Raw genomic sequence first — 144,179 nt, forward strand, 5'->3', positions numbered from 1 at the left:
ATTTCAGAAGCTTTCGGTTTGGTGTCACGATATCTCAGTAGCATGAGTTCGAATCCCGGCGAGGAAAGAACAAAATATTTGCGAAAGCAAATTTACAGATATAATATTGTTGGGCTAATGTTTAGACGAGTTGTATATAAAGAATGTACACAGCCATGTATCACCATCACTGCTGGTGATCCGATGGATAAATCTGTTGTAGAGTTTTCACTGGTTCAGACGTACTTATATATATATATATTCAATTTATAGTGCAAACTGATATTACATAATATTTCAACATATTTAAGTACAGTATTTACATATCAGCCAGCCTTTAAAGATTTATGATGCACTGCTATTAAACTCTATCACAATAATTACATGTGCAAAAAAAAAACAACATAATATTTATTTGGGTTTTAATTTATTGACAACAAAATAAATATCTATACATAAATATATATAAAGTTAAAACACATTATGCAAAGATCTAATTGCAGTATTAAATTGGTAACCTTTTATAATACGTTTTCTTAAAGGATAGATCAGTTTACACGGATCGTATCTAAATTTACGGGCTCGGTAACAAATCACCGTAAAATTAGGCTGTGCTATCCCGTTTAAAATAAATTTTTACTATCAAACTTCCAATCTAAATATTTATATCTATGAAAGAATTTAGAAAAGGTTCTAAGTAATGTGTGGTAACTAAATCCATGACTTAATAAATTACCAGTATTATATTAATTACGTTCATTGAAATCCAACGTTTTCATTCATCATAACTACTCTTTTCTTATTTTCTTAACAAGGCGCTAATGACGAGAATTGACTAAAATGAGAAAGCTCTATTTCGAAGGTAGGTATTCAAATATTTTAATAAGACCTTTTCAGTCCACTGAAAATATTTATACGTCTTTGTTTTAAGCAGTTATGAAGCCTTCTATTTCTAGTTTTGATTTTGATTTTCAATATTTCTTATTATCATTTAGACCATGATACTATGTGATATAATAAAAACGTTCGATGTAAGAAGAACAAACATGAAAATTATTTGAAAATCTATTCGACAATTGTCTTTTCCGAACTAAGACAGAAATTCCAATATCAAACTTCAAATTAATCATTGCCTGACATAATTACCGATTTGAAGTGACATTTATGAAAATTATTATTACTATCACATTCCGACACACTTTTTAGTACATACAATATAATGGATTTCAACTGAATATGTCGATAATGTAAAAAATAGTTTTATTAACATTTAATGGTTTGATTAACACATAGTTTAATTGATATAATTCTGGATTTCAATTTATGTTTCTGTTTATTTTTCTCTTTAATATTTACTAAAACCTTCGTTGATGACGCCTCCGTCAACACTCCTATACGTCCCTGGCATTTCGGCGTCGCTAATGGCAATTTCTTTGTCTCCATTTAAAAAAGAGGTGTCATCATTATTACTCCGAGGAGACTGGAGTGGAAGTGAGGTAATTCCGGTATAAAGAGGAAGTATAAATAAAGTTGTCAACATGATTAAAATCAACATTGCTCGAGGAATGAATAAAACCACAAGTACTCCGCATACTAATGCAAATAGAGAATATCCCCATAAGTGATGGAAACTAGATATAAATGGATTGCTATTTCTGAACTCATCTTCCACTGCCCTTTGAGGAATCCATTTAACATTCGCTGCAAGATTTGCTTGTACAGCCTTAAAGATTCTCACACAGCCTACCATAGCTTCAGGTGTAAATTGGAACATCGATGCGATCGTTTCCAGCAAAACATATTTATAATTATGTCTATTGCATGTTGCAAATTTTGGGAACACTAGTACGAGAAACATAATCAGAATAATTGACGCATATCTATAACGTAAATGTACCGAGATGTGAATAATTACATATAACATAAGCAATGGTTTCATTACCATTTGTCTTAGTGCTGAATAGGCAATGTAACTGCTAGCAAAATTCAGGGTAGATTCTGTTCTCAGTTTGGTTGAATTAAAGTTCTCTCCCTGAATTTTCTTTTTAATCCATCGCATAGGCTTTCCAATGCCATTTTTCCAAAAATACATAGCTAGCAAAACTTCTCCCCTGTTCCATCGACGTTCACGAATATTCCATGTCACAAAATTTAATGACGGTGCTTCGAGAAGACAGACTGATCCTGCATAAAGCGGTTTTAAAATGGCAGCCTCAAATGTGTCATGACTGAGAACATCGATCGGAACTCTTTCAATTGGATGATCTCTGCTGCCAATAACATTATCTATGTAAATTCTGTTTTTAAGCAGTGCTTTGCCAAAATAAGCTGATTGTCCTAATAATTCCATGACAGCATTTGTCATTGGTTCATATATTTGCTGGCGTATTGTTTCAATATGCATGAATATGGTATCCGTCGGTTGACAATGAATTTTTATCGACGGTTGAATGATGCCTTTTTCTGGATTGGCGGCGGCAATGTCTAACAGATCGAAGACACATTTTTTCGGAACACCAGTATCTCCGTCTAATACCAGTGTATAATCAAATTTTCTACCAAATATATTTTTGACGTCATCCGAATCATAAAACAGTTGTTCGCCTTCATTTCTAGCACCTTTGCCATAAAATAATGGATCACAGTATGAGAATGCTTCGTCTTCGCCTTCAGACAAAAGCATCAGGTCTTGATACTGACCACATTTTCTCAGCACCCGACTTACCCGGTGTATTACCATATATTCTCTAGCATATCGATCACAGATATCATGTAAATATTCGTGAAAGAATAATGTTTTATCCACGTCTCCATACAAACTCCACACATTCTCTAAACGGATGGAATCAATAGATTGGAAATCATCTTTTGCGAAACAAGATCCTTCATGAAACAGTTCATCGAAAATGGCGGATCTGAATCGGTCTCGAACTTCTAATTCGTAGTCTTTTAAACTTTCGTCGCCCGTTGCACTTACTAAAACAGCGGACACATTGGGGCTAAGGTTTCCCATGTAAGCTTCGTACATTGTTTCCATACATTCGTCTATTTCATCTCTACTCATTGCTAATAAATTGTAATTGAGAGCTATTGTCAATCTGTCGGATTTAGCTTTATCTAATCGTCTTTTATCGCCTCCTATCAAGAGAGTGGCCATTGTTTGAGTAGGAAATTCCATTACGCTGCCTTGTAAAATACCAAGGACAACTACAATAATAATTCCGTTTATGTAGTTGGTTCTTTCCCAATCCACATTTATAACGTTCAGGATTATAGCAATAAAAGCCAAGGACACCCAAGTCGTAAAATACAAGTATACTCTTGTTATTCTGTTCATCTTAATTCGGTAGCGTTCTTTTCTTCAGATTTGTCTCCTTTCAATTAATTCGGTAAATCTACGTATCCAAAAACATTATCTGAAAATAAAAGAAAAAACGATCAATTAAATTATAAAAAAATAGAATGAAGTAAGATTTTGACATTAAGAAAGCAGATTATTACCAATCACATTATTTCCTGAGTGTAGTTAAAATATCAGATTTTTTTTCTTGAGAGCATGTAGAAATAGCTGGGAAACATGGAAAAGGAATCTTAAGAATTATCTATACAAAGACAAATCAAATACAAACCGATGCGAAAGCTCAACTCCAGAAAACACCGCCCATCTGAAAAGAATATCGAATTCCATCACTTGTTCTTAATCAATCATTACAAAAAATGTGTTAGAACATCAAAAATACAATTACGGCTAGGACCATGAGAAGGATGCATTGGCGTTTATAGTTATTCATCGAATATTATAAATAATTTATTTTTTTATTGGAATTCAAAAATCTTTATGTGAATTTTTCAATATTGTAATGATATGCTCGTAAAAAGATGTTAACTATAAAATGTTCCTCAATCCTGCAGTACGCCCATCCAAAACATAATACAAATTATGAGTAATAGGTGAAAAGTACAAAATCGTCAATCTATATATATATATATTAATATATTTATTTCAGTTTTACGTGATTTTGTCGTTAATTACATTTTTATGAATTTGGGAATGAAAAGTACAATAACAATGTTTTTCAATAAATAACAAACTTTGACTATCAATCACTTTTTATAACAAAATTTAGCTTTCTTAATTGATTTGTTTGCGGATGCCATCATTCTGTAGTTGACAGCTATCATATATATATGTGCCATAGATGATCACAAACATATTTCCTCTGTCATAGGCTCAATTCTTCCCTTTTTTGACTTTATGACATTGCTGAATTTGAACTAAACCTTTATTTGTTTAAAGAAGATTTTGCGTGTCCTTTGCTTTATTCATGAGTGTTGCCTTTTGTGGTACTAGTATATTATTTTTTTTTGTTTCTGTATAGTTCCTACAAGTAATGGTGTCGTCTCTCATTTGCATTGAAAACTAATTTAGCTTGGACTCTTCCGTTCAGTCATGTTTAGAGGTAACGAATTTTATGTACCAATGATTTATAAATTCTTGTAAGTTTAGTATTAAATTAGAGGCATTTAAAAAAGTCAGAGGTATGAGACTTGTTTTCCATTCGTTCCCTTGGGTGATAAAGTCTAAGGTTTGAATATGTATGTTTTTATGGACTACCCTTCTTGAATTTACCTTGGAGTTCGGTATTTTTGTGTATTTTTAATTTTGACAAAATTTGGTTAGCACCTCAAACAGACATACTAGGATAAGATGACAATAATTGGGATCCAGCAGCCAAAACTGTGTTAACATACATCACAGACATATAACACAACTGACTAAAACATTCAAACAAACATACAAATAAATCTTACAAAGACGCCAACAAAAAGGTTCTTGTAGTTGATAGTAAATTTGACAAAACAAAGACGCCAATTAAAAGGTTTTCGTAGTTGATAGTAAATAGACAATTAAAACGATACTGGTATTCTAAATAATACGTAAAAGCCCCTTCAGGGTCCATTATTGGACAATAAAAATCATGCATTTTAATCAAAAAAGAGAAGCGAAAGATACCAAAGGGATATTCAATCTCATAAGTCCAAAATGAACTGACAACGCCATGGCACAAAATACAAAGACCAACAGACAAACAACAGTACATAAAACACAACATAGAAAACTAAAGACTGAGCAATTGGATGTTTACAGAAAAAGACTTTTTACAAGCTCCATTTTGTTTTTCTTCATAACGAAATAAACTAATATAGTCAAGCATGTATGAATCAAAAAGAAAAAGGCAGGACCAATTTCCATGATTTTATTTCTTAGCAGAGCCTTTTTTCAAAAAGTCCTTCAATCGTTTCTAAACGTCACAGTATCACAAGTTCATATTATGTACTTTAAGGTTTTAACAACAATTTAATAGTGAAATGTATGTCAGAACAAATAATGAATACCTATATATAGTTACAAATGTCAGTTTTTTGCAAATTTTCACTTATATTGAAGACATTCTTAACAAAAACCACAAGTTTGTTGGAGGTATTTTAAATATTATCTTTTAGATAGATATTAACTCATTTATCTCAATGATGTCTATCGATACAAAATTTAACAAGAACATATAAAATTTTCAATTACAATTTCAATTGTATGTCTCAAAATTAATATTCAGAAGACAGCTTGTTAATTTACGTAAAATCTGTTTCACTGAACTCTCTTCATGTTGTATTGTCAAAATGCTTTGCTTATCCAAATACCATAAACAAAATATAAGTAATCATTATTATAAATAAAGGATATATTTGAAAGCTTATTTAATTTACCATATTGTTCTTGTAATAAAGTATTGAAAGTGGCAGTTATATCTCATTCATTTTGTTTTTCGTCTTTTCAATAAAAAATAATTAAAATAAATAGAATAGAATACAGAATCATATTTTAACTAGTGTTGGGTAATATCATGGGTCCTATAAGAAATTTAATACAATCCAGAACCATCCTAGTATAAACCTGGATATTCCAATTTCTACTAGTAGATATTGGAATTCCGATTTATAGTAAGAGGATTCTGGATCCTTCTTAATTTCAATTTGTGCTGTAACATATTCGCTGGTAAATTTAGAAATTATTTAGAAATTAGAGTTCTAACTACCTCAGGCAAATTCTTAAATTCAGTTATTATTACTGATTTCTCCAACTGAAATGAATTTAGGATTTCAAATATTCTGCTCATAAGTTGAATCTTGCTGAAGATGTGATCGTTCGTGAAAGTCGAATAACCTACGAACATATAGTATATTAAATTTTTATAAGGCTTAAAGTTTTTGAAATTAATCTTCTAACATTGATAAATCTAAAATAATTAAGAAACGAATTTTCCGACTCTCTTAGGCAAAATTGACCTTGCATATAATTGGATAATCTGTGTATGTTAATTCTAATCATGAAACTCCTCGCGTATTGGAATAAGTATCATTAGCTTTCAATTAGTGAGGTTTTGGAGTTCCTGCTCAGGTATATCCATAAAAAGAGTTTCGGACACACCAAATATACAAAGCGTTATTTTCACAGCTCTTGATTTAAATCTAAATTCGTGTATGCACTTAGAAATCCCACAGCAAAGCAATACGCTATCATTACTATACTTCACCTTAAAGTTTGGCCTTTTTAACTTTTTCATTCGAGCGTCACTGATGAGTCTTTTGTAGACGAAACGTGCGTCTGGCTTACAAAATTTCAATACTTGTATCTATGATGGATGAGTTTATTCACAATGAAGACTATTAGCTAGAATCGTTGACATTTATCACAAAAGGTTTATTAAACTTACCTTACAACCAGGTTAAATGAAGGGGTAATAGCCTGGCTCAAATTTATTCATTTTTATCATTGTTAAACGATACCAGACATCTTCTTATGGGATTGTACAGTCACAAAACATCCTTAACTTCCAGCTAAACGATACTTTTATTACTTGATGTATTCCGCCTACGGCACTCGACTTAATTAATTGGCAATATTCTTATGAAACAGTACAAGGTTGTGTGTTACGTCTTGAACTGATTAATTACCTTCCACTCTAAACAAATGACGTATAAGGATGTATGTACATAAGTGAGATATCTGTACACAAATGCAGTCACTTATTAGAAGGGGCGGATATAAAACTTCGATAACTAATAAACAATATGAACAATATAGTAGTAGTAGTATTTGCACTCTGATATACTGTACACACGTGTTTATCAAAATGCAATCTCAATAATTTTTCTTTAACGACTAAAAAATTAAATTAAAAAAAACGTATCTGTGTCGCTTAGAAGAGAGAGCGTTACAGTTTGAGCAAAAAAATATATCAATTTGTTTGAAATATAGTTTATGTTTATATTTATCATTTATCAACTACTTGGATCATTTTTCTGTTTCTTTAAAGTGGTATTTCTTTGGTTGCTTCAAAATAATCTATCAGTCGATTCTTCCTTTCGATGTGTTTACGTTTTTATTTTTACATAATGAACATTACATACATGATTGTTTTTACTGAGACTGGATTCGCACGGCTAGTTTTTTTTTTTTTTTTTTCTCTTTCTCTTGGTTGATCTTTTCCAAATTTATTTACTAGCTTAGAACATAAGATAAGGAAACTATTTTGCCTTTTTTGAAAGACGTAATGATAGATAAACGATTTACGAAAACGATGGGATCTCAGGTGCTCCGGAAGGGTAAGCAGATCCCGCTCCACATGTGACACCCGTCGTGTTGGTCATGTTAGTACACACCCGGTGATAAGTCGAATTCGGCAGGTCACATTCGGGGAAAGGGGACGGGATTGTAGTTACGACAATTGGAAGATATCCGTTGTAATATGTGAAACAGATATTCCATAACGGTCAACCAACTCGTGATGGCGTCCGTAAAATTTACGAAGGGATGATTTCAACTTCGCCATCTGGAACTCTTGGTTTAATAGCTTCCCTGTGAGCAGCAACCCTCTATCAAGGAAATCATGATAGGGTGATAAGTGATATAATATGAACAAAAGGCATATCAAAAGAACAGATTGGTCCATCTAGGGTCAAATTTTCCTTACAGAGTTGGAACCTTAGTTTTTAAATAATTTCTTAATTTATCAAAGGAGAACTGAACAAAAACAAAGTTATAAATCATGTCAGTACCGACGTATTACTAATTTTATTACATAACAATTCAAGACCAGATATATTTATATAATTACTAGGCAAATGTATTTTTGTATTTTTTTTAAATATTTGCATTTTTTTAAAAAAATGTTGAAATTTTTATTCTTTCAAACTGGCTCAAAATATGATAAAGCCACATGTTGAAAAATCACGCATACTGTCACTGTTTTCGACCTTCATCTGTAATTGCTATTTGTGACTAGTGGTAAAGATGATAAAGAGGCATCTCACTTGTAAATAGTATACATTTACTAAGTTATTATCCATTTAAATTATTTTTGGATTTTGAATACATGAAGCATACAAATATTATAGTAAATTGTCAACACTATCATTCTCTTGACGTAGACCAAAACACAAAGTTGACTTCAAGATCAATATTGAGATATGTTTTTTGATACATTATAATATCGTTATTCTCTTAAACCAAAGTAAAATGATGCCAAGAAGTACACATATAAAATGATATGCATTACATTAATATATTTACAAAGGCAGGGTTAAAATATAAAATCATTATCCATGAGATCCTAGCTATTTTTTCCTAATATAAAATTTTAAAAGTAGGTTTCTGCAATAGTTTTGTTTTGTATAGTGTTCCTTGCATAGATCATTTTAACTGACAAGTTTTTAATAGTCTTTATACAAATAATTAAGTTTACATGATGCTTTAACATTTCAATAAATTAAAAGTAAAAAAGGGAATTCAGAATTTTGATGACCAAGTTATTTCTAGGGAGCCTGTTAAAACATTAAGTCCATTTTTAAATATTTGATTTTCGAACTATCAATATGAAGCAATATAAATGTTTTTTACATTTTTCAATGAATTGCATTTTGAAAAAAATGAATACGTGTTGACCAAAAGCAAACCAGTAACCTTTGTTCAATGGCATTTCATGGTTCAATACATTTGTTAAAAAGGAAAATAATGTACGAACAGTCGGACATATATAAGTTTTTCATTGACATGCATACGTGGGATGGTGTTTTTAGCAATACCGCTAATCCTATATTATTTATTACGGTGATTTTGCGTTATAAAGATAAATAAATCATAGGTAAAAGATAAATTTCATTCAATTTACATGACTCGGCAGGAGTGACATTTCAGCAAAACAAAACGTTTCCTAAGTTTATTACATTGCACATCTGCGTCTTAATCATAAAATTGTCGCCAAACTTATAAAAATATGTCAAACCGTTTGACAAATTTGTCCTGCGTTTGTAATCATATTTTGTACTACGTTCTTTATTGTGTCTGCTATTGTTTTTATTCAATCATTAATTATAATAAGACTAAAGTCGCGAAGACAATTATACTCATTTAATACTCTAAGAAAACCATCTTTCTGTTAATATTGAAGATATATTGTGTGCGTCTATCAAAACTTATGTTATGTTTAAACTATGTTATGTTTTCAAAACAATTTCTTCTACATAAAAAATCCAAAATCCATTATAAGGAAATTGCTATTTGATAAATCACTGGATGCTATTGAGATTATTTATTCTTCTTTGTTCGTCTATTCATTATTTATTGAAGAAAAACACTCGTAAGGTTGTCTAAACATCGTAAATATTTCAGGAAAAATTATCACAGAAAAAGATCCCATTACTATAGCTCATGTGATATGATATGTCTCCACTCTGGACAATTAGAAATTCACTTTATAAAGTTGCTGTGTCCGAAAAGCTTTTTTGTATTTACCTTCATCAGGAACGTTCATACCCTTAAAGGTGAAAGTTAATGATTTAAAATTACCTAAACACTTGCAGATCTATATGACCAAAAGGATCCTAAACGAATAACCAAATCTATAGAATTAGATGGCCAACTTTGCCTGATTAAGTATGACCCATTTTTCTTTTCAATTTCTCAGAATGACGTCTTTACACCAAATCCATTGGAGGGAGCCTCTGACTCAGTAGTTTTTGGTTGGTCGCTGTTTGCCATATTTGTTTATTGTTTCAAGCATAAACAAGGTCGTCAGTTAACTTTTTTTTTCAATGTTTTACATTTTGTCAAACTATTGTCCATTAATGTATGAACTGTTTAAATTGTATACTGTTCGTTAAAAAGGGGAGAAGATTCTAAAAGCTTAATGTCAATATAAAGAAGTCGAAGGAAAAGAGATTTCTCCATGAAAAAAGGAATCGACAAACAGTCCAAAAAACTACAAATAAAACTAGATCAAGTATCATTCACCCAATCGAACCTATTGACACGTGCAAAAGATTTGAAATTTTGAAATATTATAAAACTAGATTCTACAGCAGCTGATTATATTGCTTACCGCAAAATAGTGTTTCCGACTATTGTCATCATGTGAAAGATCTTGTGACTCCTAAAGTGTCAGTAATGATGTGCGAAGAGAAACACTTTGGTCTTGCATTTATCATATAAAAATGAGAATGGAAATGGGGAATGTGTCAAAGAGACAACAACCCGACCAAAGAGCAGAAAACAGCCGAAGGCCACCAATGGATCTTCAACACAGCGAGAAAATCCCGCACCCGCTGGCGGGTGTCAGCTGGTCCCTAAATAAAAATGTGTACTAGTTCAGTGAAAATGGACGTCACACTAAATTCCAAAACATATAAATGAACCAAAATTAAAAAACCTTCAAGACTAACAAAGGCAAGAGGGTCCTAACTTGGGACAGGCGCAAAAATGCGGCTGGGTTAAACATGTTTTGTGAGATCTCAACCCTCCCCCTATACCTCTAGCCAATGTAGAATAAACAAACACACATTTATACGCACAGTAAAACTCAGTTTAAAAGAAGTCAGAGTCTGATGTCAGAATAGGTAACAAAAGAAACTAAGTAAAATGATAATGATACATAAATTAACAAAGGACTACTAGCAGTTTCTGACATGCCAGCTCCAGGCCTCAATTAAACACATATATACATTAACTCCTTACTTTCACATGGAATAACATTTTAAGAAGCATCGTATTATGTAAAAAAATAAAATTTACAGTTTCTCCTGCTTGGACAGTGGCAAATGTATGTTCAGAACATGAAAAAAGTTTTAGAAATTACACAAAACTCATCATAGATACCAAAAGGAGCACACCAACTACTCTGTTTGACCTACACTTTCTTACATACAGGGAATAAATTACTCATTAATGTAAAGTTACCAATTGTGGCGTATTCCCTATAGTGACCTGTTTGTGGAATGCAGATTTTGTTCGGGTTTTTTTTTCTGTCTTGATTTTTTATTATTCAAAATGAGGTTTCAACATCAGTAAACTACTGTTGCCTCACATCAAATTTATCAATAGAGACTTTCTTTAATCCACGGTCAAGCTTGCGATATTATATTCTACCAGAGTATAGAAAGTACAATCATCAAGTTTAACAGACTCATATTTTAAACGAGTTTTGACCACTGAAAATCTTATTCTATGTATGGCAACAAGTGTACAATGGTGAATATGTTTCTATGTATGTTGGCGTTTGCTTTTGTTGTAGTTCAGTGTTTCTGTTGTTCCGTTTTTTTCCTCTTCTAGTTGATGTGTTTCCCTCGTTTTAGTTTGTTACCCGGATTTGTTTTTGCTTAATCGAATTATGACTATTGAACAGCGGATTATTACTGTTGCCGTTATTGTATCTACTTTTTAAATACAGGGAATTTAATTATTTTTTAAGATTAAGTTATCCAGTTTGTATGTGCAAATTATTCAAATTTGCACAGCCACTGTCGTTTTGAAAATATTTCAAATGTGTAAATATCCAAAATTGTAAATTTCTGTGATTATTTCACAAATAAGGTTTGTTGGACAATACAAATATGCATCCGGCATAATTTGATAAATAATGTGCAAAAACCTGTAAAACAAGCGTTTGTCAAAAAAAAGATTTTGTTTATCTTATTTATTTGAAATGAAAATCAATTTTAATGACCTTACAGTCATATTTAGATAAGAACAATGACCTTATTTTAACACTTAGTCCGGAAAGTGGCTTATTTAACCTTAAAATATTTCTTAATATTTAAGTTTACCGACTCGGAGTCATTATGCTTGGGTGCATTGACTATATGGAAATAAATCAAAGCATTGAATTTAAATGATATAATATCATACCAATGTGCTATGCAGGATTGATGATTTCAAAGTTAGAGGTGAGTTCATTTCAAAACCATTTAGTGCTTTTTACTATTACGAAAACTTTATCAATCCCATCATCGGCCACTATAGGACATGCTATATATAATGATCATAAATAGATAAAAATGAAAGATGTGTCCCTCGTTAAACTCAACTCTGGTAAATAATATAAACGTCTTCAACTAATGGTATTAATGCTATAACACGACATCTAGATAAAAATGGATGTTTAGTCACCGAGAGCATCATCTGAGCAGTAGTTCCACTATGTTATATAGCATACATACTTATCTATATATAGAAAAACATGTTAACTTTGATTTTTAACGTATCTTTTCAAATTTTGGATTTTAAGTTATAATGATTATTTCTTGATATCTAAAGCATTGTGTGTCCACAACTAAGCATTATCAACGTCAATGAAAGATGGGGAATTATCCATATACCACTAGGGATAATCGCGTTAACTTATCTAAAACATTTTCAATTTTAAACATAATGGCTCATTCATCACCTTCAAAGAAAGGAATATTTACAATAAAGAAGAGAGTCAACCTGGTTAGCATCAACGTGGGTTTGATTACTCCCTAGGAAATCCTCCCTACGAAAATGACTCAAACGTTGACCACAAGCGATTAGCGATAAGCAAAAGGTGCAGCAACTACAAAAAAAGCCAGTCAAGTGCAACTGAGGTACGTGATCAGATTTAATAGAAGTTTCATCGAATTAATAGAAAACATAAATTTCCAAAAGCATGGCAGTCAACCTGTCAACGGTAATAATATCCCTGTAAAGTGTGTTTAGTAATAAAAGCATTACGCTGTTGAAATTTGACACCCATATCTAAACTTTGAATTGTACACCAATACGACACTCAGTTGTTGGTTAGTGGTAATGTGTTATGTCCTTTATGATTTTCAAGGCTATTGTTAATTTGTTATCTGTGATCTCATTATTGTATAGATTATAGTCCGTATTGTAGTAAAAGTTATAAGTTCTCAGAAAATTAGCTTGTCCCAACAAGAGTGTGATTTTGTTACCCGATAACTATTTTTACGATTCCTTTACAAAACAGTCTTGATCATTAGCTTCAACGTAAAAGAATTTAAAAAGAAGATAACAAAAATATCGCCAGAATGAAGACTAGCTCTCTATACCTGCGTAGTTATTTAAAAAACAAAACACACACACACAAGATTGAATAGCCCTTCCAATATTATGTTCATGTACTTGTGTTACATATTACATCATGATTACTTTAATTGTACGTCAAGCCAATTGACATGTATTACAAATTCATTAATATGGTCAAAATCATTAATGACATTTCAAGCTATAGTTTTGACTTTGGGCGTGACACATGGGTAGACCGCAAAACAATAATAATATATAAATAGGAAGTTAAGAAAATTACTGTGAATTCATGTTTTAAGATCAATGACCGTACTAAATATTGTTCTCTGATGCGGTTTGGATTCGGTTTGGTTTGGATTATTTTCGCATCCTTTTTGGGTTTTCTTTTTAATAACTTTGACCTCGAACATAATATCTTTGTAGTCATATATCCTAAATACTATGAACACTGCGATTAAGAGAAAATTAAAGCACAAATTAGCTAAGAGCTAGTTCAATGATTAAAAAGTGGCTACCTTATAAAGGATTCCCTTGCAAGGACCAACATGTAGAGCAACCTATGTAGACATAAAGAATTTTTTTTTATATATTTACAGTATTGTATTTATGCATAAGGTGATAGCCTTGGCCAGTTACACCATATATCTCTGTTTCAATGCAACAAACAACATGCGCATGAATTTGCTAATTTCTCTATAATCCTTCTCCGGGAACGGGAGTGTGAATTTGAAAGCGAACATACAACAATGACCAAAGCAAGGATTTACTTCCGAAGCATACATTAATATTCCACCTTCGTCTACATGTTTGTATAATATTCTCAAAATTACTGATTGATACTAAAAATATCTAAATATCTGTTAGAGTACATCCAATCTAAGACTTTCATCTTGCAATAGTATAAAAAAAAAAACATTTGAGTTTCCTACCGTTTACACAAGTATTCCCCATTCCAAAGTAAATGACAAATTGAAAGAATTGGTCCATCTTTGTTTCATTAAAAAGAATGGCCAATGTAGATACAAGTATCTTGTCTTAGGGAGGGATCATTCGTACTTTGTAAAAAAAAATCACTCTTATTCAAACAATTTTTGCTCTTTGGTCGGGTTGTTGACTGTTTTACAAATTCCCCTTTTCCATTCACAATTTTATTCTCTGATTGACGACATAATTGTTACGTTTTGAGTACCTGTTTTTTAAGCAAACAGTTCCCAAGGGAACTAACTGTGCTCCTCCATTTGTTGACTTGTTCCTTTATTCATATGAGGCTGACTTCATACAGGAGCTTATTATGAAGAATGAAGCTAGCCTTTTTAACTTCACTTTCCGCTAACTAGATGATGTTCTCTCACCATATATTTAAAGTTTGGTGATTATGTTGACCGCATCTATCCCATCGATTTGAAATTAAGGATACAAATAAACTCATCATATAGAAATAGATGGATTAAAATGTTGTATGCCAAACGCACGTTTCATTTACAAAAGTCTCATCAGTGACGCTCGAATCAAAAAAGTTGAAAAGGTCAAATAAAGTAAGAAGTTGACGAGCATTGAAGACTCAAAATTACGAAAGGTTTTGCCAAGTACAGCTACGGTAATCTTTTCCTGGAGTTAAAAATCCTTCGTATTTCGAAAAATTCAGAGTTTGTAATCAGTTAATAAATAATTATGACCATATCAATGATAATTCACATCAACACAGAAGTACTGAACAGATACAGTTAAGTCTGCTTTTCATGTAGAAATTGACAATGAGGGTCAGTTGAGAATAAACACGACTAAAGATATGAATTCAGTTTCCCAATTGTGAACTTTCCATTTCTATGTAGCAATATTACAGCCGCGCCTGCATACGGAGTATATATCCCAATTGATACAATGCTCCAGAGCTTGCATTTCCTATAAATATTTCCCTAATAGAGTGTTGCTGCTTACAAGGAAGCTATTCTAAAAAACAAGAGTTTCAAGTGGTGAAGTTGAAATCATCCTTTCGAACATTTTACGGACGTTATGGAATATCTGTTTCACAGTTGACGACGAATATGTTGCAATTGTCCGAGACACAATGCCGTCCTCTTTTCTCGAATAGGACCTACTGATTTATACTTATCACCGGGTTTGTACTTACATGAGTAACAAGACTGGTGCCACATGTGGAGCAGGATCTGCTTGCCCTTCCGGAGCACATAAGATCCCATCGTTTTGATGGAGTTCGTGTTGCTCAGTCTTTAGTTTTCTATGATGTGTTTTGTATACTATTGTTTGTCTTTAGGTCGTTTTTCGATTTTAGCCATGACGTTGTCAGTTTGTTTTCGACTTATGAGTTTGGATGTCCCTTTGGTATCTTTCTCCTCTATTTTACATATATGTAGTTTTATGTTTAGTTTTATTACATTCAATGTAAAAACAGAACTTTTGATACATTTATGAAATAATTTAAAGGCGTTCTTACATTAACACATAGAAGTCATAGAAGTAAGAAATTAAGAATAACATTTCGGGTTATCACTGGACTCAGAAGAATTGGTTCCTTAAGCCGATACCCGCATATTTAGCAAAGTAAGAACGTTTAGACGACCTGGTTAAACTCAGGAATCTCTATTATGTGTGTTCATATAATACAAAATATATTATATATGAAATATAACAATTTCAAAAAACAGCATATCATTAAAATGGTACGCTTCAATGATTTACGTGAATGGACTGACATAGAATAACTATGTATATTTCGTACTAATAAGTTTTCATTTGTGATTTATAATGATAGCGATTATTTGAATGTCGCATAAATGTATCTGTATAAGGAAGAACTAAAATAATTCGATTTTTTATACAACATTTATGATATATTAATCTACATACTATACGGAAATTGTTGTGCGAGATACGAGGGACGTATTTTCCTACTTCACAAAGTGACTAAAATCTGACCTGAACAAAGTTTTCTCTTAAACTGTACATTCTGCGGGAAAGTTTGGGTATACGTCTATAAGAAAACAACAACAAAAATAGAAAGGAAATACAGTCTAAATTGATATAAAGTCATCGTTAACGATTTCAGGGTATGTTTTGTGTGATTGTCTCATTGTCTCAAATCTAACTAAAATACTATATTAGCCTTTTTTTGCATTTTCAAAAAAATAACAAAACTTACCATGACTGTTTAGACTTTATGATATACTAATATATTTCTCTTACAATTTGACACGATTTCCCATCAGTTTGATATCACACGTATGTATGTATATTAGTACGCCTTTTGTTGATTAGATCAATCACTTATTTATTACCACACCTTTTGTTTTATTGACATCAATGTCATGAGCTAATTGTAATGAAATTTGAGGTTTTTTTTGTATTGTATTTTTACGTAGACGGATCATAACCCGCCCTTTTTTCTATAATAAACATAATAGTTTGTTAGTTTTGTGTAGTTTACCCATGCCTAAACCACAGACAATAAATAATATTTACAACATTAACCCGTTTCCAGGTGAAGTCTATATTCATAGTATGTATACATATGACATGATTATATCTGGGACTATTTATAAATTTCGTGAGTCCTAAGCGCTTTTTTTGAATTTACCTCTATCACGAAAGATACACCCAAACATTTGAAAAGCGAGAATGTATAAACACCTGAATACGTAAGGACTTATCTAACCAAGAGGAACATAAACATATTAGTCGAATTTACGTGTCCATCCCGTCAAACGTGTCTTACCCCCAAACGTGTCCATCCCGCGAAACGTGTCCATCCCGCCAAACGTGTCTTACACCCAAACGAGTCCATCCCGCCAAACGTGTCTTACCCCAAACGTGTCCATCCCGCGAAACGTGTCCATCCAACCAAACGTGTCCATCCCGCCAAACGTGTCTTAAATCTTACCACATCTTCTTATATGAATATCAAAAATAAGAGATGTGTATATACGTAGAAACGTGATGAACTATATAACCATTATGTACCTAAAAAGAATAGCCTAATTCATCTATGGTCAACTTTGCAAGAGGTAGTTTGGACCTTAGTTTCTTAATGATTTCTTAATTTATCAATGGGGAATTTAAGAATAATATGTTATAAATCATGTCAGTGCCGAAGCACTGACTTCTGAGCTGATGAAAAGTGGTGTATAGCCGATTGCAACTAAGTAATAAATCATGTTCTCCCTGCACTAAATATCGCTCGGTACAAATCCAACAAATTTAGTGGTGGACACCTCATTAACAGTCAGAGAAAAGCACGACCTAATGCAATGCCAAATATACTATCGGCAGGAGGTAGGACCATACATTTTCATAACTGTATAACAATGCATATTGTGTTATGTTTTGAAATATTAAAAACAAAAGTAGTGTTAGTACCGATAAAAACAGTATTCAAATATCTTACTTCTGCAATGGTAATTTTATAAAATTGAGAATGGAAATGGGGAAGTATTCTTGCTTATGTACTTTATCTGTAGAGTGTCTATATGCCATTTTGTTTTTCTTTGATTTAATAGTTATTTGTTTTATAGTGATTAAGATTATTACAAAATGTTGACTGCTGTACCCCAATTTTTGACATTTTTACCTATTATGTCTGTTTGTTTTGCTCACTCATTGTTGTAAATATAATGGAACTATACGATTGTCACAAAAGTGAGAGGTTTAGCTAGATATAAAATCATGTTTAATTTACCATTGTCTACATAAGGAAATGCCAGTACCAAGAATATGACTGTTGTTTTCCATTCGTTTGATGTGTATGAGCTTTTGATTTTGCCATTGTTTCGTTTTGAATTTCCCTTGGAGCTCGGTATTTTTTATATATTATTTTTTTCAGTGTTAAATTGTTAATTTTTAAGAATAAGTTTACATTAGTTAAAAAGGTTCGTATCTATATTTATGGGCTTTAAACAACATCCTAGTGAAAAAATAGGATGTGATCTCCCGTTTGTAATAAGATTTCTATACAGCCAAACTTTAAAACCAAATCTTTGTATCTAATTTATCTTCAACTTCCAAAGAGTTTTTTTTTCACTGGTAAAATAATTAATTCCATAATTTCCATAGGCTCTAGTACAAAAGCTTATATTAATAGTAGTACGAGAACTAGTTAAAAAGACAGAAATATTAATAATAAAAGACTTACTAGAAGCCGAGATGGGACGATATTTGACAGGTTTGTTAGTGTGGCTTAGGTAGCCAACACATATTACTTAGGGACCGTCACGGCAAATGTTCACAAGAAGCCTTTAGCTGAGAAGTGGCTATGGTTTCATTGTTTACTATTTGACTCTCTGTGGAGCACAAGGCTTTGAATGTAGTAGAATTTCTTGAGAACTTCCGTGTAGTTTTAACGTTATACCACTTCCCCTTTTATGCTCTTTGAACTAAGAGATTTGTGGCAGTAAAAGTGACTTCAAAGTAATTACCTTTTCAAGTAGTGTGGGATATACCAACCAAGTTAATTGCATCTTTGCAGTTCTCGATTGAATTATTATTTGCGCAAACAAAACATATGTTACAAGACGAATGAGAAAAATCATTATATGATGAAATTAAAAAAAAAATAATGTCATATTTATCTTTAAAACTAGCAAATAAAGTTATACAACCGCTAAAAAAACATAAAAGAGCTATCGAACAAAGGTTCTTACGGGTGAAATCGAAGTCATCTTTTCCCTTCTAATGTTAAAGATGCCACTATGATATGATCCGTTATGGAATATGTGTGACGCAAATGACAACGCATTTATTCTACTTGTCGTAGCCACAACCCCGTGTTCCTCCTCTTATTTATTGCCTCACCGAATTCGTCTTCTTTCTTAATCTATTTTTGTCATGAGCATCACTACAGATGCTACAATTAGAGCAGTAACTGCTTACCTACAATAAGAGTACCCGTTTTCGGTGTAGTGTTCTTGGACTTGTGTTTGTCTGTTCATTCTTATTCCTTTTTATTTTATCATGGTGTTGTCAATCTTTCATCGTTTCGTGGGTTTTAATTGTCCACATATGGTATCCTTCAAAATTTCACCATTTATTTGTCTGTCCCGTATTTTTTGTTTTATTGTTCTCAATGGGTTTCTGATGAAGATGTACCAAGAAAACAGCACCGAGTTGATAATTTTTTAGTACTTTGTTAATAGCGCAACTGAACTGCTACACCTCTGGAGACTTCATCCCAATATAGCAAATATATGCATTGACCTCAATATTTACCTATACTTAGATAATGTATGAGCTGATAAATTTAACATTTGATAAAAACTATAGGATGACATGTGTGTCCATTTCTTTTAGATCCTTTTTGATGACGTATCACCCCGTGTATTTATGCATCTTTGCATGTGCGACTTTGTCTTCCTGGTAAATGTATATCGAGCAATACGCAAGTGTATTATGTGTTTTTCTATTACATTTAAATTGCTTACAGTTATCATTTGATACTAGTAACTATTTCGTTTTGCATTGAATGTTTGACACTGGACTTAAGGCAAATAACAATCAATCAATCCAAATTTAGCCAACACTCAATTACCGATTTTCTAATCTCATAAATTGATTCAAGGTAACAAAAAAAACTGAGGGAATTGCATGATGATGAACTCCCGTTGAAAAAGACCAAGACCGAGTGCGTCGACAGGGTAGGCGTCTTCTGCTATGCAAGCATCACCCGCCATGCGAATCCACACCCAGTATAACACGATGAGGAACAGGACATAATTTGTAGAATTCCAGATCACTCGACTATTCTGATATCTAACGATCTTAGACCGCGAAAACATGTCACTAGTGAGTTGAGACCAGACGTCTAGTGAGTTGAGACCAGACGTATCCTATCGGTCAACCAATTCGTGATGGTGACCATAAAAATATGTAGCGACAATTTCTGCGTTTTCCCCTCGTTATTGACATGAGCGGTAGTATTTTTGTTAATGAAGCCTAAATAGTGTTGACATGTACGAGCTTAAGGTATTAATTGAGATATGTGAACTAATAATATTATTATTGTTTGACGTAAATTTTACATTGAGGTTCTGAAAAAAGAAATCACCAATTCACCAACATTCCAACTGACTCCATTTTCAGAAAACGACATCTGTAACAAACATAAACTTTTAGCTACCGCTTTACAAGCAGAACCAAATACAATGAAAGTCCCAACTATGTATTGGCTTCCGAAGCTACACAAAATACCTTACAAATATAGATTCATTTCGTCTTCAAGCCATTGTTCCACTACTAAATTGTCTATTCTTCTTACCAGTACACTTGGTACAATCAAAAACCTGATAATAAATTGTTCAAATAAGGCCTTCGAAAATAGCGGAATTAATTACTTTTGGAGTGTCAAGAACTCGTTGGAAGTACTTGATATATTGCATGCATATATTGGTGATTTTGAATCTGTTCAAAGTTTTGATTTTTCTACCCTATATACCACATTGCCTCACATTCTCATTAAGAAAAAATTCACACACCTAATTAAATGGGCATTTAAAAAGTCAGAATGTGAATATATATGTTCAAACTCTTTTAGGTCATTTTTTAGTAGCAATAAACAAAAAAACTATGTCAATTGGACATGCTTTGATACTATATATGCCCTTGAATTTTTACTAGATAACATTTTTGTTCGCTTTGGAGATTCCGTATATCGTCAGGTTATCGGAATTCCAATGGGGACTAACTGTGCACCACTTATTGCGGACCTTTTTTTGTATTGCTATGAGTTACAATTTATGACAAAAATCAGTAAAGACCCATCGAAACAACATCTGATACACAAATTTAATAATACTTTTAGATATTTGGATGATATTTTGGCTCTCAATAATGACGACTTCAGTATGTATACTAAAGAAATTTATCCTGTTGAACTTACTTTAAATAAAGCTAATACTAAAAATGACCACTGCCCTTTCCTCGATCTTGATATCTATATCATTAACGGAAAGCTTAATACTAAAATATATGATAAAAGAGATGATTTTTCATTTCCTATCGTTAATTATCCATTTTTAGATGGTGACGTTCCCTTGTCACCATCTTACGGTGTTTATATATCTCAACTTGTACGATTCGCTCGTGTATGTAACAATGTTTTAGATTTTAACGAGAGAAATTTATGTATTACTGAAAAATTATTACACCAGGGTTTTCGATATCACAAACTAGTCAAAACATTTACTAAATTTTATCATCGGTATAAGGACATCATTCGTAAATATAGCTCAACATGCAGACTTCTTATACGTTCAGGTATTTCACATCCAATTTTTTATGGAAATATTCTTTATAAAGCACAAAAATGTCAGTATTCACCTCTGAAACTAACAAAACCTTTAAATAGACTTATCAAGAAGGGATATAGTTACGATACTGTTGTCAGGTCATTAAAGATTGCATATTTTGGCGTTAATATTGATTCACTTATAGGGTCTTTGCATCGGCACTAAACACATTTATTTAAAAACCAGTTGTTGGCATGACACGGGTTATGTTCTTCTCATATATGTTATGATGGTATGATACTAAACCCCTAACGGGAAGGATTGTGCCTGATATTCATATGATGAAGACATAATCTTTCAATCAGTTTAATTGAAGTCTGGAGCTGGCATGTCAGTTAACTGCTAGTAGTCTGTTGTTATTTATGTATTATTGTCATTTTGTTTATTTTCTTTGGTTACATCTTCTGACATCAGACTCGGACTTCTCTTGAACTGAATTTTAATGTGCGTATTGTTATGCGTTTACTTTTCTACATTGGCTAGAGGTATAGGGGGAGGGTTGAGATCTCATAAACATGTTTAACCCCGCCGCATTTTTGCGCCTGTCCCAAGTCAGGAGCCTCTAGCCTTTGTTAGTCTTGTATTATTTTTAATTTTAGTTTCTTGTGTACAATTTGGAGTTTAGTATGGCGTTCATTATCACTGAACTAGTATATATATTTGTTTAGGGGCCAGCTGAAGGACGCCTCCGGGTGCGGGAATTTCTCGCTGCATTGAAGACCTGTTGGTGACCTTCTGCTGTTGTCTGTTCTATGGTCGGGTTGTTGTCTCTTTGACACATTCCCCATTTCCATTCTCAATTTTACCATATGACGGGGCAAAGTATTCTCCCGCTGAAAGACTGCCAAATTTGTTCAACTATTATATCGTTGTTAATCATCTTTATTATTACTTCGATTTTCTCATGTAGTGAACTTTCCAGTTGTATATGTAGCAAAATTCCACCAGCACTTGTATATTTTTTTTTTCTAAACTACTTTTCCATATATAACCTCTGTTTCCTATCAGGATTTTCTTGATAGATGTTGCTTACAATATTTTAACAAACTACTGAACCAAGTAGTCTTCAAAGAAAGATAAAAATATCACTTCAAGAGTTTTACGCCATTCAGTTTAACTTTGTCGCCTAGTACCGTGATAGAGACGTCTGTTTGTTTTAGTACATTTTTCTCACACAATAACGCCATGAACACTGCAGGAAGACGATTATTTGCAAAGGAAAAGTTTCAATTATATATAATCAAATAAAAAATCGAACAAACGTAAAATAAAAAAGCAGGCGCAATGTAACAAAACAATAGAATTATTATCTTTATGGGGGGGGGGGGTCGGGAAAACCCCCCACTTGAAAATCTTAAAATAATTTGTATATTAATCATTTCTTGTTTTAATGTTATCTTTGCTATAAATTGAATATACAGTGAGCACTACATAGGGTGACACGTTGTCGCTACACTCCCGACCGTTACATGTACACATGTCATAATTACATTGGCCTTGGGGGAAATAATAAGAGGATCAGAGGATTTAATTAAGACAATCCAAGGCTGCTATCCCTATTTATTATTACTTTGTTGTTTTTGTAAATAGAATGACGTTTTCTGTTAGCTTGATTTGAAGATAAAATAATTTCTCACCCTATCATATCCATAAGATTTTTTTTTAGAAAATTTAGCAACTGGTGGGACAACTGCTGAATCTAAGGGTATTGCAAACTTTATTTCCACATCTGTACCTAGTGATCAAATGTATAGCATACTAAATGAATACTGGAACCCACCAAGATCTTTTCCTTTTCCGAAACGAGAAATGTACGGGTTTAAAAGATGTTTCAAATATGCGTGGCTGCACTATTTCCCATGGATTGTCTATTCAAATTCACAGGACGGAATTTACTGCAAATTTGGCGTTTTGTTCGCTACTGACCACAACCTCGGACAGTTTGTTAAGAAATCAGTTCAGAATTGGGTTAAAGCAAATGACGAATGAAAATCTCACGAAAAAATTAATATACCACGAAACAGCCTTATTAAGAGCACAAGACTTTACTCACGCACATGATAAGCCGGCTAGTGGAATAGTACAAGGGCTGATACAGCAATTACAAAACGGGTGGATAAGATCTGTAATTAAATCATTTAACTAATCTAAAAAGTTTATTTTAGTAACAATATGCCGGAACAACAAAGCGTGTGCCAATTATTGAAAAACATAAGGTTTGGTATAACAAGAAAACTTCTATAATGTTCAAAAACGATTCTCAAAAAAAAACCCGCTTTAAACTCTGGATCCGCGCCTGATAAGTCTAAAACAGAAAGATTTGAACTTATTGAAATAACAACAAAAAAGCTGAGTGCGACATCCCACGTTTAATCTTATCTCAAATACAGACAATTAAATCATATTTATAACCTCTTCATGGTTTAAGTGGACAGTTTCCATTCCCTGTCCATTTATCAAATCTTATTAAAGTGAACATTTTTTCTGGTGATATTCTATTTAACTGTGTTAAACCACATTAACTCATAAACAAAAAAGTATTTTAAAGGGGTATTAACTACGAGACATAAAAAAAAATAAAATATGTTATTTTTTTGTTCAATCATTAATGAAAGTGAAAAAGTGTAATAATAATTCACTTTAGCAGTCAGTTTGGTTCAATTTTGTTAAAATAAGCTAAGAAACATCGCTGATGAGTTATTCACTTGCAAGTGAATAATTCGACCTCATTGAATCCGTATTCATGTGGCATTCAATAATTTAACCATTTAGCTGGAGACAGTTTACGCATGTATTCAGCTATATAAAAGGAAAAGAATGTCAACATCGAAAGTGAAACAAGGATGAACCATTTGGTTGACTGATTCGATTCACAAAAAAAAAATCATTCTTATACAGGTAAAGACGATGATAAACATACTTTTTAACCTACAGTATGAAATAAAACAGACATATAAAAATGCAATTGCACGTAACCGCTATCGATTTATATTCATATTTATGTTTATATCGGGTTATATGACCGTCGGCAGTCTTTGGAGGTCATCACGGTGGTTAATTAGATGACGTCTAGACAAAAATTCACACAAAATGCTGATACATATTATCGAGTCCATGCAATTTTAATTGTTTATTTTAGACTATTTGTAATTTGGATATAGTATGTTATAAATCAAATATAAATATTTGAGTCAAATTGGTGAACATGAATTTGACAGCTAGTGCCCCTTTAAATTGAAAATAATAATACCAACATAAATGCACAGATCATGTAATTTGCTGTAAAACAAAGGGGATGAATTTTAAAAAAACATGGAATTCAAACTATGCAAAAAAATGCAACAACACGTCCAGAAACACAAACAGAACACATGCTTGACATATTGAACATAATTTTGGAGGAGGCTGTAATACCGATTCCGCATGTTGATCTTGGAAAGGGAGACCGCAAAAATATAATGGCCATCGTTCATAAAAGGGCTGAAAATGATAATGACTGACTACGAAACATGAAATTATGCTCAGATAATACACAAGGAATCAGTTTGAGGTATCTGATTGACCTTTTTAGTACCTTCAGATGTTTCTAATGAACACTTTATTTCTCTTCAAAGTGCAGTAAAATCAGATTCAATATGTGAAGGCTAAGGACATTTTTTAAAGTTTTTTTTGTTGTTCCATAAACAACGAGTTCAACAGTAGAGGGTCTGGGTGGAATTTACAGAATAGAGAATAATCGCTCGGACAACCAGTGCAAAATAAAGGGCTAAATTAATAATGGATAAAAAAAAACACAAAAAGAGAGAGTAAAAGGGTGCTAAAATATCAGAATAGAGAATAATGGGCAAAATAAACAAAGAAAACTTAAAGAGAAAAATGATCTAATAAAATAAAGAATAAAGAAATGAGGGACCCCCATCCTGACACTCTTAGTATCATCGAAATTTACAATGTAGTTTAAAAAAATAAATGATTTGTATAAGAATATTGTGCTTAAGATTTTACTATTTATGTTTCTTAATGTTAAAATATGATTTTATAGAATAAATTATTTTTACTTTTCTATGGATTCATAGTCTCTTCATTCCAGTTATCATGTATAATCCCTGACATTTTTTCTAGTGATTATGCATAATTCCTGAAAATTTTAGTAATTATATATAATAACTAAAGTTACCATTGATTATACATAATCCCTAATTCTACAAATTCACTGTAACATGTATATATGTATACAGTATATTTGTTCCGCCTAATAGAACTTGGTTCCCCTGGAAACTTTGTTATAAACATTGCCATAATATCTGTTCATGTTGGATAATTGAAAATTCTAAATATTTAAAAAGATGGGGATTCTCCCGACACGTCAAATGATCGGACTTACAAAACGTACGGAATTATCGGCCAGCATTGTTTTTAAAATCTAGGTGTGGTGGTACTTAGCTTTATCAGGTAGAGTTACCTCCCATTCAGCGCGTAAAAATGTCAACTTAATCTGAGGTAAACCCTGGGTAAACATAATGAATTTGTGTATCATCTACAGATTATTATGTTGTATTGTTATTAACTTGTCTTTTAAAATTGTATGAATTAATACACATTTGGGTCTCCCAGTCGAATGTAGGACTGAAAGTCGCAGACAGAAAGTCACGGACAAAAAGTCTCAAGACAAACAGTTTTTTTAATTTTTTTTTTACATAAGTCATAAGAATACACTTATTTTTAAAAACATTTTTGTATTTTTATTGCAAATGTATATACGTTAAAGCAACTTTGTTAACAAAATTGATTCAAGTTGTCAAAAAATATCATACGGACCTAAGAGCTATGGTTCCGCAGCTAAATAGCATGGTACTTAAATGGCTTCATGGTGTCTAAGAAATATATCCTTTCAAGCCTTACATGATTAAAATTTATTTATACAGGGCTCACACTACCATTCGACTGGGGCGACAAAGTCGCTTTCCCAGCCGTCACTTCGCTTTGCCCGACCATCAAAAGCGAAATCTAGTCGCCCTGTTGTTTACGATACTCGCTTTCAGTCGCTTTTGTCATCGGCAATATTCCTTTTTACCAAGTCGATGAACAGCAATTTTTCATTTAAAAGTAAAGAAATTCAAGGACATAAACGATTTATTTTCTTCAGAAAATGATTAAAGCATTGATTTTAAAGTTGGTTGTTATTTCATAAAAACAATTTTTTATCACTTCCGGTACTTGCTCTCAAGGCGTACATCAAATCATTCTAACTTTCGGCAAAATAAGCTTGTTACTTCATTAGAACGTGATGAAATTTGCCTGAAGTAAATTTGTTATCCATGTACATGTATTTAAACTAAAGGAATAATAATTGAGCATAATGTTGACACACTATTAAATGATTATCAGACAATTTTAAATAAAAGCATCATTGAAAATTGTCAAAAGAAACCAGAGCAACACATTTTTTTTCCTCTGCCCCCAAAAAAAAAAAAAAAAAAAAAAAAAAGGGATTGACCCACAGCGTAAAAACAGACCCGGCAGGGTTAGGGGAAACCAACAATCATTTTTGCATGGCCTACTATGGAATAGATGATCTTATATAATAATTATTATCTAATCCAGTACAACATTATTATAATATTTTGAAGAAAAACACAAATTTTTTTACATTTTTCAAATCAATTTTTTATCATCATTTGGCGATGTGGGGTATATATTTCGATCTACTATTTAAGCGAGACTTCAATCTACTAATAAAAATTAAAAAAATTTTAATCTTTACCTGGCTGTGCCGACAGTGACATTTTTTTTAAGTTTATTCATATGTTCAGAAATATTTACTTACCTCTTTTTTTTTTTATTCAAAACATTGATAGGAACGGACATAAAGAAAAAGGCATAATGGACCGAAACTACCTATGCCAAAGTGGTCTATATGGCCGAACGGGTTTTATGGCCTAAATGTCTCAATAGCCATTTACCAAGGTAAAATGAATATATATAATATAAAGAAATTATTTCAAGAACTTTCTCTTTTATATTCATACAATTATAAATAAATTTTTGTGACTTTTGGTCCTATCATAATTGTGACTTTCTGTCCGCTTACCTCCCAGTCAACTCTATAGAACTGAAAGTTAAGAATGGTTCTGTTTTTTGTTGCTTGTTTGGGCATAAAATTATCCCACATGCACTTGTTTGATTCAATGGTAAAGACCTGTGGAAAGAAAGAACAAGTGGCCTTTACCATCACATGGAACAAGTGCCTGTGACTATTCAGGTTTCTTTTTTGCCCTGGTTCCTGTTTGCCATCAGTAGCTTTGCCTTGTCAGATTTAATGATAAACAACATTTAAAGTTTTGTAGATGGATTATTATTTACACTTATTAAATGGTACAGACATTCATGTTCATATAAAGGGGATTTAAGTAACATGGTTGTGCCAATTACACAAATACTGCTCCAGCAGGGTACATGTGTAATGACAGGATTGTTTCCCTTGAGTAGTAGATACTTAGCCAGCTGTAAGCTGTTGAGCTAGGGAGGACTTGTTTAGCTCAGTCAGTTAAGAATAGAGTGCTGACTTGTAATTAGAGGTTTCTGGTTCGAGTCCTGGAGGAGACAATGTGATTTTCTGATAAGAATCATGCTCTCCTGTTAAGCAAAAAAAAAATATATGTCTGTTTAAGGTCATAAAAAAAAATAGGATAGGTAGGTTTTTTGCGACATGATTTTGAAATGTGCAGTCCGTTTTGCCCATGTCCAAGTTGTCCATGGGCCAAATTTTCCTTTATTTTTAATGATTGGATTAATATTTTCCTTGGTTATTGGTTGGGAAAAATGGCTGCAAAGTTTTTGTTTCATCACACAAGTTGTAGTTTCCTTAAAACAGCTATCATATTCATGATTGCAAACATTGGGATGTATCAGGCAATTGATTTAATTTATTAGTATCTTTACATGTAACTTTGCTCTGACACCAGTTCAGTTATTATGCCCCCGCTATAGCGGAGGGAGCATTAAGTGTAACCCTTGTCCGTCCAGTCCGTCTGTACATCCCCAAAATTGGTTTCTGTTCTCTAACTTTAGTTTGCCTCAACAAAATGTTATAAAACTTATACACAGTGCTTATTACCATAAACCACAGATCAAGTTTGAAATTGGGTGGTGTGACTTTTACTGTTCATGAGTTATGCCCCTTTATAAACATTAAAATTGCTGTATTTTTCATTTCTGTTCTCTAACTTTAGTTTGCCTCAACAAAATGTTATAAAACTTATACACAATGCTTATTACCATAAACCACAGATCAAGTTTGAATTGGGTGGTGTGACTTTTACTGTTCATGAGTTATGCCCCTTTATAAACATTAAAATTGCTGTATTTTTCGTTTCTGTTCTCTAACTTTAGTTTGCCTCAGCCAAATTTTATGAAACTTATACCCAATGCTTAAAATTACAAAACGGTCTCAACTACATGAATCCTGAATCTGTATGTGGAAGTTGACTTGTGCATATTTACAAGTGGGGGCATCTGTGACACATTCTCCATTTAAGTTTTTCACTTTACGGCTTAGGGTCGACGCTCAAATTAGGGTCGATCTGGTAACTGTAAACAGACATATATATTTTTTTTGTCTTACATGAGTAAGAGTGACTTAGATAAATAGGTAGATAGGTACACAAGTCTTACAGTCACCTTCACTAATTTGATGACTGATACAACAAGTCTGTATCTCAACAAACAACCAGGTACACAAGTCTTACAGTCACCTTCACTAATTTGATGACTGATACAACATGCCTGTATCTCAACAAACAACCAGGTACACAAGTCTTACAGTCACCTTCACTAATTTGATGACTGATACAACATGTCTGTATCTCAACAAACAACCAGGTACACAAGTCTTACAGTCACCTTCACTAATTTGATGACCGTTACAACATGTCTGTATCTCAACAAACAACCAGGTACACAAGTCTTACAGTCACCTTCACTAATTTGATGACCGATACAACATGTCTGTATCTCAACAAACAACCAGGTACACAAGTCTTACAGTCACCTTCACTAATTTGATGACCGATACAACATGTCTGTATCTCAACAAACAACCAGGTACACAAGTCTTACAGTCACCTTCACTAATTTGATGACCGATACAACATGTCTGTATCTCAACAAACAACCAGGTACACAAGTCTTACAGTCACCTTCACTAATTTGATGACCGATACAACATGTCTGTATCTCAACAAACAACCAGGTACACAAGTCTTACAGTCACCTTCACTAATTTGATGACCGATACAACATGTCTGTATCTCAACAAACAACCAGGTACACAAGTCTTACAGTCACCTTCACTAATTTGATGACCGATACAACATGCCTGTATCTCAACAAACAACCAGGTTCACAAGTCTTACAGTCACCTTCACTAATTTGATGACCGATACAACATGCCTGTATCTCAACAAACAACCAGGTACACAAGTCTTACAGTCACCTTCACTAATTTGATGACCGATACAACATGCCTGTATCTCAACAAACAACCAGGTACACAAGTCTTACAGTCACCTTCACTAATTTGATGACCGATACAACATGCCTGTATCTCAACAAACAACCAGGTACACAAGTCTTACAGTCACCTTCACTAATTTGATGACCGATACAACATGCCTGTATCTCAACAAACAACCAGGTACACAAGTCTTACAGTCACCTTCACTAATTTGATGACCGATACAACATGCCTGTATCTCAACAAACAACCAGGTACACAAGTCTTACAGTCACCTTCACTAATTTGATGACCGATACAACATGCCTGTATCTCAACAAACAACCAGGTACACAAGTCTTACAGTCACCTTCACTAATTTGATGACCGATACAACATGCCTGTATCTCAACAAACAACCAGGTACACAAGTCTTACAGTCACCTTCACTAATTTGATGACCGATACAACATGCCTGTATCTCAACAAACAACCAGGTACACAAGTCTTACAGTCACCTTCACTAATTTGATGACCGATACAACATGCCTGAATCTCAACAAACAACCAGGTACACAAGTCTTACAGTCACCTTCACTAATTTGATGACCGATACAACATGTCTGTATCTCAACAAACAACCAGGTACACAAGTCTTACAGTCACCTTCACTAATTTGATGACCGATACAACATGTCTGTATCTCAACAAACAACCAGGTACACAAGTCGTACAGTCACCTTCACTAATTTGATGACCGATACAACATGCCTGTATCTCAACAAACAACCAGGTACACAAGTCGTACAGTCACCTTCACTAATTTGATGACCGATACAACATGCCTGTATCTCAACAAACAACCAGGTACACAAGTCTTACAGTCACCTTCACTAATTTGATGTCCGATACAACATGCCTGTATCTCAACAAACAACCAGGTACACAAGTCTTACAGTCACCTTCACTAATTTGATGACCGATACAACATGCCTGTATCTCAACAAACAACCAGGTACACAAGTCTTACAGTCACCTTCACTAATTTGATGACCGATACAACATGTCTGTATCTCAACAAACAACCAGGTACACAAGTCTTACAGTCACCTTCACTTATTTGATGACCGATACAACATGCCTGTATCTCAACAAACAACCAGGTACACAAGTCTTACAGTCACCTTCACTTATTTGATGACCGATACAACATGCCTGTATCTCAACAAACAACCAGTTACACAAGTCTTACAGTCACCTTCACTTATTTGATGACCGATACAACATGCCTGTATCTCAACAAACAACCAGGTACACAAGTCTTACAGTCACCTTCACTAATTTGATGACCGATACAACATGTCTGTATCTCAACAAACAACCAGGTACACAAGTCTTACAGTCACCTTCACTAATTTGATGACCGATACAACATGTCTGTATCTCAACAAACAACCAGGTACACAAGTCTTACAGTCACCTTCACTAATTTGATGACCGATACAACATGTCTGTATCTCAACAAACAACCAGGTACACAAGTCTTACAGTCACCTTCACTAATTTGATGACCGATACAACATGTCTGTATCTCAACAAACAACCAGGTACACAAGTCTTACAGTCACCTTCACTAATTTGATGACCGATACAACATGTCTGTATCTCAACAAACAACCAGGTACACAAGTCTTACAGTCACCTTCACTAATTTGATGACCGATACAACATGCCTGTATCTCAACAAACAAGACACTTGTTTTGTAGTCTTCACTACAAAAGTCTAAAAGTCTGAAAAGACCAGTTTTTGTCTTAATTCCCATGAACTTTTACTCGACATTCTCCAAAAGTATGGCTTGTGTCTTAATTTTTCTTGACAAATTCTCATTTATATTAAATTTGTATGAAATTTACTCTACATATTCTCGACATTCTGAATATGGTCTTAAAATTTCTTGACAAATTCTTGACATTTGAATACTGTCTTGAAATTTCTCGACATATTCTCGACATTCTTATTTTTTCTCAGTATGGCTTGACATATTCTGAACATTTTGAATCGTGTCTTAAATTTACTTGACAGTTCTGAGTTTTACAAATCATGACCAATATTCATGATATAACTTTAATCTTTATTTCTCTTTATATGATATACTGTTGTTTCAAGTTACACTTCTTTACAACAAAAATAAAATTTGGGCATGTAAAATAATTGAAAATTTGGGTATATAAATATTTTTACAAATGCAAATATGGCTATGAAATCTAAAGTATAAAATAATTCAAATGTGGTTGTGTTGATATAAAACAATTTCAATGTGGGTTTTTAAATAATTGCAAATTTTGATTCCTAAATCTTATAAATTAAATGATTCAAACCAATCATACTGTAGACATATTTCATTCTACATTCATAATATTCAATGTTGATATGGTAAATAATTATTATACCAAAATGTGGTTTATATAAATAGCAAATTATGATGATATACAAATCATTCATTTAACAGAAGAAAAATTTGTGTAATGTCATCTGTTGGAATATATTAAGTATTACACATGGACAGGATGTTCGGATTGTTCCCCATAAAATTAAGGTATTCCACACCCCAGAGTACACGCAACTGTCAAATAGAAGTTATTGCTTTACCTGTAATCAGCCATACAACTTATCAGTTGACCGACCATGCCACTACAATTAAAACGTTTGTTGATAGATGGAAATAAAAATCATCATTTTGATGAAAAAAAATTGAATTGAAATGGATTTTCTTCATCAAAATTATGAAGTTAATTATTTTAACATAAAAACAAATTGAATAATTCCCAAAGATTAAAAGAAAATTATTATCTACTCCAGGAATAATAAAAAAAATGTATTTATAATGGGTCCCATCAATGATTTCTATAGAAATGGTTCTCAAACAGACATGCATAATATAGATCTAAACATTTTTTTCTTTTCAGGAAGGAGTTTTTTTTATTATTTATTAATATTTATTTTTGATAAAAAATTATAAAATTCAACACTCAAATTTGAATAAAAAATGTTATTAGGTTGTTCTAAAAAATGAATAATGTTTTTGAATCAAGATGGGAACAAATTCTTTGACCTAAACTAAATTAAACTACATGGGGGATTATTCAGGGTATTACAACTTAGTTGCACCAAAAAATCTTACTATATATACCAAATTAATCCTTGATTCTTCAAAGTTAAGTTTAGCCATGATAAAAAGGAGTATATAACAGCAATAGAATGTCATAAACAGTGCAGAATACGTCTGTTCACATTTCAGGCGAAATTTATACTGTTGAGATAGTGTCAAGACATATTTAAGACTGTCAAGAATGTGTCGAGACATATTCAGACATTATTTAGAATGTCAAGAATATGTCGAGACATATTCAGACATTATTAAGAATGTCAAGAATATGTCAAGACAGATCGAGACAAATTTAAGACAGTCAAGAGTTGGTCGAGACTAATCCAGACTCTTATCAGATGATACAGGAAGTGTCGAGAAATTTTAAGACAATGCTCATACTGTCAAGACACATGTCAAGAAAAATCAAGAACCTTATTAGACAAATTCATACTATGTCAAGAATTTTTAAAAATTATTCAGACAAATTAAGAATGTCGAGTAAAAATTCATGCAAATTCCGACAAAAACTGGTCTTTTCAGACTTTTTGACTTTTGTAGTGCTTAGATCTTGATATACATTTTACCAGAATAGTCTTCAATCTGTAAATTTACCAATTATGTCACAAACCCTATCAGGCCATAATCTTGCTGGCTATTTAAATCCCTAAAACTGGCCGACAGACTGACTTCATAGTGATGGACAAGGTATAATTTACAGTAGTCACTACACATAGGCAGACATATATATATAAATCTACAGTGATTGTATGCTTCTAAAAATAGAATAGCATCCTGTATTTATACTGAAGAGATGAGTAAATGTAATATAAATACTAACCCTGCTTTGTACTAGACCCACATGCTGAACCAGATTTTGAACATTAGTCCCCAGGAAGACATGTTACAATACCTGGACCAACTATTCTGAGCAGACCAGTCTTTGCTGTTACTCCTTAATGCTGTATGCTAAGCAGAAAAGCAGCAAATACCAACTTTCAAATCTGGTTTGACCCAGCTGGGATTCGAACCCATAACCTCCAACACTCAAGGCGAACACACTACCACAAGACCATGAAGGTGGTGAAAAAATTATCGAAAAAAATAAGGTGAACTTGTATGTTAATATTTCTATTTAGAAACATGTACATTTTGTATTTTTAAAATTAGTATTTTTTTGTGGGACACACCATTTGATCATAATCGTCCATAGAAATAGCAAATAAAAGAAAAGTTTTATGAAAATTTTTTGAAGATATCTCTAAATTTAGAAATTTGGCCACTCCAAAAAATTTAATTGTTCTGTGGATATTTCAAATGAAAATAGAGATTAAAGGGGTGGCAAGCATTAAACGTAGCATTAGCATGATTAAAAAAAGAAATTAATTTCAGTTAGAGTTTAGTTTTTGTCTTATTATATAGGTATCCATGCATGGTATCCTGGCTGTGATTTATCCCATGTATCACTTATTCTCTGTTAATGTTGCAGTGACTGTAGAGTTCTTTATGTTTTAAGCCAGTTTAAGCCAATCAGAGCTTCTAAGGAATTGCTTAATCTTCAAAAGAGCATTGGGGATACCTTTCAATTTCTGTTGTCAACCAAAATTTCGCAATTTCAATAAGAACTTGAAAAGTTTTTGTATAACTTACATCCAAAAATGTGCTGGAAAAAAATTAAATCTTACTGAAATTAAAATAATTTTTTTTAGAATTGACTATATTCCAACAAACAAGACATACATTTGGCCTTTTCGTATGTTTTTAATTGCAAAATTTGCAATGGAACAGGTTATGCAAAAATAAAACTTCCATTTGAATTTTCATATCATTATTTGTTTGCAGCATTTCCTGTAATCGAAATAATTAATCTCAATTTTTTGTTCATTGATCAACATTTGCAAAGTGTCTGAATTTACAGTATACCAAAGCCCTGGCTTTGAATGACCTGAATGTATTGAAGAGGTCTAAACTGGCATGACTGTTATATAATATTCATATATGTAATTTATTTTGTTGTTATTTTTATTTAAAGGATCAAAGAAAATAGAAGGACAAAAAAATGCTTTATAAAATGATACTGCTGTTAGTGCTGTACATGATGAAGATGACATACTCAGAGCATGGAAAAACCAATGTAATGATTGATACAGATACAGTGATAGAAACAGTATCGGATAGATTCCTTAGTGTTACATTAGATACATCATTTATACAGAATAATTGGGCAACACTCAACTTCAGGTAAAGAGATTCATTATCAGGTAAATTGAGCAACACTCAATCACAGGTAAAGAGATTCATTATCAGGTAAATGGGCAACACTCAATTACAGGTAAACAGATTCATTATCAGGTAAATGGGGCAACACTCAATTACAGGTAAAGAGATTTATGATTAGGATAATTGGGCAACACTCAATTACAGTTAAAGAGATTCATTTTCAGGTAAATTGGGCAACACTCAATTACAGTTAAAGAAATTCATTTTCAGGCAAATTGGGCAACACTCAATTACAGGTAAAGAGATTCATTATCCAGTAAATTAGGCATCACTCAATTACAAGTAAAAGATTTATTATCAGGTAAATTAGGCTACACTCAATTACAGGTAAAGAGATTCATGATTTGGATAATTGGGCAACACTCAATTACAGTTAAAGAGATTCATTCTAAGGTAAATTGGGCTACACTCAGTTACAGGTAGAAATATTCATTATCTGGTAAATTGTGCAACTCTCAATTACAGGTAAAGAGATTCATATCAGGTAAATTGGGCAACACTCAATCACAGGTAAAGTGATTCATTATCAGGTAAATTGGGCAACACTCAATCACAGGTTAAGAGATTCATTATCAGGTATATTGGGCTACACTCAATTACAGGTAAAAAGATTTATTATCAGGTATGTTCGGCTACACTCAATTACAGGTAAAGAGATTCATTATCAGGTAAATTAGGCAACACTCAATTTTAGGTGGAGAGATTCATTATTAGGTAAATAGGCCTAGGGCAACAGTAAACCTGATTATTTAGTGTTATAGAATTTAACAGACAAACTGGACAGTAATTAACTTCAGGTAAGAAGATTCATTATCAGGCAAAAGAGGCAACAGTTAACTTTATGTAATGACAAAAATTATGAGGCAAATGAGATAACACTTTAAACTCAGATAAAGAGATTATTTGTCTGTCAAATTAAGCAATAATTATCAAGGTAAAGAAATTCATTATCAGGTAAGCTTCACAATACTTCAGGAAAACAGGACAGCAATAAACTTTGATATGAGTGAGTGACACGACTCGTGAAGAACCTTCATAAAGCATGGTAGACATCTTAAAATTTAGAGAAGTCGCCATAAGATACAAATGTATCATTTTTGTATGGTAAAGATCTAAATTTATAGAAGTTACTAAACATGTAACAGAGATCATCTAAATTATGTGAAGCCTCCATAAGGTACAAATGTATGGTAAGATCTAAATTTATTGAAGTCACTAAACATATCATGGCATAGATCTAAAGTAAGAGAAGTCACCATAAGTTATGATTGATACTAAATTTAGAAAAAAGAGATTAATATGATACATTACATCTCATTTTAGATTGTATTTCTTTATCTTAACAAATGAAAAATTGAACCAAAACTCTGACATTGTTTTGATAATACATATTTTTTCTTTTTTAGTTCTCCAAAAGTACAGGTATTAGCCAAAGCATTATCACCATGTTATTTACGTGTTGGGGGAAGCTCAGCAGATTATCTCCAGTTTGATCCATCGTCTCAGAGTGAAAGTTACCAAAAAGTGCCAAAAGAGTTCATTTTAACAGACCGTATAAACAAGAAACTGACTAATTTTACTATGATAGGTAAGGATACAGTACAAGTTAGAAATTTATTATGATATAATATACATGCATGTGAGGATGGTGTACAAGTCAAAAAGTTTTCTTTAATAACTTGTACCAGACAAGAATCACAATATAAATAGATGTGGTATGATTGCTTATGATACAACTATCCACCAGATCCAAATGATGTAAAAGGTTAGCAACTATAGGAGACCATACGGCCTTCAACAATAAGCAAAACCAGTCAAAAATCTGTTGTTTACCTGAAAATGCTTCAAAATTTATTTTACTGTTTGTAGAAAAAGTATTACATTTCTCCTAAGGTTCTTACTTTCTTTGTTAAATTTAAAAAAAAAATCACATGAACAAAGCAACAAAAACATGACTAGAATAAATAAATGGAATGATAAGTTCTAGTAGGGATGCTTTTTAGCTCAAAAAGAACCATGAATTTCTGTCAAAATTGTCATATAGATGACCCAACCTGCCTTAAAATCTGACTGCTGCCATTAAATTTATCACATTTTTGTTAAACAAGACCAGATATACATGTATTCTTTGAAGGTCCAATTTTTACAAAATTTATGTTAAGTGAAATGTTTGTCTTCTATTGTTGTCAAATAGAACAATTTTACCAAACTAATTCGGTTACTCAGATAATCTTTTACCGATTAACAAGTCAACTGGTAGTAAAGATGATGTTCAAAGACAATTTCTGCAGTATTTCAGCATATATATGGTTATATGAACGATATATTGAAGTTTATCATTACATCCTTCCTACAGACCACTTTGTTTTGTTCACGGACCAGTATACACTAAATTTTCATTGAACAATTTTTTAATCAGAATTTTGTTAGAAATATGACCAACCTTGGATGTGGATGATTGACATTTTTACATGTACGTCCACAAAATTTGAAAGTCAAAATGAAACTATGAATTGACTTAAATTAAAATCAGTTTACACCTGTGCAATGTATATTTATTTTACACACCTATTCTGTGAATACTTATAATTATGCAAAAAGCTGATATACAAGATGTCTTAATTGTGCAAATTAATTATGTAAAATTGGAATGTTTTCATTGTTGATTAAGTAATCAATATACCAGACAACTGATTTCGTAGAGTACCTTAATTTAAGATTTAACATTTTTATACGCCCCTCAAAATTTTGACGGGACGTATTATGGTATACAAATGTCGTCTGTCCGTCTATCCGTCTGTCCGTCTGTCTGTCCGGCGTAAACATGTCGCACCGTAACTTGAGAACGACTTATCCAAATTTCATAAAGCTTTTTGAGTTACAGGACTTAGTAACTAAAACAGGTGTGTGTTTTTTTTCACATGTCGCGCCGTATCTCAAAAACAATTTATGATTATTGCTTGAAACTTTACACATTTCTGAGTTATATTAATCTTAAGATCTGTATACTTTTTAGTGATGGTTCAAAATTTTATTTTTGAGTTATTGAGTATTTTGTAAAAAAAGTCGCACCGTATCTCAAAAACTATTTATGATTATTGCTTAAAATTTTACGCACTTCTTAGTTATATTAATCTAAAGCTCTGTATACTTTTTGGTTTTGATTCAAAATTTTATTTTAGAGATATTGATTTTTTTTTTTTAAAAAGGGGGATTTTCACATGTCGCACTGTATCTAAAAAACGATTTATGATTATTGCTTAAAATTTTACACACTTCTTAGTTATAATAATCTAAAGAATATTGAGTTTTTTTGTAAAAAAAAAGGGAGGTTTTCGCATGTCACGCCGTATGTCAGAAACTATTTATGATTATTGCATAAAAATTCACACACAAGACGACGGGCGTATCATGCGCTCATGGCGCAGCTGTTTATTATTTAGGGTTTCAATACACATTGATATCAAATCTATTAAAATTGAAAAAAGGTTAGATTAATCGTTTTACGTTTGTGGTATTTGAGAAAATTTAAATTGATTTTTAATTAAATGAATTGTTGGGCAAATTGATGTTTATGAATAAAAGGAAAGCATACCTTAATCAGACAGAAACTCAACAACACAAAAAACCAACAACAACTAGAGGTCAGCATAAATTCTTGTGATCTCAAATATGATTTTCATAGAAACTTCTGTCTGTCTAACAAATTTAACTTTTTAAGGCTTGAAGCATGTGAAGCAAACATACATATTTATGAGGCAATTGATCTAATGAACAGTTTAGTCCTATTTTTGTTCCTTTGTAGCAAGACAGTGGGATGAACTGAATGGTTTTGCAGAAATGGTTGGATGGGATCTTATATTTGACCTGAACTCATTACTTAGACAGAATGGACAATGGCTACCAGATAATGCTAAACTACTCATGGATTATACATCACAGAAAGGATATAAAATAGTTGGATGGGAACTTGGCAATGGTAACATTAATTATTAATGTTAATACATGGATGTATTTGTATAACGATTTTGGTAATTTGTCTTACAAAAAATATAGGCCTTAATATCAAACTATATTCCACCTTCATCCAAATAAACACCAAAAAATATCCCCCCAAAAGATAATATTAATGTAAAATCATTCCATGTATGTATAATTCAAAGGACAATTTCTATCAAGAGCCATTAAAAGATTATATAAAATTAAAAAGATGTGGTATGATTGCCATTGAGACATCTCCATTGAGACATCTCTCCACCAGAGACCAAATGACTTAGAAGTTAAAACTATAGGTCAGTGTATGTCCACATTGGTGTAACAAAATAATATGCGATGTAAGTAAAAAGAAATAAAAATTCTTTATACTTTGAAATTTGTCCAATTATGTCTGATATTTGACACCTTTATTTCCAATAGAAGTTGTAAGTTCTGTCCAATGGGTCTAAAGAGTGTATGCAATAATAATATAAAGAAAGAAAACCTAGAATATAATCAGAAATGAATTGACCTTTTTTAGTCAGACTTTTCCCCTCAGGAACAACAAATCTAAAGCTTAAGGGCATACAATACAGTTACAGGGGAGGTAATGACGTTGCTAATATGTAAAATGTTATTTTCGCGACGTCAAACTATGACATATCTGGAAAAGATGCATTTTTCAACTGATTTTTATCATTCAAACTGATTGAACTTGAAAACGAAATCATGGACCCCTCTTTTTTAAAATGACATTAGGTTTGATTACATATGAAGATTTTTGTACCAATTTTTATTAAAAAGTCACAGATGAAATTTTTTTAAATTAGATAAATATACAGGAAAAAATGCCATTTTTGACTAAAATCATGAAACTTTGATAAAATTTAATTATTTCCAAAAAATTATTATACAAATTTACAGCATACTTATGTAAAGAAGATTTTCCAAATGTTTTTACAAAAATCCGCTTTTGCTTATCTTTTGAAACAAAAAAGTTAGGTATGTCTATTCAAAGGATAGAAATGCCCAAAAAACGAAATTTTGAGTAGATGTCTAAAATTTATACCCCATTTATCTCTTAAAGTAGCACATGAAGGTATATTTTTTATTACATATTTGAATTGATTAGGTGAAAAATAGCTTGTATGTAAATTTTCGTAAAAAAATCACTGTGGGATCAAAACTGTATCATATGCCGTTAATCAATAAATGCATACCGGTATATCCATCATATTTAAAATTTTAACATTGAAACTACAAGAAACACTGTCACTGAAAGCTAGGGCTATCCCTGCAGTGGACACATCTGTACAAATGCTTCTGTTGATATGATGTGGCATGCTTTCCCTGCAGTGGACAAATCTGTACAACTGCTTCTGTTGATATGATGTAGCATGCTTTCCTTGCAGTGTTAGATGTTGTTCAATTCCTGGCACAATGAAATTAAAGAATCTAAAATTGATATTTCTGCTTCTTCATTTAGCATGTCGGTATAAAAAGATTAAAGTGACTAGTCAGCTTTAAATCAATATTATGTGTCTTGCTATGAAGATATATCTTTCTCACCTGGTAAAAAAAATCCAAGTAGAATGTTGAAAATCAATCTTTTACAAGGGAGGGTTAATATTCTTATAGTATTAACATGATCTCATCTTGAATGAGCTTGATTTCATCCTGAATCAACTTGGTTTGGTCTCATCCTGAATCAACATGGTTTGGTTTCATCATGAATCACCAAATGGCTTCATCCTGATTTATCATGGTCTTATTCTTAATCAACATGGTTTCATCATGAATCACCAAATGGCTTCATCGTGATTTATCATGGTCTCATTCTTAATCAACTTGGTTTCATTCTGATTCATCATACACATCCACCAATTACCACACCAGTATTATGACACATATGTGTTACAGATATGGAAAATGCCATGTAAAAATCCAAATATATTTTGTATTTATAGAACCTGATGTTTATAAAGACGTAGGTATTAACATAACAGGAGCCCAGAGAGCCAAGGACTACAGTATACTACACAGCCTCCTTAACCACTATCCACAATGGAGAAATGGTATTGTTATAGGTCCCAGTGTTACAATGTTAGTAAAGGAAATTAGTAGGAAATATTTACAAGAGTAAGTGACATCAGCATTATTTTTAGCTCACCTGGCCCGAAGGGCCAAGTGAGCTTTTCTCATCACTTGGCGTCCGTCGTCCGTCGTCGTCCGGCGTCGTCCGGCGTCGTCCGTCGTCGGCGTAAACTTTTTACATTTTGAACTTCTTCTAGAGAACCACTGAATGGAATGAAACCAAACATGGCATGAATGTTCCTTATGAGGTGCTGACCAAGTGTTGTTACTTTGTAGCCGATCCATCATCCAAGATGGCCGCCAGCGGGGGACTTAGTTTAACATAGGACCCTATGGGAAATGCATACAAATGACTTCTTTTAGAGAACCACTGAATGGAATGAAACCAAACATGGCATGAATGTTTCTTATGAGGTGCTGACCGAGTGTTGTTACTTTGAAGCCGATCCATAATCCAAGATGGCAGCCAGCGGGGGACTTAGTTTAACATAGGACCCTATGGGAAATGCATACAAATGTCTTCTTTTAGAGAACCACTGAATGGAATGAAACAAAACATAGCATGAATGTTCATTAGGAAGTGCTGACCAAGTGTTGTTACTTTGTAGTTGATCCATCATCCAAGATGGCTGCCAGCAGGGGACTTAGTTTAACATAGGACCCTATGGGAAATGCATACAAATGACTTCTTTTAGAGAACCACTGAATGGAATGAAACAAAACATAGCATGTTACAAGGTGCTGACCAAGTGTTGTTACTTTGTAGCCATTCCATCATCCAAAATGGCCGCCAGCGAGGGACATAGTTTAACATAGGACCCTATGGGAAAGGCATACAAATGACTTCTTTTAGAGAACCACTGAATGGAATGAAACAAAACATAGCATGAATGTTCATTAGGAGGTGCTGACCAAGTGTTGTTACTTTGTAGCCGATCCATCATCCAAGATGGCCGCAAGCGGGGGACTTAGTTTAACATAGGACCCTATGGGAAATGCATACAAATGACTTCTTTTAGAGAACCACTGAATGGAATGAAACAAAACATAGCATGAATGTTACTTACAAGGTGCTGACCAAGTGTTGTTACTTTGTAGCCGTTCAATCATCCAAAATGGCCGCCAGTGAGGGACTTAGTTTAACATAGGACCCTATGAGAAATACATACAAATGTCTTCTTTTAGAGAACCACTGAATGGAATGAAACCAAACATGGCAAGAATGTTCCTTATGAGGTGCTGACCAAGTGTTGTTACTTTGAAGCCGATCCATCATCCAAGATGGCAACCAGCGGGGGACTTAGTTTAACATAGGATCCTATGGGAAATACATACAAATGTTTTCTTTTAGAGAACCACTGAATGCAATGAAACCAAACATGGCATGAATGTTCCTTATGAGGTGCTGACCGAGTGTTGTTACTTTGAAGCCGATCCATAATCCAAGATGGCCGCCAGCGGGGGACTTAGTTTAACATGGGACCCTATGGGAAATACATACAAACGTCTTCTTTTAGAGAACCACTGAATGGAATGAAACCAAACATGGCAAGAATGTTCCTTTTGAGGTGCTGACCAAGTGTTGTTACTTTGAAGCCGATCCATCATCCAAGATGGCAGCCAGCGGGGGACTTAGTTTAACATAGGATCCTATGGGAAATACATACAAATGTTTTCTTTTAGAGAACCACTGAATGGAATGAAACCAAACATGGCATGAATGTTCCTTATGAGGTGCTGACCAAGTGTTGTTACTATGAAGCCGATCCATAATCTAAGATGGCCGCCAGCGGAGGACTTAGTTTAACATAGGACCCTATGAGAAATACGTACAAATGTTTTCTTTTAGAGAACCATTGAATGGAATGAAACCAAACATGGCATGCATGTTCCTTTCGAGGTGCTGACCAAGTGTTGTTACTTTGAAGCTGATCCTTCATCTATGATGGCTGCCAGATGGGGACAATGTTTAACAAAGGACCCTATGGACAATACATACAAATGTCTTCTTTTAGAGAACCACATACTGAATGGATTGAACCAAACATGGCATGAATGTTCCTTATGAGGTGCTGACTACTTTTTTGTTACTTTGAAGCTGATCCTTCATCCATGATGGCCGCCAATGGGGGGACTTCCTTTAACATAAGACCCTATGGGAAATACATACAAATGCTTCTTCTAGAGGTGCACTGAATGGAATGAAACCAAAACATGGCATAAATGTTTCTTATGAGGTGCTGATTAAGTGTTGCTACTTTGTTGCTGATTTACTGTTCAAGATGGCCACCAGGATTTTTTATTAAATTACAGGACCAATATTAAACCAAATTTGGCCTCACTCATTATTAGGGTATCTGTTATGATTTTAATCTATTTTTACATAATTTCCAAAACCAAAGTAGAATCAGGTGAGCGACACAGGCTCTTGAGAGCCTCTAGTTTAGTCTACCTAGTCTACAGGGTCATTATGAAGTTATGATGTGTTTGTGTATTATCTATTATTGTTGCCCTACCTAGTCTACAGGGTCAGTATGAAGGTATGATGTGTTTGTGTATTATCTATTGTTGTTGACCTACCTAGTCTACAGGGTCAGTATGAAGGTATGATGTGTTTGTGTATTATCTATTATTGTTGCCCTACCTAGTCTACAGGGTCATTATGAAGTTATGATGTGTTTGTGTATTATCTATTGTTGTTGCCCTACCTAGTCTACAGGGTCAGTATGAAGGTATGATGTGTTTGTGTATTATCTATTGTTGTTGCCCTACCTAGTCTACAGGGTCAGTATGAAGGTATGATGTGTTTGTGTATTATCTATTGTTGTTGCCCTACCTAGTCTACAGGGTCAGTATGAAGGTATGAAGTATTTGTGTATTATCTATTGTTGTTGACCTACCTAGTCTACAGGGTCAGTATGAAGGTATGAAGTATTTGTGTATTATCTATTGTTGTTGACCTACCTAGTCTACAGGGTCAGTATGAAGGTATGAAGTATTTGTGTATTATCTATTGTTGTTGACCTACCTAGTCTACAGGGTCAGTATGAAGGTATGAAGTGTTTGTGTATTATCTATTGTTGTTGCCCTACCTAGTCTACAGGGTCAGTATGAAGGTATGATGTGTTTGTGTATTATCTATTGTTGTTGCCCTACCTAGTCTACAGGGTCAGTATGAAGGTATGATGTGTTTGTGTATTATCTATTGTTGTTGACCATGAATATTTAAATGTTTTTCTCTACTGAAACCACTTGGCCAGTTGAATCAAATGTGATCGAAATCAGTCTAAAATTTCCCTGATAGAAGTTTTGCAGATATATGTAACTTTCTACCATTGGCCTTGGTAGACAAATAACCCAGGGAGTGAGAATGACAACTAGTGGCTAGATTCCTGACTTCTGACATGACTTAATTCAATTACATTTATACTTCATGGTCATGTACTTCAGAATTTAAAACAGAACAAAATAATAAAACAATGTAATACTGTATGAACCAATGTGTTCTGAAGACAATGTAGCATTACTGAATCATCTGTTAAAAATGAAATAATAATGTCTTATGCTGTATTATTCCACTGTTTATACATATTGATAGTTAAATCAATATTTGATTGGTTGAGACTATCCCACGTGTCATTGAACAAATCTTCATATTCCCTTTTGAGGATCATATTCCCCTCTGAAATGTCGGGATTACATCGTGCGACGTTACGCGCAGTTAATGTACATAACGTTTTGAACTTCTTATTCTTCTTAAAATAGTGATAGCAGAAATCATTATCATGTTCAAATTTATTTCAGACGATAAAACAAAAAGACTAATAATGAACTTTTGATCCGTACTGTTCATCAATGTGTATGTCATGTTTAGTTTAACTTATAAAAACAAGCGGATAAGAAAAAAAATGTATGCAAAATAATAATTAATGTATTGATAGTAAACAAAGCATAGGCAGTGGAATAAAACATTCATTTCCCTTTGCCTCGGGAGATATGAAGATTTGCTCACCCTCGAAATATCATATTTCCCTTGGGCAGAGCCCTCGTGAAATATGAATATTCTTGGGTAAACAAATCTTCATATCTCCCTCAGGCATGGGAAGTAAATGTATAATATACAACACTCAATTTCACTGTATTTCTAAATGGCAACATCTTTTTTTAAAAAGTGAAAGAAAATGATTTCATACATCATTTTGTAAGTAACCTGACATGAATTCACAGAATCAAAGGCATTATAGTTAATATTTCCAAGAGCTGGTGATTGGTTGATGCCGTCCAGAAAATGGAAATTCAACTAATTGCATAACGTTACTATGGACAGCAAAATGAAAAATAATGTTACGTCATTGGTTGAATTTCCATTTTGTTGTACATATAATGAAGTTACCCATAATCCTTTAGATTTTGATCAGACCAATTCTGAAATTAAAATTACAGACCAGACAATGAATATTCTTTTATCATTATATGACCAGTAATAATACAACACTTTTGAAAAATTAAGTCAGTGTTTGGTTACTGATAGTTAGAAAATTTCCCTTTGCCCCATTGAAATTAATTTTAAATCCATGTCAAAGATTATTTCATCTTCAGTGTATGGAAAGAAGCATTTCTATTAGTTATTCTATAAGTTTGTTTTTAATTTCAGTTTTGTTGATGCAGGAGGACCTGATATAGTCACCAATCCTACATTCCATCAGTAAGTACACAAAAGCTATGTACATATTAACACTTTCGCTCCTGAATTAAATTTTTTTCGCGGGATTTGGTGGCCGAAGTTTATTTCCTCGAGCTAATTCCCCGACCGGGTTTCATTTTGCAAGGTTCTACAGAAAAAAATCGTGATTACGGAAATCGTCGAATTTCAGCAAACGACAGTAAATTGGTCGTTCATAAGCCACGTGGTGAAAGAAAAGTTTGTTCTCCAAGGAGGGTTAATGCCATTTTGTTGATTGACTGCGATTTAAAGCAAAATTATTCTACTTTCCCGTTGAAAATTTGCGTACGGAATTTTTTCTACCTCGGTACTGTTTAAATGCGCTTAAATTACGTTTGAACCAATTTTACTTCAAACAAGTGTCATGCAAACGAATAACAGTCGTACTACTCAAGTTCCTTATCCGTAAAAAGTGTTCCAATCGATGTCTTCCAGACAAAAAAATGCTTAATAAAGTGTCTGTCGTTTACGAGAAAATTGCGACCGCCATATTGTTTACATGGTTAAAGAAGAGAGACAACTCCAACAAAATCAGGAACATTAATCCTACCATAAGCAAGAGTTTGAATTTGGAAACTAACAAAATCCGTGCAAAATTGCAAGCAAAATTAAAACCAAAATATTTTATCGAGACAAACAATAAAATGTTGCAGTATTTTATCATTTTCATCCCCATTTGGTTCAGCAAATTAATTTACCTTACACAAACCATTTGTTATACTTCAGTAAATTCATATATGTACTGTACATGCTGTATGAGATAATTATACAGATCTATGATTTTTTTTTACTTGATGAAAATTTATTGTATATACGTGCATGCATTAAAAGACTGGATTAAATTCATAATTAATAGTTCATGAGAAAAAGTTTTAATGTTGAATTTTTTTTTTTTAATAGTTTATAAAATTTTTGGCATATTTTAAAATTCATATCTTTTTCATGTTCATACTTCAAAGTTTCTGTCTATAATTTTTTTTTAACTAAAACTATTCTGCCAGTTCATATGATTTTTAACAAAAATATATGTTTAAAATGTAACATATAACTTACAAAAATTTACAGATAAATCCTCTAGCTTGAATGTCAACACTGGCCTGCCTGCATGAATTGATATCGGAAATAAGGATTGTTTATATGTGGTAAATGTTCAGGTTTTTTTTAAAACAACTAGTCAACAATTAAAACTTTAACAGACGTCCAAACAGCTTAAAAGTAACAGTCAACATTAACAAAACAGTTCTATGATCCACTTCCTTGATCAGTTGTAACAATTCCTTACAGTGTGGAATTTGGTAAAGCATTCAGGCAGGCACAGGTGTTTTCCACAATCATTACAGCCAAATTTGGTTTGTTTAACCGTCTCCTGATTTCCATTTTTTGTCCTCATGTAGCATAAATGGCATTTTGACTTCTTGTTGAAACTAGATGGCATATGTCTCTGAACAAGTCTGTTTTCAAGTGGAACTTGTGATGGTCTTCCCCTGCGGATGTCAGATGAATAGCCTGCGACTAATCCTTTTGCAATATTTAAAGTAAAGTCAAGGAATGTCATTGAAGATGGATGGTTATTGCTCATGATAAACAGTTTAAAAGCATTAAATTTTGCCATTTCCAGTAGTACAAAGAAAACCCTCTTACTCCATTTGATTGTTTTATGATTGTAGCAGTAATATTGGATATACTGGTCGGCACGGTCCACACCTCCCATATTACTAGTATAATCTGCAACCATTTTTGGACAAACAAAGTTTTGCCTAGAAAAATTGCCATCTGTATTGACTAGTCTCTGCACTTCAGATGTACTGTTGTCATGAATAGTTGACAAGACATTTACAATTTTTTTATCTTTCCAAGCTGAAGCTACAAGACATCCTTTTTGGCGGAACTTCATATCCCCACGTTGATTTATGCCTTCTTGTCGTTTACAAATTATATCAACGGGTAGTCCCCTACGGTTTATTCGGACTGTTCCACACGCTGCTGTACCATAATTTTCAAATAAATCTACAAAAAGCTCTGGACTTGAAAAATAATTATCAGTATACACATGGTACCCTTTACCCTCTAGTTGTGCTCCCTGTAGACACCTTTTGACAACATTACTGGCTAGGTGTAATTGAGGAGTTGCACGTCTCCCTGGATATATGTCTACAAACTGTATGTAGCTACTTTGAGACTCAGCTAGCATCCACACCTTCACTCCCCATTTATGTGGCTTTGCTGGCATGTATTGTCGAAACTGAACTCTACCTTTAAACGGAATCATACTCTCGTCTATAGTGACATTTCTTTTAGGGTTATACTCCTGGTTGAAGCAGGCATTGAAGTGATTTACTAATGGTTTGACTTTAAACAAGGGGTCATAATTTTCAGCACCTGGTAATGGTTCTAACTCTGAGTTTGAAAAGTGGAGGTATCTCATTATCTGTGTGAACCTGTCACGACTCATGGTTTGCGGAAATACAGGTGTATGCAAAAAATGATCAGTTGACCAGTACATTTTGGTAGATGGTTTCCTATCAACACCCATTTGGAAACAGAGTCCAAGAAAAGCATTCATCTCAGCAACTGAAGGTCTTACCCAGGCCATTTTGTTCTGATTTGGGTGTTGCTCTTTCTGTTGAAGGGCATAGCGGTCAGTTTCATCAATCAAATTTTCAATTAGCATGTCAGTCAGGAAAAGCTTAAGGAAATCTATAGGATCCTTGTCTTGTGGCATGATCCTAGTTGGCCCTGAGATTCCAGAGGGTGTGAAAAGGTGAGGCATTCCTCGTTCATGATATATAAAGTTTTCATGCCAACCATTATGATTATGAAAGACATTACCAGCATCACCAGCAGGTCCAGGGATATCATCATTGATATCATCGTCTGAATCACCGGATTCTATGTAGCCGTCACTGTCATCACCTAAACCCTGCTGAAGTAACTGATGCTGGTATCTAGCTTCAGCTTCATCTATTTCACCTTGAGAAAAGCCTTCAAATTCGTCAGATTCATCAGACGACATTTTGTTAACCTTTTTTGACTGAACAAGTGACCCAACGGTGATACGAGACTTACCTTTCATCACTTCTTTTACTTAAATTAACAGATTAAAATAGCAGAAAACACCACTACAGTGTCAGGTTACATGTCTTACTTAGTTGATAATTTTATTTTTACTTCTAAGTAAACGAAATATAAGCGAAAACAAACTTTTTACCGGGTTGCATAAATTGTGTAATATTTTTCCGCCATGATTGTTGACATATTTTCCATAACGATGTCTATTTCCGGTTCAATTTAAGGTCGTTAGAATTTTTGTATTTTTAGCACACAAAAAAAGTAATTAAGGATTACATTAATATGCAAAAATTCTCGAGATTTTTATCAATTCGTTGATATGTAAAATGACCGACAAGAACTATTTTTAATTAGCTTTATTTGTGTTTGCAAATGTGATGTCACCGAGATAAATTTTACTATCGTACAAGCACCTGCTCGACATTTTAAGCATTTAAAAATAAACTACGATCCTGAAGTTAAAGCAAAAATAACCTGAAGTTTGTAATTTTATATTATAAATTTAATTTGATTCGTTGTTGCTTTGAATACTTACACTAATTTCATGAAAAAAAACGATTCAACGAGGAGTTTTTCGTTTCGCCATTTTGCAAATGGAGTCGATATTTTTTCATGTTTTATTTTCAGTTTTCGCATTTGATGAACAATATATCCTTTCAACCATTGTAAAACTAAAATTATGTTATATTATTTTAACTTTATTTACACCATGAACCGAAACCTATGGTTAGAATTTAGTATTTTTACTTTTGAAGTTGTCGTTCTAAAAATAGAATTTTAGGTATCCTTAAGGATAATTTCGCCCACAGCTCCGTGGTGCCAAAAGGATAATTTCGGCTCGCGCTCCAGGGTGCCAAAAGGATCATTTCGGTACGAAAGGGTTAAGGGAGGTAACTTGTCTTTTAAACTAAAGGAAGTAAACAATCCTACATTCCATCATTAGGCATACAACCATAATGTGTTCCCTTTGTTATTGATCTACCATAAAGTTGCCGTGTATTATGTGGGAGTATCATTCTGATATATACATTTTTTACTGTTTTCTTTAAAAAGTGAACTAAAGGCCCTGAAATTATATTACCGGTAAATTGCATGTTTGTTGAAAAACTTTTAAGTTAAACACATAAAAGTGGTGATATGGTCAAAGCAAAAATGGGGTAGGAATAAATTTCAGCTTTCCAAAGTTGGCAAAGCTCCACAGAGGGAAGCAGTGTTTTTTTTTTTAGAGATATATATATCAGAATATTAAAGTACTATGATAGCAGGTGGATTTAGTTCATGTGTATGCCTATAAGATTGTATAATTAAAATTCTATTTTACTTTTATTAAAAGGCACTGGTAAAATAATTTTAGGATGATGTCAGTCAGTTCTAAGTATTGAGAGGTACCCCAAGAAAAAAAGTGAGGTAACCAACCCTTCATACAATCAATAAATCTACAATACATTTGTAAATGATCAAAAATGTATTTAGAAAAAAAAAACATATTTTTGTTTAACTTTTTTTCTGTTTCTGTTTAAGTTGTCCATTATATATTTTGTGTGTGCATGAGATTTCACCATTTTGCATAGCAGGTAATAGGGTATCTAAAGCATATTGTATACAACTTATTCTAAAATTATTAGGGATATTAGAAATGGATCACTTTTAAATCTTTTCATTTTCCCTTTTTATCTATGAAAAATGTACACAATGCTTCCCCAACTGATCCCATGAAAAAGATCATACTTATAATATGTTTTTGTAGCTATTATGACTATGGTCCATCAATGACTGTCCCAAAGTTCATGGCACCAGACATTCTGAGTAATCTACCTTGGCAGATAAATGTTGCAAAGAAGATAGCTCCATTTCCTTTATATGGCAAATTCTGGTTAGGTGAAACAAGCTCAGCCTGGGGAGGAGGAGCTGCAGGATTATCTGACAGATATGTTGCAGGATTCATGTAAGTTGGGGAGATACAAAGTTGAACTGTTTGTTTATGTGACAGATGTGTGACTCGATTTTCTAGTTACAAGACACATAGTCAGCCCTTGGAGGAGGTGTAGGTCTGGAAGATATGAAGTTAAGGTTAGGAGAAACAACATGGATTTGTAAACAGATTAGATTACATAATGATGATGCGAGGATGTGGTATGATTACCAATTAGACGATTATCCACCAAAGGATCTGGATATAAGGAACTATAGGTCACTGGACTGTCTTCACCAATAAGCAAGACCAATACTGTATAGTTCACTTTAAAAGATTTTGCCATTACAAAAGTGAAACAGTTTTTAATAAGAAAACTAGCAACCTGATTTATACTAAACCAATTAAAGAAAAACAATTGTTGCAGACAGCAGTGAATTGTATGCTCCTGATTTGGAACAGGCACATACAGAATGCGACGAGATTAAACAAGTTTGTGAGCACTCAACACTCCCACTAACCTAGGGCAATACGGTAACCGTACAACATAGGAAAAAACTATAGAAATCAGTTAAAAAGAGCTTTACTATTCAGATTGGTACAAAGCACAAAATATAAATTACGAAAGGCTAAAGACAAAAAGTTTTGATCTTAGAGTATTTAACAGCTGCTGCAAACTAGTTCAAACCCCATTGCAACTTATAGTTAAATCATGTCTTCCAGACTAAAATATCAATCAATACACATCTAATAGATTTAGGGTAAACATGGTAAAGATGTCATCAAAAGTCGGAAAAATGCATGACCTAATGCAATGCCTTTATATAAGAATCGACAGAATGTCAACAACTTGTCTGTTTTTCAACCACTGGAAAGAGACCTAGATTTGAAAATACCTGATATTTATATTTTGTTTTCTACAGGTGGCTAGATAAATTAGGAATATCAGCATCATTAGGAGTGGATGTGGTAGTGAGGCAGACATTTTATGGTGGAAGTTATGGTCTGATTGATACAAAGACTTCAAACCCTAATCCTGTAAGTATTTTAAGAAAAACAGAGGGGATATGGCTCGGAAATTTAAAGTCCTGTAAAGATAAGGTTGACCATATTAAGTGGACACAAGAACCGATAAAATTATTGGGAATATATTTTGGACTTAATAAAAATAAGTGTTAAAAATTAAACTTGTAATGACAATACAAAAAATCTGAAAAAATAATTATAGACTGGAATAAAAGAAAATTAGCTATGTTAGGTAAAATAACTCTTGTTAAATCATTAATCCTACCGAATATCACTCATGTTGCATCAGTAACAGAAATTCATAAAGAATACCTTGCAAAATTAAAAAAAAATCATATATAGTTTTATATGGAACAATAAACCAGAAAAAGTTAAAAGAGTTAAAGTTATCATGCTGGTGGGCTTAAAATGATAGACATAGATAAATATATAGAATCCATAAATATTAATTGGGTAAAAAGACTCATTGATAGCGAAGACCAATCACCCAATTGGAATGTCTTACCAAAATTTTACTTAGACAAATTTGGACAAGAATTCCTTATATAGTATTAAAAATGAACTTTAACAATATTAATTTCATTAATAAATATGATGAACTAAAAGAAATTGTTCCAGAATTTTACTTCAAAATAATCATATCATGGATAAATTCAAAATCTGAAAAAGATTTAGACTCACTATCATATAAACATATTAGGCAGCAACTTATACGGGCAATAAACATATCAAATTAAATGGTAAATGTCTTATATTCAAAAATTGGATAAACAGTAAAATTTTATTTGTAAATGACATAATTAATGATAAAGGAAAAATTAATCAAAATATGCTTCCAGATAAACTATCTTGCCATGCTAATTGGTTTTCAGAATATTCTTAATTGACAAAAGCAATACCTAAACAGTGGTTACAAGAGCTAACAAAAGAAGAATCAATTAAAACAAAATGTGCTACCGACTCCGAATCTAAATTTCAAGATAGAAAAGGAAAAATGGTATCAGTAAAAACAATTTCCTCCAAAGATATTTACATCTCCCTTTTAAATACATATTATGAGAAGGCAATAGGATTTCAAAAATGGGACAGAATACTAATTTAGATAACAATATAAGGAAAAGACAACAAATGTTGTACTTTATCTTTAACTATATCCAAGATAATAAATTGAAAATGTTGAGATGGAAATTTCTACATTACATTTTACCAACCAAACAATTACTTTTCTCTTGGAAAATAACTAAAACTCCTTTATGTAATATATGTAATGTCATTGAAGATTATGAACATTACTTTTTGACATGCAAATATCTGAAATTGTTTTGGGATCAAATAAAACTAATACTAGATAAACTTAAAATAGGACATCATATATAATATAATATGCATCACTTTTGTATTGATATAAGATAAACGATACAAATTATTAAAATATTAACAATTTTCTAACAATTATACTTTTTGTGGAGCTTCTGTCGCAGAAAGCTCTACATAGGGATAGTGATCCGGCAACGGTGGTGGCGGCGTTAACTAACTACTTAAAAGCTTTATATTTTAGAAGGTGGAAGACCTGGATGCTCCATACTTTGTATATAGATGCCTTATGTTATGAAGCTTCCGTCTGTCCAACTGGCAGGTGTCATCTGACCTTTACCTCATTTTCGTGGTTCAGTGGTTAAAGTTAAGTTTTTGTGTTTTGGTCTTTTTTTCTAATACTGTATGCAGTAGGTCAACTATATTTGGTGTATGGAAGTATTTTACAATGTACATGTCAGTCTGGTAGGTTTTATTTGACCTTGACCTCATTTTCACGGTTCATTGCTCAGTGTTAAGTTTTTTGTGTTTTGGTCTGTTTTTCTTTGTAAGCAATAGGTCATCTATATTTGGTGTATGGAATGATTGTAAGGTGTATATGTCTGTCTGGCAGGTATTATCTGACCTTGACCTCATTTTCATGGTTCATTGGTCATTGTTAAATTTTCATAGTTAAGTTTGTTTTTTAGGTACTATAAGTAATAGGTCAACAATATTTAATGCATAGATTGATTGTAAGGTGTACATGTCTGGCATGGTTCATCTGACCTTGACCTCATTTTCATGGTTCATTGGTCAATGTTAAATTTTCCTGGTTAAGTTTGTTTGTGTATGGAATGATTGTAAAGTGTACATGTATTTCTGGTTTGGTTTATCTGACCTTGGCCTCATTTTCTTGGATCATGTTAAGTTTATATGTGATACTTGTAGTAAAGCTTTATATTTAGGACTATCAACATAAAATCAAAATCAATGATCAGTAAAGCAGGCGAGAGATTTCAGCATGGGCACTCTTGTTACTATATAGAATATATTATGTATCCTAGCAGAAAACAAAACAAATTAATGTGCTTGAAATTTTTGAAAATGAACTTCTCCAAAATTACAAAATATTGACAAATAAAGAAGGCAAATATGAAAACTTCTACAATTTGGTTGCAGAAAAAATTAATTTATCTTCTTAAACTAAAATTTATAATATATCATATTACTTTCTTTTTAATCTGTTGCATATTATTTATTAGCTAAACTGTATATTGTGTACTAACAATTACTTACCTTATCACTGAAATGCTATATACTAACCTTAACAAGGCCGGGATAAGATACCGGTACTTTATGTATCTCTAACAAATGTAAATTTCAAATATAAAAAAAAAAGAAGAAATTTTTAGAGGAGTAACATAAAAAAGTAAAAAAACAGTCCTAAAGATTAATGAAAAGTCAACCTTGGAATTACAATATCAAGAAAAATAGTGATTCTCTTTTAAAAGTGCAGGTGAAAGTACTTTGACATTGCTCTGGTATAAATGTATAGAGTAATTGTGTACAAATTTCTGACTGTTATAAAATGTTCTTAAAAAATTGAACAAGAAATAAATATTTGCTCATTTTTCTAAAGCATTGATATTATTGTTATTGGGTGGCCACATATTAATTGCCGTGGCAACCGATGAATTACTTTAAATTTGATCTTTGTTTACATGCATGTGTAAATCCGAAAGAACTGTTCATATTTTCATTGCTATTTGATTCTTATGATAAAGCTAATGCCAATTTATTTATGGACTATTACCTGTAGTAGAGTGCACAATTTTTTCATTGCTTTTTCATTCTTTAATTGTTTCAAGATGGAGTAAAAGACTAGTTTTAAAGTATATTTTTGGTTGATTTCATATTAAGTATTATTTAAATTCGATTAAACATTCCTCATATGCAATATTTAAATTGATTGTAATTTGAAATCAATTCACTCCAAAATGATCCACTAACAGAATTAAATGTGCATCACTGTTAGTAAGATACACACTCCATTGTTGATTTTCGGTACACTATAATAACAAAGAAATGAACTTGATTTTGCAGGATTTTTGGTTGTCTTACCTGTACAAGAAGTTAGTAGGAAGGTCTGTGTTTAATGTGACAATGGATGATAACAAAGGATATGTTAGAATGTATACTCACTGTACTAATACTCTAAGGTTAGTTTTACATGTAGGATAGTGGATCAATTTGAAAGATGTTTTGGGAATTCGAATGGAGGGTCATTTGTAAGGATACTTCGACTGTTTATTTAATTTTATATGTTGTTTTTAACACCTTCCTTAATTTACTGTGCAGTTAAAAAATTTCACGTTTTAAACTAAGAAGATATTTTTGAAACTTTCCCAATTGCAGCAGAATGAACATACATTTTTATACAGCTGTCTAAGACAGGAGGTATTATGGTATACCGTTGTCCATCTGTCTGTCTGTTTATATTTATTGAAATAAGCCCCTTTTTGCTTTTTATAAATTTCTTATATGACATTGCAGAGTTATAGAACTTTATTTGTTGAAAAATTGTTGATAACTTCCATTTTTCACGCTTTATTTGGTTTTCGAGTATATAGAATTTAATTCTTTCAAAAATGGTGTTGTGAACAAGATAGAAGTGTATAGATGAATAATCAAGGCCCCAAACTTAGATAAACTTGAGGTAACCTAAATAGTGCCAAATTATTTAATTTTGTTTCTTTAGGTACCACTGTGTGTGCATGTCTTTTTTTTGGGGGAGGGGGTCTATTTGAACAGTTCTCACAGTATTTCTAGTTGATCATATAAATTCATTTAAAGCATAAAGACGAGCTAAAAGGGAGATGGGCGTAGCATGGGCTCATGGCACAGCTCTTTATTCTGTTATCTTGTAGAAAATTTCCCGACTTACAATCTAAACTTACTCATACTTTAAACTTTGAAAGAGTGAAGATACAAAGGAAGCAATCAAAAATCATAAGTCCAATATAAAACAGACAACACCATGGACAAAAATCACAAGTCCAATATAAAACAGACATCACCATGGACAAAAATCATAAGTCCAATATAAAACAGACAACACCATGGACAAAAATCATAAGTCCAATATAAAACAGACATCACCATGGACAAAAATCATAAGTCCAATATAAAACAGACAACACCATGGACAAAAATCATAAGTCCAATATAAAACAGACAACACCATGGACAAAAATCATAAGTCCAATATAAAACAGACAACACCATGGACAAAAATCATAAGTCCAATATAAAACAGACAACACCATGGACAAAAATCATAAGTCCAATATAAAACACACAACACCATGGACAAAAATCATAAGTCCAATATAAAACAGACATCACCATGGACAAAAATCATAAGTCCAATATAAAACAGACATCACCATTGACAAAAATCATAAGTCCAATATAAAACAGACATCACAATGGACAAAAATCATAAGTCCAATATAAAACAGACAACACCATGGACAAAAATCATAAGTCCAATATAAAACAGACAACACCATGGACAAAAATCATAAGTCCAATATAAAACAGACATCACCATGGACAAAAAGAATAACGATGAAAAGACAGAAAGACTGAGCAACATGAACCCAACCAAAAACTGGGAGTGAACTCAGATGCTACAGAAAGGAAATGTTGAAGCAGGACAAACATTAATTTCTGTCATATATGTGGAAATTTTTTAGACATTAAATCTTTTTTAAAAAAAATATGGTCCAGAAGTCCAGGATAAGCTGTCATAACTTTTTGTATATTATATGTCATCATGGTTTAACTTTTCCTGGTCTTTCTCTATTTTGTAGAAGTGATTATAAGCCAGGTAGTATTACAGTATATGGTATGAACCTTAGACCAGAACCTACAACAGTTGTCTTCACACAGTTTAAACCAGATGTTAAACTTCACTTATACTTGTTAGAACCTGTTGGTGTAGATAGCCTTAAGTCTCAGTAAGTTAGAACCTGTTGGTGTATATAGCCTTAAGTCTCAGTAAGTTAGAACCTGTTGGTGTAGATAACCTTAAGTCTCAGTAAGTTAGAACCTGTTGGTGTAGATAGCCTTAAGTCTCAGTAAGTTAGAACCTGTTGGTGAAGATAGCCTTAAGTCTCAGTAAGTTAGAACCTGTTGGTGTAGATAGCCTTAAGTCTCAGTAAGTTAGAACCTGTTGGTGTATATAGCCTTAGGTCTCAGTAAGTTAGAACCTGTTGGTGTAGATAGCCTTAAGTCTCAGTAGGTTAGGACCTGTTGGTGTATATAGCCTTAAGTCTCAGTAAGTTAGAATCTGTTGGTGTATATAGCCTTACGTCTCAGTAAGTTAGAACCTGTTGGTGTAGATAGCCTTAAGTCTCAGTAAGTTAGAACCTGTTGGTGTAGATAGCCTTAAGTCTCAGTAAGTTAGAACCCGTTGGTGTAGATTGCCTTAAGTCTCAGTAAGTTAGAACCCGTTGGTGTAGATAGCCTTAAGTCTCAGTAAGTTAGAACCCGTTGGTGTAGATAGCCTTAAGTCTCAGTAAGTTAGAACCTGTTGGTGTAGATAGCCTTAAGTCTCAGTAAGTTAGAACCTGTTGGTGTATATAGCCTTAGGTCTCAGTAAGTTAGAACCTGTTGGAGTAGATAGCCTTAAGTCTCAGTAAATTAGAACCCATTGGTGTAGATAGCCTTAAGTCTCAGTAAGTTAGAACCTGTTGGTGTATATAGCCTTAGGTCACAGTAAATTAGAACCTGTTGGTGTAGATAGCCTTAGGTCTCAGTAAGTTAGAACCCGTTGGTGTAGATTGCCTTAAGTCTCAGTAAGTTAGAACCCATTGGTGTAGATAGCCTTAAATCTCAGTAAGTTAGAACATGTTGGTGTAGATAGCCTTAAGTCTCAGTAAGTTAGAATCTGTTGGTGTATATATTAGCCTTAAGTCTCAGTAAGTTAGAACCTGTTGGTGTAGATAGCCTTAGGTCTCAGTAGATTTTTACCTTAAGAGATAAGGGTTTCTCTGCTATCTTAATAACAAGAAAAATCAGAACATGGGAAAAATCAACTTGTCAAAAAAGAGGGCTCCAACATGGTCAAATCAGACCTTGTGAACTGGTCTCATTTAAAAGGACCTGTGACCTTAAGGGGGAACCTCAACAGAAAAGCTGGTAATTTGTAATGATTTTAAACATGAATGTGAACCTGGTTACTTGAGCTGAAATTAAAGCAATGTTTGTGTGTTTTATGGATTTAAATCAGTATGTCATCTCAACTGCCTTTTAATTGTCAGTCATGAATGACATGATTTCAATCATTTTTGGTTGGACTGGACAAAGTCCAAAACCGGCTTATAGTATGGTGATGTCAGGCGGGTGGGTCAACAGGAAAATTCACACGAAGATTGTACATATGTTGAAGTTGTGCACCTGCTATTATGGAATCTCTTTAGGAATTTTTTCTCATTTTTCCAGACTTGGGAACTTAGTCAATCGTCAGCAAGATTAATGAAAGAGGGTACAAGTTTTGTGTAATCAACTTCTCCCACAGTCTTCAACCCATTTCCATGAAACTTCACAGGAAGATTGTAAACATTCTACATTGATCAGTCACAAATATTGTAACCCAGTCATTTGAAACATGACCCATTTTTAAAGAATAAACAAAGAATTTGATTTCAGTCAGAAAAATCTTTGTGAATCTTGTATATTTCTTTGTATTTGATTTGTGCCCTTTGTAGCCAAATATGTCAACAAGTCATTGAAAACCTTTCCAGAATTTTCATTCTTTACTGCACAATCAAACAATTACGATCCAAGAAAATAATTAGAATAAAATACCCTTTTCAAATTAAGAAACATAAATTTAATGTCAATTTGGCAATTTTTATACCATCACAAATTATCAGTGATTTTTTTTTCTATTTACAGAACAGTTGCTTTAAATGGTAGAACTTTGAGCCTGAATCCTGATTTTTCATTACCAAGTATGGACTACCCTGAAGTTGTTACTTCTAACTTTACATTCCCTCAACAGTCTTTTGGGTTCATTGTTATACCTGAAGCTAATGTTGCAGCTTGTAAAGTGAGCAGTTGATGAAAATAAAAACACAACTTGAACAGATGTTAAGCTAAAACGTTGCAGTTGCATCAGATGTATTAAAGAAAGATTTATAACTTACATCCGATGACAGTTTAAGAAAGGTTTTCCTGAGATTGCAATTAAAATGATAATTTGGCTGCCAATGTTTTTCTGTACAGCATCATATTAAACAGTATAGTTGTTTAGGTTCATGGTACCATTTTTCTGAATCAAAGGAATTTTTTCAGAAAGAGGAAAATAAGGAGAAATAAGAACTGAAGCTGAAACAGGATGAAGTATTGTATACTGCATTTCAGTGGTGCTCAATGCAACATGTTTATACAAATGTTTATTTATGTTCATGGTTCTTTGTTATTGTTGATTTGAAGCTAATTTTTATAACCAATATTTTTTTTTCATATGCTTTAATGTTTAATGTAAAAGTAATTCACTACAGAATATTGATTGGCTCAAAGGAAACATTAAAACCAGGGGTGGATTCAGGTAGGGGCGTGTGCCCCCCCCCCCCCCCCCCCCCCCTGAAATTTGCAAAGCATGGGTTGTCCTCAGCTTAATAAAGAATTTTTATTTTAAAAAAATTTAAGTTTGCGCCCCCTATTCTAAAATCCTGGATCGGCCTCTGAAAACTTGTTTGATGTTCTATAATAATACTTTCATTTTTGTAGTAACTACTAAATATGAACAGTTTGTCATTTTGCATATCAAATCCATGATCCATTCATCTCTTAAGTTCTTCCATCTGAAACAAAACCACTTAATTTGCAATATTAGTTTGTTTATTATTTAAGAATTAGTATTCAATAAAATATTTAACAACTGTTAAGCTTAGGACTTTTATAGTCCTTTCCAATTGGCAGTTACAGACAGAGCTTATAGCACTTCAAAAATTAGATTGATTATATCAGCCTAATGTCTTCATATTGTCCCTATTAAAAAATCAGTATTTTTTACAAATTTGTAACAGTTGAAGTTATTTTTTCAATTGGCAACTCTTACAATTCAGAACTGTTATACACCTTTTTAATGTTACAGTCCAATTAATGCTTTTCTTCCTTTCATTTTGAGCTAGTACATATTTATTTCTAATACCCCTTCAATTCGACCAAATTAATATTTTGTTCTATCAGATATATACTTATCATGTAAAATTTTGAGAACATCTGATTACTTTTCCAGCATTGTTTTTGTTTACTTTTTTTTATGTGTTTTTGCATCCCATATGCAGTACAATGACAGTTAATTGAATTGTTGCAATATTGTTCCATTCCCTTTAGATGTATATTATGTTACATACAAATACAGTAACTGGAGTGTAATAAACAATAGATATTGAAAATTAGATAGCCAATACCCTTCAATCAAACCATCATGTTCAAACAATTCTTTTGTAATTTTAAATTTCTACATATTCAATTTTTGTACTTAATATTCCGTGTTCTGTACTACATGTATTGTATATTTTAAGATGTATTGTATACCATATTCAATGAATTTTTCAATCGATAAAATGTATGGCAGTTAGTTTGACATACTTTGTGTGTTGTAATGTTTGTGATATTTTCCTATGCATAACATTCAGATATTTACTGTGCCCATATTATGGTCTATTTACTCAGATCTAGTCTTTTTGTATAAGACAGACACATTTTATCAGAGATCTATTGTTATTGTATTGTCTTAATAACTGGTCATCACCTTTTTGTGCAGACCACTTTAGTTTCTGTGTCATTCCAGATATTTTTATGGAAATAATTTGAAAGAAAAAATTGCATAAAGAAGTTTATTGTCATTATTAGCATTTTTCTTTAATCCTTAGAAATATTATTTTAAAAAATCTGTTTCATATCAAGAGTTTTGTTATAGTTATCTCCCCTTTGGCAGTATTTAGATACACCTTGTATTATGTTTTGTTGTAGTTATCTCCCATTTGACAGTATTTTGATACAACTTGTATTAAGTTTTGATTGTAATATTTTCTTTATTTCTTGAATGCTAAATGCTGGATGATATTCTAACATAATTTTCTATGCCAAGAAACAAATCCTCTGTATACAGACCCATGTTAAAAATATCATTTATTTACTATCAGCATAAACAGACCAATGCTATAAATTTCTCTTATGCAGGGTTGTTTGAAAACTAAAAATTTGAATGCAAAAAATACTTAATTTCAAAGTCATTTACTCTTTGAGGTTTCCAAATTCTAACTACAAATTACTTTTCGTCTTATGCATGTATAACTGTTTGCTATTCTTTTTTTTTGCAATTTCCAAATTTATATTTTATACAACATATGTTTTATAGATTATTTATTGACCTATCACTTTAGGGAATATTTTCTATTATTATTTGAAATAAAAATATATCTTCAATTGTCGATGGTTGTTTATGCTTTTATGTTAATTGAATTTCAAATTGTGGTAATAGGTTGATTATATTGACTGGAAACCTTGTACAAGATAACAGGTTGGTATAGGAGAGTCATATAACTAGGTTAAGGTTTTGCATTATCTTGTGTCTTAAAATTGTAATTTTTTTTTGTTCATTTGATATCATGTCAACAACATCGGTACATTAGATTGTTATTTTAAGTCAGCATCTTAAACAATTTTGTCTAACTGTAAATCTATCCATTCAAAACATGGTACCTAAGCTGACAGTATGCCCTCCTCAGGATGGGGGACCGTAGCTTTAGAAGTGGTATTTGCTTCCCCCTAGAGCTAACAGTCCTTAGGAGTTAATCAAGTGAAAAGTTAATTAGGAGAAAAGAAAAGTCAGCTAGGAATATAAGAGAAAAGAATGACATGGGAAAGGGTCCTCAACATACAAGTTTTGGTACAGGCTTGAAGTTGTGCAAAAATCCCACCTCATATAAGAAATTCATGACTCTTTCCCATATTTCAATAATACAATCTGTGACACCTTATTTAGATAGATGTAAAAGGACTGCAACATATGTCAATAAAAGTTTTAGCAGATACAGATGTTATCCATATGGGATCATTTAAATTGATTAAAAATGTATGGAGTGGTGCAAAGTTTTTATAGACATCTTATCAGATGATGAAAATGTATGTCCAATTGACAAGTAAATTACTATGCATTGATTCCATAAAGGATGAGCACACCCCCTCCACCAGGTAAAAAATTACAGGTCTTCGAGGAGTAAGAGTAATGTGTCTGTGTATTTTGCAATGACTTTCTGTAGACTTGTCATCTTGTGTGCAAGCAGTTTAAACATTTAGCTAAGTTTGTTTGAATAGTAAACCATATGTTTCAGGATTATATCACATTAGTATGTTATTGTTCTAACATGCATATATTTACTTCCACAGGACATTCAGCATCAATTAATAAATTGAACATTTAATCTATTTTTGCGTGTAATATATAATGTTTTATATATTCTACCATGGATAATATTCACCACTATCTATGCAATAACTCTTTTACTGTATAGCAAAGCTTGAAAAACTTTTTCAAACATATTATTGTCACTGATAAGGTTGATAACTTGAGGCTACATTTGCATGTGTAATATCCTAGAATATTGCACAATAACTTTTTGTTACATTCTGCAGGAAATATTGTATAACTACATGTATACAATAAAAAATAATGGGGAAATGGGAAAAGAGGATATTGTGTGTAAATTCATGTCACAAATCCTTACAGACACTTTGAAAATCCACAGCTAAGGAATAGCACTTGTATTGCTGTCCTTCATCTCGAAAGTCAAAGTGAAGCCTTCAAAATGAGACAAAAACTTGTGCATCACTGTGAATTCAAGACAAATATACATGTAAACTGTAATGCATGGTTAAATGATTGGTCTAGAATTTTTTAGATCAGATAATTTAGTCCTACAATAGATCATGCACAATTTGATGCCAGTTAGGCATAATTTTAAGGTGAAAGTTTAAAAACCTACAAAAAATTAATATAAGTTTCATTAATAAAGGCAATTTAACACTTGGCTAGAAGTACATTTTTTGCATCATTCGTGATAAGTTTTGTTGTCAACAGTCAAGTTTGCAAGGTTTTAATGTAATATTTTATGGAATAGATATCTGATCCTTGCATTCATCAATGTTCTTATAAAGATCAGGATGTGCTTGTGTAAAATTTTATTCTTTTGCCCTTGTTGAAGTTGTTCTGCTGGACTGATTTCAGAACAAGAGGGAATACAAGTATCTAATACAAATGGAACACACTTTAATTTTCAAAATTGACTCCTCCAAGAATTTTGCTAAATTCATGCATATATGCACTTTTTATGTGCAAGATTTTTATATTAGCCATGTTAGAAATGCAGAAGACATATACATGAAGAGTTCAATCTTCTCTTTTTTTTATGTTGGAAATTAAGTTTAAAAAAAAAGTGTAATATATTTATTTGATGCATAACTACATTTGTAAACTTTGATCTACTTATACACATTCTTCTGAGTTTCTGGTAATTAATAATCCCTGTTTACAACATTTTAACATATTTACACTAACATCATGAACATAACTAAGGTTTATAATGGTCTAAATTGTAAAAACTTCAGTCTTAATTGTTCCTTAATTTCCTCGTCAGCAAAAATATGGTCAATGCTTCCAAAAGAAAGTTGCCAAATTTTATCCACACTAAGATCAAATGTTTTAGCTGCAATCTGATATTCCTCTGACAGAGTAGTATTAAATACACCTTTATCATCTGTACAAATCACACATGGATGATTTCTCTGGTACCAGTTTAAAAAATGATGGTTGTCAAAGTTGGGAACAGTTTGGCCAATAACATTTGATGTTAGACACAGTTCTAGAGGTATTTTATGTGTATACACATAGTCTGTCAATTCATCTGATCCTCCAACATCTGGGAGCAAACATGTACCATGACCTATTCTATTTGGTGGTAATTTTAGCATGGCCAGTGTCTCTTCAATATTTGGAACCTCGGCTAAATGGAGTGCTAGTTTTAATCCTGCTTGTTTAGCCTGCTCGAACAATGGAATATAGTCTCTTGCATCTCCTACAGTAGGATCACCACTTAAATCCACCCCAATGACAATTCCATTACTTAAAGTTTTATATTTAGCGGCTAATTCCACTGTTTCTTTTGCTACATCTATACCATTTCTCCTATCCACAGCTAAAATAAACTTAACAATTATGTCCAGGTCATTACAGTCTTGTATAGCTTTAATCACAGCCTCAACATATCCCAACTTTGTCATGCCTGTTGCTTTAACTTCTCTTGGTGTACTTCTAAGTTCAAGATATTTTACATTCTCTGCTGCAAATTCATGAATAACATCATAAGTTATTGTATAAGCTGCTTCTGTATTATCGGACACTTGGTGTATCAATTTGAACATTTGAAAACAGTCATCCAATGTTGCAATCTGGTCTTTCTGAAATGACAACTTATCTCCCTCACGATTTTTCTTTTTCAATAATTTCTTCATTGTTGTTTCACTAATTGATCCATTTATGTGTGCATGGAGTTCAATTTTAGGCATTTCGCAGCAGAATTCTGTTATCGATAAATCTTTCTGGGTGGACATGGTTTACACATCAGTTCAATATTCAGGACAAAATTTTCAGGATGTAAATCTCGTTTCCTTCCCCCGCGTGTTATCGTCCCTAAGTAGAAAGACGGGAAGTTGAAGTTGGAAGCAGAGAGATGGAATAACAAATTCGAACTGATTTCACCAATGTTGCAATACTGCCTATGTAAAAATCCTTCAACATTTGAACATTCATTCAGATAATAATCTATAGAGTTTTAAAATCAATGATATGTGCTGTCATTTGACATTTCATGAAAAAGTGGGAAAATTTCGTCTAAAAAAAAATTAAAATATTTTGCCACAAAAATTTTAAGAAATGTCCAGTTTAACATGTTTAATAAACACTTGAAGTTTTGCATGCTGGTCAAGATGTCACCATGGTTTAGTTAATATTAGTAAGATTGTCATGGAGAGGAACACTGAGGGGGTATGTTACATTTGTATCACATTCAAGGAAAACATTCAATGAAATGATTCATATAAGGTCATATTTTTTTTTACATTAAGTTAATGGTAATAATAAGCTTCCAAAGCAGTGACATTTGTTAGCTACCGACATTATATATATGGATAGTGGACCTTCCCATTGATAAATACAAGTGCCTGTGTCTGATGGGTATATATATGTAGGACACTACAGTGTGATGGGGGTGCTAAAACGCGATGGTCACGCTAAAGTGCAATGGTCAACACTAAGGTGCGATGGTTTGATACGCCAAAATTTGAGGTGTGTGCTGTTCAACAGAACACGCTAAAGTCCGATGCCTCAATACGCTAAAGTGCGTTTTTTCACGAATGTGCGTTTGTTCATGAAAGTAAGAAAGTTAGCAACGTTAGCAAAATGGACCTGCTGGAAAACCAGAATATTTGTCCATTGTTTTTATAAGACAAAGAAAAAGAAAAAAGGAAAAAACAAATGATCCCATCAGGAAGTTTTGGTTGGTGCTGGAAGTGGTTAACTTGATTTGGCTAATTTGTGTTTACAAAAGGGCCTCAAAACGACCAGTGTAAAATAATTCAAACAAGAAAAATAACGGCCTGACTTATATACAAAACAATAAACAAAAAACAAATATAAATACAGCAACAAACGATTACCACTGAATTACAGGTTCCTGGCTTGAAACAGGTTCAAAAAGTACATATTGGCTTCTGGAATGTAACCATTTCACTTTTTTAATAACTATTGTACATTAAATAAAAAGAAGATGTATCATTTTCAATGAGACAACTATTCACCCAACACCAAATGTCGTTGATGTTTGCAACTAATAACCTAATGGCCTTCAACATGGAGTTTTGGCCAACGTCGCATAGGAAGTTATATAGGGCCACACAATGACCAGTGTAAAACAATTCAAAAGAGAAAGACAACGGCTTGATTTATAAATTAAACAAAAAAACGAAAAACTAACAGAAACACAGCAAAAAACAGAAACCATTGCCTGAACACCATTTCCGTTACACCATCGCACTTTAGCGAGCTATACCATCACACTTTAGCGCATTATACCAACGCACTTTAGCGTGTCATATAATCGCACTTGATAAAACAAACGAGTTGTCTCCCTTGTCAGATAAATTGATTTTTGATGAGTCTAAAGCAGGACATAGCGATCCTATATTCCGGCATCGGCGGTATCAACATTTAGGTTCAGTCTGTGGTTAAAGTGTTTTTGGACATCAATAACTTTGTCAAACCTACATGGAATTAAATGAAATTTGGACAGAAGCTTGTTTATGACAAAAATACAGTATCAAGAGCAAAATTTTGAAAACATTTATTTTCATTTTTCCATAATTTACTGATAAATGGACTTATTTTTTTTACATTTAACAAATAGATACAGTATAGGGTTAAAGTTTGTTACACATCAAATACTTTGTCAAACCTTCATAGAATTTTATGAAACTTTTTTATAATTAAGAGATAATGTTTGGAGTACTGTGACTTTTGAAAATATATTTTCAATTTCAGTATTTTCTGGATTTTTTTTACAGTTTACATTTACTGACAGTCTGGGATTAATTTTTTTTGACATGATAAGTTTGTTAACCTTCATGGATTGTTATGAAACTTGGACAGAAGCTAATCTTCAAGACCAAGAAATAGCATCTAAAGAGAAAGTTGGAATCTTTTTTAACATTCTGTATTTTTCTGATAAATGGACTCACTTTTTAAGTCAACATTACACTTTTACACTGACAGCAGCAATAGTAGGAAAGACACAGGGTTCTGTGGAACCCCTTACAAATTTTTGTTATTTGTAATTTCAATTTATTACCTCCTGCAATGTTCATGATGTTAGAAAGGTATACATTATAAAACAAACATTGATTTTTTGCATCTGTATAAATATTTTAAACTCAATATGTGCCTTAATCAACTATCAAGCACAAAAAGAAAAGAGCTTTGTATAATTGCCAAAATCATAAAAAATCAAAGAACATGTGAACAACTATCAAAAGCTACTTACACTTTATACATGTTATTTTCAGCACATTTTCTGAAAAAAACCCTAAAACAAAAAGGTAGAATAGAACTTAATTTCTTAAGAGGAGATTTGTAGTTGATGTCTTGAAATTTCATATGGTCATTAAACAGGGTAAAATTATACCTGAAAAAAGAATTAAAAATGTCAAATTGTGTCTTTCAGGAAAAGTAAAGCCTATGGATTCTCAAGTGTGTGTGATAACCGTATGGTATTTACTATATATTGCTTACTCAAATGCAATAAAAACTAAAGTGTTTATTGATACAGACAATGTTATACAGACGATCCCAGACAGATTCCTAAGTGTTACCATAGATACAGCACAAATACAGGCAAATTGGGCAACATTAAACTTCAGGTATTTAATACCATATACTATAATAATAGATGCAGGAAAATTGGTTAACTTTTAAATCTTGGCATATATGTTACATTAAATATGGTACAATCTGACAACATTCACTGAGGTATAAATAACATGATTATGGCAGAAATATTAAGAGAAATTAAAAACCAATTATTCAGAGAACAATTGAAGGTCTTTCCATCACACATGTCAATATTTAAGGTTTAAATGAACTATTATACAGATATATATTCAAAAACTTTTTATTAAGTACAAAATAGTAACCTGTGTATAAAAAAACAGAGTCAGAAAATCACAGATTTCAAAGATGTATAGTTTGCAGTTCTTTTATTTCTAAATAAGAGAGATGATCATCTAATACCTGTTTATAAAAGTAACATCTTGTGTCAACTGATAGTTTACTTTTTACTGACTCCAAAAATATATATATGTTTCTAGTTCCTTACAGTTTTACAAAATGCCACTCTTGGTTTCATATGATAGCTTATATGATACATTACTTCAAAAAATATATAATTTCTACATACTTTTCTTGAAAAAATGGAGATAATTTGCTACCTCTAGTTTAAATATGCCACTTCAGGTTTCATGTGATAGGTTAATTCACACTGATTCTAAATATTTGTGGTATCTAGGTACATGTACTTTTATATGAAATTAGTTTTAAAATGGTGACTTACAGTTTACAAGAGGTCACTTTCTGGTTGACCTTTGTCAAGGTCATATGTCATCCAACCTAATACAAAAGACCTAATGTCTTTATCATGCGCCAGTATGAAGTTATAGCAAATGTCAAAATCTGGAATGTCAAATTGATGTTTGACCTCCACCTCAGTTTCAAGATCAAAGTTACCAGATATGGATCTTGAATTAAAAGACCCATGGTTATCCTACCACAAAGATTATTTTAAATAAAGAATTATTATTATTATTATAAACTCAACAACATTGAACTTATGTAAACATTACCAAAAATACAGCACAAATCTGGCAAACTAGGCAACATGTTTAAGTATATTATCATTGAGTATATACAAATAATAAAATCCTTAGTGATTCTGCTTGGATACAGCTATAAACAGACAGTTGTATCAAAATTGTTTCATTTTGTGGCTTTAAGTTTTGTCAATTTTAACATCATTAACCACTTTGAATTTATTTTGTTTAAGTTCTCCAAAGATACAGCGCCTAGCTCGAGGTTTAGCACCATGTTATCTTCGTGTAGGTGGATCATCAGCAGACTTTTTACAATTCAATCCTGGGGTACAGAGAGACAAAAACATTCAAAGATCAGAAGAGGAATATCTAAAATTCAGTCCATATGCAAAGAGAAACATTCAATATGAAGATAAGCTTACTGATGCATTTGAAATTCAGAAATTAAAAAATTTTACCATGTCAGGTAATTAATCAAGTGATGTCTAAACTAATGCTTATATTGATGGCATTTCTACCATTGGATGTAGGAGTATTGAAGTCACAAAAAAGTTCACTCAGCTACATGTGTTTTGATAAAGATATTCAAAAGTTATAGACAATTGTTGATGGTCATTAAAAATTCATTTAGCAACATGAGTTTGAAAAAAGAGATATAAAAGTTATTGACAATTGTTGAAGGTCACACAAAATTCCTATGTAAAAATTTATCACAGACACAAGGTTTATTAATTAGCATGTCAGATGCACATTAAGTCTACATTAGAATAATTAATTCGTAGTGGTGCTCGAAAGCAAAACAAGTAGGAGACCTAATCAATTACAAAGTTGAAAAGCATTGAAAACCAAAACTCCATGTCATTACTCTGATTATTTTAAGATGGGACATATTTTTGATTTTTAGGAAAGCAATGGTTCTTTAGATGATAAAATGACTTGTTTAAACTATAAAACACCATTTGAATCATTTACTACCAACTTTTTATGTGTTATTTGCTGTAACAGTAACCTGATTATACGTGTTTCTCTCCACCTTGAAGTTCAATCAAAATTCTGACCAAATTGCAATTTGTTTCATCAAATCAAACTCTTCAACATGTCAGAATTTTTAACCAACTGCTATAGAAAAACCAGTCAAGTCATCACTGTGCAAAATGATAAAATAAAGGGCATATACATTTGTATTTGTATACAGGTAAGCAGTGGGATGAGCTGAACCATTTTGTAGAGATGGTAGGATGGGATCTCATATTTGATTTGAATGGCCTTTTAAGGCAGAATGGGCTGTGGCTTCCAGATAATGCTAAATTGCTCATGGACTACACAACACAGAAAGGATATAAAATTGCTGGATGGGAACTTGGAAATGGTAATTATTTAGAAATAAAATCAAAACGCAAACATTATTTTGAAGTTTTTGCTTACTGCAATATTTCAATTGTTATTAAAGAAACTATGGAACATATGCAAATACTACATGTATTATTATTTTTTTATTATTTGTTTGTTGGAGAATTCTTCTTGCTTGGATTTGGCTACTCTTTGGTTATATAGCTCCTCAACTATTCAATTATGTTTATGTTAAAATATTTGAGTTGAAATTCCTTAAGAAGGTATATCCAGAAAAGGGCTTCATACTCACCAAATTTTAAAGTCTTATTTTCTTTTGTAGCCACATGCTTACATGGCTGATTTTGACTAAAATTGAGCTTAATGTTGTCACCTAACAGCCAAGCTGTACATTAGGGATCTGTTGTCCTATATTTTTAATTCCCTGACAACAGTTCAACAGAATTTTAAAAAAAATGCAAAGATTCTTCTACAGCACTTGCTAATTAAATTCTTGATCTGACTGATTTGTTGTTGTTTCCAAAACAGAAACATGGACCAAGCCATTTCTGTTTATATCAGTTTGTTAATCCACAGTTCCTTGAAAAAGGTATGATAGAATTCTACCAAATTTCCACAGATTCCTTTACATTAAAGTAAGCTGCACATCTGCCAATTAAATTTTTGTATTTTGGGGATTTCTCATACCAAAATATCAACAGACTTCACCATTGTTCCTTGTTTTATTTGGAGACAGCAGGTGACACATTTCATCCTTAGAAGACTCTGACATTTAGAAAATAAACTTTTCACCAGTTTGTTTTTCAAACCTAGTATTTGGAATCCCAAATTCTTGAAGCGGAAAATAAAAATAAAGGATTTTTAAACCAGCTGAAGACCTGTACATCTTTATAAAATCTAGAATTTTTTGTTAAAGCAAATTATTTAAGAATTGAATGCTTCTTTTTTAAATTTATATAAGCGCGGAAGCACTTCATTCTACAAATGTGCGCATGGTCAACGCTTTTACAACCCTATAGAATTACTAAAAGAAGCATTCAATACTTATAATTACATTTTTTTGCTAGGATCATGAAAACACGATTTATATCAAGTTTTTCTTTTATTTACCTGTGCACTTTATTGTGGAAGCTTGTGTCATCATGGATGTTACATTTCATTTTGAAATGAAGGTTTACTTCAGAATGACACGAGATTGCTGTCAGCTAATCAAAGTAACATATTACAATGAAACATACATGTAATTTAATTATTCAGTTGTAAAAATCAAAGAAATACAATGGCTGTATTAACACACAGGCTAATTATATAGTCCACCAGGGGTGGCTTTGAACTGGTGGTAGCAGTACTACTGCATAATATTGAATCTTATTTTGTTCACCATTTGCACATTTGGCTCTTGAAATAAGGTACCAGTATCACAAATCCAAAGTATCAAATGTTTGCAGAATAAGAACATATATGTACATTATGTATTTTGTAGAACCTGATGCATGGAGCAATATTGGGTATAAAATCAATGCCTCTCAGCATGCTAATGACTATAGACTACTTCACAATATTCTTAATCAATATTCACAATGGAAAAACAGTATTGTGATTGGACCAAGCACAACAGGAAGTTGGCCTTCATTCACATATCTTAAGAAGTAAGTCACTTAATGACATATTTTTTCAGAGCCTGATGTTTGGAGAGGATTTGGTTATAAAATAAATGGTTCCCAGCATGCTGCTGACTATAGATTGCTTCACAGGCTTCTAGACAACTATCCCCAATGGAGAAACAGTATTGTTATAGGACCTAGTGTTACCATGATGACAAATCTTTACACATATATGTATCTTAAAGAGTAGGTAAACTAATGTATTTATCATACTTTGGATTCATTATTATTCGTGGGATACCAATTTTCATGGATAGTGTGAGTTAAGGTGAACCACAAACTAAAATTCTTCAACGAAGTACAAACTTAGCATAGGCATGTGTGCAGAATTTTGCAAAACCTTAGGAAATCAAATATCCACAAAGTACAATTTTTCCTAAATCTACCAAAATTGGTACCCCAAAATATGAATGAATCCACAATAAGCTAACATTAGTAGCTTAACACAGATATATACATATATACCACTCTCAACCTTCCTAGTCATGGGTTAACTTGAAATTTGTGTATTATTGAAGACATTAGATCATGTACTTGTATGTTTTTGTGTCCTTTTGCTGTTGTCTCATTGATGTATACCCCACATCTCCTTTCATTCATACAAGCATCTTGAAGAGTGGGTAAACATAAGTAAAGATGCCTGTATATGTATATAAACTAATGGATACAGAATAAAATATTCAACCTGCCTAATTTCAATATCTATATTTTTACAAATACATGTACTTTCATGTGGGTCCCCTTATTTCTGATTTTTGGGTAAAGATTGCATGAAATGCAATCAAAACCCTATGGTACTGACTTGATATCTAAATCGTCCAAGGTTTATCACTATCTTTGAGATACACAAAATATAGTGCATTGATTATAACATTCTATACATGCTATCCATGAAAATTTCCAGAAATTTATCAATGTAATATATGCTCAGATATTCAAGTCACAAAATGATGTTATACTTGTCAAGAAAATTACATAACTTTTGCAAGGTGCAGGAATCTAATATCTGTTTTAAAATATCAATGATGTCATCTTTTATAAATTGGAGTTATCTTCCCTTATCCAGAATTGCAGTTGAATCAACTACAACCAATGCTAAATACAATGCAATGTTTGATTTTACTTCCCACTGGTAAATTAAAGCAATCTTTACCCTTCAGTGCTTACAAGCATTTTGATTTAAATCAAATGGTCTTGCTATATATAGATATTAAATAAAAATGTACATAACCATTTTAAATAAAATTTGTTAATTTCTTTTGTGCTATTTCAAAATTTATTATCCTGTTGATATTTTACCCAAAAGTTGAGCCAAAAAAAGAGAAAAAGTTGGTGCAAAAGTCCTGAAATTTCAGATTTCTTTACAATATTCCAAGTGCATGAAATTTAGAAATTAAGTGAAAAGAAAATTAATCTTTTCTTTATTATAATTCAAAATAATTGTGTAGTTGTAATTTTAGCTATCACATTAATGACCAATTGAAAACATCTGTACTCTTTATTAGGTACTTTAAAATAGCTAGGGTATCTAATTAAGAGGGTGTTACTGTGTTGTAGAGTAGATAAACCATTTCTTTTACATGTGCATTTTATCAGGATTGAAATTGAAATGGACTTTTAAACAAATTTTGTATTACTGTTCTGTATTCACCTGTTTCATCAGGATATAGGTTGAACTCTGCATAGACCATATATGTTTTTACAAATTCAAACATTGATTTAGTTATCATGTACATGTATATACTGTTTGTTGTGTGAGCATTGCCATTGGTGGAAACAAATTCATCCATATTTATATTCTAATTTGAATAATCATTGGTTTCAGGGCAGTTGCTCATGTGTGGACTGTTGTGGGTTTGAACCCCCGCTAGGTCAAACAAAAAAACTTGAAATCAGTATTTGCTGCTTCTTCGCTAAGCACATGGCATTAAAGAATAAGATCAGAGACAGGTTGGCTCTGAGTCAGAAAATTGTGCCCAGGTAGAGTGACATGTTGTTATTGTTACCTTGTGAACTAGCAGGTTAACTGTCTCATTGTGTCAGTCATGTACAAAGCAGGGTCCATATTCAAATTGTATTAACAGTTTCTAGTCATGATGTGCATGTAATAATTGCAACTGGATTAAAGCACCAATTCTTCATTTTTTTCTCTCATAAAATCTAGAATTAAGTTATGTCCCTTCCTTTGGTGGTGAAAGTATATTATGGAGTCTTCATGATGTTTATACTTATATATAGTTATGCAATGCTATAAACGTAAGAAAAGGGGGTTAATATAATGTACATTACAACATAAAACAACCCCAAAATTATGTATTTGAAATGTATTTGAAATAAAAAAAGAAAATTAACAAATAAACAAAAGAGAATATGATAGGACCTAAATAAACTAAAAATGAATATGAAAGAACCTGAAATAACATAAACAATAGATAATAGTAACAAATAAAATTATTGAAGATAAAATGTAAACAAAAGACGTAAAATAGTGGATTACATGGTAAAAAGGGAATCTTTTACAGATCTGAAAAAAAAAAATATTTGTTGTAATTTGTATCATGTACTGTTTTTTTTGTATTTTTATTTTATTTTTTTTAGTTATTTCATAATTTATGAATTATTTATGTATTTGTTTTTGTAAAAATATATAGATTTATACTTCTATTTGACTTCCTTGCTTACAGCTTTAATGTTTTTTCCTGTTAGTTACCCCACCCCCCTATTATTGTTATGTTCTGTATCCACATTTTAGCATTGTCTGAGTAACATTTATGAATTGATTCACATATAAAAGAATCGATGAAGAGATGTTTTACAATAATATAAAAGCAAATACATATATACATAAAATGTTTGTTTTAATTGCCTCATTTTATATAAATTTTTTAATATTTTTTTTTCAGTTTCCTTGATGCTGGTGGACCAGACATTGTTTCTCACCCTACATTCCATCAGTAAGTTATCATTCACACTTTTTTCATTGATTTTCTTTTTATTCCCCTACCGACGAAGTCGAAGGTGACTTTAGGTTTGCACTCCGTCCGTATGTCTGTCTGTCTGTCTGTCTGTCCATCTGTCAGTCCAGCAAATCAGTTTTCCAGACTTTTTTTCTTCGTGCTTGAAGATATTGATTTGATATTTGGTTTATTGTTTTATCATGACAAGTTACAGGTCAAGTTCAATTTTCATGATTTTAGCTTTTCTCTTTGTTCAGTTAAAGCCCTTTACCTAGAATTAGATTTTTGATTTTGATGAAATACTTATAATTAGTAGATTTCTGTTCAAAGGGAAATAACTCATTTTTTTTTTTAAATTTAAAAGACAAAATGTTATTTTGGATTTTTTCCTTGTCTTTGGTAAATTGTTTGAAGAATTTAGTGGAAGTTTGTTTGTCATTCTTGAAGATATTGATTTGATAATTAGTATATAGTTTTATCATGACAAGTTACAGATCAAGTTGGAATTTTGTTCCGGTCTGATGATTTTGTGCAGAGTTATGGTTTTTGGTCATAGAAAATTCACTTAAATAATCAGTTTTCAACAGTTTTTTTCGTCATGCTTGAAGATTTTGACTTGATATTTTTATGTAGTTTACACCATGACAAGTTATAGATCAATTTAGAATTTCGTTCCATTACAATGAATTTTTAACCGGTAGGGGACTATGTATTGCCATGCAATACTCACAGAATGCTTGTTTTAATCAAATTCTTTTTCATTATCCCTGTCTAACCTATAAATTAAAAACATTGAAAATATGAGATATGGCACTTCAGATCTAAACAGGATAAAAGGTAAAACATTTTGTTTAATTGTGTCTGACTTTTGAAGTCCAGGCAAAATGACTGATGTTATGAAAAATTGACGCTTCATCTATTTACAACCTATAAGTGACCAAAGAAGACAAAGACCTAATAAAAATATGGAGATGTGGTATGGTTGCCAATGAGACAACTATCCACCAAAATTCAAATGAATTGAATGTAAACAATTATAGGCAACCGTACAGCCTTCAACAATGAGAAAAACACATCGTATAGTCAGCTATGAAAGGCCCAGACATGAAAAAGGTGAAACAAATTAATTGAGAAACTATAAACGTCCTAATTTATAACAAAAACAATGATGACAGACATGAACCAACAACAACCACTGAACTACAGGCTCCTTACTTGGGACAGGCGCATAAAGAATGTGGCGGTTCAACATGTTAGCAGGCGCCCAACACTTCCCTAACCTGGGACAGTGGTGTTACAGTACAACATAAGAACAAACTAACAGCTGAAAAGGGCTTAACTCATCAGATCAATGCAGAGCAGAAAAACTAATAACAAAAACACAGACTGGACAACAAATAAGACACTAAGAACAGACCCTAGAGCAGGGCTTCCAAAACGGTCATATATTCCGGACATTTGTATAATGTCCGGTAAAAGTCCGGCTGGGTAAAGCATGAAACGGTCATCTACTTTTTAGTTTTCAAGGCTTTCTAAACAGACGGTCATTTCAACATAATTCACGATCTTTTTGACCCAACCTTTTGCCTTTAACAGCCACACATTTCCGGTCATAAAAGTGACATGATCATTAAGTACTATCAAAACAACCTCTACTTTAATACCTTCTAATTTTAATCAAGGCTAATTAGTTGTCGAACAGCTGAAATTTACCTGTTCAGGTGACAGGTAAACTATTTTGAACCGGACATTGATCAGTCTATTCAAAGTTATTTTCTTACATTTCAGCGGTTTGCATCTCATTAATTTAGTCAAAAAGATTTAAATTATTAGAAATACGTTTACAAATATGATTTGTTGAAAAAATTAAAAAGGTGAAAATGAAAAATCGTCATAACCACGTTGTTTGATCCAGAGACATGTCTCTGTTTGAACTAGTACACGTGTGCGCAGGTGTGAAATTTAATTATGCATCCTAATTTCTTCAAAAAATGCTTAAATTGTCATTGATACCTTTATCTCACGTTTATTTCGAATATTTTCTTGAAGAAATAACGTAGAAAGAGCTACGTACACTCATTCATGCTTTGCAAACGTACACGGAATTTACGTATCCGTCTCTGGTCCATGTTTTACCATTGTCAAGATAACATCCGGTATAAGATTTTAACGAATGTAAAGTTTATGGCAACGTTATTTTGCACAAATAAAGAGTCTAAGGCAGATATAAGTACGCTGATGTTGCACACTTCGAATGATGCACTGCCAATTTAACAGTTTACGTCAGAACTTCGAATTTGAATCCAAGAAAGTTTAATATCGGGTTTTTTTAATGTTAATCATTGGGATGGCCAACTCAGCAACTGAATACCATAATTGCCTTTTGTTTATTTAGTCTTAAGGGATTAAAATCGGGATAATATATAAAATGTCCGGCTGGCTAAAAATAATTTTGGAAGCCCTGCCCTAGAGTACTCAGCTAGTTCAAAGCCAATAACAACTACCGGTAATAAAAAATCATGTATCTAAGACTAAAATGTCAATCAGTACACATCCAACATCCAATGGATTTAGTGTAAAAATGCCTTTAACAGTCAGAGAAAAACATGACCTTGTGCAGTGCCAAAATAAAGGTATTGACAGATTGAAGAACCGTGAATGTGTATATTTGTATAACAATAATATTTAGTATGGTTTTAATTTACTGATAACAAAATCATTATTTATACCAATAAAACAATATTCAAAGATATGATTACAGTGTTGAATTGTTAACCTTTTAGAGTAAGTTAATTTAAAGGATCATGTCTTAATTGCCGGGCTCAGTAAACAACATCACTGTAAAATTAAGGATGTGCTTTCCCATTTGAAATAAGTTTTTCTACAGATACAGCTAAACTTCCAAACCAAATCTTTTTTCTATGGGAGAATATTGAAACAGTTTTAATGAATTTGTGGTAACAAAATCCCTGACTTATAACTAACCAGTAATACATAGATTACTTTCATTGAAACCCAAAATGTCACTACAGACATAGGCTTGGTGAACAAGTTGGGATATATAAACACGTTAAGATGTCACAGAAGGAACTTCACCTTATAAAAAAGGAAAATTTACAATAGAAAAAGAAAAATCATCCCTTTTTTGTAACATTTTATGTAGAGTTTCTGGTGTAATACTGAAATATCTAAATCTAGGAAAGGACAGTTATTCTTGTTAAAATTTGATTTATTAAAAGTAAGTTCCTTTGGATAAATTTCGACAATATATATTTGAGAATTTTTGATTATTAAAAGAAAAATTATCATCAAGATAACAGTAAGTGTTGTTGAATTTATCTTTACTAAGTTTGGTCATAAATTGTAATTGATAACAGTACATGAACAAGACTGCTATTAAAGGGCATACCTACAACCTAGTGATAAACTTTATTGCCGAAACGTACATAAATGTTGTCAAGGAGAAAATTTACAGCCTAAATCATCTCATCACACCTCCAGTAAGTATATCTAGTAGCTATACCTTGGAGAAAAAGGCTTTATACGAGTTGCAGCAAATAAATTTACAATCAGATTTTTCAAACAACCATTTAATTAAATAGGAAAGCTTTTGTTTGTTAAGATTGTGTGCAAGTGTAGTATAAAGAGTGCAAAAGTCAAAACTGTCAACTGAATCAAAAGGACCATCGCAAGCATATAATTTATCTAATACATCCAAAGAAATTTTTTCACTCCAAAAATAGTTAATAAATAGTTATATTTTTTGGTGGTACAACCTCACTTTTTTCTTTTGGCTTGTTCTCATTTTAAAAAATTGAAATGCAGTCCATCCAAATTATTGTCCAATTCATACATTATTTCCTGCCAAGTTATATAACATTTGAGCTTATTTCCCACTATTTTTTTCTTTTTTCCACTATCTTACCAAGCTATATGTTGTACTCGTTTACTACAGCTGCTTTCAACTATTAAAACTTTTTTTGTTCTTTGTTCGTCTTTGTGCTCCATTTTTACAAAACTAAAAGAATGTATATGTAGGACACTTGCACTGCAGAAATTATGATTCCTGCTATCTTTCGAACTCAAAAACAATTTTATAGAACTATTAAAAATAAAGTGTGAGTTTCACACTAACCAATTAACACTTAAATAGGAGAATTACATGTACAGCTAAGATGGGATCTAAAATATTGATATATGTACTTATATAAGTATGTGTAGGTGCATAACTATATTAGTAGACACTCAAAGCACATCTGAAAAAGAAAACACAATGGCTTCATGAATGGGGATATGTTTGGAAATTTAACTCTAATACTAGTAATAGCAGATTACACATTTGAATTTGGGTTGCAGTAGTTCATATTAATATAATACTTCCATGCTACAACAGATCTTTTGGTCCCAGTTACATCAGACATAATATCTACCAAATACTGCATCTGAAGACATTTTGGTTCGCAGAAAATAACAATTATTAGTGCATGGATCTCTATGAAATTTTAGCACAAGGTTCCATACCACTAAAGGATGGTTGGCATTGTTTTGGGGGGTTATTGTCCAAGCAGTTTTGTAATTAGGGGCCAAAAAAGGTCAGTTTTACTGGTTCATAGAAAATAAATTGATTCACAGACAATAACTTTAGCATAAGTGTATGGATGTGTAAGAAATTTTAGCACAAGGTTTCATACTACAATAGAAGGGTTGGAATTGATTTTGGGAGTTATAGTCAAAGCTGTTTAGTAATTAGGGGCCAGAAAGGGGCCAAAAAACAATTATTTTTCTGGTTTTAAGACAATAACTTTAGTATATATATCTCTCTTAAATTTTAGCACAAGGTTCCACATCACAATAGGAAGGTTGGGATTGATTTTTGGGGTTATTGTCATAGCTGTTTAGGAATTAGCGTCCAAAAAGGGTTCCAAAATTAAACTTTGTTTGATTTCGTCAAAAGTTGAATTATTGGTGTTCTTTGATATGCTGAATCTAACCATGTATTTAGATTTTTAATTTTGGGGACAGTTTTGAAATTGGTCGACATTAAGGTCCAAATGGTCCAAAATTTAACTTTGTTTGATTTGAAAAAAATGAATGGTTGGGGTTCTTTGATATGCTATATCTAAGCCTGTATTAAGATTTTTGATTTTGGGCACAGTATTCAAGTTGGTCCAAATTGTGGTCCAAAATTGAACTTTGTTTGATTTCATCAAAAATTAAATTATTGGTGTTATTTGACATGCCCAATCCAACATGTTTTAAACTTTTGAATTTGGGCTTGGTTTTTAAAGTTGGTCCAAATTTTGGTCCAAAATTAAACTTTGTTTGTTTTCATAAAAAAATAAATCATTGATGTTCCTTAATGTGTGCAGTCTAACAGTGTTTTAAATTTTTTATTTTGGGCCTGTTTTTCAAACTGGTCCACATTAAGGTCCAAAGTATCCAAAATTAAACTTAGTTTGATTTTAACAAAAACTAAATTTTGGGATTCTGTGACATGCTGAATCTATTAAGCATATAATTAAATTTTTTGAACAGTTTTCAAGTTGGTTGAAATTGGGGTCCAAAATTAAACTTTGTTTGATTTTAAATAAAAATTGAATATATAGGGTTCTTTTATATGCTGAATTTAAGTGTGTATTTAGATTTTGGATTTTTGGTCCTGTTATCAGATTGATTCACATTGAAGTCTAAAGGGTCCAAAATTAAACTTTGTTGGATTTCTTCAAAAATTTAATTCTTGGGGTTCTTTGATATGTTGACATGGATTTTTCTAGCATTCCACAGGGTCCGTTATTCGGACCCATTCCCAATGGCATAAACCCTACATTTTTCCCAATTTTGGGAGCAAAATTCCCAAATGATCTCAAAATTCATTTTCATCTTTATTACTCATGACAGCTATGTTTATTTTGTTCAGCCGCTAGCTTTATGCCGAAAATAGCCAACAAGTGATGTGTAAATCCGAGTAAAAACATATCTGATTGACAAAAACAACATCAACAACAATGGCTGACATAAACCAGAAATGTAGACAATTACAATACTGGATCAGTTTCTGGGAACGGATAAGACTAATTCCGGGTTTGCCGATCTAATACAATAAATGAATATAAAAAAATCCAAGCAGGTCACAAAATACAGCTATGAAATATAAACACTAGAATTGAAAACAAAAAGATATATGAACATGATGAAAAAGAAAGAAGAAACAGGAAATATTTTATACAGAAACTCAATTATTTTTAGTTCACAAATTTTCATGTCAAAATCCAATAAAATGTGACATTACTTTTCTTTATCAAAGAAAAATGTTGATATTAGATGATTTTATAATGTAAACATATAACTACAGATCCAAGAGGTAATTTCTTCTCAATTTTGAAGGGCCAGTAAAAATCTGGAAGAGCAAGTGAATTTCAAAAAGTGTTATCCTGCTTGGCCTGTAAAAACATCTTACATGTACATATATCCCTGAATTATTTATTATATTAATCATGTTAACTGTAACTGTCTTTGAAGATAAAAAAAAGCGATAAATTTTAATCACATGTGTGCCTTAAGAACTCATCATTTTAATACTAAAATAATCTTGAGTGCCTTGTTGTGAAGTTTAAAAACAAAAAGAACAGAAAATGAAATTATAAATTGCAATCATGTAGTTTCTTACTTTATTTTCACAAAAAAATATCATTTTTAATGAACTAAACACACTAAAACTCACATCTGGTATATTTGTTGTTTTCCCAATTTCACTGAAAATTGCGTAAAAAAATTCCCAAAACTAGCCAGGGTCCTTTTTCCCAAAATACCCAGAAAAACCCCTGGTTGATTCCAACCATAGAATTTGGAAATGGGACCATACTTGGTCATGTTGGTAATGGTTCAATTTTAAATTATTTAAGTACTAAGACCATATTCATTCTGTGTCAGAAACTATGCTATATCAAATATTTAATCAGAATCTAAATTTAGAGATGTATTGCACGATTAATCCAAATTTTAGTTGAGTCATAGTTAAAAAAAGATACAGCATCATATCTAATTTTAGAGAAGAAATTGTGTATTGAGATAGTTTGAAATGTACTGTTCATTATTAGATATTTTGAATAATATTTAAAATCTTTATAACCTAATCATAGAAATTAAATATAAAAAAGAATGAAGGAAAATTTATAATGAAATTCCACTACACATAACAAAAAGAAATTGAAAATTTAATTTTTCTTCCTATAAAACTACACACAATTTGTATAATAGATTTTTACAATTAACTATTTACTATTAATTTATTCATGCAATAATTTTCACCTATTATTAAGATAACAAAACATGTGGTAATTATCAATAACACAATTATAATTGGAGTGAAAGATTTATTTGAAAATTTTGTGTTTCCTAAGTGTTGTTGATGATAAGCTCTGAAGGATTGTATAAATATAGTTGAAAATTTACTGTTCATTATTAGATATTTTGAAGATAATAACAGATAGGTTTATAGATTTTTTAAGGATTTTGTATTAATGATAAATGATATTTTGGAAATTATTTTTTTCTTTTCTTTAGTAAATTGTTCGAAGAATTTTGTGGTAGGTTTGTTTGTTATTCTGTATAAACTAATTTTCTGAATACTATATATTTTTATTTTGATGAAGCCAATTCCTTTAAAAACTAAGCTTATATTGTCCATTAATAAACTTGTATTAAGATTTTTGATTTTGAGCCCAGTTTTCAAGTTGGTCCAAATCGGGGTCCAAAATTAAACTGTGTTTCAATATAAATTGAATATATATTGGGTTCTTTGAAATACTGAATCTAAACCTGTATTTAAATTTTGGATTTTTGGGCCCAGTTTTCAAGTTGGTCTAAATCAGAGCCCAAAATTAAACTTTGTTTGATTTCAACAAAAATTGAATTTATGGGGTTCTTTGAAATGCTGAATCTAACCATGTATTTAGATTTTGGATTTTGGGCTCCTTTATCAAATTGGTCCACATTGAGATCCAAAGGGTCCTAAATTAAACCTTTGTTTGATTTCATCAAAAATTGGATTCTTGGGGTTCTTTGATATGATGATTCTTACCATGTACTTAGATTTTGGATGTTGGACCATGATAGGTAATAACATAAACAGTACCACTTTTTCTGCACCAATGTCCAATTTCAAATTTTTCAGTTCTTTGACCACAATAATTTTTTGTCACAAAACTATGCTGTGTCAAATATTTAATAACAATCCAAATTCAGAGATGTTTTAAGCTTAAATGATGTGTCCATACTTGCCCCAACTGTTCAGGATTCGACCGCTGCTGTCATATCAAGCTGCGTCCAGCGGACCATTTTTATTTCATTAAAAAAAAATTAAAACATTTTATGTTTATCTTTATCACTTTTAATGATGACTCAAGTTTGATATGTTGGAATCTAATAAAATTTGTTGCTGTTTTTGAGTTTAATGCCTAGGATTGTAAAATACATGTAACAGCGAGGAAATTTTGGACATGAAATCAGCTACCACAATACGAAATTGGATTTTTATGACCCTTATACAATGGTAGGGGCTGTTATGTTTTCTGCATGTCTGTCCATCCCAAATCAGGTTTAAGTTTGTTTTAAGTTAATTTGCCATATGGTTGTTGTCAAATCAACTTGTAGCATACTACAACTGTCCAATACGATGTTAACAAATACTTTGATTAAAAAATTATGCACATCATTAAAACTTTGATTTCAGCAAAAATAGGAAATGCAAAGTTACATATAATAAATGCCATCACATCATATTTTATTTCTCTACAGTTATTATGGACATGGTCCAGACATGACTGTTGCTAAGTTCATGGATCCTAAACTCCTGGACAGTCTAAAGCATCAGATAAAGTTGGTTCAGGGATTAGCACCATATCCGTTATATGGCAAAGTCTGGTTAGGAGAAACAAGCTCAGCATGGGGAGGAGGAGCTGCTGGTTTGAGTGACAGATATGTGGCTGGTTTTATGTAAGTTCTGGTTTGGAAATATAAGCTCAGCCTTGGGACAAGGAGCTACTGTTTTGAGCAATAGAGAAGTAAATGGTTAAATGTAAGTTCTGGTTTTGAAAAATAAGCTCATCTGTTGGGCAAAATGAGCTGCTGTTTTGAATAACAATTTCCAGTTAGGAAAAAACAAGTTCAGTATGGTGGAAAGGACTTGATGTTTCAAGTGACAGATAAGTGGGTTTAAATGTTAGTCCATGTCAGGTCAGCATCATGACCTAGTCCTATGGAGAAAGCAAATCAAATACTGTGGATTGATGATTATTTGCGGGATACCAATTTTCATGGATTTCATTGGTACAGGTGAACCACTAATTTAAATGTTCAAATAATCCCAAATTTTCTATATGCTTGTATGCAGACTTTTGCAAAACCAAGAAGTCAAATATCCACAAAAATGCAAGTTTTCCTCAATCCAATGAAATTGTTACCCACTAAAATAAGTGTTATGAACAGGTTATGTTTGTATAAACCCTTATTCCCTAACTGGAAAAATCCAAATGAAAACTATAGATTTGTAGGATGGGTTTACACCTTTTCTAAAATTGTCCATTTATAAATTTTGAAATAAAGAAACTATGGTTCCAACTCCCTCAGGCAAAGTTGACCTTACATTGATTTGGCTATTTTTTAGGTCCATTTTGGTCTAATATAGCTCTTCAACATTTTTGGTTCTTATTCATCCTTGGCTTTTCAATATCCAGCTTTAAGTGTTTCCTGATGATGGTAACTCCAGAACAGCGCTATAGACGCATGCAATTTATAAAGTGATGTTTTCATTTCTTTATGACATACTTATTTATACTACTCTTCATCAGTTTTATGGAATGTTAATCTGTAATCTTCTTTTCCTACAGGTGGTTGGATAAATTAGGTATATCAGCATCCTTAGGAATAGAAGCTGTTATACGACAAGATTTTTATGGAAATAGTTATGGTTTAATTGATCCAACGACGCTAGACCCTAATCCTGTAAGTACAACAGTAAGATAGTTCTACACTGCTTGAAAATGTAACATTCGACATGATTAAAGTTTGAAAGTGTGTAAGTTGTTCATGTGTGCTAACCAGATTGCTGGGATCCTAAATCTTGTAATTTTTGTAACCCATCGGACACTGGACTAAATTTTATTAAGTCATTCTCTCTATTTCCATGTCACTTTTTCCTGTTACTGGTGATTTGGATAATAATCAGGAAAATAGGATCTACATATAAGTCACTGTAGCCAAAATCAACAGTTGACTCATTGTAGGAGTTATTGCCCTTGAATGACAATTTTACCTGTTGAAGAAGTAAGTTTAAGACTGTTCATGTAGAGCTCTGTTCATGTTCTACTTCATTCAAAATAGTTTCAGTTTAAAGTTGGTGTGATGTTTATTTGGACAACTGTGATTCAACTAACTAAAACTGATTAACATGAATTTTAATACAACAAACTAAACAAACATGTATGGCCATGAAAAAGAAAAGCTTAAGAGCTTGAACATAACATGTGAGACAATGATCATGGGTATATGGATGTTAATTTACATTATTGTTCCCTTGGTGGAATAGCCACAATCATATACAGATTCAGTTCAACACTTCACACAAGTTTGTTGAAAATCAATCCTTGTTTACACCTGATGTCCTGGTTATAAGTTTCTATGTATTTTGAGAGTTTTATTTTTTGTCTTCATGTAATTAAAATTGTCATTTTACTTTAGGAATATATTCATATTTTGCTGTTTCATGTAATTACCTTGTTAAACTTATTTTGTGTTCAAAAAGATTATCTTTATGTGTATTGCACATCAGCAGATGTATCATAATGTTTATTATTCAAACATATTGAACTGTTCACAGCATTGAGATAATATTAATTGCGAAGGAAATAAAACCTTTCCCCAGAATCAGTACCTGTTTGTTTGGGTATTTAAATTTTTGCAACATGAATTGTCCCATTAAATAAATACAGTAGTTATTGTTCTATGTGGAGTTCATTCAATGGGAACTTTAAAACCAATCATTCATAATATGCAAGAACTTTAATATTTTGATATTGTTTATAATTATTTCTACTTTTTTCTAGTTAAATTGTAATTATGATATAGACATTTAAAATTATATTCAAAGAGTTAACAGATTATATTTCCCAAAAAATAAGTTAAATGAGATAACATTTAGAAGCAAGCTCACATGACCCACATCCCTGCATGATTAGTATTGGATATTTTTAGTCCCCTATTTATGATGACCAAGCTCATGGAAGGTTTTGATTTTGGAAACCTACAAGCTAATTTTAAGAGTTCTAACAAATAAAAATATAAAATAAAATTTATGGAGACAGACAGACTGATGAACAGACAGAAGACAGACAGACTGATGGACAAACAGGGAACAGACAGGGGACAGACATACTGATGGAGAGACAAGAGACCGACAGACTGGTGGACAAACAGGGGACAGACAATGGACAGACAGAGTGATAGACAGACAGGTGAGAGACAGACTGATGGACAAACAGGGAACAGACATACTGATGGACAGACAAGAGACAAACAGACTAGTGGACAGACAGGAGACAAACAGTGGACAGACAGACTGATAGACAGGTGACAGTCAGACTGATAGACAAACAGGGAACAGACAGACTTATGGAAAGACTGGGGACAGACATACTGATGGACAGACAAGAGACCGACAGACTGGTAGACAAACAGGTGACAGACAGACTGATGGACAAACAGGGAACAGACAGACTTATGGAAAGATGGGACAGACAGTGGACAGACAGACTGATAGACAGACAGGTGACAGACAGACTGATGGACAAACAGGGAACAGACAGACTTATGGATAGACAGGGGACAGACATACTGATGGACAGACAAGAAACCGACAGACTGGTGGACAGACAGGGGACAGATAGTGGACAGACAGACTGATAGACAATCAGGTGACAGACAGACTGATAGACAAACAGGGAATAGACAGACTTATGGACAGACAGGGGACAGACATACTGATGGACAGACAAGAGACCAACAGACTGGTAGAAAGACAGGGGACAGACAGGTGACAGACAGACTGATGGACAAACAGGGAACAGACAGACTTATGGACAGATGAGACAGACATACTGATGGACAGACAAGAGACCGATAGACTGGTGGACAGACAGGGGACAGACAGACTGATAGACAGACAGGTGACAGACAGACTGATGGACTGGTCAAAACAGTTAAGTGGCATGGTATTTAATAAAAAAGTGAAAATAATGAAATAAAGAAAAAAAAAAAAGGATTACTGAGACAAAACCACAATTTTGGTTCAAAATCTCTTCAACGGTTGTAAAAAGTGTGATTTATTTTTCATCAACACTTACAAAACTATGTGTTTATAAATAACATCAGCTGCTGTCAAAAAGAGTGAATAACTATCATCAAAACTGGAGAAGAGTTCATGCTTGATGTCTTGAAACAGGAATATAAAGTCTTGAAACAGGTTAATACCGGTATAAGCTTCTTGATTACCATTGACTCATAAATGTACTGAAATAGGACTTAATAAACAAGATTTGAGATTTTCATATATGCATTTATAATAACCATAATGTTCTTTATGAAAACATATTTAAACCATTGTTTGCCTTCATTAACACAAATCAATTCTTGTTTTATTACTGGTATCCCCTTTAAGGCATTGAATAAGTATAAAACCTGTCACAGTGCTAAAATAGATAACCTTGATGATCTATATTGAGCTTGATTTGCACATCTTTCTTCCAAAAAACACATATATATACAAAAATAGCCTTGATGATCTATATTGAGCTTAATTTGTACATTATTCATCCAAAATAGCACCTAAATTTACAATCCTGATATTTAAATGTTCAATAACAATTACATGTATCATAGTTTGGCACCCTGATATTAATCAAGTTTTCTAATGTCACAGAGAATCTATGAAGGTCTATCTCTGATTCTAACATAAGTAATTGTATCCAATACATATCTTCTATGTTCAATGCAGGCTTTACATTGTAACCTATATATAATGCATTATTAAAATAAAATGCAAATATAGTATACAGATGTTAAAAACTGGTAAATATATTTTGAATGTACAAACCAGAGGAAATTACAGTAGATTGGGAAATTTTCTTCCTGGGTTTATTTTTTGTGATTAAGATAAATTCTTGAAAACATTCTCTGTTCTAAGAAGATGAGAATCACAGACAATTAAAACATGAAAATTTTCCCAAAGCAGGCTTGGCAGATGAAATCATGAAATTTCAATACTGCAAACAAATTTGGTTACAAACTCTCTTGGTGGTAAAAAAGTATAAATATTTTCACCAAGACTAACAGAACTATGTGCACAATGTGGTTTGTATTTATAAGAGGTTATACTTGTTTAAACTCCTTGGTTACCAGATGACTGAACTGAAGTAGGACTTAACAAACAACATTATTTTTTCATCTATGTATTAATAATAACAATTTTGTACATTATGAAATTATATATATTTATGGGATGCCTTCATTAACACAAATCAGTTCTTGTTTAATTACTGGTATCCCCTTTAAGGCAATGAACAAGTATAAAACCTGCCACAATTCTAAAAAAAATAACCTTGATGATCTATATTGAGCTTAATTTGCACATCATTCTTCCAAAAAAACACTTTAATATACAATATTGATAGTCAAATGTTGAATAACAATTACATGTATCATAGTTTGCCACACTGATATTAATCAAGTTTAGTTTTCTAATGTCACAGAGTATAAAAGAATTTATAAAGGTCAATCTCTGATTTTTGAATTTATAGTAGTTCTTATATATGTAATTGTCTAGGTTATAGAAATGAGATGTTTTCTCCTTAATTATAACATATTATTTTTTATGCTGTATTCATTGTAAAAATGTTCTGAAATATGGGCCATTGCTAATTATTGTAATTGTGTTTGTGCCAATAAAATATTTGTATTTGTAATGTATGTTTTAATTTTTTAAGAGAATTGATATTTCAGGACTTGTGGTCATCATTCCTGTTTAAAATACTAGTTGGAGAATCTGTATTGAATGTCACCATGGATGATCAGTCTGGATATGTAAGAATGTATGCCCACTGTACTAACACCCTAAGGTAAGTATTCAGAAAAAAAATGCTTTTATAACATCACTCTACTGCTTAATGTTTCAAATCTCTTTTCTTAGGCTTGAATAAGCCAGCCAAATGCTATAAAAGTATAATCTGGTAGTAGATAGACATGTCACTTTTGCTGAATTTCTCTTAACTTTATCGGAGAAAAAATTGCAGTGAAAATGATTCAGTATAAAAAAAAGGAGATGTGGTATGATTGCCAATGAGACAACTATCCATCCAAGTTCAAATGAAGTGGATGTTAGCAACTATAGAACACAGTACAGCCTTCAACAATGAGAAAAACCTACACAGTATTCTGAGTTTTTTTTTGTATTTATTCATATTTCTGATGACGTAAGCTGAAGTACATTACTATGTAATTACTATTTTATAGAACTGATTACAAGCGAGGAAGTATAACATTATATGGAATGAACTTGATGACAGAACCGACAACAGTTGTTTTCCCACAGTTCCAACCTGATGTCAAACTTTACCTTTATATGTTAGAACCTGTTGGTAAAGATGGATTGAAATCACAGTAAGTATAACAACTGATATAAACTTGTCATCACATAATCTTTAGATACAATTAACCTGGCCCTATGGTATGATGGTTGATTAGCTAGATCATTAAGATAGGAAGAAATTTTCATTCTGCAGCATGCTAAAGTTATGTGCTGAAAAGAAATGTTTTCTTATGTATGTTTACATACTCATAACTGGTGTAAAATTAGAAATGTTATTTTCATAATAATATGAGTAGCAAATGCTGTAAAATATTGATATACATCATACAGACCCGATATGATATTAGCTTGATGAAAGGAAGTTTGTCAACAAACAACATATTCATTAAAATGCAAGTATTGTCTTTCACCTTGAAAACAGTTACCAAGCACAAATGTTCAGAATGTCAAGATCTATCTAGTGTCCAATGGCCCAAGTTTTTAATAAAAACACACTTGCATATATAATTCCTATATAGATCAAAATTTATAAAAAAATAATCTTTTTGATTTGAGAATCTAAAAATCTAAGGTATCATTTTAGACAGTCCATAGAAAATATGATAGTATTCTATCCATATCTTTTGCTTGTGAAATAATTTGTTTAAAATTCAGTATAAGTTGTGCATTGATATCAAAGTGAATTTCCCACAATTTTCTATTATACATAGAACTCACTGTAAGGTTTGTTTAAATGGTGGTATTTGCCCTTTTGACAGATTTTCAAAGGCGCAGAAAAATGTTTTTTTTTTATAAATAAGCAATTAGGCAAACATAAAACTCTTTTCAACTGAATGAATTACATCTTAGGTAACAATATACAGTTAGGCATGTGGTTTCTCATTTTAATCCAATTGAATTTTACAAATATAAAATTTGAATTATTCTGCAATAAAATTCATTTTTGATAGCTATGAACATTAGGATTTACACTTTATGGCTTATGGGCTATTTTCTGTTTGATAGTCTGTATGGAAACTTGCCGCTTGACAACTTATTTGCACAAATTAACACACATAATTACTGATCTGAGGAAATAACAATCTCATACCCAAAGCCAAAGTACACCTAAGGTAGCACTCCACAGTTAGAAAATAAAATTAAAATTGAACCACAAAATGTTTTATCATCTTCTATTCCTGGCTTTCTAATACACATTAAGCCAAATGTTTGTGTCATACATGTGCATATGTATGTAATCAGTATCTTCCATAGATTTAATTTTCAAAAGTTAAAATGGTGAAAAATAATTCCTTTTTTGTGTATCCATAGCAACATTCTGCATTTATCTATCATAAAATATTGCAAAAAGTGGCATGAAAATGTCACATATTCCCCAAAAATTTGGTTTAAACAAGAATTTCAATGCCTATGAGTGATACCTTTTCTGAAACTGTTGACATTAATCTACCAAATGATCAAATAAAAATTGGGTGTCTTTCGCCTCATTTTTTTGTAAAATTTAATCACAAAGTTTGTGCGACAAAAAGTTAGAAAAAAACAATGCAATAATTGCCGGACCGATGTTTGGTATGGATAGGAAAATACGGACTGTCATACAGAAAACAGCCCATAATACATGCATGACACAATCTGGATGTTCCTATAAACCCACTTCGAAGGCTATATTGATTATCAGCTATCCAAAAATGAATTTTATTGCACACTAGCTCTCATATTTGAAAAATCCACAGGGGCCAAAATGCGAAACTACACACCTAACTGTGGAGTGCTACCTAATATGAAAATAGAGGGTTTAGGGAAATAAAGCTTTTGTTTGTGCTACCGGGGGTTTATTGGTGAATAAAAGGTACATTTTGATAAAGGGAAATGATTAAAGAAAATAATGGTGTATGTTTTGTCTGCATGACAATAGATCTGTTATGGTTTCAAGACAGAAATTTAACACCCCAAGTATGGGTGTGCAATTTCTATGTAATATATTTGATTTTGTTTAAAAACTGTCTGATATCAGTATAAACTTGGATTAGAAATGAAATATACATGTATATGCTCCACAAGATGTAAAACTTGAAGGGGATGGATTTTTTTTTTATGTTACCCAGGCTTAAGACTTTCAAAATGCATGACATTTAACATTTGTTATTTACAATATGTAAAGTAAAATTTGTTATATTTTATTTATTATGAAATTTTTTTTATCATTATATATTATGTAAAATTTGTTATTTAATATATATTATGTGAAATTAGATATTTAAATACGAAGTTTGATATTTGTTATTAAATTAAAAAAAATATTTGATTTATGTGTAACAGCCGTGGGAAGTGTTAACTGTGTGTCTGATCCATTTGTCATTTTGAACAATAAATAGATATAGGAAGATGTGGTATGAGTGCCAATTAGACAACTCTCCATCCAAGTAACAATTTATAAAAGTAAACCATTATAGGTCAAGGTACAGCCTTCAACACGGAGCATTGGCTCACACCGAACAGCAAGCTATAAAGGGCCCTAAAAAATTACTAGTGTAAAACCATTTTAACGGGAAAACCAACGGTCTAATCTATATAAAAACGAGAAAGGAGAAACACATATGAACTACATAAACAGACGACAACTACTGTACATCAGATTCCTGACTTAGGACATGTGCAAACATTTGCAGCGGGATTAAATGTTTTAATGGTACCAAACCTTCTCCCTTTTCTGAAACAATAGTAAAACATCACAACATAGAAAGACACACTATAAAATATCAATTGGAAGGCTTAACTCAATAAAAAAACATAAATTAACACACAATGAACGAATAAATTTGATCTGTGATACCTGAATGCAAATACATAGTTAATAAAAATTATAAGGGATAAATAATTAAGGTCAAAAGTAAATAAACAGGTTTAAACAAAGTTAAAGTATGATACAACTGTGAAATGTTAAACAATATTTAGAAAATTATCACTTTTGAAAAAAACCTGCGTCATATTATACACAGGTAAATGAAAATAATTTTGTTGTTAAGTATACTTCTTCTTCTGTATGTATTAAATCTTCTGTTTAGGAATACCAAGAAATTTCTTTAATATCAATAAAACTAATTTAACACTTGGTACATATGGGGTGAATATCAACAATAAAACTATACAATTAGTGCTAGATAAAACTTCCTGTACAGGTGCAAGAATTTAAGGAGAAATGAAATAATTTTTATGTTCATAGTACGAAGAAGTGAAAATTTGTAGTAATACCAAATAATCAAAGCTGGTATATAGACAAGATCCATGTTAACATTAAATAACAAAAAAAGCATAACAAATAGTATCAACAGGTCAAATTAAAAAGAAGTACGATTTGAGAGTACTCGCAGTTACTGACAGCTAGTTAAAAGCCAAAACAATTAATAATAAAACATCATGCATCAAAGACTGAAATCAACTAAAACACATCCCAGGGATTTAGTATTCTGTTTAAACTAACTGTGTGATAGCCTGGGAATGATGAAGTTATAAAGGTTATATATCCATTTTGATTTTCTATCAGTTTTCTCTGACTAAAGGTATACTTTTGGTCATCATTTTTATAAGGGTATGTTTGTAATAGACTATTTCATATAACCAACTTTAGACACAATGTCACTGGATTGTATACTTTTTTAACAGGTTACCTACTTTGTAATAGGACCTTCTAGTACATGGTCAATTAAGAACAACTAAAAGAAGCAAAATCAAGCTTACAATTGGTGCAACTTGGGGATACAATGATTTTGTAGTGTATAGAAAACATTAAACAGTTAATTTTTAACTGCATTAACATGCTCTCAAGTATACAATTCTTGACAGATATTTATGAAATTTATATCAAAGTTTTATAATAGCAATGTCTCAGACAGATTTCAAAGTCAATACAGATCAACTTTTTTTATAAGATTCAGAAATATTAATTATAGATCTAAAGAAAATTGCGTTGTATGCACTCTCACACCACCATTTCTTGTAGGATTGCTATAAAATTTCAAAGGTTTATATCAGCAATGTCTCTCATGACTTCGAAATTCAGCACTGATCTGTTATTTTAATAGGAGTAATGTCTCTTTGAAATATGATATATATTTACGATTGCATTGTGAGCACTCCTGAAACTCCTAATCTTGTCAAATATTTATATCAAAGGCTTATATCAGCAAGGTTTGGAAGAGCGCTGACCAACTATTTTTATACCCCAGTCGAAGAAGGGACTGAATGGTACACCAATGTTTGTCCATCAACACCTCGTATGATGACTCAAATTTGCTTTAATCAAATCGCTTATAACTTTACTGTGACTTGTCTGTTAGTGTTGCTCTCCACCTATTGCAATTTATTCAAAATACTGACCAAATTGCAATTTGTTTTATAAAACCAAACTGTTCAACTGGTCAGAAATTTGAACAAACAGCTGTAGAAAACCACAGTCAAGTCGTGAAAGTACAAGGTGATAATATAAACAATACTTACAATCCTATAAGACTTTAATTCCACTTCAATGTTATTATGAAAAATCAGTCTAACAGTTTGTATAGAAATTTTATTGTTATTGATGTGTAGTCATTTTGAATTGCTATAAAAATGTCCAAACTAAGCTTTCATAAAATTTTTCTTTTGAAAAGTCTTCTATATTCATAAGAATTAAACATCATTTGAATTAAAACATCTTACATTCAGTAAAATATATGTGAAATTACAATATGTTTTTAATTAGTTTCCATGGGAGATAACCTAAAACATTATTCTTTTGAATATAGAAGACTTTTCGAAAGAAAAATTGATTATCTCCCATGGAAACTTACTAAAAACATATTGTAATTTCAATTTTTTTTAATAATTTTTTACTTTGATTTAAGGCGATTTCCCACACTAACTCTAGTATTCCTGAATTGATTTCCTGCAAACTTTATATTATTGTTGGTATTAATGAAAGGAAGTTCCCTTGTAATATTCTTTTTTTTTCCGGTTTGTCACTCCAGAGTTATGGGACTTTAATTGTCAGATTTTAGTAAATTTTTCATGTATTGTACAATAACTTGAGTTTGCTTGGATTGATTTAGTGGGAACTTTACATAATTGTTCAATTTTCAAAACAGTATCCTCAGGCATGTTTTTCTACAGAGCCATTTTATTTGCTTATGTATTAATGCCTTCGAAATATTCCATTTTATTCTTACAACAGTTTCAATATGCACAATAAGGGCATATCATGCACTCTTGGTGAAGCTGTTTATTACAGGAGTTATGTCCCTTGGATATAGAAATATATGGAAAACAACATTATTAGCAATCTCAATTCTTCATTTCTTGTTAAAGATGTTCTTAAAAAGTTTAAAAGAAAAAAAAATCATTTATACATTACCCTTGGACAGTTGAAATATGTGCAACACAGGGGACTTTGGAACTCTTCTTTTATTGTCTAGCTTGCGACATTTATGTTGCAGAGGCAAGACAAAGTGATCCTACATTCTGTTGGTGTTGGTGACATCACATTAAGGTTCAGTCTGTTGTTAAAGTATTTTTAAACACCAATAATTTGTCTTACTTTCATGGAATTTCAGACATTTGGACAGAAAAAAATTTATGACCTAAAGAGAGTATTCATGCAGAGCAAAAAAATAAAAATATTTTTTTTCACTTTCCTGTTTTTTTTTCTAATAAAAGGACTTAGATTTTTTAGCAGTTGACATTAGTTACAGTCTGGTGTTAAAGTTTGTGAGACATCAATTTCTTTGAAATCTTCATAGAGTTGTATGAATTTTTGCCAGAAGCTTTTTTATGATTGAGATAATGTCTGAAGCAAAATTTTGAAAATATATTTATTTTTTTGTCAGTATAGATTTAGCAGTCAACATTTTTGACCTATGAATTTGTAAACCTTCATGTATTGTTATATACAAGTGAATATTTGTTCAATTGGTCACTCAGAAAAGAACTGTAAAACTCAATCATTAAATGTATCTTTGTTCTATTTTCAGGACAGTTGCCTTGAATGGGAAAACATTAAAAGTGAATCCTGACTTAACTATGTCACAAGTCACAGACATTCCAGAAATAGTTAATGGAACATTCACATTTCCCCAGCAATCTTTTGGGTTTATAGTCATATCAGATGCAAATGTTGCTGCTTGTAAAAACAAGGTGTGAAATTGTAAATGTTCATTTGACAGCTTTTATACAAAATCTCACTACTGGTACTGAATATGTTTAACTGTCATTTGTTTTATGTTGGACTGATTCTGATGCTTGGATTGTAAATATATTAGTGTTCAATTTATAATTTGTTGTAATGTTGTTCTTGTGTGATTTTCTGTTGTTTATACTGTATCTTTGGGTCAGTGCAATGAGGTGTTATATAGTATGTTATATAAAAATGAATGGAATATAACACATGAGTTAAAACATCTAGCAATAATGTATACCTCCTTGGAAAAATTGTTGAATTGACGTTGGAATGATTTTGTATGACATTTGACAGTTTATCCCCAGAAATATTTTGGGATGAGTAAAATTTTGGAAACAACCAGTTATAAAATTTCAAAAATGTCCAGACATGATGGACTTTGGCCTCAGATTCTGTAGTTATTTTTCTTATCTATGTCTAAACCAGCAGTCTATGTGCATATTAAGTATCAAAAATAGACTTTTGGTTTGACAATACACCAATTCAACAAATTCATCCTAAAATTGAAATTAGCACCGCTTGTAGCTAAAATCTACTGACCAATAAATCAATAAAAATCTTTTATAAAGATTATTTGATGGGTGGCAAGATTTTAGCTAAGACACTATTTGAGCAAAAATTTGTCTTTTTACTGCTTAACCCTCATTGAAAAACTGGATACTAAAGGCAGCATGTACTGGTTTTTAATTAATAACTTATTAATGGGATATTCCTAACTGGGAGGTGCTAAACTTCACTCAGGTCTATGTTCAAAGAAAGGGCAAAGGAAATCAAAATGCTACAAGTGGTCACTACATTGTCTCTTTGACGCATTCCCCGTTTCCAATTTCAATTTAACTTATTAACAAGACATTTATATTTGTATTGGAACTGATGTAATTAAACCTCTTGTAAGAACATATGATAGATACACTTAAGTTTTTACAATGCTAGATTCTTATTATCTACATGTATTATCTTTTTCATGCATAATATTTTACTTTATATTATATAAGTTTATTAAACATAGTTCTCAAAAATTATTTTTCTAAGCTGTTCTTTTAATTTTCACTATTGTCTGTTGACAATTTCACAGGACATTCATAAGTGTAAGCAATGCAAATACTTACTGATAGAAATGAGGTATTAGTAAATGCCAGATGGAAGGAATAAATCATCTTTCATCTTGCAATCTTTTGTAATTTTCGATTGCATTTGTTGAGTTGATAGCTTTAAAAAACACTTCTTGCAGAGGCAGAGAACTTTTACACTTTGTTTGATAGAGGTCTTATTACTTATAATGAAAACATAAAAGCAACAGTAAAACAGCAAAAAAATTTGAATTTTTCTTAAAAGTGACTTCTTGTTCAAAAGTTCATGATAATAACTACAGCTAAAAGTATTTAACTACAATATTACAATATAAATGTTTATTTGGAAAAAATTTTCTTGTTGGTATTTACCTTAAACCTCAAAATTAGTATTTACTTAATCTTTTAACCTGGATCCAATGTTTACAGTTGCTGTCCATCTATTGTCAAAGAACGGGAGGCATAAAGATTCTTATCCAGTTGTGTTATTAACTATTTAGTCCCCTACCGATGAAGTCGAAAGGGACTGTAGGTTTGCACTCCGTCCGTCTGTCTGTCTGTCTGTCTGTCTGTCAGTCCAGCAAATCAGTTGTCCACACTTTTTTTCTTCTTGCTTAAATATATTGATTTGAAATTTGGTATATAGTTTCATCTTGACAAGTTACAGATCAAGTTTGAACTATGTTCTGGTCTGATGATTTTATGCAGAGTTATGGACCTTGGACTTAGAAAATTCACTCAAATAATCAGTTTTCCACACTTTTTTTTGTCATGCTTGAAGATATTGATTTTAATAATTGGTATATAGTTTTATCATAACAAGTTACATATCAAGTTCGAATTTTGTTCCGGTCTGATGACTTTGTGCAGAGTTATGGTCCTTGGACTTAGAAAATTCACTCAAATACTCAGTTTTCCCGATTTTTTCATCATGCTTGAAGAATATTGACTTGATATTTGTTATAAAGTTTACGCCATGACAAGTTATAGATCAAGTTAGCATTTTGTTTCAGTACAATGAATTCTTAACCGTTAGGGGACTATGTATTGCCATGCAATACTCTCAGAATGCTTGTTGTATAAAGCTTTATAGTTTAGAAGGTAAAAACCTGGATAACACATATATTGTATACAGATGCCTTAATTTCTGAAGTTCCTGTCTGGCATATTTCTCTTGTCTCTTGACATCATTTAATGGTTTAATAATTGCTTAAAAAACCTAGTTTTATATCAGGATTTTTTTACTTATTGCGAGTTAAAGGACAACTTTATTTGATATATAGAATTATTGAGAGGTCTACATTTCAATCAGACAGGTTCACCTGACCTTTACCTTATTTTATTGGTCAGTGATCAACTTAAGTTTGTGTTGTTCAGTCAGTTTCTCAGATACTGGGTCACTGTTATGTTTTCTAGTTAAGGTCCATTTCTCAAATACTTTTAGCCAAAGGTCAACTACATTTAATGTTAGGTATGAATGTAAGGTGTACATGTCCTTCAGACTAATTTTCACGGTTCGTTGTACAATGGTAAGTTTTTTGTGATTAGGTCCTTTACACAGACTAAAAACAACCTGGCAACTATATTTAATTAATGGAATAATTTTGAGGTGTTCATGGCTGTATTGTACAGTTCATATGATCTTGACCTCAGTTTCATAGGACATTGGTCAATGTAAAGTTTTGGTCGTTTATATGTCCATTTCAATTATGTGTCAAGTATTGAATGATGGTAAGGTGTAAATGTCTGTCTGGCAGGATTCATCTTATCTTGATCCCTGTTTCATGAGTTTCCTGGTCTGGTCAGTTTCTCAGATATTGTAGACAATAGGTCAACTTTATTTGGCGTAATGATTTTCAGGTGAACATGTCCATCTGGTAGGGTTTATCTGACATTGATCATTTCCATGGTTCATTGGCCTACCGTTAAGTTATTGTGGCTTTGTCCGTTTCCCAGATACTCCAAGCAAGATGTCTACTATATGTGGTGTATGGAATGAGTAAGGTCTGCATGTGTGTCTAGGAGGGTTCATCTAACCATGACTTGATTTTCATGAATCGTTTATGTTATACTTGTAGGAAAACCTTTATTTGAGAGACTTTCAACGTTAACAGCAACCACGATCTATGAAACAGCAAGACATTTGAAGCGAGTACACATTTTTAAGGTTGTAAGCAGAAATACTAGAATGTTCAAAAAAGGACCAATACTCATTTACTTGGGAGTTGGTTGAAAATTTTATCAAATGGCTTTTTCGAAGTTCTTGTTTGTCTTGCTGATCATTTTTGCTGTTAACAGTTTCGATGAATATTATTCTGTATTATCAACGTTTTCAAACAAGATACTAGTTACTAGTAGCAAAAACGCTATAAATGTGTCATCCAAGGACAATAACTCTTGTAAGAATTCACTAATGGTTTCCATCAAAATATTTTTTTTCCAGCTCACCTGGCTCTATGGGTCAAGTGAATGACTTATATTTAAAACAAGTACCAAAGGCTCTATGGGTCAAGTGAATGACTTATATTTAAAACAAGTACCAAAGGCTCTATGGGTCAAGTGAATGACTATATTTAAAATAAGTGCCAAAGGCTCTATGGGTCAAGTAAATGACTTATATTCAAGACAAGTGCCAAAGGCTATATGGGTCGAGTCAATGGCTTATATTTAAAACAAGTGCCAAAGGCTCTATGGGTCAAGTAATAAACTTATATTTAAAACAAGTGCCAAAGGCTCTATGGGTCAAGTGAATGACTTATATTTAAAAAAGTGCCAAAAGCTCTATGGGTCAACTTAATATTTTATATTTAAAACAAGTGCCAAAGGCTCTATGGGTCAAGTGAATGACTTATATTTTAAACAAGTGCCAAAGGCTCTATGGGTCAAGTGAATAACTTATATTTAAAACAAGGGCTAAATGCTCTATGGGTCAGGTACTGACTTATATTTAAAACAAGGGCCAAAGAGATGCGAAATATTAAGTTTACAAGAATATTGGTTATATTCATCTGAGAAAAATAATGTAAGGACTGTCAGTAACATTCATGAGATAGAGGCAACATCAGTTGACGACAAAATTGACACTTCACTATTTGTGGCTGAGGATTCGGAGGCGGTTACGTTCTGGAAAAAGGACATTGATTATGCAGTGGAATATATGGCTGATGGAAATGAAATGATAATTGTTTTAACACTGAACACCCTATATATGTGATAAATGTTTTATTCTGTAGTTAGTCCCCACTTCGGTTTTATCATGTATATCTATTATATTGTCATTTTATAAAATTTACTGTTTGAAAAAGTATATATCATTCTAAATAATAAGGATGTTCTTGTCCCAGGCAGAAAACCCTGGCCGTGTTAGGCGAAACTTTTTTTGAAGTTTTGGTCCTCGGTGCTCTTCAGCTTTGTACTTGTTTTGGCTTTCAAACTTTTTTTCATCTGAGCGTCACTGGTTAGTCTTGTGTGGACGAGACGCACGTCTGGCGTATTAAATTCTAAACCTAGTACCTTTTGTTGGCTATTATTCGTGTGTTTCTTTGTCCTATATATTCTCCCATTTATTTGTATTGTAGTCATGTCATGTAATGTTGTCATTGTAATGTTATATTTAACATTGCCATAAAAGCGGGAGGTTTGGCATGCCACAAAACCAGGTTCAACCCACCATTTTTTTCTTAAAATGTCCTGTACCAAGTCAGGAAAATGGCCATTGTTATATTATAGTTCGTTTCTGTGTGTGTTACATTTTAATGTTGTGTTTTTGTTGTGTCGTTGTTCTCTTATATTTGAGGCGTTTCCCTCAGTTTAGGTTGTAACCCGGATTTGTTTTTATCTCTGTCGATTTATGAGTTTCAAACAGCGGTATACTACTGTTGCCTTTAGTTAACATACTTTCAGGAAAGTAGAACCGTGCTGACATGTATAAAGATATGTTAGCTCAGCTGGAAGAACGAAATACGTCACTACATAGAGATAATTGAAAAAGAGACGTGTGTTTTAAAGCATTCATAACAAACAATGAATTAGAATTAACAAATAAATATCCAATTAAATCCAACCTCTTATAACCATAATAAAATATCTAAATCACAGATAGACTATTTTCCACACAAGTGAGTGGAGAAAAATTAACTAAATTAGACATTGAACCTTTAAAAGTTTCTGACCCATCCCAATTGTTATGACCGAAGATTCAGGAACAATGAAAAAAAAACAACAACAACAAATAAAGAAAATAGTTAAACGTAATATAATTTATACAGACATATGCCTATACAGTTTATTGTAATAACAGTCTTTCAGATGAAGTGAACGTAACTCAATTCGTAAGACAGACAGGGAACAAGATTGTCAACCGTTCTTTACAACAGGTATACTAACAATATACGTCAAGCAGTTGAAAGATCTGACATTACATCCAGAATAGGAAACATCAACATCAATATAATGGTCCTTATGTGATCTGATGATATAGCCGTATTGGCAGAAAACAGACATGAACACAAGCATAATTGGATATTATTGTCAACTGTACAAAGACATATGTAGTAACTATAAATCCGAATCAATCAAATTTGTTACCAACCATTAAATGTCAAAGCAATTTAACCTCATTCTTTGGAAACTATAATATAATTTAAAAGTGTGAAACATAACACCTAGGATTGATAAGAAGAAGTAAAAACAGATTAAACACTGAATACCAACTAAAGTAGCCAGGTAAACATTATATGCTCTCCTTGGACCCGGGTTACATGCTAGTAAAGAAATGTCCACATTAGTAACCTATAAGATATGGACAATATATGAGTATGTATACTAAGGATATACATTGTACATCGCACGATAGATATTCAATGTACATCTCACTACATATGTACATTGTACATCTCACTACATATATACATTGTACATCTCACTATATATATATACATTGTTTATCTTACTATAGATATACATTGTACATCTCACTACATACATTCATTGTACATCTCACTATAGATATTCATTGTACATACCACTATAGATATTCATTTTACATCTCACTACATATATTCATTGTACATCACTAGAGATAACCATTGTACATCTCACTACATATATTTTTTTTACATCTCACTACAGATATACATTGTACATCTCATTACAGATATACATTGTACATCTTACTACGGATATTCATTGTACATCTCACTATAGATATACATTGTTTATCTCATTATAGATATTAATAGTAAATCTCACTATAGATATACATAGTACATCTCAGTATAGATATTCATTGTACATCTCACTACATACATTCATTGTACATCTCACTACATACATTCATTGTACATCTCACTACAGATATGCATAGTACATCTCACTATAGATATTCATTGTTTATCTCACTTTAGATATTCACTATACATCTCACTACAGATATACATTGTACATCTCACTATAGATATACATTTAAATTAAGAATGGAAATGGGGAATGTGTCAAAGAGACAACAACCCGACCAAAGAGCAGAAAACAGCCAAACTCCACCAATGGGTATTCAACATAGCGAGAAAATCCCGCATCCGTATGCGGGTTCAGCTGGACCCTAAACAAAAATGTGTATTAGTTCACTGAAAATGGACGTCACACTAAACTCCGAAACATATAAATGAACTATAATTAAAAAATTATACAAGACTAGCATAGGCCAGAGGCTCCAGACTTTGGACAGGCGCAAAAATGCGGCGGGATTAAACATGTTTTGTGAGATCTCAACCCTCGCCCTATACCTCTAGCCAATGAGCCTCGTCATGGGGTTTTTGATAATGTGATTACTTGGCCGTTTTTATAATGAATATTTGATTACCAGACCAAATATTTCACGATTATTTGATTATTTGATAATCTATGACTGTATTTTTGATTATTTTTGATTATGTTTAAAAATATAGTTAATGATTATGTGATTATATTCCCCAAAAAATTGTGATTATGTGATTACTTGGACACCCCATTGAGGGGCCTCGCCAATGAAGAATAAACAAACACACAGCAATACGCACAGTAAAACTCAATTTAAAAGAAGTCCGAGTCCGATGTCAGAATAGGTAACAAAAGAAACTAAGCAAAATGACAATGATACATAAATTAACAAAGGACTACTAGCAGTTACTGACATGCCAGCTCCAGACCTCAATTAAACTGACAGGTTATGTCTTCATCTTATGAAAATCAAGCACAATCCCTCCCGTTAGGGGTTTAGTATCATACCATCATAGAATATATGAGAAGAACATAACCCGTATCATGCCAACAACTGGTTTTAGAATAAATGTGTTTATTTCCGATGCAAAGACCGTATGAGTGAATCGATATTAATTCCAAAATATGCCATCTTTAATGACCTGACAAAAGTATCGCAACAATATCCCTTCTGAATAAATCTGTTTAAAAGTTTTGTTAGCTTTGAGGTGAATGAAGACATTTTTGTTCTTTGTATAGAATATTACCATAAAATACTGGATGTGAAATACCCGAACGTATAAGATGTCTGCATGTTGATTTAAATTTACGAATGATGTCCTCGTACCGATGATAAAATTCAGTAAATGTTTTGACTAGTTTGTGATATCGAAAACCCTAGGACAATAATTTTTCAGTAATACAGAGATTTCTTTCGCTAAAATCAAATACGTTGTTACATACATGAGAGAATAGAACAAATTGAGATATATAAACACCATAAGTTGGTGACAAGGGAACATCACCATCAAAAATAGATAGTTAACAATAGGAAATGAAAAATCTCTTTTATCGTAAATTTTGGTATTAAGCTTCCTGTTAAAGATACAGATATCAAGATCCAGGAAAGGGCAGTGTTCATTGTGAGTATTATCTTTATTTAAAGTCAGCTCAGCAGGATAAATCTCTTTAGTGTACATACTGAAGTCAAGCGGGTTATGTTTATCTCACAATAGATATTCATTGTACATCTCACTACATAAATTCATTGTACATCTCACTACGTATATACATTGTACATCTCACTACATATATACATTGTACATCTCACTACATATATACATTGTACATCTCACTATAGATATTCATTGTACATCTTACTACCTATATTCATTGTATTCTCACTACATATAAACATTGGATATCTTACTATAGATATACATTGTAGATCTCGATATAGATATAAATAGTACATCTCATAATATAAATACATTGTACATATCATGATAAATATACATTGTACATATTACTATAGACATACATTTAACATCTCACTATAGTTATACATTGTACATCTCATGACCAATATACATTGTACATCTTACTATAGATATACATTGTACATCTCACTACATATATTCATTGCACATCTCACTACATATAAACATTGTATATCTTACTATAGATATACATTGTGCATCTCGATATAGATATAAATAGTACATCTCACTATATATATACATTGTACATCTCATGATAGATATACATTATGTATATATATTCCTGTACCAAGTCAGGAATATGAATGTTGTTTTCCATTCGTTTGCATTGGTGTGTTTGAGCTTTTGATTTTGCCATTTGATAAGGGACTTTCTGTTTTGAATTTTCCTTGGAGTTCAGTATTTTTGTTATTTAACTTTTTTGTACATAAATTAGGGCCTTTTATAACTGACTATGCGGTATGCATAATTATACCTACTGATCTTTTTCGTGATAAATACAATAGACACCGGGATTTTTACATGAGCCAAATATATCTTATTATTACTAGGATGTTGTCCTTTTTCAACAAGTTCAATGACTCATTAATATTTATTCAACACCATCTGTGCTAAACGTACAAGTGCAAATTTGTAACTTTAAACATCGCAAGTACCAGCCATACGCCAAGAAAGTGACTTATTTTCTTCATTAAAAGGTTAAGGTGTGACAAAGATTTGGTTATTCAGCATCCAAAGATGATACACAGGTCATCTTTTAAAGCAAATATCATTAAAAAATCCTTTTTTTTTTAACTTTATTTTTGTTTATTTTTAATTTTGAGGGAATAACTCTATTGTTTTTGCTGACAGTTAATCTAGTAGAGAGCATTTCATGCAACACATGTACCTTTGATAACTATTAACACATGTTGTTAAGATTTATTACGTGATATCAATATTTCATTACTTGAGACAGATATGTTGTTTTACTTTAAAATTTTAAAGCTGTCGAGAGTGGATAAATATCATATTTCACGCGAATTCGTTAGTGTAATCTATTTCTCTAAAGATAAGTTTACCTGGCTATTATTTTAAACGATGTATAAAATTATATTCAACCAAAGTCTCTTCTACCGAATAATAAGATGCCACTGCTGAGGGACGTATCATGTCCATGTGTATCACCAGTCTAGTAGTCAGCACTTGTGTGTTGACATGACATAATATTGATCTGTTCATTCTGTGGTTAATTCTCTGTTTATAAAATGTTGAATAATTCGAAACACCAAAGTTTTTCTACCCATACGACACAGATTGCAAACTTTTTGAAATTTTCGGTTTTTAATGCTCTTCAACTTCGTATTAGATTTGGACTGTCAACTGATTGAATTCGTGCGCAACTGACAAATCTTATGACAATAAAGTATAACACAGATACGCTCCGTCAGGTCAGATTCATAGCATGACGTTCATCTATACGTTGACATAGAAAACATAGAAATAAAGATATTAAGAATTTTAGATCATTAGAACATAAAACTGAGAAAAAACAGTAATCAAATGTATTGGCTTACAATCAAGTACACCACGTCCTCGAAATAACATTCCATTACACAGTTGTCGAGCATTGAAAACTAAAAATCCCAAAAATTTCCCAGATCAAAGTAATCATTAGAAATGTTGTATATTGTATATCGGTAGATTTTATTTATTATGTGTATTATTGAACCTGAAGTTGAGACTGTATAATTTAAAGATTATCATATGATTATCAGTATGTTGAAGATCTCATTTGAAATACGAATGTTAATATATAAAATTTGAAATGTTTGGTAGGTTTAGTCTCTCTTTATATGCAGATTGAAAGCATTGCGACTTTTAATTGATACATTGAAATATTGGGAGAGCTAGATTTTCGGTAGTCAAGCACTATAGATTAAGAAATTTTATCTTAATATAAAATGATTAATTACTGAAAAAGAAATTTCCATTCTTGCTAGATTGAAGTTTTTCTGCCCTTAACGAATTAAATTCGTCACCGAAGTTCTTATTGGATTATCAGTTGAATTCTACTCACTTTCATTTACCTGTTAAATTACACACCATTTTTCTTCACTCCAAGATTTGTTTTCACACGGTGAACACTTAGTTCTTTTATATTATTTTTGAATTTCGAGTTGAAGCGTCGATCAACAATTTCGATAGTTGTGAGACCATTTTAAAGGTCTTTAGTATGGGAAAAACCAATGTAATGATTGATACCGATACAGTAATAGAAACAGTATCAGATAGATTCCTTAGTGTTACATTAGATACATCATTTATACAGAATAATTGGGAAACATTCAACTTCAGGTAAAGAGATTCATTATCAGGTCAATTCGGCAACACTCAATCACAGGTAAAGAGATTCATTATCGTTAAATTGGGCAATAATCAATCACAGGTAAAGAGAATCATTATTAGGTAAAGGGGCAACACTCAATCACAGGTAAACAGATTCATTATCAGGTAAATGGGGAAACACTCAATCACAGGTAAAGATATTTATTATCAGGTAAATTGGGCAACACTCAATCACAGGTAAAGAGATTCATTATCAGGTAAAGAGATTCATTATCAGGTAAAGAGATTCATTATCAGTTAAATGGGGCAACACCAAATTACAGGTAAAGAGATTCATTATCAGTTAAATTGGGCAACAATCAATTACAGGTTAAGAGATTTATTATCAGGTAAAGAGGCAAAACTCAATTACAGGTAAGGAGATTCATTATCAGATAAAGGGGAAACACTAAATCGCAGGTAAAGAGATTCGTTATCAGGTAAATTGGGCAACACTCAATCACAGGTAAAGAGATTCATTATCAGGTAAAGGGGCAACACTCAATTACAGGTAAAGAGATTCATTATTAGGTAAATTGGGCAATACTCAATCACAGGTAAAAATATTCATTTTCAGGTAAAGGGGTAAAACTCAATTACAGTAGTCAGCACTTCGGTGTTGACATGAATATCAATTATATGGTCATTTTTATAAATTTACTGTTTGCAAAAGAATGAATTATTCGAAATACTAAGGATTTTCTTATCCTAGGCATAGATATCCTTAGCCGTATTTGGCGCAACTTTTTGGAATTTTAGGTCATAAGTGCTCTTCAACTTTGTAATTGTTTAGCTTTCTAACTATTTTGATCTGAGCGTCACTGCTGAATCTTATGTAGACGAAACTAGCGTCTGACGTATTAAATTATAAGCCTTGTACCTTTGATGACTATTTACAGGTAAACAGATTCATTATCAGGTAAATGGGGCAACACTCAATAACAGGTAAAGAGATTCATTATCAGGTAAATTGGGCAACACTCAATCACAGGTAAAGAGATTCATTATCATGTAAATGGGGTGACACTCAATTATAGGTATACCGTAAAGAGATTCATTATCAGATAAATATTTAATGTAAGAGAAGCCTCTATAGATAAGATAAGATATTTTTGTTAGCCAATAATGGTGCCCAAAATTTTAGCAATACAATCAAATGAATTATTACACAATAAAGCACAGTAAATGATTAGAATGATTAAAGATATTGTTGACATTTAAATAATGCGCCATAAGGTATGGTAAAGATGAGATTAACATGATACTATACATCTCATTTTAGATTGTATTTCTTTAGCCTGATGAGTGAAAAATTTGACCAAAATCAGACAACATATTTTTTTCTTTTTTAGTTCTCCAAAATTACAGGTATTAGCCAAAGCATTATCACCATGTTATTTACGTGTTGGAGGAAGCTCAGCAGAATATCTCCAGTTTGATCCATCGTCTCAAAGTGAAAGTTACCAAAACGTGACAAAAGAGTTAATTTTAACATACCGTATAAACAAGATACTGACTAAATTTACTATGATAGGTGAGGATAGAGTACAAACTAGATATTAATTACGATATAATGTACATGCATGTGAGGATGGTGTATAAGTTAAAACGTTTTCACCAATAACTTGTACTAGACAAGAATCACAATATAAAAATAAGAAGATGTGGTATGATTGAATTGAAACAGTTGAAAAAAAACAGTGGATTTGTAAAGTTTCAGCATATGTTCCTGTAGATGTATTTTCGTATTTAAGGGGATAACCGTTTGACTATCAAAGAACATAGAAGTCCGAGTGAAAAGTGCATTTTTATACCTGCGATTTCGTTCTTCACGTGTTTCAACAAAATATCGGATCATGTCAGTTATCGATTTAATATTGAAACTTTAACTGAATTATCTCTTATACGGTTTTGTCTGGCGTATTAAATTATAATAATCCTGGTACCTTTGATAACTATTTACACCACTGGGTCGATGCCACTGCTGGTGGACGTTTCGTCCCCGAGGGTATCACCAGCCCAGTAGTCAGCACTTCGGTGTTGACATAATACAATTATATGGTCATTTTTATAAGTTTCCTGTTTACAAAACTTCGAATTTTTCAAAACTAAGGATTTTCCTATCCCAGGAATAGATTACCTTAGCCGTATTTGGCACAACTTTTTGAAATTTTGGGTCCTCAATGCTCTTCAACTTTGTACTTGTTTTGGCTTTATAACTATTTTGATCTGAGCGTCACTGATGAGTCTTATGTAGACGAAACGCGCGTCTGGCGTATTAAATAATCCTGGTACCTTTGATAACTAATTATGTTGTTTAATTCGTGTTTCTTTTTCAGTTTATAGTCATGTTATCTTATGTCTAAATTAAAAGTAGCACAATTTACACGTTTTGATTACACTTGGTTTTATATGCTTCCTTGAAATTACGGGCCCTTTTTTTTAAGGGTTTCCTTAATTGCTGGTTGATACTGATAGACTCCACTCTGTAAACAATGAAAAGATATAATGATCAACTGATCAAGGTTACTTCTCCAGACAGTGTCAAATGTCATAATGATCCTCTATGCAATTGAAAATGATTACATGTAATCCTGGAGAATTAAAAAGTTTTGTGTTTTATATTCTGAAGTTTTAAAAATCGAAAACATTTAACTGAAAGAGTGTTCCTGTTTGTCGTATGTTAAATCCAGATTATCTTTTTATTTACTTTTATAATGTTTCGTCACGACTCTGGTTTTATGTAATGCGTGATCAACGTGTTGAAAGTTGAAATCATCAACGGAATAGTTAAATTTAAACCAATTATGATATACATAAAATCAATATAAAAGCAATAAAGATAATGAAGTCAGGTGCGTGGATTGTCATGTAAATTATTTCCCAGTAAAAAACACTCTACAGGGGATAATCTATTATGATTTTTTTTGGGAGTTATACGTTTCCTCAAATATATTTGCCTCGGCCGTAAGCCGGGTAAAAGTATCATCCCACTGGGAAATGTAAAACATTGTAAAAATGACTTTCTGCTGGATAAGTCTTTTATTGATATAAAGTTAAAAAAATCCTTACTTCTCACTATATAAGACTCCTGTCAGGTTTAATTCGTTTACATGTGGAAGAAAAATGAAAGTCACAAAATTATTAAATAGGCATATTGGTATATATGAAACAAGTTTACTTATCCATGGTATTTTGACCCCCATCCATGGTAAATTGAACCCTCTTGTCTATACACCTCCCATTTCAAAAATCAAATTATTTCAAACTGCTTTTCAAAGTTTTAATACTCTAATAAATATATGGTATATATAAAACATGTTGAAAAAGATGTTTGGACTATTTTACTGAGTCATGGTATTGAAAATGACACCGGATCACATCTTAATTGCCGGGCTCGGTTAACAACATCACTGTAAAATTAAGGGTGTGCTTTCCCGTTTGAAATAAGTTTTTCTACAGATACAGCTAAACTTCCAAACCAAATCTTTTTTCTATGGGAGAATATTGAAACAGTTTTAATGAATTTGTGGTAACAAAATCCCTGACTTATAACTAACCAGTAATACATAGATTACTTTCATTGAAATCCAAAATGTCACTACAGACATAGGCTTGGGGAACACGTTGAGACATGTTAAACACTGTAAGATGGTGCAAAAGGAACATCACCTTCCAAAAAAGGAAAATTAACAATAGAAAAAGAAAAATTGTCCCTTTTGTAGCTGAAATATCTAAATTTAGGAAAGGACAGTTATTCCTGTTAAAATTTGATATACTTAAAGTAAGTTCCTTTGGGCAAATTTCTGCAGTATATAATAGAGAACTCTTGATTATTTAAAGAAAAAATATCATCAAGATAACAGTAAGTGTTGTTGAATCTATCTTTACTAAGTTTGGTCATAAATTGTGATTGATAACAGTACAGGAACAGGTGTGCTATTAAAGGGTATGCCAACAACCTGTTGATAAACTTTATTACTGAAACGTACATAAATGTTGTCAAGGAGAAACATTACAGCCTAAATCATCTCATCACACCTCCAGTAAGTATATCTAGTATCTATACCTTTCTCGTTATAGAAAACGGCTTTATATGAGTTGCAGAAAATAAATTTGCAATCAGATTATTCTACAAAAACCTTAAGAAAACTTTTGTTTGATAAGTTCGAGTGGAAATGTAGTATAAAGAGTCAAAAGTCAAAAATGTCAATTTAATCAAAAGGACCATCGGAAGCATGTAATTTATCTAATGCATCCAAAGAAAATTTTACTCGGCAAAAATAGTTAATGAATAGTTATACTTTTTGGTGGTAAAACTTGACTCTTCTCTTTTGTCTTGTTATCTTTTAAAACAATTGAAATGCAGTCCATCCAAATTATTGTCCAATTCATACATTATTTCTTGCGAAGTAATATAACATTTGAGCTTATTTGACTCTAAGATTTTTTTTCCCACTATCTTACCAATATATATGCACAAGCTACATGATGTACGCAGTTACTACAGCTACTTTTAACTATTGAAATTTTGTTTGTTCTTTGTTTTTCTTTGTACTCTGATTTTACAAAACTAAACGAACATACATGTAGTACACTTGCACTACGGAAAAATTCTTACAGGAAATTACGATTCCTGCTATATGAACTTAAAAATAATTTTATAGAACTATTAAAAATAAAGTGTGAGTTTCACACTAAACAATTCACACTATCATCAGAGAAGTTTCTATGTTTTTATTGATCTTTGTCTCTTTTTTCTTCATGTAATAACAATTTTGTTATTTAACTTAAGGAATATATTCATATTGCTGTTTCGTTTAATTACCTTGTTAACCTATTTCAAGTTAAACAAAGACTATCTTTATGTGTATTGCATTCCAGCAGATGTATCAGAACGTTTATTATTCAAGCATATTGAACTGTTCACAACATGGAGAAAATGTTTATTGCAAATGAAATAAGATCTTTCCCAAGAATCAGTACCTGTTCATTTAGGTATTCAAATTTTTGCACGTTGAGTTGTCCCATAAGATAAATACATTAGTTATTGTTCTCTGTTGAGTTCATTCAATGGGAACTTCAAAACCAATCATTCCGAATATGCAAGAACTTTTAAATTTTGATATTACGATTATGCTACTTTTTTATAGTTGAATTGTAATTATGATGTAGAAATTAAAGTTTGTATTCAAAGAGATTACAAATAATATTCCTAGTAGAATAAGTGAAATGAAAGAACATTACGTAGAAAGCTCACATGACCCAAATCCCTGCATAATTAGTATTGAATATTGTTAATTCCTTTCCTGATTAGATATTCCCCAACTTAAAATTTTAATTCTCTCATTTTCATGCTATTCTCAAATTTTGGTGTAAAAAAAATATTTCTCATCTCTAGATTAAACTTTGTTCTCGGCTAATGAATGGTCGAAATTCAATTATGATGTCAAATTTTCTTTGTTTCTTCTGAATTTCCTATTATGACGTCATAAAAAGAGGCGACAGTGCCTGATGACGTCACATATGAAGAACACAACTTTCTACAAATCTTTGAAAAGGAAGGATAATTTCTGTTTAGATATTCTCTTAAAATCATTAGAGAAACAGATTACACCACTACATCTTGTGTATAATGATATTTTTCCACTCTCAACAGTTAAATTTTAAATATTTAAAAAGCTTGGCAAGCCTTGTGTTTTAAATTTAAATTTTTCCCTGTCTCGGGTGGAGAAATATCGTTACACACTTGATGCAGTGGTGGAATCTATATAAACTCATCGAAGGTTTTAATTTTTGGAAACTTTCAAAAAAGGACAATATTCACTTTAGGCCCAATATGATTTATTATCATAAAATTCCAAAATGGCCATAACTTGGTTCTTAAACGGATCTATTTCAAAAGTCTTACTTCTAGGTTAATCATTTTCTTCTTCATTGGATTGGATTCTAGGCTTACTAGCATACTTGAGGCATCATTACTTCGTCATTTTAAATGGGATGTGCCTTAAAAGAAGTTATTTTGTATTAATGGATATATCACAACTATTTCTATGTGAAATTTTAAGTATTTTGACCTGATTAAAAAACTTAAAATCTTATGTCCATTTTTAACCCTTTGTGAACTTACTCCTAAGAAGAGGATCTAACAAAAAAGTGTAGGCACTAGCATGGTGACAACAAAAGTTATAAAAATCGACAAGGGGACAGACAGACTGATTGACAGATCAGAACAGTAAATTGGCATGGGGTATAATTAAAAACCTAAAAATAATAAAATGAAGAAAAAACACAATTTGGGTACAAAATCTCTTCAATGGTTGTAAAAAGTGTGATTTTTTTTTATTATTTTGTTCATCATCACTTACAAAACTATGTAAATCATTAATAACATCAGCTGCTGTCAAAAAGTGTTAATAATTATCATCAACACTTGCAGAATTATGTTGTTCTGGTGAAGAGTTCATGCTTGACGTCTTGAAATAGGTTAACACCGTCTTGAAACAGGTTAACAGGTTGATACCGGTAAAAGCTTCTTGGTTACTAGGTGACTCACAAATGTACTGAAAAAGGACTTAACATACAACATTTGAGTTTTTCATCTATGTAATAATAATGTTCTTTATATAACAAAATATAAACTATGGAGTTTGGTATTTTTGGAATGAACTTGTTTACAGGACCTACACCAGTTGTATTCCCACAGTTCAAACCTGATGTCAAACTTTACTTTAATGTGTTAGAACCCTTTGATAAAGATGAATTAAAATCACAGTGAGTAACAACTGATATAAACTTGTCATCACATAATGTATGGATACAATAAATCTTACCCTGTGGTATCATGGCAGAGTAAACAGATTGTTAAGTAAAAACTGATATAAACTTGTCATCGATTAATATTTGGATACAATTAATCTATGGTATGCACGGTTAAAATGCATCTCAACGGCTTTACATTTTACAGCTATACAGATATACAGTTTATAAGCAGCTTACTAAATGTGATAATTTACTGATGTCACAACTAAATTTTGTATGAAAACAACAAATTAGATATAGGTTACTTAAGGACATGATTGATTAATTATTTTGGACTTACAGTAAATCAAATATAAAATGATCGAAAAATGTCCTCCTCTGACCAGTCACATTGAAGTCAAGGATTTATATACAAATCCTTCGATCAGATGGGAAAGTTATTCTACATAAATATGATTTCTTTCAAAATCTTAGTGACTACAAGCGTAACAGGTCTATTCAACCGTTTATGTTTAATTTTGACTCCATTAAGTCAATATCCCTGTCTTAGAGAGATATGTATTATACAAAAAGTGTGTATTCCAAATTAAGTGACTCATATCTATCACTGATCAAATATCTACAAAACTGTACTTAATAAAGGATGGAAGGTGCCTAACCAACTATTGAAAACCAGAGGACAACACACGAACTGAAAAAAGTTTCAAATAAAATAGCTCTGTAATAACTCCTAGTGAACGGATAACAAGTACTAGTACCATGGAGCAAATGGGCGTAACAAAACGAGGTTAATGTTCAAGTTAATACATTGAATGAACATACTTTCGAAGTGTATACATCCTGTGCTACACTTGTGACTGCAAGTGGTCAAATCAAATTTTCAGACTGAATACTTTATTTACTGCTAGTTTTATTCAACTGCACTCGAATACTTTTTTCTGTTACGCTTGTAGTCACTAAGATTTTGAAAGAAATCATATTGATGTAGAATAACTTTGAATCACGAAAAACCAATAAGGAAGCTCAAACTGGTCTGTTAAACAAAATTTAAAACCATAACTGAAAAGTAAAAATTATTTTAAGGTAATTCTTTACTGGCAAGTTTTAATCTATCACACACTATCTGAAATCTGAATTTCAACCAAATGTATCTAATCAATTGTCTAACATTAGAAGGATTTGTCACAATGTGAATACCAATATATCCTGTTGACATTGAATACCAATATATCCTGTTGACATTGAATACCAATATATCCTGTTGACATTCAGTTTTCTGGATTGAACACAAACAGGTTCATGGTCACATGTCAAAAAGTAAGGAATATGAATACAACAAAAAAGACAAATCATTTAATTTCAAGTTTGCACGAGTAAATATTTGTTTAATTATGTACATGCAGTCTTTCATTTTATCTTAGCTGACCACTAGCCGAAAAATACCACCGTGGAATAACAGTCAACTGGTAATTGTGATGTCTCGATGATGTTAAACTAAGTTACACCATTAATCTAATTTCCCAAAAAGAGCTTTTCGAATAAGACTAAAACACAAAAGATGGGCGAAAGATCCAAAGGGACATTCAAAATCATAAGTGGAAAATAAACTGAAAACGCCATGGCTAAAACATTTGTCACTTTACAATAATATCATCTTTCTATGGTTAAATATCAACGTGTTATTTAGTACTCTATACATAAATGCTTCACCGTGTAAGTTACGTAAATTTCCAACCTTTTGACTTTTCAACATGTATTTTTAGTTCTTTTCATTTTGTATAAAATTTGTATCTTCCAATACATGTCACGACAATTCATAATTTCAATAAGTAAAGGAAATGATCAAACGTTTTATTGCTTACGATAAATGACCGGCATATTTGGAAACCTCCGGTTACAGCTAAGTGTCCCAAAATATTTATCATTTTTAGTATAAAACGTGTTGCGCCTTTTCACTTGCAAATGTAATTAACGATGACTTCACAAGGAATCCTCGTATTTCTTGTCTGTGTGTATATCGGTTTATCATATGGTTTAGGGATTGATCGATGCAACATAGTAACTACCTATAAGTGAGTACTATATGAAATACAACTATATTTTAAATGATTTATGAAAAAATGTAATGATTTTTTTATATAAACTGTTAGTATCAAAGAGAGTAAACTAATTTTAAATAAGGATGCCATTTAGATACTGATGGGTAGTTTGATATGCAATTTAAAAAATTCTGTCACTAATGCAACACCATTTTTTAAACTTGGGGCGTCCGAATTTTTTTATGCCCCTTCTACGATAGTAGTAAAGGCATTATGTTTTCTGGTCTGTGCGTCCGTTCTTTCGTTCGTTCGTTTTTTCGTCCGTTCGTTCGTCCGTGCGTCTGTCCCGTGTCAGGTTAAAGTTTTTAGTCAATGTAGTTTTTGATGAAGTTGAAGTCCAATCAACTTGAAACTTAGTACACATGTTTCCTATGATATGATCTTTTTAATACCAAATTAGAGTTTTGACCCCAATTTCAAGGTCTATTGAACACAGAAAATGATAGTGCGAGTGGGGCATCCGTGTATTATGGACACATTCTTGTTTTTACTTACTTTAAGTGTTGTGTTGACACGTTTAAGAGGTTCTCAAACTAAGCCTGGAATATTTTTCCCCATGCTCAGTTGAAAGAACGACTTCACCATCTCATTAAACAGAGCTTTTCCTATAAAAATGGGAATCGTAGATACAAATTTCTTGTTTTGGGTTACAATAATTCATATTTTGTGAAAAACCACACTGAATCTACCAGAAAATATACTGAAGATCATATTATCAAAATGCTGGACTTTTTGATCGACAATATATTTGTTTAGTTTGGAGGATTTATATTTCAACAGACAGTCGGTATTCCAATGGGAACTAATTGTGCACCCCTACTGGCCAATTTGTTTTTGTACTCGTATGAAGCAGAATTCATTCAGAACCTTCTAAAAGACAAAAAGAAAAAGCACCTTGCGAAATTCTTTAATTTTACTTTTCGATATATTGATGATGTTCTATCATTGAATAACCCATATTTCAGCCAATACTTACGTCTCATATATCCCAGTGAACTTGAAATTAAGGATACTACTGATACTAGAAGGACTGCTTCATACCTTGATCTTTTCCTCAATATTGATACAGATGGACGACTTCACACGAAAATCTATGATAAACGGGACGATTTCAACTTCCCAATTATCAATTTCCCATTTCTCAGCAGTAACATACCTTCTGCCCCTTCGTATGGTGTTTACATATCTCAATTGATACGTTATTCTCGTGCTTGTTCACACTATACGGACTTCATATACAGGAGTGTGCTCCTTACGCAGAAACTGCTCCAACAAAGTTATGAGGAGGACAGATTAAAAATGACACTCCGTAAATTTTACGGACACCATCACCAATTGGTTGATCCATACGATGTGTCTTTGTCAAAACTAACTAAGGACATTTTTACCACGTGTTAGATTGTGGTTTGTCATTACGTCGTCTGATCTTTTAATTACCGAACGTGACTTATTCCCGATTGTGATTGTTTTGCTGAGTGTGAAACCGCATTGCTATAAGACGTGTCACGGTACCTTTCTATCCCAAATTCATGTATTTAATTTTGATGTTATATTTGTTGTTCTCGTCGGATTTTGTCAAATGTCTTAACGTATTTTCTGTTATATTCGTGTGTTATGGTATAGATAATTAATCACCCCCTTCATTTATTAGATTTTAGTTTGGTTCAACGAAATTTATACGATATATTTGGTTTACGGTTCGATTCGGAGGAAACACCGACATAGCTGGATGATACTATTAGTTATCTAATTACTACCACAATTTGATATTAATAAGTATTGTAATTTTCATTGTTATTAATAAATGTAACGGCAGTATTTCAGATCTGGTCTTGGGTCAATCCTGGTCCTATCTTGTTTTTGGGAAATATATTTACAAATTCATATGTGACGTCACTTTGTGTGTTTTTTTTTAGAATTTCAAATGTGACATCACTTTGTGCGTTGAGGCTTTAGCTAACTCGGCTGTGTATTTTTATATGTTGGATTAAGTTGTTTTAAGTAATGTATCCGTTTTTATTCTGTAGTTAGTCCCCACTTTGGTTTTATCATGTATATCTATTATATAGTCATTTTACAAAATTTACTGTTTGCAAAATTATAAATTATTCTAAATAATAAGGATGTTCTTGTCCCAGGCAGAAAATCCTGTCCGTGTTGGGCGCAACTTTTTGGAAGTTTGGTCCTCGGTGCTCTTCGGCATTGTGCTTGTTTTGGCTTTCAAGCTTTTTTTGTCTGGGCGTCACTGGTTGGTCTTGTGTGGGCGAGACGCGCGTCTGGTGTATTGAATTGTAAGCCTAGTACCTTCTGCTAGCTATTATTCGTGTGTTTCTTTGTCCTATATGTTCTCCCATTTATTTGTATTGTGGTCCTGTCATGTGATGTTGTCGTTTTGGTGTTGTGTTTGACGTTGCAATAAAAGCGGGAGGTTTGGCATGCAACAAAACCAGGTTCAACCCACCATTTTATTCTTAAAATGTCCTGTACCAAGTCAGGAAAATGGCCATTGTTATATTATAGTTCGTTTCTGTGTGTGTTACATTTTAATGTTGTGTGTTTGTTGTGTCGTTGTTCTCCTCTTATATTTGATGCGTTTCCCTTAGTTTTAGTTTGTAACCCGGATTTGTTTTTATCTCTATCGATTTATGAGTTTCGAACAGCGGTATACTACTGTTGCCTTTATTTTTTATAACGATCCGATGGTTTCGTAAAAATGATCTGTATATATAGATGATTAATGGGAAAAGATACGAAAAGTATTGTGTATGACTTAAAGAAATCAATTGGGTTTTTTTTTAGAACAAAAAATGTTTGAAAAAATGGTTGTACAAAAGGATATGCTCAGAAATTATTCAGTGACAGCAATTATTAACGGTTTTACATATATTTACCCAAAAAATCCTACTTCATCCTCGAAGCAGATATTAGTGAGACATAAGAAATATAAATATTATTTATGAAAAGGAATGACTTATGACGATGGCGTTTACTACAATGTTTATAAAAGCTGAAATCTTTATCGAATTAGGAAAAGTATGTATCTTTTATTATTTACAAATTTGATTTCCGTAAGTACATGTATATACTTTTTTTTATTTAGCTCATTGATTGGCTTATATACAATATTACTGAAGAAAAAAAAAACGAATACGAGTAAACGAAATCACCATAACATTCAGGGTTATAAAACATGACTTAAATAAAAATGAGGTTGTAGTTTTTATGGTCATGGTCGATAAGCAAAAGGAGACAGATATTTCATAGAATACACAAATTGATTTATAGATTCTTTTCTTGTAAGAATTTCAATATTGGTCAATATAAGACTGAATTCCGATTTTAATTAGAGCGTTCGAATAACCAAAAAAAAATGGCTCTTGGTAAATTCAGATTTTATTCAACGTATATTGATCGCATTATGTATGCATTTTTTTGTAAATGTTTAGTAGTATTTCATAACTTATTTATTAAATTCCGAAAGCACACTACTTTCTTTCAAATGCAGAGGTATGCATGTACGACCTGATAGAAATTCATAAAATCCTTTCCCTTTCATCTTCGTTAATATTAGACACAACTAGAAGATGCCCGCGAAATCGCGGTAGAATTGGGCAAGTGTTGAAACAAAGAGTGTCAAGGGTGCCTGTGTTTACACATAAAAAAGGGGGCAGGGGTCCGGACGTCGGGTGTCTGTGTTTACACATAAAAGGGGGTGGGGTGGGGGGAGGATCACTTCGACACGATCAACGCCCATTTCATTTTTGGACAGTTCTGCATCTGAGTAAAAAGGGTGGATGTCGTTAAATTTAGCAAAATGATGCACTAACAATACAATACATGATCATTATAGGCCTAACTGTCCTTTTTTCTATCCTTTCTCCTTACTTTCACTTGGATTTCGCGGATAGTACGTCGACTGAGCATGCGCGAAAGCGTATAAGACACGGATTGATAACGGTCTCCGAATTTGGATATTTTCTCAAAAATTGGCGTTTTCTGTGGAAAAAAGATTGTTTCAAAGACAAATTTAAGAAGTACAAAACACTACATTTATACGTCATATCACAAATGTTTCCGACTTTGTGTGGTTTCAGAGGAATTGCGGCTCAATGAAATCGGTCTCTTCCTTTATTAGTATAGATAAGAGACATTAAAATTATCTGTGTCCTTCCACTTTTCCATTTTCTATAAATTTTGCACATTTTCTTTTTACAATTTTTCATTTTTACTAAAAAAAAAATCAAATGCCCCGTCTATCAAAACCTCTATTTCTTCCTTTTACACAATTGTTTAACTCATGTTTTTTGTACAATTCATCTGTTCACGATCGAACATCTATAAATAGCATCATTGTATCATATTATATTTACTCAGCCGACGTGTTCACTGTAAATTTTGCGGACGCCTGACGCGTCTTGAACACAATTCCAATTTTGAACACAATATGTTCGGTTTATGACACCAGTGTTCCACTTTCGTCGCAAGCGTTAAAATATATAACACATTGTGTTCAGTCTTTTAACACACATGTTCAAGAACAGTGTTCTGAATTTGAACACTTGACTCCACCAGACGATGATTAATGATGTTTATTATCAGAAATTGACGACAAATGTCTTTTAGCCGCATCCACATAAGCAAATTATAGTTGAGAAAAAGGAACCTTGAATCATGTCTCAGGGGCATATTTGGAAACTTGGAAATGTTCGAAATTTTATATATATATCCTTTTCTGAACGACATTTGGATTTATTTTTTAACCAATGTAAATAAGTTAATACTAATAAGCGCCTGTTTTGAATAAAACATCCAGAAGAAGCATCACTGAAAAACATTATCATCACAACTTGATTTAATAGGTATGTTTTGCAATCTTAATAACAAATTACGAACTTAATCATTTCTTGTCTAAGGATTTCAATGAAAAATTTCCTCCTCTGACCAGACACATTGAAGTCAAGGAGTTGTATACAAATCCTTGTTGAAGTAAATGGAAGTATACATGTTATGCCACAATTCATTTTAACGAAATAAGCAGGTTCTTTGTGAGAATACACGAAAATGATCCTATTTCTTTGTGTCTTTCATAGTTGGTATATGCACGTTCACAACCGTCAGATGGGAAACATTTAAAGTAAAAAAAAAATAAAAAAAAACACATAGCACATATTGTCACTGTGTGAATATAAAGCAAAATGCAGTTCGACGATTACTCACACTTTTGGGAATGCACATTTGTAAATTGTAGTTCCAATGAAAAAATCCCTAAACATTTTCTGAAAAGAGGTCTTCGGGACTTGAAGAATATATATTTAGCAAATAGTCATTAGATTTCTGAGTTGACTTCAGTCAATTTATTTTAGTCTCTTTACACTTGTTTAAAGACACAATGTTGTCTAAAACAGTGATGATAATTTGCTGTAATCTGACTTTTTTTGAAAGCTATACATTGTAGAATCGGAGAACTTCTTACTTGAAAACAGTCCACCCTTTAACAATTAAAAAGTAAAAACAGTAAAAATTAATCTGTAACAACTTCTGAAATATTGCATAGATTCAAAAAAAAAATCTCTAATAATGATGACGACTTAAATGGAATTGCCAAAAAAGAATAAGAATTTATAATTCTTTAGTAATATCGACATGGTTAATAAATTATTTACTCATACACTGTTTATTTTACATTTTAGAACGTACAATTGATGGTAAGGCCAATGAGTAGTTATAACCCACCTCACCCTGTGATTTTCAAAATGTAAGCTCAAAAACAGTTATAGGTGACTCAAATGATGTTAAATGCCTAGAGCAGTGTTACATCAGCACCGACTCAATAACTAGCAAACTACAGGGTATTTTTGGATGGATATTGCCTATCTGAAGTGATATGCAGGCAGTGGATTATGGAAAATATGAGTGATGAATTAGTCATGTACATCCCAGCTCTCTATGAAGTTAAAGGTGTTTGTAAAGAAATTCAGTAGTGCCTGACAGAGGCAGCAAAAGATTAGTTAAACTGTTTTGAAAAAGTTAAACTGTTTTGTAAAAGCTGACAAAAAATCTTTGGACTCTTTTTTTAATTCAGTAATGAAGATAGTTGATATACGTATACAACATTTTAAAGAACATTTTACTCTTAACAACAACCATAAAAATCCTATCTCTCGTATCAAACATAAACTAAAAGAACTAGCCAAGGAATTTGTTTTTGTCCCGGCTGATAAAGCTGCTAATAATATCATTATAGTTTGACGTAAATTTTACATTGAGATTCTGCAAAAGGAAATCACGAATTCACCAACATTCCAACTGACTTCATTTTCAGAAAACGATATCTGTAACAAACATAAACTATTAGCTACTTCTTTACAAGCAGAACCAAATACAATGAAAGTCCCAACTATGTACTGGCTTCCGAAGCTACACAAATCACCTTACAAATATAGATTTATTTCGTCTTCAAGTCATTGTTCCACTACTAAATTGTCTATTCTACTTACTAGTACACTTGGTACAACCAAAAACCTGATAATAAATTGTTCAAATAAGGCCTTTGAAAATAGTGGAATTAACTACTTTTGGAGTGTCAAAAACTCGTTGGAAGTACTAGATAAGTTGCATGCATATATTGGTGATTTTGAATCTGTTCAATGTTTTGATTTTTCTACCCTATATACCACTTTGCCTCATATTCTTATTAAGAAAAAATTCACACACCTAATTAAACTGGCATTTAAAAAGTCGGAATGCGAATACATATGTTCAAACTCTTTTAGGTCATTTTTTAGTAGCAACAAACAAAAGAGCTATGTCAATTGGACATGCTTTGATACTATATCTGCCCTTGAATTTTTACTTGATAACATTTGTGTTCGCTTTGGCGATTCCGTATATCGTCAAGTTATCGGAATTCCAATGGGGACTAACTGTTCACCACTTATTGCGGATCTGTTTTTGTATTGTTATGAGTTACAATTTATGACTAAAATCAGCAAAGACCCATCGAAACAACATCTGATACAAAAAATTAACAATACTTTTAGATATTTGGATGATATATTGGCTCTCAATAATGACAACTTCAGTATGTATACTAAAGAAATTTATCCTGTTGAACTTACTTTAAATAAGCTAATACTAACAATGACCACAGTCCTTTCCTCGATCTTGATATCTATATCATTAACGGGAAGCTTAATACAAAAATTTATGATAAAAGAGATGATTTTTCATTTCCTATTGTTAATTATCCATTTTTAGATGGTGATGTTCCCTTGTCACCAACTTATGGTGTTTATATATCTCAACTTGTTATGTTCTTCTCATATATTTTTTGACGGTATAATACTAAACCCCTAACAGTTGGGATTGTGCCTGATATTCTTATGATGAAGACATAATCATTCAACCAGTTTAATTGAGGTCTGGAGCTGGCATGTCAGTAACTGCTAGTAGTCTGTTGTTATTTATGTATTATTGTCATTTTGTTTATTTTCTTTTGTTTCCTATTCTGACATCGGGCTCGGACTTCTCTTAAACTGAGTTTTACTGTGCGTACTGTTGTACGTTTGTTTTTTCTACATTGGCTAGAGGTATAGGGGGAGGGTTGAGATCTCAAAAACATGTTTAACCTCGCCGCATTTTTGCGCCTGTCCCAAGTCAGGAGCCTCTGGCCTTTGTTAGTCTTGTATCATTTTTAATTTTAGTTTCTTGTGTATAATTTGGAGTTTAGTATGACGTCCATTATCACTGAACTAGTATACATATTTGTTAAGGGGCCAGCTGAAGGACGCCTCCGGGTGCGGGAATTCTCGCTGCATTGAAGACCAATTGGTTGCCTTCGGCTGTTGTCTGCTTTATGGTCGGGTTGTTGTCTCTTTGACACATTCCCCATTTCCATTCTCAATTTTATTGACAGAAGAAAAGCCAATTATTATTGTTTCTTATTCCAGTAGACTTTCTTGCAAAATAATCACTTTTGATGTGACGATACTTTTACATTATTAAAACACCAGAGATGGATGAGGCAAGGTAGAGAATCTGCACTATAAATAAATTTGGACACATTTTGACCGTTTAATTATAATGTTATTTCGAATGTTATCTTTCTAACTTGTCTAACTTGTTATTTTGAAATGTTTCTCATTATATTGTCCTTTTTTGAATTATGCCCTTTTAGTCTATTAAAGATTTTTTTAATTATTCAATTGTTATTTTTACTTGACCACAAAAATGTCAGAGAATGGAAGACTTTTTTTCTGGAGCATGTAAAAATGTGTTCCAGTATTACAATCTATGTGTTCAGGATATTAACACATATTTCTGGAACACAGGACAGTGTTCATGATATTAACACATATTTCTGGAACACAGGACATGTTCCAGAATGAAACACTAGGCGTTCAGGAGTATACACTTTTTATTTGTTCAAGAAGTTCACATAGTGTTCGAAAGATGCACACAAGATGTTAAAAATCTGAACACTAATGTTAATATTTAGAACAGTGTTACAAAGGGCGTTCAAGAAGTGTTCAGATTCTTAACACTTTTATTATTTACAGTGTACAAAGAGTTGTTCTGCCATCCAATTGCACAGAAGGTACGATATATTGGAACTATCCAGAACGGACATTGAAAGTGGTTGTTCCAGAAGAAAATGGGAAGTTCACATTTTGTGTGGGATATGTTCATGATCCAGTTGTAAAAAAGGCACGGATAACTTCCCGTTCAGGATCTAGGGAAATCAATCTTCCTAGTAAGAAAGGTATGCTTTTGGGAAAGACGATTTAACAGTCATTCTACATACTGTATCTTCCTAGTCTTATTTTATTTCATTATTTTTTTTATTGTCAATTTTTTGGCTTTGACATGGTTAAGATCTAGAAATATGATCCTTAATCAAGAGTTGATAAGACAAGAAATTGAAGCATCGATTTTGATCAAAATGTATAACAATAAATGCAGCAAAATCAAAATATAAACTTAATAAAAGAAATAGCAAGTATGAATTATAAAAGTCCGGTATACATTATTAAGAACAACTTGACAACATAATATCTTCAGCAAAAGACTACAATTCCGCCCTCTATTGTTCGATATTAACATCACTGAAAAAGATTTATCCCCACATTTTTCTTGCAATGAACAACGCGACGGGGAACACTTGTGGGGCAGGTAATGCTTACCCATCCGTATGAGGTCACCCTCAGTTTTTGTTTAAAAGGGGACCCTGTTGTTTTTTCCTTAGTTTTTTGATGTTGTAAATATTTTTTTCAATGTCTGTGTTGTTTCAATAGGTAACAGTCATTTTAATCCTTTGTCGTATATAACCATGTTTTCGTTTTAAATTTTCACGTTCGGTTAGGTTTGAGAGTTATAGAATTTATGAATTCAGCTGGTTAATGAATTAATTGATGTCTTAAGACCAAACAAGACAAATTTCACAATCTGCTTTTGAATGATGCCTAGTCGCCGTATTTTACTCATCAAGGTATTTTAATAGTCGTCATTAGTTTAGGAGTAGCTGCTGGCGCTTTCGGAGGTTAACTAGTTTTAACCACTCGACTCCCCTCTTATTTCTATCATAACACAAACGATACATAAAAGAACGTAGTGTAAGGATCAATTCAGAAAAGCACTAACTCCATAATACCTATCAAATGGCCATTCGAAACACATGTATTAGTAAAGCAATAATACCACAATGATCGACATAGCCCTAACTTGGTATATGCTTTCTACAATAAAAAGTTTTGGCTAACAAATGTTTCATAGAGCCAAGCCTCCGATTGTAATGCCAGTTAATTTCTGTTCGAACCATCTATGCCTCTCAACAACAATTAAAACAAGTTTCAACTTTGAATTAAATACATACCATTTTCAAAGACAGGCATGTCTAATGCACTACCACACAAGTGAGAGTAAGAGTTCGATTTAAAGTACAAAGTGTTAGTTTCTAGAAACTTGATGTGTTTATATTTCTTTAACAATCCACAGGAACCACACACGAGGACTTAACATTATGATTTATGCTATATAATATTTGAAGAAGTTCCTTTGAAATGTTTTGTTATTTTATATTCATGTCCTAAACATACATTGTAAAGCGTAAAGCGACATGGAACGCTTAATACTTTCAGTTGCAGTTTAAAAATATTGTAATAATTTTTGTTTTCCAATTTCAGACCAGTCAGAATGCTTTGACTACAATGGAGGTTTGTCCCTTACATTTTTTGGACCAAGAGATAAGGAGACATTCATGGCCTTAATTCCATATACACAGTCAAAAGTAGAAACAGGGACAAAAACAAAGACTTAATTAAAAATCTGAGATGAAAGCCAGATTTTTTTGTGACACATACCAGAATTTTTTTTTTATGCTAGATCGCAAGTATTAATTCTTTGACGACCGTACTGTATGGAAACTTGTAAATAGATTATTGTTCGAAGAGATCAGATTTTTTTTAATACATAACAACTAATGTTGATTTATTAGTATATGAACTAAAATATTTGTATTGTTATTCAAATTTGAGATTGAGAAATTACAGATGTGCTTAATTATAACCATATATAAAACAAATTGAATGGAAAAGTCAATAATAACCCTGTTAAATGCAAACACAGCCAAATTTATATCATAGAACAAATAATTTTTTTTTAAAGTTTTACTTTACAATTATTTCACTGCTATATTTAGGACACGTTTTTCACGTTCCACGGGTTTAAGGTAATAGACAAAATATACTAGTACTTTATTCTTATTATTATATAATGAATTAATCAAAATTTCATAAAATATACAATGAAATGGAACATTTGTACTTTCGACATACAGAATGTAATGAGTACGTTGAATTATAAAGCTCTCTCTCTCTCTCGAGAATGGTACATGTTTTCAACATCTAAAATCATAATTGGATCAATACTCAATCATAAATATTGTATTGCTTACTAGATACAGCAACGAATATTTAAATATACAAACTTTTAATTCTTAATACAGTGCTATCGTGATAAATACTTTTTTTATATATCTAAAGTGTTGATTTAATGACGAGCATAAAGTTTTATTAGGGCTTGTTAAGGTGGCTAGGGCGTCTTAATTAAAATTGATAGAATTTTTTGATAATTTGTCAAAATGAAGTTTTTATCATGCTTTTTTCAAAAATATAACAAAAAGTATGGGTCACCGAACTTTTTTTCACGCTAGATGTTGTGCAAAATTGTCAGATTTTGTATAGATTATGCATGGAAAATCAAATTTTGTGTAATAAAAAGAAAACTACTTGATAGAACTTTAAGATAAAATGTGAGAAGATAGCTCTTATAAGATGCTTTCAGATAAGAAAAAGAAAAAATGGGGTCACCGAACTTGTTTTCTTGCTACATATGAAAATAGGTTAATTCACAACACTTTCTATTATAAAAATTACTTTATCTGAGTTATCTCCCCTTATTTGGCATAGTTGAAAAAAATCTAATCAAACACAAATAAGGTGTTTTTGAGAAATTACAGCCGTAATTATGATATAACACACAATTTTCTATATTTACATCAAAAGTCTTTAAAATAAATTACATACTACTCTCAAAATTTGCACATTTCATGAAATATCTAGACCAACGTTATCTGCTACTTCGAAATCCAAGATGGAGGAAGACACCCGAGCCACCTTAATATGATTATTCTTGGAGGATTTATTCAACACATAACAGCTAATGTTGACTTATTAGTTTACGATGTTCTTATTGTTATTAAAAAAGCAAACCAAGACATCACTAATGTTTTAAGCTTCTTACTCGTGTCTAAATTGAAAGAATTTTTTTTTATAAAAAACGGGAACATACTCAACGCTACAAATGATAGGAAAAATGGAAAAGTACTATTATTTTGATGCTTTCATTGACCTTTTGTCACTGTCATATTTTGGAAATGTTTCAAAAGTCAAGGATTGGAGGTAACACAAACATATCATGTATAAATATTGTTCTCAAAATTACCATATTTTATCCTCATAGTTACATTATATTTAAAATGAATTGTGCATGGTTAACAATATACAATAAAATATTACAACATTTAAAGCTTCAACAAATATGAAAGGTAAAAGGGAGGGGCCATTCGTGTCATTAGAGGCACAATAATACCGTATACAATTTGACATCGTACGTTTTAACCTTTAACGCGTTAAAACATACTTCTAAAATCACAATCTCTCTTTATCTCTCTTTCTCTATCTCAGAATAATGCGAGGTAAGTGTATATTCATGATGAGATGATACGGTATTGCAACACAGTTAGACCATTAATTAGATGAATTGAAATATATATATATATATGTATAAAACAAGAAAATTTGCACTTTATACATAGATTTGATGCTTAAACAAGTTAAAATCAAACTACGATTTCCTGAAAAATCTCAAGTGTAGAAAAACAGATTAAAGCAACTCACACCATTCACTGAAGGTACCACTGAACATTTTTTTCGCAGTATTTCACTGCACAAGAATATTATTTGTTCTCAACATCCAAAATCAAAGTCGCCTCCATAATCAATCATACATGTTTTATTGAAAACATTAATAACTTGCTTAATATAACATGGTACATTTAAACGTCAAACTTTAAATTTTCAGTGCTGTGTTCTATTGTAATAAATGCATCAATCGGAAGTCGTATCTTAAATAAAGTATATTCATCTGTTGTCCATAGTTTGGACCGTTTGGTTTTATTTTACTGTAAAGAGTATTGCAAACATGGTTAAAAGTAATACACAGTATGAAGGAGTTGAACCATTGGCTTTGTTTAGTATGTAGATAATTGTTAGCTTCCTGTAAGGATCAAGACCAGGATCGAATCTTTGTGGACAGTCATCAACTGTAGTTAGAAATGTATACATTTATGAACCTCTCATTATCGAAATATTCATTACGCGGTTTTGTGAAATATGTGCCTAATAAAAAAACAACGAATTTTGTTGAATACACGGTCTTCTTTTAATTGACATTCATGTTTAACATTGGCTGTGTATTATGATTATTCTGATCATTTCCTATAAATATAAGAACCATTAATTCTGCCCTCAAAAATTAATATTATTTCTTCCAATGTTCCAAAATTACCATTGTTTACCTTTGGCTTTGTTTAGTATGTAGATAATTGTTAGCTTTCTGTAAGGATCAAGTCCAGGATCGAATCTTTGTGGACAGTCATCAACTGTAATTAGAAATGTATACATTTATGAATCTCTCATTATCGAAATATTCATTACGCGGTTTTGTGAAATATGTGCCTAATAAAAAAACTACGAATTTTGTTGAATACACGGTCTTCTTTTAATTGACACCCATGTTATCATTTGCTGTGCATTATGATTATTCTGATCATTTCCTATACATATAAGAACCATTTATTCTGCTCTCAAAAATCAATATTATTTCTTCCAAAGTTCCAAATTACCATTGTTTACCTTTTTATGAATGTAATGTATGCGGTGCGTTACGTTTGCGCGAATTCGTCCAACGTTTGCGCGAATTCGTCCAACGTTTGCGCGAAAAAAGTCCACGTTTGCGCGACAAAACGCATTACGTTTGCGCGAAATTTACCTGTTGAAAAGTCATTATGTTTGCGCGGATTATTACAACAAAATATAAAAAAAATAAATCCATAACTTTTTATTAAAAACAAAATTTACTTAATATGGTTAAAAAGAAAAACTGAAGTTAATTTGCACAAATTTATTTAATATAAATAAACAATTGAAGGTCTTTCCACCAGTAAGGATCTATTTTGATATGAAAAACATTAAAATTAGGTTTTAAATGTCAATTCCAGCGTCAAATGACAGCTTAATGTACGCTTATTCCAAAAATATATGGTTTCTATAAAAAAAAGATAAATAAGGGAGATAATTTTTGACTTCCGGTTTAAAAAATGTCATTCCGGTATTGTTTGATAGTTTACTTGACACTGATTCCAAAAATATATCGTTCTATATACTTTTACATTAATTTAGTACAATAAATAGCTACTTCCGGTTTACAAAAGGTCACTTCCGGTTGGCTTTTTCAAGGTCAAATGGCTTGCAACCTAATGCAAAAAGTCCCATGGCTTTATCATGTACATATATGAGGTAAAAGCAAAGGTCAAAATATAGAACGTCGAATCAACCTTTGACCTTGACCCCAATTTCAAGATCATGAAACAAGGGCTTCAAATCACAATACCCTAGGTCTCAATTATATATGATGAATGAGTTATATCACCATACGTGTAATTTTGAATATGATAGGGGAGAAAACTCCCATTAAATGTCTCCATACCCTTTCAACTCAAATTTACGTGTTACGACATGTCGCAACTAACAATTCTGTAAAAAAATTTGTCGATATCTTATAAGATTTCTGAAAATTAGTGATAACAAGCCAAAATCAAAAGTTTTTAACATGACCTTGACCTTTGACCTTGACCTCATTTTCATTTTTATGGACCAAGGACCTCAAATCAAAAGACCCTAGGCCTCTATCACTTATGGTTTTCCAGTTACAAATACATTTCACATTTATCAAATACAAAAGGGGAAATAACTCTCATATGGACTCTTCGTAAAGCTTTGGTCTAAATAAAACCTAACATCCTGAGGATATAACGAGCAATTTGGAAAAATAAATTTGTCGCTTTCTTTTATGGTTGCGGAGGAGATCTCATAACAAGAAAAACAGTGTTTGGGGAGATAACTCTTACAAAGAAAAGTGTTCGGTTAAACAGGGTCAGTTTCAAAAGCGTATAGACTGTATGATATCATATACCAAAAAACTAAGCGACATCTTTTGAAACAAAAATACACCGCAAGAAAAAAATTAGGCGGAAGAAAAAAAAAAAAAATAGAACGTCAAATAAAACTTTGACCTTGACCCTAATTTAAAGGTCATGAAACAAGGGCCTCAAATCAAAAGACCCTAGGTCTCAATTATATAAGATGAATGAGTTATATCACCATACATGTAATTTTTAATATAAAAAGGGAGAAAACTCCCATTAAATGTCTCCGTACCCTTTCAACTCAAATTTACCTGTTACGACATGTCGCAACTAACAATTCTGTAAAAAAAATTTGTTGATAACTTATAAGATTTCTGAAATTAGTGATAACAAGCCAAAATCAAAATTTTTAACATGACCTTGACCTTTGACCTTGACCTTATTTTCATTTTTATGGACTAAGGACCTCAAATCAAAAGGCCCTAGGCCTCTATCACTTATGGTTTTCCAGTTACAAATACATTTCACATTTATCAAATACAAAAGGGGAAATAACTCTCATATGGAGTCTTTGTAAAGCTTCGGTCTAAATAAAACCTAACATCCTGAGGATATAACGAGCAATTTGGAAAAAATAAATTTGTCGCTTTCTTTTATGGTTGCAGAGGAGATCTCATAACAAGAAAAACAGTGTTTGGGGAGATAACTCTTACAAAGAAAAGTGTTCGTTTAAACAGGGTCAGTTTCAAAAGCGTATAGACTGTATGATATCATATACCAAAAAACTAAGCGACATCTTTTGAAACAAAAATACACCGCAAGAAAAAAATTAGGCGGAAGAAAAAAAAAATAATCAGAAGAAAACCAATAGGTCTTTCCACGGAAAGGTGGAAAGACCTAATAATCAGAAGAAAACCAATAGGTCTTTCCACGGAAAGGTGGAAAGACCTAATAAATAGATAATCGATATTGTAAAATATCAATGTGTTGAAAAGCCAATGATCTACATATATACTTAAATATGTCAACCATAAAATAAAACTGATTTTATTTACACAACTGTTGAAAAAACCTTTATGTTTATATAACTTATCTCATTCTAGTCCATTCAACTGACAGAATCGGTGTACATTTCATGAACTCTTTAATAACAATAATCATCATGGACTATTCTTTATAGCAATATCAGTTAGCCATTTAGGGGTCTTTTGCATTCAAAGTTTAGTTTTAGTGGGTTTATTTTGCGAAAAAGAACTCAATTTCCAGATCAAAGTTAACATTTTCTATATATTTTGCTGTGTCAAAATGACCTAATGAATATAAAGGACAGTACCCATATAGACCCAAAAATGGTATATCACATTCTACACATGACATTTTAGCAGGAAAGACTGCCATTGGAGTATATAACTTTTAACCTGTGTAAATATAATTAAAATATGATAATAAAATTCATGTCTTTTTCAGGACTATTGATCGAACCATGTAGCATGGCATGTTTATCAGATATGGTTTTGGTGGATAGGATGTTCATGAAGGACCTGTAGTACAAAGTATATCACTGGATTGAGCTCTTTGTCTAAGTGTATTATTAAAGTGCTTTGCTTTGAGCTCAGTTCATTGTTATGCAATTCATTCTTTGTGAAATAAAGATTTGACAGACAACTCTCATGTACAAGGATTTGTCAGGGTAGTATCCATTCTATGTACAATGTAAGTTATAAGGCGATAAAAGCATTTTATTATGATTTGAACCAAACATTTTTTGTCTATTAACCAAATTTTAAAAAAAGAACAAATTTACCCGACAATGCTACACTCGCTACTAGCAATATGATGCTAGGTTGTTTTAATACATCTGTACTGCCTACTGATGACTCGGTCCTGAGTGTAAATGGTCATTCAGTATGTTAAAAAAAAAAAAAAAATTATAAGGCCTATCTGGCCTAATTGATTTCTAAAACTATATTTCATTGTACATGTTCAACACTTTTCATTCATTTGTTTATTTCTTAATTTGTGTGAATTAACATTGTTACAGCAAGGATTTGTATAGTATATTTGTATACAAATCCTTGGTTACAGTAAATGTTAATTACTACACTTTCATACCACAACAAATACTGTATTGGTATCACTTATATTTGTATCCATATAACAAAAGAAATTGAAAAGAAAATAATTTTGCAATACCTTTTTCATATTGAATACTATAACTTTTTTGATATTTAGACATATTAAGTAGATTTTCATAATACCCACTTGACATGCTTGAAATTCTATCAGATTACTTTTGGAGCAGTTATGAGTCTTTGAAGCATGCTCACAAAGGTTTTTTTGTTGATATCGTTTTCATATTGGTCAAAACTTTTTTTTGCTTGGGCCAGCTTTGGAGGAGATGTTATCAAAGAATTGATAAAAAACAACACAGAAGTTTACTGTCTAGCTCATCTAGCCCCAATCATCATGTCAGGCATTTTCATTACTAAAAACCAATAAATGTCTTCTAATCTGAGAAACAATTTCGACATTTTAACAAAATATTTTACTAATGATACTGACAATCCACCACAAAGTAATATAAATAGAACCATACAAATAGTGAGCAAATACATATAAAAAAGATGTGGTATGATTGCCAATGAGACAATTCTCCACAACAGACCAAAATGACACAGAAATTAACAACTACGGGTCACCGTACAGCCTTCAACAATGAGCAAAGCCCATAACGCATAGTCATTTATGTTATTTATGTACACGAAAAACAAATATTATGTAACACATAGACAAACGACAACCACTGAATTACAGCCTCCTGATATCATGTTCTCAGATATCATCTCCCATTTAAAAAAAAAATCACATGAAAAAATGAACCTATTATGTGTTGCTCTCCTAGCTACAAAATGTATCCAAAATCAAAGATGTGGAAAATATTCTATCATAATCATTTGGTCATTAATGCAATTAGTGTCTCTTCCATGCCCTCTTGAACATAAAATCTAAATATTAAATAAACAACACTGCTCATGCTCAGGTTGGTTATCATCGTGCAACACAGTTAATAACACCATATAGGAAAAACATAGAACTCCTTTTGTCATATAAAAAACACTGTCAAACATCCAAACATACTATCCACATTCATCTGTGTCCACACTTGTATAAATAAAAAAAAAAATAAATTAAATTAATTTGAACTGTTTTATCGGGCATCTTACATATATACACATGTTAATGATTGAGCTGTACTAACCAATTGTCCTCCCATATACAAGTTGAAATGTCCACTAACAAAATGGACTTTATTATCTCTAAGACAAATAAAGGAAAAAAGTCCTTGATTTTAGATGGATTTACTTTCCGTATAGATACTAAGATGAAAAATGGAGACATTTCCTGGAGATGCACAAAAACAAATGTGCAAATGTAGAATAAGGACTGCCCGAGAATACAAAATATTATTAAAGGGAACAACTGAACATAAACATGATTTTGATGAGCGCAAATTAAAAAGACATCAAATTCGTAACAAAATAAAGAAGAATGCTTCAGTCGGACATTTCCACACGTCCGTCGAAAATTATTCGCCTAGAACTACAGACAAATGGTGAAAGTCATCTTCTGCAACAATACTTGAAGAGCCAATCACTGTCTTTGTATAGAGAACGAAGAAGGAATTACCCAAGCCTACCCAAAAGCAAGGAAGAGGTCCATGGCTGCTTGCAGTATTTGAAAATAGAGACAAACAAAGGTAAACAAAATAAATATAAAATAAAAGATAACCTTAGAAAATTAATTATAAACAAACTCTATAAAAATCGCACTTCCCTTTTTCGAAAAAAATGAAGGCAATAGGGTTCAAAGACACCATGCCTAAGCCGTGACAATGCCTGAAAAATACTGCGAAAAATTCAAATTGAACTGATATCGAAAAAAATCAATTATCATAAACAAACTATGCACATTCTGCAAATCACCATCCCCCTTTTTCCGTCCAATAAAAAGATCCTAGAAGTGAACGAATTAAGATACATAAAATCAAAGTCAAAACAATTTAAGGTAAAAATCATCTATAAAAAAACATTTTATGTTTACGATTATGTTTTAAAAATTAAAAGTTTCTTAATATATATGAAAAAGAAGAAGATGTAGTATGATCGCCAATTTATGTTCAAAACAATAAACGAAAAAAAAAATGCAGGTAAAAACTCAGGTAAATAACAGATACATTCAGGAACAGGAAACATAATTCCATTTCTTCGCGCAAATGTAATGCTTGTCACATTCAAATTCGCGCAAATATAGGTCGCCCAATTTATGATGTTGATAGTAATTATCAACATCTGATAATATATAAGGTAACGTTTCGGTAATGTCATTTTTAAAAAAACTTGTCTCTAACTTTTAGTGAGTTTGACTGCTGCCTCGTTACGCGTAACTGATAAAACCTGATGCAGTCATTTACTTTCAGTGAGTATCAGTGATATCACAATTTTACTGATAAAGACTTAGACTTGTATAAAAATTATGCAGCCTTCACGTTGACTGATTTCATAGGTAATGCTTCGTAGAATAAAAATGGGTGATAACAATATCAGTGTACATGACACTATCTGGAATAACATTAATCAGGTTAGCTAACTGATATAGGTGTAATACCACCATTGATTTTCCCCTATTAGTCTTTGTTAAATTTGCACTTTTCAAAAAATTGTGCAGAATTTATCTTTGTTTCAAATAAAGAAATACTTGGCATGAGTAAAGTTTTATCCTGTCCAGTACTATAGAAAAAATTTCACATAACATTGCATTGCATATAAGAAAATAACCATCACTGGAAGTTAACCAATCAAATTTCCCCCCTTTTTTAACCTGTGTACAAGCTTTAGTAACCATGTAACCTCAAGTTTCCAAAATATTCTATAGAAACCCCAAATAAAAAATTAATTGTGCTTTGAAATACCCAAGATATATGTTTATGACCCAGAAATGTTTTACTGCAATGAAATGTAGGATCAATTACCTACAACTGTCAAATTCAAGGGAATATTTTTTTTCGACCTATTTTCGTATGCAACCGGATGTGACGTACTATGATTTGGTGGTATTACACCTAAAGAAGACTTTTTTGTTAAATAAACTGAATGTGACTTTTTTCCTTTGTAATACTGGTTATTTCAAGCATTCCTGTCAAGTTTTGTCATAATCCGTTCAATAGTTTGAGAAAAATCTAGTATAATGTAAGACGACATCTACAGCGATTCGAGCAAAATTTCTTCGAAAAATCCAAACCAAGCCGCATCATGATAGAATATAGTGTGGACCAATACATGATCAAATATTTATCTCATCTGCCTACAAACAGTTGAATATGATACAAAAGATGACTGTAGGATGATAAATACTACTAATGGACCTCTTAGTCTTCCTTATAAGGTCTCTTTTGGTCCATTTATACCTCTCATTTCCTCAAAATGTCTACTTTTTAGGCCAATAAATAAAAATTTGGTGGTAAATTTCACTCATTTATGATAGAAATGTTATTATAAACGATTAATTGAAGTATTCAAGCTGAATGAACTATCCGTATAAAAGTTTACTGTCTCCAAGGAGGTTTCAATAAGTCCTTACGTAAAACTTAAATTTACACCGCGTTCCAGAGAAGGACATAAAGAGCTTCTCTTTTGGTGAATAATTTGTTGTTACTGCTTTAAAAATAACTTCATTTACTTAAAACTATATATTTATTTAAGTATTTCTTAGGAAAAATTTTCTAGTATAGCAGAATATAAGAAATAAGGAGAAAAAGCTCCCCAAAACTCTAAGTATGGCTTGTTCTGTCAACTAATATTCATGGTAATGTCCTATTTCAAGGAAATTTTCTCATAAAATGTCTTTTGGAGACTCAATCGACTCAGAATATTTCATTATTTGTAATATTTCACTTAAATAGCAAGAAATTTTAACACATGAGAGTACTCACAAGGTCAAAAGTGCATGTACAGCTTCCCATATTAGGTGTAATACCACCATTGATTTTCCCCAATTAGTCTTTGTTAAATTTGCACTTTTCAAAAAATTGTGCAGAATTTATCTTTGTTTCAAATAAAGAAATACTTGGCATGAGTAAAGTTTTATCCTGTCCAGTACTATAGAAAAAATTTCACATAACATTTCATTGCATATAAGAAAATAACCATCACTGGAAGTTAACCAATCAAATTTCCCCCCTTTTTAACCTGTGTACAAGCTTTAGTAACCATGTAACCTCAAGTTTCCAAAATATTCTATAGAAACCCCAAATAAAAAATTAATTGTGCTTTGAAATACCCAAGATATATGTTTATGACCCAGAAATGTTTTACTGCAATGAAATGTAGGATCAATTACCTACAACTGTCAAATTCAAGGGAATATTTTTTTTCGACCTATTTTCGTATGCAACCGGATGTGACGTACTATGATTTGGTGGTATTACACCTAAAGAAGACTTTTTTGTTAAATAAACTGAATGTGACTTTTTTCCTTTGTAATACTGGTTATTTCAAGCATTCCTGTCAAGTTTTGTCATAATCCGTTCAATAGTTTGAGAAAAATCTAGTATAATGTAAGACGACATCTACAGCGATTCGAGCAAAATTTCTTCGAAAAATCCAAACCAAGCCGCATCATGATAGAATATAGTGTGGACCAATAAATGATCAAATATTTATCTCATCTGCCTACAAACAGTTGAATATGATACAAAAGATGACTGTAGGATGATAAATACTACTAATGGACCTCTTAGTCTTCCTTATAAGGTCTCTTTTGGTCCATTTATACCTCTCATTTCCTCAAAATGTCTACTTTTTAGGCCAATAAATAAAAATTTGGTGGTAAATTTCACTCATTTATGATAGAAATGTTATTATAAACGATTAATTGAAGTATTCAAGCTGAATGAACTATCCGTATAAAAGTTTACTGTCTCCAAGGAGGTTTCAATAAGTCCTTACGTAAAACTTAAATTTACACCGCGTTCCAGAGAAGGACATAAAGAGCTTCTCTTTTGGTGAATAATTTGTTGTTACTGCTTTAAAAATAACTTCATTTACTTAAAACTATATATTTATTTAAGTATTTCTTAGGAAAAATTTTCTAGTATAGCAGAATATAAGAAATAAGGAGAAAAAGCTCCCCAAAACTCTAAGTATGGCTTGTTCTGTCAACTAATATTCATGGTAATGTCCTATTTCAAGGAAATTTTCTCATAAAATGTCTTTTGGAGACTCAATCGACTCAGAATATTTCATTATTTGTAATATTTCACTTAAATAGCAAGAAATTTTAACACATGAGAGTACTCACAAGGTCAAAAGTGCATGTACAGCTTCCCATATTAGGTGTAATACCACCATTGATTTTCCCCAATTAGTCTTTGTTAAATTTGCACTTTTCAAAAAATTGTGCAGAATTTATCTTTGTTTCAAATAAAGAAATACTTGGCATGAGTAAAGTTTTATCCTGTCCAGTACTATAGAAAAAATTTCACATAACATTTCATTGCATATAAGAAAATAACCATCACTGGAAGTTAACCAATCAAATTTCCCCCCTTTTTAACCTGTGTACAAGCTTTAGTAACCATGTAACCTCAAGTTTCCAAAATATTCTATAGAAACCCCAAATAAAAAATTAATTGTGCTTTGAAATACCCAAGATATATGTTTATGACCCAGAAATGTTTTACTGCAATGAAATGTAGGATCAATTACCTACAACTGTCAAATTCAAGGGAATATTTTTTTTCGACCTATTTTCGTATGCAACCGGATGTGACGTACTATGATTTGGTGGTATTACACCTAAAGAAGACTTTTTTGTTAAATAAACTGAATGTGACTTTTTTCCTTTGTAATACTGGTTATTTCAAGCATTCCTGTCAAGTTTTGTCATAATCCGTTCAATAGTTTGAGAAAAATCTAGTATAATGTAAGACGACATCTACAGCGATTCGAGCAAAATTTCTTCGAAAAATCCAAACCAAGCCGCATCATGATAGAATATAGTGTGGACCAATAAATGATCAAATATTTATCTCATCTGCCTACAAACAGTTGAATATGATACAAAAGATGACTGTAGGATGATAAATACTACTAATGGACCTCTTAGTCTTCCTTATAAGGTCTCTTTTGGTCCATTTATACCTCTCATTTCCTCAAAATGTCTACTTTTTAGGCCAATAAATAAAAATTTGGTGGTAAATTTCACTCATTTATGATAGAAATGTTATTATAAACGATTAATTGAAGTATTCAAGCTGAATGAACTATCCGTATAAAAGTTTACTGTCTCCAAGGAGGTTTCAATAAGTCCTTACGTAAAACTTAAATTTACACCGCGTTCCAGAGAAGGACATAAAGAGCTTCTCTTTTGGTGAATAATTTGTTGTTACTGCTTTAAAAATAACTTCATTTACTTAAAACTATATATTTATTTAAGTATTTCTTAGGAAAAATTTTCTAGTATAGCAGAATATAAGAAATAAGGAGAAAAAGCTCCCCAAAACTCTAAGTATGGCTTGTTCTGTCAACTAATATTCATGGTAATGTCCTATTTCAAGGAAATTTTCTCATAAAATGTCTTTTGGAGACTCAATCGACTCAGAATATTTCATTATTTGTAATATTTCACTTAAATAGCAAGAAATTTTAACACATGAGAGTACTCACAAGGTCAAAAGTGCATGTACAGCTTCCCATATTAGGTGTAATACCACCATTGATTTTCCCCAATTAGTCTTTGTTAAATTTGCACTTTTCAAAAAATTGTGCAGAATTTATCTTTGTTTCAAATAAAGAAATACTTGGCATGAGTAAAGTTTTATCCTGTCCAGTACTATAGAAAAAATTTCACATAACATTTCATTGCATATAAGAAAATAACCATCACTGGAAGTTAACCAATCAAATTTCCCCCCTTTTTAACCTGTGTACAAGCTTTAGTAACCATGTAACCTCAAGTTTCCAAAATATTCTATAGAAACCCCAAATAAAAAATTAATTGTGCTTTGAAATACCCAAGATATATGTTTATGACCCAGAAATGTTTTACTGCAATGAAATGTAGGATCAATTACCCACAACTGTCAAATTCAAGGGAATATTTTGTTTCGACCTATTTTCGTATGCAACCGGATGTGACGTACTATGATTTGGTGGTATTACACCTAAAGAAGACTTTTTTGTTAAATAAACTGAATGTGACTTTTTTCCTTTGTAATACTGGTTATTTCAAGCATTCCTGTCAAGTTTTGTCATAATCCATTCAATAGTTTGAGAAAAATCTAGTATAATGTAAGACGACATCTACAGCGATTCGAGCAAAATTTCTTCGAAAAATCCAAACCAAGCCGCATCATGATAGAATATAGTGTGGACCAATAAATGATCAAATATTTATCTCATCTGCCTACAAACAGTTGAATATGATACAAAAGATGACTGTAGGATGATAAATACTACTAATGGACCTCTTAGTCTTCCTTATAAGGTCTCTTTTGGTCCATTTATACCTCTCATTTCCTCAAAATGTCTACTTTTTAGGCCAATAAATAAAAATTTGGTGGTAAATTTCACTCATTTATGATAGAAATGTTATTATAAACGATTAATTGAAGTATTCAAGCTGAATGAACTATCCGTATAAAAGTTTACTGTCTCCAAGGAGGTTTCAATAAGTCCTTACGTAAAACTTAAATTTACACCGCGTTCCAGAGAAGGACATAAAGAGCTTCTCTTTTGGTGAATAATTTGTTGTTACTGCTTTAAAAATAACTTCATTTACTTAAAACTATATATTTATTTAAGTATTTCTTAGGAAAAATTTTCTAGTATAGCAGAATATAAGAAATAAGGAGAAAAAGCTCCCCAAAACTCTAAGTATGGCTTGTTCTGTCAACTAATATTCATGGTAATGTCCTATTTCAAGGAAATTTTCTCATAAAATGTCTTTTGGAGACTCAATCGACTCAGAATATTTCATTATTTGTAATATTTCACTTAAATAGCAAGAAATTTTAACACATGAGAGTACTCACAAGGTCAAAAGTGCATGTACAGCTTCCCATATTAGGTGTAATACCACCATTGATTTTCCCCAATTAGTCTTTGTTAAATTTGCACTTTTCAAAAAATTGTGCAGAATTTATCTTTGTTTCAAATAAAGAAATACTTGGCATGAGTAAAGTTTTATCCTGTCCAGTACTATAGAAAAAATTTCACATAACATTTCATTGCATATAAGAAAATAACCATCACTGGAAGTTAACCAATCAAATTTCCCCCCTTTTTAACCTGTGTACAAGCTTTAGTAACCATGTAACCTCAAGTTTCCAAAATATTCTATAGAAACCCCAAATAAAAAATTAATTGTGCTTTGAAATACCCAAGATATATGTTTATGACCCAGAAATGTTTTACTGCAATGAAATGTAGGATCAATTACCTACAACTGTCAAATTCAAGGGAATATTTTTTTTCGACCTATTTTCGTATGCAACCGGATGTGACGTACTATGATTTGGTGGTATTACACCTAAAGAAGACTTTTTTGTTAAATAAACTGAATGTGACTTTTTTCCTTTGTAATACTGGTTATTTCAAGCATTCCTGTCAAGTTTTGTCATAATCCGTTCAATAGTTTGAGAAAAATCTAGTATAATGTAAGACGACATCTACAGCGATTCGAGCAAAATTTCTTCGAAAAATCCAAACCAAGCCGCATCATGATAGAATATAGTGTGGACCAATAAATGATCAAATATTTATCTCATCTGCCTACAAACAGTTGAATATGATACAAAAGATGACTGTAGGATGATAAATACTACTAATGGACCTCTTAGTCTTCCTTATAAGGTCTCTTTTGGTCCATTTATACCTCTCATTTCCTCAAAATGTCTACTTTTTAGGCCAATAAATAAAAATTTGGTGGTAAATTTCACTCATTTATGATAGAAATGTTATCATAAACGATTAATTGAAGTATTCAAGCTGAATGAACTATCCGTATAAAAGTTTACTGTCTCCAAGGAGGTTTCAATAAGTCCTTACGTAAAACTTAAATTTACACCGCGTTCCAGAGAAGGACATAAAGAGCTTCTCTTTTGGTGAATAATTTGTTGTTACTGCTTTAAAAATAACTTCATTTACTTAAAACTATATATTTATTTAAGTATTTCTTAGGAAAAATTTTCTAGTATAGCAGAATATAAGAAATAAGGAGAAAAAGCTCCCCAAAACTCTAAGTATGGCTTGTTCTGTCAACTAATATTCATGGTAATGTCCTATTTCAAGGAAATTTTCTCATAAAATGTCTTTTGGAGACTCAATCGACTCAGAATATTTCATTATTTGTAATATTTCACTTAAATAGCAAGAAATTTTAACACATGAGAGTACTCACAAGGTCAAAAGTGCATGTACAGCTTCCCATATTAGGTGTAATACCACCATTGATTTTCCCCAATTAGTCTTTGTTAAATTTGCACTTTTCAAAAAATTGTGCAGAATTTATCTTTGTTTCAAATAAAGAAATACTTGGCATGAGTAAAGTTTTATCCTGTCTAGTACTATAGAAAAAATTTCACATAACATTTCATTGCATATAAGAAAATAACCATCACTGGAAGTTAACCAATCAAATTTCCCCCCTTTTTAACCTGTGTACAAGCTTTAGTAACCATGTAACCTCAAGTTTCCAAAATATTCTATAGAAACCCCAAATAAAAAATTAATTGTGCTTTGAAATACCCAAGATATATGTTTATGACCCAGAAATGTTTTACTGCAATGAAATGTAGGATCAATTACCCACAACTGTCAAATTCAAGGGAATATTTTTTTTCGACCTATTTTCGTATGCAACCGGATGTGACGTACTATGATTTGGTGGTATTACACCTAAAGAAGACTTTTTTGTTAAATAAACTGAATGTGACTTTTTTCCTTTGTAATACTGGTTATTTCAAGCATTCCTGTCAAGTTTTGTCATAATCCGTTCAATAGTTTGAGAAAAATCTAGTATAATGTAAGACGACATCTACAGCGATTCGAGCAAAATTTCTTCGAAAAATCCAAACCAAGCCGCATCATGATAGAATATAGTGTGGACCAATAAATGATCAAATATTTATCTCATCTGCCTACAAACAGTTGAATATGATACAAAAGATGACTGTAGGATGATAAATACTACTAATGGACCTCTTAGTCTTCCTTATAAGGTCTCTTTTGGTCCATTTATACCTCTCATTTCCTCAAAATGTCTACTTTTTAGGCCAATAAATAAAAATTTGGTGGTAAATTTCACTCATTTATGATAGAAATGTTATTATAAACGATTAATTGAAGTATTCAAGCTGAATGAACTATCCGTATAAAAGTTTACTGTCTCCAAGGAGGTTTCAATAAGTCCTTACGTAAAACTTAAATTTACACCGCGTTCCAGAGAAGGACATAAAGAGCTTCTCTTTTGGTGAATAATTTGTTGTTACTGCTTTAAAAATAACTTCATTTACTTAAAACTATATATTTATTTAAGTATTTCTTAGGAAAAATTTTCTAGTATAGCAGAATATAAGAAATAAGGAGAAAAAGCTCCCCAAAACTCTAAGTATGGCTTGTTCTGTCAACTAATATTCATGGTAATGTCCTATTTCAAGGAAATTTTCTCATAAAATGTCTTTTGGAGACTCAATCGACTCAGAATATTTCATTATTTGTAATATTTCACTTAAATAGCAAGAAATTTTAACACATGAGAGTACTCACAAGGTCAAAAGTGCATGTACAGCTTCCCATATTAGGTGTAATACCACCATTGATTTTCCCCAATTAGTCTTTGTTAAATTTGCACTTTTCAAAAAATTGTGCAGAATTTATCTTTGTTTCAAATAAAGAAATACTTGGCATGAGTAAAGTTTTATCCTGTCCAGTACTATAGAAAAAATTTCACATAACATTTCATTGCATATACGAAAATAACCATCACTGGAAGTTAACCAATCAAATTTCCCCCCTTTTTAACCTGTGTACAAGCTTTAGTAACCATGTAACCTCAAGTTTCCAAAATATTCTATAGAAACCCCAAATAAAAAATTAATTGTGCTTTGAAATACCCAAGATATATGTTTATGACCCAGAAATGTTTTACTGCAATGAAATGTAGGATCAATTACCCACAACTGTCAAATTCAAGGGAATATTTTTTTTCGACCTATTTTCGTATGCAACCGGATGTGACGTACTATGATTTGGTGGTATTACACCTAAAGAAGACTTTTTTGTTAAATAAACTGAATGTGACTTTTTTCCTTTGTAATACTGGTTATTTCAAGCATTCCTGTCAAGTTTTGTCATAATCCGTTCAATAGTTTGAGAAAAATCTAGTATAATGTAAGACGACATCTACAGCGATTCGAGCAAAATTTCTTCGAAAAATCCAAACCAAGCCGCATCATGATAGAATATAGTGTGGACCAATAAATGATCAAATATTTATCTCATCTGCCTACAAACAGTTGAATATGATACAAAAGATGACTGTAGGATGATAAATACTACTAATGGACCTCTTAGTCTTCCTTATAAGGTCTCTTTTGGTCCATTTATACCTCTCATTTCCTCAAAATGTCTACTTTTTAGGCCAATAAATAAAAATTTGGTGGTAAATTTCACTCATTTATGATAGAAATGTTATTATAAACGATTAATTGAAGTATTCAAGCTGAATGAACTATCCGTATAAAAGTTTACTGTCTCCAAGGAGGTTTCAATAAGTCCTTACGTAAAACTTAAATTTACACCGCGTTCCAGAGAAGGACATAA

General features: G+C 32.0%; 5 protein-coding genes across 7 annotated transcripts; 3 read left to right on the top strand and 2 right to left on the bottom strand.

Moving 5' to 3' along the window:
• Nucleotides 1–389: 389 nt before the first annotated feature.
• LOC127736095 (glucans biosynthesis glucosyltransferase H-like) lies at nucleotides 390–6,852 on the bottom strand. Its single transcript, XM_052246613.1, has 2 exons — nucleotides 6,753–6,852; nucleotides 390–3,395 (listed from the first exon to the last, which is right to left on the bottom strand). The coding sequence occupies exon 2, from the start codon at nucleotides 3,314–3,316 to the stop codon at nucleotides 1,325–1,327; it is 1,992 nt and encodes a 663-aa protein (XP_052102573.1). The 5' UTR covers nucleotides 3,317–3,395; nucleotides 6,753–6,852; the 3' UTR covers nucleotides 390–1,324.
• Nucleotides 6,853–26,135: 19,283 nt separating this feature from the next.
• LOC127736097 (heparanase-like) lies at nucleotides 26,136–62,195 on the top strand. The gene is made up of 11 exons (XM_052246619.1): nucleotides 26,136–26,172; nucleotides 35,345–35,553; nucleotides 36,999–37,180; nucleotides 39,398–39,571; nucleotides 41,535–41,706; nucleotides 46,316–46,366; nucleotides 51,201–51,398; nucleotides 52,289–52,403; nucleotides 55,791–55,906; nucleotides 57,563–57,709; nucleotides 59,652–62,195. Exons 2-11 carry the CDS (start codon nucleotides 35,372–35,374, stop codon nucleotides 59,815–59,817), a joined length of 1,503 nt encoding a protein of 500 aa, XP_052102579.1. The 5' UTR covers nucleotides 26,136–26,172; nucleotides 35,345–35,371; the 3' UTR covers nucleotides 59,818–62,195.
• A 1,826-nt stretch (nucleotides 62,196–64,021) lies between these two features.
• Nucleotides 64,022–65,411, bottom strand: LOC127736104 (adenosine deaminase-like protein). The gene has a single exon (XM_052246653.1). The coding sequence runs from the start codon at nucleotides 65,376–65,378 to the stop codon at nucleotides 64,347–64,349; it is 1,032 nt and encodes a 343-aa protein (XP_052102613.1). The 5' UTR covers nucleotides 65,379–65,411; the 3' UTR covers nucleotides 64,022–64,346.
• A 35-nt stretch (nucleotides 65,412–65,446) lies between these two features.
• Nucleotides 65,447–97,024, top strand: LOC127736096 (heparanase-like). 3 transcript variants are annotated; one of them, XM_052246614.1, is made up of 11 exons: nucleotides 65,447–65,547; nucleotides 68,042–68,237; nucleotides 69,416–69,648; nucleotides 70,378–70,551; nucleotides 72,211–72,382; nucleotides 75,100–75,150; nucleotides 83,950–84,147; nucleotides 85,041–85,155; nucleotides 89,206–89,321; nucleotides 89,716–89,862; nucleotides 95,797–97,024. In XM_052246614.1, the coding sequence occupies exons 2-11, from the start codon at nucleotides 68,056–68,058 to the stop codon at nucleotides 95,963–95,965; spliced, it is 1,557 nt and encodes a 518-aa protein (XP_052102574.1). In that variant the 5' UTR covers nucleotides 65,447–65,547; nucleotides 68,042–68,055; the 3' UTR covers nucleotides 95,966–97,024. The 3 variants fall into 3 exon arrangements, with proteins under 3 accessions (XP_052102574.1, XP_052102578.1, XP_052102575.1); XM_052246618.1 differs by lacking the exon at nucleotides 72,211–72,382 and adding an exon at nucleotides 72,016–72,181 and having other exon boundaries at nucleotides 65,448–65,547; XM_052246615.1 differs by lacking the exon at nucleotides 65,447–65,547 and adding an exon at nucleotides 65,586–65,811.
• Nucleotides 97,025–115,378: 18,354 nt separating this feature from the next.
• Nucleotides 115,379–125,989, top strand: LOC127736107 (uncharacterized). Its single transcript, XM_052246655.1, has 3 exons — nucleotides 115,379–115,508; nucleotides 124,094–124,296; nucleotides 125,717–125,989. Exons 1-3 carry the CDS (start codon nucleotides 115,411–115,413, stop codon nucleotides 125,848–125,850), a joined length of 435 nt encoding a protein of 144 aa, XP_052102615.1. The 5' UTR covers nucleotides 115,379–115,410; the 3' UTR covers nucleotides 125,851–125,989.
• The last annotated feature ends 18,190 nt before the right edge of the window (nucleotides 125,990–144,179 follow it).

The sequence above is a fragment of the Mytilus californianus genome, unplaced genomic scaffold, assembly GCF_021869535.1.
Source record: "Mytilus californianus isolate M0D057914Y unplaced genomic scaffold, xbMytCali1.0.p SCAF_3, whole genome shotgun sequence".
NCBI lineage: Eukaryota > Metazoa > Mollusca > Bivalvia > Mytilida > Mytilidae > Mytilus > Mytilus californianus.

Excerpts from the sequence above, each read along its gene's own strand:
- LOC127736095 (XM_052246613.1), bottom strand. The coding sequence starts at position 3,316 with ATGAACAGAATAACAAGAGTATACTTGTATTTTACGACTTGGGTGTCC.
- LOC127736097 (XM_052246619.1), top strand. The coding sequence starts at position 35,372 with ATGCTTTATAAAATGATACTGCTGTTAGTGCTGTACATGATGAAGATG. Across the intron at positions 39,572-41,534 it reads TGGATGGGAACTTGGCAATG|AACCTGATGTTTATAAAGAC; the intron begins GTAACATTAATT and ends TTGTATTTATAG. Across the intron at positions 46,367-51,200 it reads ACCAATCCTACATTCCATCA|CTATTATGACTATGGTCCAT; the intron begins GTAAGTACACAA and ends ATGTTTTTGTAG.
- LOC127736104 (XM_052246653.1), bottom strand. The coding sequence starts at position 65,378 with ATGTCCACCCAGAAAGATTTATCGATAACAGAATTCTGCTGCGAAATG.
- LOC127736096 (XM_052246614.1), top strand. The coding sequence starts at position 68,056 with ATGGATTCTCAAGTGTGTGTGATAACCGTATGGTATTTACTATATATT. Across the intron at positions 70,552-72,210 it reads TGGATGGGAACTTGGAAATG|AGCCTGATGTTTGGAGAGGA; the intron begins GTAATTATTTAG and ends ATATTTTTTCAG. Across the intron at positions 84,148-85,040 it reads AGATATGTGGCTGGTTTTAT|GTGGTTGGATAAATTAGGTA; the intron begins GTAAGTTCTGGT and ends CTTTTCCTACAG.
- LOC127736107 (XM_052246655.1), top strand. The coding sequence starts at position 115,411 with ATGACTTCACAAGGAATCCTCGTATTTCTTGTCTGTGTGTATATCGGT. Across the intron at positions 115,509-124,093 it reads AACATAGTAACTACCTATAA|TGTACAAAGAGTTGTTCTGC; the intron begins GTGAGTACTATA and ends TATTATTTACAG. Across the intron at positions 124,297-125,716 it reads CAATCTTCCTAGTAAGAAAG|ACCAGTCAGAATGCTTTGAC; the intron begins GTATGCTTTTGG and ends TTCCAATTTCAG.